Source organism: Cotesia glomerata, linkage group LG8 (assembly GCF_020080835.1).
Source record: "Cotesia glomerata isolate CgM1 linkage group LG8, MPM_Cglom_v2.3, whole genome shotgun sequence".
In the NCBI taxonomy this organism is placed as follows: Eukaryota; Metazoa; Arthropoda; class Insecta; order Hymenoptera; family Braconidae; genus Cotesia; species Cotesia glomerata.
In genome coordinates this window covers 5,248,078-5,373,402 of record NC_058165.1, presented here as the reverse complement: position 1 = coordinate 5,373,402, position 125,325 = coordinate 5,248,078, and the positions used below count along the sequence as shown (strand labels likewise).

Sequence of the window (125,325 nt, the reverse complement as noted above, 5' to 3'; positions counted from 1 at the left end):
GATAATAGGCAATGATAAATTAATCAGTGGCTTCTTCAGTTTATAATTTGCGCGACAAGTATTACACGGTAAAATCAAATCAAAGTTGAGAATAAGAGCAGCCACATAATTATGAAGCAATTCATCACAGTTTGTTTGGTAGCAGTATTGAACAAGAATGGAGAGAGCATGGAGAAAATTCCAATAATGTTTGCCCCAAGAATCGAGAGTCCAGTCCGCTGTTTCAAGCTTAACTTCGTTAATTTTTTCCGAAAGATCAAAAAATTTTCGACATTCATCGTAAAGCATTGTATAGCAAATATATGAGTAATTCATACTGTCAATTTCATTGCAAATTGACTCTGTTTTATTTGGTCGTGTAATTATAATCACTATTTTAAAAAGTGTTTTTAAGAATATTGCAAAATGAATTTCTTCTTTAATATTTAGTACAGGTTTGTGGGTTCTGATGTAGGCTAAAAATCGATTCAAGTAAATGTTAAATTTTTCTTTAAGAGTATTTATTGAATTTTCATCGAAAGCATATTTATAACAAATAAATGTTCGAGTAAATTGTAACATACTTATTAGAGAAATTTCGAGAATTTTATCGGCTGTTTTTAAATTACTAATCAAGCTTTACGATAATTTAATGAATCAGTATCGTTTATCTGCTCTAATATAATAATAATTTTTTTTGATAATTAAAAATTTTTAAAATAAACCAGCGCTTACAATTTAAAAAAAGAATTATAAAATATTCTAACAGAAATTATTTAATTTTTTTTTAATCAATTACAATTTATTTTTTTTTTTTTAATAAATTAGGCCTGCATTTTTTGGATTTTTCAAATCTTTTTAATTGATTTAATTCGTTTTAAAAATTTAATTTTACTCAATTAAATTTGAAAACTAATTATAAACACAATTTTTTTTAATATAATAGTATAAAAAAAAAATAGGTTGGCAATAGCCTAGTCGGCTCGGTGCCAGCTTTTCGAAAGAGTGGGACCCGGGTTCGATCCCGGCACGCACCAATATTTTTCAGTAATTATATTTAAAAAAAATATGTGCGTTACATTGCCAGCCTCTGGAAGTGGCAGAGATAGCCGGGCGGCACACGCCTGACTTGGACGATCACCCATTTTAAGCAACAACTTGAATGGGTGACCACTCTAGTCGGCGTTGGCTTGCGCGAGGGATCTCTGCACACTAGGAGAAGGGCCTAATGCTCCAGTGGTCGATAAAGAAGAGTTTCTTATCAATCACTGTAGACTTAACCCAACTCCGACTGTACTAACATGGGCCCTGATAGCCAAGTTGGCCGCAACTTTCTGTCAATCTACTGCCGCAACTTGTCACCAACTTGGCGGCAACTCTTGGAAAGTAACTCGGTTGGTGTCAACTTGTTCACCAAGTTGTCACCAAGTTGTCGGCAAAAGTTGCTCTGAGACTTTTTCACACCAAGTTGACGATAAGTTTCTCAAGAAATTTGGCGACATATTGCGGCAGTAGATTGGTCTCTTTTTTCTCAGAAACTTGTAGCCAACTTGGCGCCAACAGTTACAAATTCGGAAGTTGACCGCAAGTTGTCGCTAAGTTGGTGGCAACTATCTGACACCAACTTGGTTGGTCTGAAACTGTGGCTATCAGGGGGTTTTCTCTGTGGTTTTCCTATGTTACTGTTCCAATATCCGAGTGGTGAGGATCAGGGTGAATACGGTACAGAAGGCACAAGTCGGTCAACAGCCGCAATGATAAGGCAGAGTTAAGGCAGTTACTAAGCAATAAAAAAAAAACAAAATATCAGCGATATCTACAAACTATACAACTGAAAAGGCAACGTCAACTACAAGGCGCGAGACCGGCGCAGGCTTCTATTCACCTATAATTCAATCTCGAGAACTATACCCGACACTACCACAGACGTCAGCGATTCCAGGCTTCACTCCAGGACCACAGAACAACAATATAAACAGCTCCACTTCTATTGACAGGTTGTATAATAACGTAGTAAACACAAATCATTCATCAATAAATGTAAACTCAAACTCAAGTCCAGTAGAGACAGAAAATTGTAATGTAGTAGCTGACTTAATTTCAGAACTAAAAACGTTAAACTATTTCGTTAATATTACTACATTCCTTATAAATCTTAGAGTCTTAAATCAAACATTAAGAAGTAATCCAAACAAAGCAGCTCAATGCGATGCTTTAATACAATTTGCTGTCTCAATAGGATATGAAGATGAGTAACAACTCCAAAACGATACTCAAATTAGGACATTGGAATGCTAATGGCTTGCTCAATAAATTGGGCGAGTTGCATAATTTTATATTTAAAAATGATATAGACATAATGCTTATAAATGAAACTAAATTTACAGAAAAAATCAATTGCAGGAGAACTCCAAGCTATTCGACCATACGACTAGACAGATCGGGCGATTCTGCTGGTGGTGGTCTTTTAATAAAAATTAAAAATTCAATTGAATTCAGTGAAACGGAAACCTTTAATTATAATACATTCGAGTCACTAGGTATTTGCTTAGCTTCAAACTTAAAAATATATTCCATTTATGTAAAACCAACTAACAAAATAGATACTGATCAACTAGACAAATTAATGAATAGTGCCCAGTCTGTTATTATAATTGGGGACTTGAATGCCAAGCACCCGGTGTGGAATTGTAAAGCACGCAGTACCAATGGTAACATCATTTATAATTACATTAACAAACACAATTTTGCTGTCAAATATCCAGATACTATGCGAGACATTAATTCTTGCCGGTCAGTGCTGATTTTGTAGGAATGGAAAAATGAATTTTTGGAAATCTCTAAAAATTAATTTTTGGAAATCTCTAAAAATTAATTTGGAAATTTATAAAAATGTACTTTAATGTTAAAGAAAAAAATTATAAAAGAACTTTCGTAAAATAATAAAAAACTATAAATGGAAACACTGAAAATAAAGAAAATGGGTTATTAGTAAATCTGTAAGTTTGGCCAACTAAAGAAAAATAAATCTCTATTTTTGAAAATTTCTTTTACTGGAAATATTATTATTTGGTATAAATTAAAAAAATCTAAATAAATAAATAAACTTCTGTGTAATTGAAAATTTATCAATTGCAAAATTAATAAAAAAAAAAGTAATTTATATAAATGGATATCTTTTCAATATTCCGTTAAAATAAAAATAATTCTCACCTTATGGAAAATATAATTTTCGAAAAAGCTTACGTTTGTACTATAGTATTTACGGTAATTAAAAAAAAAAAAGAATTATTTATTAATAAACATGTGAATAGACGTCCGAACGATTTTATGGAATTTTGCAGAAATGGAATTCAATATCTTTAAAAACTTAAAAAAATTGAAATTCACATAAATGGCGATCAATAAAAAGAGAATCGGTAAATATGTAAATCTCTAAAAATGGAAATCTCTTAAAATATATTTGTGAAAATGGAAATCTTTAAAAATGGAAATCTCTAAAAATGGAAATCTCTTAAAATAAATAATCGTTTTTTTTTTTTATAATTTACGAGAATTCCCAACGACTTTGAGAATTTCTTATCCAAAGGGAGGTATCGAGGATACCGGAAGCTCGACTACACTAAGACATCTTCTCCGACGAATCACGCGGAAAATGCTAAAATACATTTTAAATCATAAGTTATCATGTAGTGAGGTATTTAGCAAACTGGAAGCTTCACTACCAAGACATCTTCTCCGACGAATCTCCTGAAAAACGCTGCAATACATTTTAAATTATCAGTTATCATGTAGGGAAGGTATCTAGCGAACTGGAAGCTTCACTACCAAGACATCTTCTCCGACGAATCTCGCGAAAAACGCTAAATACATCTTATATCATCAGTTATCATGTAGGGAGCTATGAAAGAAACAGGAAGATCGACTACCAAGACATCTTCTCCGACAGTTCTCGCGGAAAACGCTAAATACATTTTAAATCATCAGTTATCATGTAGTGAGGTATCTGTCGAGGGAACTCGAAAGCAAGCTCAAGGAACCAACAAGTGCTTAGAGGATGGTGCTCAAGAAAGAAGATTTGATTTCAACCAGCCAAGGCCACCGTTTGGACCGTTTGAAATACCGCGTTCGATTTCGACTTAACTTGGCAAGTCGAAATCTCCAGCCAGCCAAGGCCGCCGCAGGGTACTATTGAATTAAATTCGAAGTACCGATTTCGACTCATTTGGCGAGTCGAAATCTTTAACCAGCTAGAACCACCGTGAAATGCTGTTCGAAATAAAAATTCAAACATTGTCGACTTTGACTTACTTTGGCAAGTCAAAGTCTCCAGTCAACCAGAGACACCGTGAAGATCTTACAGAGAACCAGAAGGACAAACAGCAGATACCCGACATTGAAAATTTACCTCACACAATTATATTATTTTATTATATGTATTCTTACCAATAAATAAATCACATTTATTTATTTACATTGGAAATAATCTGAGGGTTTAATTTTAAGAAATCTACCATGGAATCCTGGAGCCCGCTGAGCTCACTCCGATAAATATAAATTTATTATGTTGATCGTTAGTTTTGTTTAGAAATAAGCAAAATAAACGTTACAATTTATTTATTATATTAAAATAAGCAGATGATTTTAATTTTTCGATTTTGCTTCATTTATTAAATTAGAACAAAAAAATATTTTTTTTTTTAATTGTATTTACAGTTTTTCAAATTTTTAACAAATTAAATTAAAGAAAAAACATTTTTTTAAGAAAAAATTAGAATTAAAAAATATTTTTAAAAAATTGCACTAACAGTTTTTCAAATTCGTTACAAATGAAATTTTTTTTTTTAATATTTTTGTAATAAAAAAAATTCTAAAAATTTTTAGATGTCGGCAAACTTAATTTTCATATTCAGTGAATAAAATAATTTGAATCACTTGTTAAAATAAAAACAAATATAATCCGGTCAACATATTTTGCATACAATATTTAAAACACTATCTCTTATAAACGTTTGACAAATGAAATTATTTTGAATCCTTTTGTTTAAGGGGGTATTCTGGTCTAGAAATTTGAAAAAATCGATTTTTTTTTTTTGCATATTTTCAAAGTTTAGACCCTTAAAAATATGTCCTTAAATGGATTTTTCAAAATTCGAATTATTTTCGAAGATACAGTCGATTTTGTGACGCAGCATCTAAGCCGGCCGATCGTCGCGAATCACACAATAAACAGTGGCAGTTCCTGGAAGACTTGAGCACTCGTTCTTTCCAAGAACTCTTTTGTTTTCGACATAAGCCTTCATATATATTCAATATGTATTTTTGTACTTCTATATATACCTTTATACATACTTAATATACTAGGAATATACATACTAAATATACCAGGAACTGTTCAATGCGAAAGCATATTCACGCTGGATCTCAAACAATTCAAATTGCGAATTATTTAGCTGTTGCCATTTTTAATGAAGGTTATTTACCCATCTTAAAAAAATGATGGAACTTATGGGCATCACCGTTGGTACTGAAGCTCATTCATTTGCTATCAGACGTAACGAAGTTCGGATTGAGCGCTCTGAGCTACGAGCTACTGCTGCTTCCAAAGAAGGCAGAACAGCTCGATTAGCTGAAAGAACTTCACAAAACATCGAATATGAAGTTGAGGAAGGCCCAATGTATGGATCTGGAATCGCCGATTAATCCAAAGTGAGTATTGAATGTTATTATACGAGTTATTCTACTATAATTGTTTCTCAAACTTTAAACGCGTTTTTCTCAAAACTACTTTTTTTGAAGTGGTTGACATGATATCTCAAGTTCTACCCAACCGATTCTTTTGAAATTTGGTGGGAATCTTCTTTATATATTTCTCTATCGCGTCTGCCTTGGATTTTTAAAAATTTCAATTTGGAGTATTTTTAAAAAATTTAAAAAGGTCAAAAAAAGGGGGTAAAAAAAAATTGATATTTCATGTCGACGCCATTTTGTGAATTTTTTTTTTTTTTCTTGACTAAGGTCAACGCGATAGCGACATCTTTACAGATTGAGAATTTTTCAAATTTTTTTGTTTCAGATCACTACAAGGGCTGGAATCATGTCAACCAGGGTGCACCGTTTTTTTTGTAGCCCCCACTTCACCGACCTGTAATTTGTCCAATTTATCATTTTTTTTTTTTTCAATTTTTTTTTATATTCTTGAAACGTTAATAAACATCATATAAAAAAACCGATAATAAAAATGTTCTTAATTTTTTTTTTTATGTTAGTTTGAAAAATGCCTAAAATTTAGACTTCTAGACCAGAATACCCCCTTAATAATAACTGTAATCACCTTCATCAGCGGTATCGTCATTATATGAGAAAAGCCCTCCCCTACTATAATTATCATTATAATTATTGTCATTAGAATATCCTGAATAAGGATTTTTGGGAAACAAATCTTGATTATTATTCATATTAAAATCAGGTAGCCAAGCAGTGTTCCTGGTCGCTGGTGGTTGAAAATTGTTTGAACCAATCATATCAAAACTATATTCTGAATCAATATCCGCCGGACGTAAATCAGTGTCGAAACCATTTGAACCACTACCGAATGACCATCCTGGATTACTAGTCTTTGGTGGGCTTATGTCATTTGCTCGGTAGTTATATTTAGGCTCTGGATAACTTGTTGAAACAGATCCTGCGTTAGGGTAGTTTTCCAAACATGAAAAATCCGCATCGCTGTAATTTTATATAAAATTAGTAGTTATCAATATCTGCTCTTATAATGTAATCAACCTACTGCATAACTTGTTGCATCTCTTGTTTTGATTTCTGCGACCACTCCTTATCGCCTCGAGAGGATCCCATGAGTTTACCTGATGGGTAACTATATACCCATAGGACACTTGTATCGTCATGATTCAAACCGAGGCTAAAAAATATGATTTACATTAATGAAAATTAAGTTAGCTGACGTCTAAAAATTTTAAGAATTTTTTTTTATTGAAAAAATTATTATAAAAAAATTTCATTTGTAAAAAACTTTAAAAATTATAAGTGCAATTTAAAACAAATATTTTTTAGTTCTAATTTAATAAATTTAAAAAAATTAAAAACGTCGACTAATCTTAGTATTATTTTATGTTAATATATAAAAATGAGATTAAATACACAGAAAAAAAAATTAAATTAAATGCAGAGAAAAATTCTTAAACCAAGAAAATAATTTTGAAAAGTTTCATTGTCTTGAATCAAGACGAAAAATTCTTGAAATAAGTAAAATTTACCTTAACCAAGAAAAATGTTTTAGTTTAAGGGGCCTCAGCATAAATGTTTAATGTTATGCTACTAAATACTCCTACAGCATCACCAGACGTGCTAACAGAGCACTGGGGAGGGGTAAGGTAAGATAGGCCGAGAAGCACCGCTGTCCATCCTACAGCAACAAAGAAATGTTTAAGACCTGGTGGTCTAGTGGTCTAAAATTTAAGCTATTTTAAACATTTTATTTCTCTATGAGGTAATGACTAATGCTTTCAAATTTTTTACACTTATTCTATTACTTATCAACTACACAAAAATGAAAATCAAAAAAAAAAAATTTTTTTTTTTAATTAGAAAAATGGCGCTGAAGTTCCCCTCTCTAAAAAAAATAGACCGGAATGGTGCGTGTCGATTGATATCTCCCTCTGATTTAAAATAAAAAAAATTAGGAAAACGGTTGACCCCCCGAGTAAAAATGAAATTATTATTTTTTACGGAAAAATAATAAATTTCGTTCGACCGCCGCACCACCGCTGCACCACCGCCGCACCATACCGCCGCACCACCGCTGCCCGACCGCCGTTTGGCGGACTATTACGCCGCACGCTAAAAATTTACTCCCCCTAGCATCGCCGCACTACCGCTGCACCACCGCCGCACCAATGCTAAATCGTACCTACAATTTCACAAAAAATGGTATCATAATTAATTTATCACGCAATAATTAATTAATAAATAATGCGACTAGAAATCTTTATGTAAGACCTATTGATCAACCTCCTTTTAATCGAATGCCTAATATTAAAAAAAAAAATTTTTTTTAAATCAGGCCAAAGCACCGCGAAATTATTGATTTTTTTAGTCGTATTGTTGATGTAGATTTTTAATTTCGTCCTCGGGTTGCACAGAAGCGGTACGCCTATCGAAATACTCTGAAAGAATTTTAAAAATTGAACTGTGATGGGATTCGAACCTGGATCGTCTGCATGGAAGTCTCGAACATTGCCAACTGCACTGCAAGCCATACTTAACTTAAAAAATTTAGTTAAGCTATTTGAATGATCAACGAATATATTATTTCAATGTATATACCATCAAACAGTGGTATGGTGCGGCGGTGGTGCAGCGGTGGTGCGGCGGTCGAACGAAATTTATTATTTTTTCGTCAAAATTAATCATTTTATTTTTACCCGGGCGCGTCACAGCTGTGGTGCGGCGGTGGTGCAGCGGTGGTGCGGCGAATAGAAATTTATTTACTTGTCACGGCGCTGGTGCGGCTGTAGTGCGGCGAATAGATAAATTCTTTACTTGTCACGGCGGTGGTGCGGCGGTGATACGGCACTTATAAAATAACCAAAATTGTCACGGCTGTAGTGCAGCGGTGGTGCGGCGCTTAAAAAGCCGTGCAGCGGTGTTGCGGCGGAATTCTGTTTTTACTCGGGCCTGAAGGCCATCCCTGCGATTTCCCGCTAATTCCATACTTAGGCGCTTAATATTGCACCAACGACGTTTTTGAGCTCTTCGAGCTCAAAAATACAATTTATGAGTTATTTTGAGCTCTCTGAGCTCAAAGCGATTGCTTTCTTATGCTTTTGAGCTCTTTGAGCTAAAAATTCTGATAGAGATTTGATGACACTATTTTTTGAATTTTTAAACCGCAATAACTTTTGAATGATTAACCGATTTTCACACGGTTGGCAGCATTTGACGCAGTTTTTCAAGCCTCATAAAGAATCTCATAGTTTGAATTGATCGCGCTAGGAATTTCGGAGTTATTCCGAAAAAAAAGCATGTAAAAACACTTTTTTCGGTTTTCTTTCGTTCACGATATCTCTCGAACGAATCAACTGATTTTGACCGGACTGGTGGCGATCGACGTGGTTTTTTGAGGTTAAGAGATGATTAGTTTTTGGAGTTGAACCATCAAGCCGTTTAAAAGTTATTCCAAAAAAACCACATTTGAAAAAAATTTTTTTTTCAGTTTTTGAAGATTTCTCAAAATCTATTTATCTGAATCGGTCCAAATAGTTTTCAAAATCTAAGTTTGGTCAAGCCCTTTCGAATGGCACCAACCGCGATGAAATTGGTCAAGCCGTTCGAAAGTTATAAGCGGTTCACATACTTTCACACACACACACACACACACACACACACACACACACACACACACACACACACACACACACACACACACACACACACACACACACACACACACACACACACACACACACACATGAGAGATTAGGGGAAAGAAGAAAAGGGGTTTAGGGTTTAGTGGGTAGGGGCGTTAGCGTCGAGTTTTAGTATGACATTCCCCCCCCCCCCCCTTAAAAAAAAAATTAGTTAAATTAATAAAATAACAAAAAAACCAAAAGACTGTATATCTATATATATTATGTAAATTTATTCCACTGGGGCGCCTAAGCATTATGATCTTATTACAGCTGTCGTATATTTATTTTTTCAAATGTTTTATTTTATATTATTTGATAATTAAATAAGCATTATAAGTCGTGCATTTTTGGATTTTCCAAACTTCTTTATAAATTATGATGCACTCTAATTTTAGAAAAAAATGTAAGATTTAAAATTTGCAGCAATCGAGAGAGCCGGGAAATAAAATATATATTTATATGAATGTAACTTCTGAAGTAACTTATATGATTTTATTATAAATGTATAACTGTTTCCTAGTTATATATAAGTATTTAAAGAAATAATTAAACTAATTTATGTATAAAAAAGTAAGATAAAAGGCTTTTTGGGATGGGAGTGTAGAATAGTTATGTTACGTTCCACGAATTTCCGCCTAGATTTAATTTTTAATTTTTTTCAAGACTTATTTTATTTTATTTAAATGATCTTATTTTTACTGATCAGATTCTCCGAACGCATAACAAGGGATATCTGTTGCTTCGCTGGTGGTTATACCAACAGCGGAGTAACGGAAATCTCTTGTGATAAGGCGTCAGCAGAGAGTCGCCGTGGCCGCGGATAACCAAAACATCTTGCGTCAGCATGGAACCCGGGCCTCGTCGACTCTCTCAGGAGTAACCTGAGCTACACCAATATGGCTGACAATAAGATTTATAAACACTGTTCTGGAGCAGATCAAGTCAGTAGATCTCGAACTCTCTAGTACAGAGAGCTCTGTCAATCGGCTTGAATCTCCCCAGATCTTAATAACCAATAAACCTGCTATACTGAACATATAGCCCACTACACTTATTATGGGAGCGAGCCTTTAACAAGCTGTTCCACCCCATATAAGGAAACCCTTCGGCGAGAACGCAAGCTAGCCTTCCGCCAGTACCAAATTCCTTCGGTTCATGTCTCGGAAAAGACGATCACGTCGATCACGTCGATCAGGTCGCTCGGTACAAAAGGGCCGTCGTCGCATAGCCGAGCTGTTTCATTTGTTGCCGTTAATCAACAACGAAAAACCAGTTGAGCCGCGAGTGGAAGTAGTTCAGGCGCCTAAACCCCCGTTGAAAATAATCGACGACGAGATACTCTTGGAACCCCGGGTGAGAGTAGTACGAACCGCTGAGGAAGACTCGCCCAAATCACCTTCGTACCAGGGTCCACAGGGTCAGTCCATCTTCGCCAGCAACAACCACCCTGCCTTTTGGACGGACATCACCAGGACCTGGAAGTTGGTAGAGGTTCCCGAGGTTCACCCTCCAGGAGGCGTCATCTCGATCAATAACCCCAGATACGGGTATTATACCGAGGAGTACTTACGAAAGGTGGGTTACGACACCTACCCGCTTTTTGAAGCTAAGTGGTTAGTAAAGTAAACTCATCTGTGACGACACACCGGGGGTCGATCGACTACCCAAGATGTCAAAACCTGTTATTTAATTATTTAAATCTCAATGAATTTATTTACCGTATTTTCGGGAACGTAACAGTTAAAAAACTGTACAACTTCAACTAATTAAAATAAAAATAATACACGGAAAGAAAAATATGGAAACTATTCCCATAATTTGATGGGAACAGTTCCCAGGCAATTATAGGAACTGTTCCCATGAATTATGGGAAAATTTCCCATAATGATGGGGATGGTTCCCATAATGGTACAGGAATGGTTTCTATAATTATAGGAATGATTCCTATACAATTATACTAGGAACCATTCCCATAATACTATGGGAAATATTCCCATAATGATATAGTAATGGTTCCTATATCATTACGGGAACTATTCCCATAATGGTATAGGAAGGATTCCTAGAATATTATAGGAATCATTCCTACATCATTATGGGAATCATTCTAAAAATAAAATAAAGATAAAATCTTCGTGCGGGGTGAGTTCAAAATGATTCCTATAATATATACACGGAAAAAAAAATTGGGGCAGCCATATGATTTTCATGTTGTAGGCAATAATAGTTAAAACAACAATAATAATTACACCGGCACACAAAAAAAATTAAGTAGAATATGCATTTGACCGGACCTACCTAAGGGTACGTATTTTGGTCCACTGAATCCAAATTCGAGGTCAGTTTGACCCCTACACCCTCGAAATTTCGAGAAAACTTCAAAAAACCGTAAAAATGATGAAAATTGGCAGTTTCAATGATAAGATCGTTATCTGATAAGATCAAACAAATTTATGAAGAATGTTTTGGTCTCCAAATTACTAATTTGGATTCAGCATGGGTTCCACATGTTACATCGACTACAAATCGTAAGAAAGCTAAGAACCCCAATAAATTTCCAATTCAAATTTAAAAGCATATTGATTTTTTCTCGAAGAAATAAAAAAATTCGGTCACTTGTTCAGGTTTTTTTAGATATATAATTGAAAATTACTATTTAATGAAATATATTTTCTTTATCTATTTCTGACGAGCTATCGTAAAGACTTTTTTTAATGGATGTCAATTATATTATATTTCGGACAAAGCAAATATGGTGAAGGTTAAATAAAATATTGAAATATCGAATAAAAATATTATTTATTAATACCAGTTGTACAGTTTGATGTTAACAAACTCTTATACATTTTTCTCTTAAATCTAATATTTTTTTAAAAGAAAACATTTATATTCATAAAATTTATTTTTAATAGGTAACTAGACATTTATAGGTCATTTTTAGTGTATTTATCTTCTTTGGTTGTATTTTCTTTGGATATTTCACCTGTATCTTTCAGATATTATATACAGTGTAACCTCAATATAGCGAATTCCTCGATTTAACAAATTTTTCAAAATCCCCTAGAACTGCCCATAAGAGTCTATGTAAAATATACCTTTGTATTACGAATATATTTTTCTAACAACCTCACTATAACGAAAGTTTAATTTTTGCAAAATATAGATAGAAACTATTATTGACCTTTATATAAAGAATTTTCCAGCCTATAACCTCTACATAACGTATTCTACAAATTATCCCCACTTAATTCCACAATAATTAATGTCTTAATATAACGAGTGCTGACACGTTTAATTCTTCATAAATCAGTCATTGCTGTTTGATCACTGTCGCAGAGGAAGAAGAGAATAAAATAAATCAAAATGATTTTACGATAAAAGATGCACGCAACGCTCTAGATGTGATTAAATATGTATTTTTCAAAAAAGGTGGTTTATTTGACGGTGTAGTTAAATCCATTACGGAGTTCGATTGTGCTTTGGATATAATTACGAACACTTTTTTTCGAGTAAAGAAGCGAAAAATGAAGATTAAGCTTATATCATTAAGCTAATGCTATTATTCTTCAATCATGTTATGTTTTCTTTAATACCTATGTTTATTTTGTCTATTTTGTTCATTCTATGTCGATTTTGACCTTAAACTGATTTAAATGTTTTCAAATAAATAATTCTGTGTTTTGATTTGAATGAGTTGTTATTCATTGGTGGAAATTTTCTTACCTCGTTATAACGAATCGAGTTTAATCCAACCTCTATATAACAAACCTCATTATTACGAATTACTCGATATAACGAATAATTTCTATTTCCCTTGAGTTTCGTTATATCAAGGCTGTACTGTATTAGTATCCTTTCTTCGTTCTATCTCCTTGAAAAAAACACAAATTTCCTTCATTGGAAGTCCTCTCAGTAGTTGCCTTGATTTAGTGTCTCTGGTTCTACTATACATATCCTACAATTAGTGTTAAGGTAAATCTTTTTATGTGCCTTTCCGTAATTACCATACCTTAGGCGAGTCCAAATTTCTTTCATCCAGCCGTCAACAGATGCATCGTTTCAAAAAGGTTTCGTTGCTGGGCATGTTTTAACAAATTTATATACAGGCAACAACTTATCAATTTCTTCCATTTCTCTTTCAGTAGCTACCCGAGTTAAAAAAATTAACTTAAATGAACTTAACTGCTATACTAAAACAATTGATTTAAGCTCATGTAAGTTCATTTTTTCGACTTGGGTAATTCATGTATAAAGTTATTAAAATGACTTTGTAGATTCTCATCCATGTTTTACGAAACATTAAACAACAAATCTTGAAACGTGCACAATAGCAATATGTTAAATTTAGATGTTATTAGAAAATTTATGTACGGTGTCAGTCAAAATAGTATCACGTTCGTCAATATTAAACAAAAGTAACGAAAGAAGATTCATAGATAAGGCGAAATATAATGACTGGGGAGAATCGGTCAATATATACAGGTGAATTGGAACTCAAACAACTTCAAAACAGAGGTCATACTAGTCAGGTGGTCACAATAGAGAGGTAGTCAGATTAGAGAGGTATTAGTATGGGTAATGTAAGCGTAATTAAGCCGACGCTTAGAAATATTGATCAATATAGAGAGGTGGTCAAATTACAAAGGTGGTCATTTGTACAGGCTTTACTATATCTGACTGAATGAGGACTCCATTATCTTTTTATTGTTGTTGATGGTCTGCAGATTGTTGGAGTGTTGTAAGCCTGCATTAGGCTCGAATAATAAAATTCGAGAGTTGAAAACTCATCCGACGTGAATTAAGAATTGAAGAATTATTTTGGAAATAAAGTCAAGTAAACTTTATTATTTCAAATAGACTAGTCTTTAAAATTTTTCCCTAAGATAATTTATAGTTAAAAAATGTTTCAAGTTTTCAAAAGGGCAATTACCTATTACCCTCATCAATAAGCATGGATCTTGAAGAGAGTATCTTATAGGAGCTTGTATTCGCGCGGACCGTGAAGAGCGACCTTTCCACTCGCTACAATACCATTATATAACCCATCGGAGCGGCGGGTAATACTTGCGAGGCAGAATATACGAATTCTGATTAGCCCGCGACCGAAAGTTTTGTTTTTTATTTTATTTTTCTGTTTCAATTTTTATTTTTTTGTGAATAATTAATGAAAAATATTTGAAATAAAAAATTAAAAAATTATGAAACTAGAAATACAAACCATTTTTGATTCATAAAACAACTCTATACTTTTCTCTCAGTTTATTATAGTGCTATAATACTATAGTATTTTCTTTATCCTCTTTTTGATATAGATTCTGATCATCATCCAATGATGATGATAATGATGATTTTTTTTTTAAATTAATTTTTTAGATATTTCAAATAAAGGTAAGGACATTATCATATTGCGATGGCGCGTCATGGATTAATGTATGAATATACAATATTGGTCAGGCAAATTCATCTATAGTATTTATAAACCAAAGCAACCTGGAAAAATTTGCAGATAGCGAAGCTTTACTGATAAATTGTAAAAATAATTTTTATAAGCCAATACTCAATGAAGTAAATTGAACTCTGATACGGCTGTATCAATATTTTCTATGCCTTACATCACAATTTCATTCCTTAGCGAATACACAATAGAATAAATAACAAATTTCAACAGACCAACTAAACCCACGGATGATTTGTATATTATTAAATTCATCAAAATATTCTATACTAGCAGTTCACCCCGGCTTCGCACGGGTATTTAACAAAAATTTTCAAATTATTCATAATATAAGATAACCTATGTCACCCGGGGATAGTGTAGCTTTCCAACAGAAAGAATTTTTCAAATCGGTTCAGTAGTTTCGGAGCCTTTTCAATGCAAACAAACAAACAAACAAACAGTCAAATCTTTCCTCTTTATAATATTAGTATAGATAACTAACTCAAAAATTTTATTCTAAACATGAAGATCTTCATTTCGAAATATTTTATTAACGATTGCACTATTATATAATTAACTGATGATAAAATTTACCCAAATGCGATTAAAAACGAGGAAAAATGAACAAACTATAAATCTGATAAATCATATATATTATGAAATAATTAACATGTCATTGTGTCATATAGCGTGTATCGGTGCATTAGTCACAAGATAAATATTGCGACAAGCAGGAAAGTCCAGTGTACTTAAAATAATATATTTATATGTATATGAGTATTATCTACTTGTCCGCCAATTAGTTGATACCGAACTTGTGCAGCAATGAAACAAATTTTAGCGCTCAGTATTTTTTTGTCACTACTAACATTTATAAGTTAGTGAATCTATAGATGTGTTGATGTAATTAATTGCTTAATTAATTCTTGAAAAATTTTTATTTCCAGAATGTTATCGTTGTGGCCCCAATGAAGAATATAACATTTGCGGCAGATCATGTGAACCCTCTTGTAAAATGAGAGATTTTAGTGCCGCCCTTTGCGCTGTAAGTAATTATAAAAAGACGTAATCTTAAATTGATTGTTTTTAATTTTCTATTTTTTAGCCCTGTAATAAATCTACGCAAGGCTGCCGTTGCCTGAAAAATTATTACCGAGATGAAGAAAATATGCAGTGTGTGGATGCCGAGCATTGTTCAACGTGTGCTAATGGTGAAAAAAAGTTAGCATGTGGAAGAAAGTGCGAAGGAACTTGTGCTGCGCCTTATGAACCCGAGATATGTGCGCGAATTGTAAGTCTTTAAGTAAAGATAACTAGTATGAACTATAACAATTCATTAATATAAAAACTTATTTTAGAAATGTGGGTCACTTTTGTGCCGATGCGACTTGGCTAATAACTTTGTGAGAAGTACTGACGGAAGCTGTGTCAAGAAAAGAGATTGTCATAAGTATTAAGATAATTAACCAAATGATAACATTTTAAATATAGATAAATGTTGTATATCAGAATATAGCAAGTTAAATCATACATATGTGTTATTATTTCATTGTAAATTTACAATCATTGAGATTCAACGTTAAATATATCACGGTTATTAGGTGACTGAATGGTAGTTACGGACAATGTCTCGGATAGCTTAACTGATAGAGCTTTTAGCGCGTAACCAAACAATTCGGGTTCGAGTCCCGGTCTGGGCGGGATGATTCTCTTCACTGAGAGAAAAATATAGTTCTCTGAACTTGAAAAATCTAGTTAAATAGCATCACCACAATTTAATTGAAATTTTAATACCTAAAATTATTTATTACATTGAACCCATATAGATAGTTTCTTATCTAATAAACTATTTGCACGACTCGTGATGCGAAGCATCAGAGTGCTTTACGATCGAAAAATTTTATTCGCCTCATTTTGGCAACTATTTTCATTATTATAGTCTTGTTAGTTCACGGAATCAAGATATTTTGCATACTATTGTCAAGATAATTTAATGGAGATTAATTTGACACTTTTCAAATATTGATTTAGTGCACTAGAAACGGAAAAAATCATCAAAATAGGCCAAACAATTTTCCTGTCCGTCATGTATGAAACTCTGAAAACACTATAACTTGCGAGAAAATGCATCAATTAAGTTAATTTTTTTTTTTTTTAATTCTTAAGGAGAACTGTAGGTCATCGAATGCGAATGGTTAGATTATTCAGTGTCATTCTTGTACAATTAATGTTCAATGAACAGGCCCAGCCGCGATCAAGTCACCCCTGGGGGACTCCCAATTTCACGAGCCGCACCTGCCAACCGCTAGTTCCCGCTTAAACTAACCACCTGCACAAAGCTTAGCTTGACTGTTCACGCCATGTCTCGACGGTGTGATTGGCTAATCGCTCCGCAGACATGCGCAATCAGCCTTCTTCCCCAAGTCTACGAGGAAGAAGACGTATTATTATTATTATCTTTCGCTCCCACGCTTTCATTGCAACAAGTCGCCATCAGTGTTACTTTACTTTCGCTTTTTGTTAATAAACCGCATTTTGCTTATTTAATAATTTAATTCGCTTAAATTAATTGTTATTAATTCGCTTTAGTTTGTTACAGATAAATTGTGTTATTTGTGCAATTAATTCTCCGTTTTTCCAGTGCCGGCAGTGTGTTCAACCACGTGTCAACCGGCTTCGCTTTATTATTCACGCAGTGCTTTATTTATCCGCTTTTATTTAAACAATCCGCAAATTAACATATTAAATATAACTTGTATTTAGTGTAAATAAATTTATAGTGTTAATTTTTAATAATATTTCCGCGTTTTAATTGAGATATCCAGACCAAAACCTGATCTTCCGCTTTCCCGCATTTTCAGCATTTTACAATTAACAAAATAAAAAAGCCAGAAGACTGTATATCTAAATATATCCATGTAAAATTTACATGGATGGTGATATATTTATTCATATTATGTACATTTATTCCACCAGGGGCACCTGTGCATTACCTTCCTAGTACAGCTGTTTTTTCGGCAACTAATTTTGAACGGCTTATGCTTTTTTTTTTTAATATTTCATAATTAAATGAGCATTATGAGTCGTACACTTTTGGATTTTCCAAACTTTTTTTAGTTAAATATCGGCTCAATAGTCATCTTGATTAACTTGAACTCAGAAAACTGAAAAAATAATTCGGACAGCCCGGACCAGTATTCGAACCCGGATCTTTTGGTTACGCAATAAGGGCTCTTCCAGTTAAGCTATCTGAGACATCGTTCGTAACAACCTTTCAGCCACTTAATTATTTTTTGTTTAACACGATAACAGAAAAATGTTTATTTAAAGTATAGTTTATATAACTATTTATCAATAGTTACTTGAACTAATGCAAAGTTCGAGTAACTACAAAAGAAAGGTTCAGAAATACTATATTTTTATACTTGTTACGTTATAACTCATCTAACTATGCAATTTTTTCCTAGTGTAAGGAAGATTAAAAAAAATTGTCATAATTGTCACTAATAGGATTAGTCAAAATAACTTGTTAAACGAAAGAAAAACGACGCATTGAATATTCACCCTTCTGAACGAAATTTTTATAAAAGTATTTCTTACCAAAGATAATACTTTTTTAAAAATATTATTTCCATTCATTCGATATCGATTCTATTATTTATTCACAAGAGTTCCAAGATAAAGAATCTCGTTAGTTAATTTTTCTAACAATTGTCAACCCTAGTTCTCTCCCCTTTTTTCCATTTACGAGGGAAAATATCTATTTTGTAGAGAAAACTTTACACAAAGTCTGAGTGCAGACCAAAGGGCTGCCTTATACAATTGACAATATGAACGTTTTTATTCTACGGTAGTCGCTAATAAAACTGTCTCTATCCAATGGGAAGATAACGAGACATTTAATATTTTACTAGGGTGCTTCATTTTTAGGCGATATTTTTTTTTTCTCTGAGCTACCTGAAAATCTGATACTTTATAAAAAATAAAAAATTATGCCACCGGATAAAAGGCTTTAAGTGCAATAGCGGCTTAGCTCATTCAAAAATTCAATTTCCTATTTAAATAACACAGAAAAAAATTTTTTATCGGTTTCAACTTGATTTTTTGACGTGAAAAAAATTTTTTTGGGAAAAACACGTGTATAGCTTTTGTAGAGCATAAAATTTGCTACAAAAAGTTCCTCTGCGTAAATCCCCCCGACCAACAGCTTTTGAGTTATACAGCTGCGAAGATGAATGTTTATTATATTTCACATCAAATCATTTCTAAATCAAGATTTATTATTTTTACATCAGATAATCTATTTCTATATATATACAGTCAACGCTCTCTGTATTTGACTCGTCCTTGTCCATAAGAGCTGTGTAAAATCGTCAAATACAGAGGAAGAATGTGGTCAAATACAGAGAGGTCCAATTCAGAGAGCGTCAACTGTATAATGAAAATGGTCTTTGTTTGAGGCTCAATCACGCCTAAACCACTGATCATATCGACATGAAACTACGACCATTCGAAGCGAAATTTTTCCTAGATGGTTTATGACTATTTATTTTTCTAATTCTAACGTTCCTTCATTTTTTTATTGCTGTTTTACTTTAATGAACTAAGAATCGTACTCATCACGAAATCTCGGGAACCATAGGACTTAGAAACGTGAAACTTGGTATAGAAATATTACTTCTGCTATGTAGAGGTAAGCTAAGAACGTATTTAAAGAAATTCTTCCCCTAAAAGGGATTGCAGGGGTGTTAAAAATCAAAAATTCCCGTTTTTAAACTATAGGTCCTATAAACTCCAAATTTAGTAGGAATCTTCTGTAAGAGATGTAGAAATAGTCTATGAAAATTTGTAATTTTTAAGCTATAGCACCTACAGACTCCAAATTTAGCTAGAGTCTTCTATATGTGATGCAGAAATGACTTAAAAGCGGATTTTGCAATAACCCCCGCCAATAAGGATTGCGGGGGTGGGTATTAAAATGTTAAATTTCTATTTCCAAACTGTATCCTCTACAGACTCAAAATTTGGTAGGAATCTTTTATTTATAATGTAGAAATCATCTCGAATAGGATCTTACGAAATTCCTCCCCCACATAGTAATGCGGGGTTGTTAATTATTAAAAGATATCATATTCTTCAAATACAGTTCCTACAGATATGAAATTTGAAAGAATCTCAAGAGAATTAGGAAATTACAGAGATGGCCTCCAAGGTCAACCCTTTTAAATATTCTTCTTTCCGAAAAAATTTTGTCAGTCAAAAATTTTTTTAAACCGAGATAGATTTTTCTGAATATTTTTATAAGTTAAGAAAATCAAGAAAGAAAGTAAAATAGTTCAACAGTATAGTGCATGATAAAAATACTATTCTCAATTGTTATACTTTTCCTCTGATTAACAGAAAAAATAAAAATTTTACTAATCTACTTAAAAAAAAATTCGTTCACATAAGTATTTTACTTATTACGGGTTTCAAATGACTATTGATATGGCTTTTATATGAATCTCATATTTGTGTCAAAATATGAGATTCATAATGAACCTCATCATGATATCAAATGATTTTTACACGGGACTTTAGATTATACTGCGTGATATCTGGATTATACCCATTGTAATCTGGATTATACTAGCTACTATCTGAATTTTTTTTTCATTCAATATAATCTAGGATGATATCCCGTGTCATTTTGTTCTTTCCGTGCATAATTTCTTTTTTTAATTTTATTTTTCATGTTTCAATTTTTCTTGTGAAAAATTTAGTAAAAAAATTCAAAAATAAAAATTTCATTTTAAATTTCAAAAAAATTTTTTATAATAGTCAAAGCAAATTTTGAAAAAATTTTTTTGTACATCAGATTATTTACTTCAAAATATAAAAATTTTTAAATTATAAAAATTAAAAATTTTAAACACTAAAAAATTTTTTTTGATATTTTTAATTTTCTGTGTCATAAAAAATCAACATCACATTAAATAGTATGTAAGAATAAGTTTTTAATGTAATTTACATTTTAGGTATTATATAATAATAATATTTTTTCATCACTGTGGACATTCATACAAATTAATGGATTTGTCTTCTGAGACTGAAACGAGTAAATTATTTTTTTCAGGATGATATTTTACTGCCCAAACCTGAAAATAAAAAAAAAAAAATTAGAATCATTTTTAAAAAATTAAAAAAAAAAAATTTGAAGAGAAAATTTATAAAATTTTCTGCTTCAATTTTTTGACTATTTTAAATAAGAAGAAATAAATAAAACTTACTTGATCATTGTGATCATTGAAAGTGTGTAAGCACTGTCTTTGTGCTAATTCCCAAATTTTAACAGTATGATCAGAACTGCTTGAAGCAAATTTTTGACCATCCGGACCAAAAGCTACTCCGAGAACCCACGATGCATGACCTGACAATGTTCCAGCAACATTTGCGTCTTTTCTGTTAGGTAAGAAAAAATTTGTTAATTAATTTTATTAGAAATATAATAATAAAAATTGTATTAATAAAACTTACACATCATAAAGCTTCATATGTCCGTCGTCAGAAGCTGTTAAAAGTAATTGTGAATCCGGAGAAAAGCAGAGTGATCGAATAGGCATAGCATGACCTAAATATTAAACAATAAAAGATTTATCTGGAAAATTAAAAAACTAAAGATAAAAATATTTATTTTTTTTTACCTTCCAATGTTCTCAAGACTTTTCCATATGCTACATCGAATATATTGATTATTCCATCAATAGCACCGCTGGCAATATACTTTCCATCAGGACTCTAAAAATAAATTTCTATTATTAAAAACTAATGCAGTAAAATTAATCGACTATATTAAAAAATAATAATTTCGTCGAGATTAAAAAAATAAAATTTAATAGATTTTATTTTTTAGCAAATCAAGTATTTACAATTTTTTTTTAAATTAATAATACTTAATTACTAGCAACCTTGCAGTCACTATGTGACTACCGTGACTTGTGAACTATAAATAAATAAAATTTTGCTTTATTAAATAATGACTGGTTAAATTGCACTGTACTTTTTTAAATATTGACGTTTTTAAAGATATAAGCTCATCCCGATGTTACACTCATCAAGAGTTTTCATTCGAGTACTCACATGCATTTTGATATATTTTTCATGTATAGATATATATTATAGTATTTATAAATATATGAAAAATCGGTGTAAGTACTCAAATGGAAGATCTCGATGAGTGTAATGTCGGGGGTGAGCTTATATCTTTAAGAATGTCAATAGTTCACAAGATATTCGTTAAATTGCACTGTACTTTCTTAATTTAACTATTGACGTGTTTAAAGATGTAAGCTCATCCTGATGTTACGCTCATCAAGAGCTTTCATTTGAGTACCCACATGCATTTTGATATATTTTTCATATATCTATATTATTATAAGAGATTCCTATCTAAATAGTCACTCATCACGATATCTCGGGAACCATCAGACCTAGAAATTTGAAATTTGGTAGGAATATTACTTTTGCCATGTAGAGGTCAGCTAAGAACGAATTTTAAGAAATTCCTTTCCCAAATGGGTTTGTGGGGGAGTTAACAATAAAAAATCCTCGTTTTTAAAATATAGCTCCTATCGACTCCAAATTTGATAGGAATCTTCTGTAAGAGATATAAAAATAGTTCATGAACGAATTTTACGATAGATCACCTCAAAGGGGGTTGTGGGGCCGGGCATTAACGATGAAAATTTTTATTTTTCAAACTATAGCTCCTACAGACTCCAAATTTGATAGGAATTTTCTATAAATGATGGAAAAATCATTTATTAACAAATTTTACGATATTTCATCCCACAGGGGATTGCAGAAGTGGGTATTAACAATGAAAATTTTTAAGTTTCACACTGCAGTTCCTACAGACTCCAAATTTTGTAGTAATTTTCTATAAGTGTTCAAATAGTTCATTTACAATTTTCAACGTGAGATCCTTCTGTGCCTGAATTTGAGCGAATTTGTGTGAATCAGGTTTTAAAACTCTCAAAGAGTTCATTTACAATTTTCAACGTTAGATCCTTCTGTGCCTGAATTTGAGCGAATTTCCGCGAATTTGTGTGAATCAGGTTTTTAAACTCTCAAAGAGTTTATTTATAATTTTCAACATTAGATCCTTCTAATAATTAATTTAAAAATTTTTGTTAAATACCTGTGCGAAGCCGGGGCGACCTGCTAGTACATATATATAATATATATATAAATATATGAAAAATTGATGTGAGTACTCAAATGAAAGGTCTCGATGAGTGTAACATCGGGATGAGCTTATATCTTTAAAAATTTCAATAGTTGAGAAGATACAAGGTAATTTCTTAATTATGTATTTAGCGATAGAGCATTTTCGAATGCAGCCTAAATACTTATCATAATAAATTGACTATCGGTAGGAATGATATGAAACCTTGAAAAGGCACAAATTCAAGTCAAGATCTTTATAATAACATTAAATTTTACTAAAAAACCCGATTTTATCATATGACTATCCTGGAGACAAAATTTTTCTTATTCTTGTAATAATATAGATTAAACTTACATAAGCTACACTCAAAGTAAACTTTCCTCCTCTGGTGTCCAATGATTGTTCTTGTTTACCACTTTCAGTTCCATACAAGTGAATTTTGCCTGCATGACTTCCAGAAACTATAAATTTGTCGTCAGGAGAAAATACAACAGTCCAAATATCAACCGGGCCGACTTCAATACTCGAGATTCTCTCACCAGACTCTAAATCCCACAGTCTCAAGCTTGAGTCCAAGGAACTTGATGCACATTCTGATAATAAAATATTGTTTTAATTATTTTTATTAACTATGATTTTTTTTTTTTTTTTTGGATTAATAAATTATATATATATATATATATATAAAAAATACTAACTTGTGCCATCGGAACTTATTGCGACAGATACAACTCCAAGTGAATGTCCTGATAACTTGTGTTTTAATTTTAGACTGCCGTTCTTTTGTTCCCAAACTTTTACCAAGTCATCTACTGAGCCAGTGACAATGTATTCAGCGTCGTCAGAGGATGATCGAATTGAATCTCTAAAAAATTAATTCAAAAGTAATTAAATTTTCGTAAGAAAATTTATGAAAATTAAATTAGCTGGCATCTGAAAATTTTCATAATTTTTTTTATTGAAAAAGTTATTTTAACAAAAATTAAAAAAAAAATTTTACCTATGGAAGGTTTTAAAAATTATATCTGCAATTTTTTTTAAGTATTTTTTTACTTGAAATTTAATTGTTGAAAAAAAAAAACACAAAAATTGTTGAACGTCGGCTAATTTTAGTATCATAGAAAATTTTTATTTGATAATTTAATAACTCATGATAGCTGTGAAATTTTTTCATTAGTTAATTAAAAAAAATGAAAACATAGACTGCTGAATCTTTATAAAAGTTAATAAATATTTTTAACTATTCTGTAAATTATTTAAAAATTTGAGAAATTATTATTTTGATTTTTAAAAATCAAGTTTTAATAACAAAAACAAAAAAAATTATGGAATTAACTGATAGCTGAAAATTTTTTTAATTTTTTATAAATATTCAATTGCTAAAAAAAATTCTTTTAGAAATCTTTAAAACTTTCGAGTGCGAATTCTTGAAATATTTTTTTTTTATTAAAAAAAAAAAAAATGTCAGATAATCTAAATGAATAATATTCGTGACTTGATCATAAAATTTCTTACTGTGAATCTTCGTTGTCTGGCTGAGTATCGGTTTTCTTTTTTGGCCGACCCCAAGCACAACTCCAAATACTATCTTCATGTGCATTTTCGGTTTTATGAGCGAGTGAATACTAGAATTATAAAATATTGAATTTCATTTTATTTCGCGTAAATTGTAGACATTAGATAAAACTTAAAAAAAAAATTATTTTTTATGAGGTAAAATAAAATTAGCAGACACTTGAAAATTTTTAGAATTATTTTTATTTCAAAAAGATTACAAAAAAAATTAAAATAAAAAATTCTACATGTAGGTAATTTGAAAAACTATACGTACAATTTTTTTTTTTAATTGTTTTATTTCTAATAAAATTATTTAAAAAAAAAACTAAAAATTTTTTGTTGTCGGCTAATTTCAGTTTAATTAAAATAACATGATATCAAAATTAGCAGACACCTAAGATTTTTCTATGTATTTAAAAAATAAAATAGTATTAAAAAAAAAAATAAACAACAAAAATTGCATTTTTTATTTTTTTGAATTTCTTCTAAAAATGTTTTTTTTTATTCTAATTCTACGGGTAAAAGTTATAAATGCAATTTAAAAAAAAATGATTCTGTAAAAAATTCTATTTTTTGAACAAAATCAAAACATGGTCAAGTGTCTTCTGATTTTAGTATAATGTTAAAATAAGTATCACAAAATAATACATACCATGTTTACAAGATCAACTCAGATAAAATTAATTAAATAATTAAAATATTTAAAGTTCCAAGTTATTATTTATCAAACAGTTATGATTATTGGTTAGTTCAGGTTAGTTGTTTGTATTAAAAGCCGGTCACGCAAGTACATAACAATCACTCTGAGTAATAGTTCATCTTTTTTTTCATTTCTTGTCTTCTGTTTTTGGCTATCGTCCGATAGAGGGCCAAATTTTACGTTCGAACCAGCGTCCAAGCGTCAGCATGAAAATGCGCCTTCAGGAATAATCCGTATCCGTGGGGCTAATCGCAACGCCCTCTATAGATAAAATCAAGAAACTTAGCAATATAATAACAATAATAATACAAAATCGAAACGCAAGCGGGAAATCGGAAAACACGATAAAATAATTTATATAATCTATAAAAATAGTAAATATCCGGGGAAAAATATGTGAAAAATTTGCAAAGAAATATTGGGGAAAACTCATTGAGATGTAAGAAAACTCCAGATAACTAATAATAAATAATAAACTAAGATAAAATTTCATTGCACATTGTAGTGGTCACTTAGAGGATACTGTTATTTTGTAACTTCACTTATTGAATAATAAAATAATAGATTTGTACGAGAAGAAAGTCTAAATTTAACTAAAATAATCTGAACGTTTTAATTCGTAAAACGTACTATTCAAAAAGATCACGTGCCGACGGTCAATTATATTTCATTTTTCGATAAAATTATAGTTTTTTGAAATATTTGTCACAACTAGTATTTGAATTTGGACAAAAATCATGAAAACAAACTTGCAGGAAATTAAATTCTCTACAAAAGGGTTTCTTTCGGTTGTAGATGAAGTTTATATCCATTGAGATAATCTTATTAATAAACTTATAAACTCTATTGAGTCTGTCATTTTAGCACAAAAAACTTTATTTTTCCGGAAATATGAACAATTCTCTCAAAATATTTTATTAATATAATTATCTTAATTAATACAGATTTTATTTACAAAATTTATTTACATAATATTTATATAAATTTGTATAAAATCTAAACAATTAACATTGAATGCATATCATCATATATATTAGTCAAGTCAACGCGTGTTTGTCAATTTCCGTGAAAATTTTTATGTTTCCAATGATCTCATTGGTTGAAACGTACTTAAATTTTGACAATGAAGTTTTTTATTCAAAATTGTAAACAGATGTACAAATGTACCTTAGAAAATTGTAAGCCTCAAATTCAAGTTACACTAGAAAATTATTACCGCAAGATCAGAAGAAAATATGTCAAAAAAAGGAAAAAGTACTAATTTTACCGCTGTCGAAAAAAAATATTTTCTACAAATTTAAAAAAATTATGCCCAAGTAATGGAAAATAAAAAGAGTGATGCTGATACATTAAATGAAAAAAAAGAAGCATGGGATTTTATCGCAACCGACTTTAATTCATCTAGTATAATTACTGAAAAGGTAAAATTAAATTTTTAATATGACTCTAAAATTAACAGCCACTTGATCAGTTTTTAATTAAATTTTACAAATAAATTAGTTTTAGAAAGTTTTTCTTGAAAATTGGACTTGTAGTTTTTCAAATTTTCTACATCCCAAGCGTCACAAAAAAAAATGTTAACTTTTTGGTAGATTTCACTCAACAAGAAGTTAAAAAATTAATAATTGTCAACTTAAATTTAACAAAACATTAACAAAAAAAAATGTATGCCGCTTGGGATGTGAAATTTTTTCGTTAACTGCGTTTTATTTTGATTTTTTCAAAGAGAAACAATTAAAAATTGTTAGTTATCTGTTAATTTCATCTTTATTTTTTTAATACATAGTATGCCGAATTTATAATAATTTTTTAAAATATTGCAGCGAAACGCAGATCAACTCAAAAAACTTTGGTCAAATCTAAAAACAAAACAACGGAATGCGCTGACAACAGAAAAGCAACATCGCCTTGCAACTGGGGTCGGTCCATCAATTCCAGATTCTGAAGTTGATCCTGATATTGCACTTATTGCCCCAAACTTAATTAAAACTGCACCGATTTTATTTTCTTCAAATATGTCTGAAGAAGAAGTTACTAGGACGTTTTCATCTTTTTTTCCTTCTGTAATTATTTTATTTTTAAAACTACCAAGATATTTGCTGTTCTGACTTTCTTATATATTGGTTAATCGTTCACTATTAATGAAATTATATGAAATATTTTTTATCTAGCTAAGTGTAATGCTGTTGACTCAATGGAATGTGAAGAATACATAAGCCTTGAACAACTATTCCCAGATGATGAGAATGATGGCAATGATGATGAAGAATTACCACGTGAACCCTCATCGTCTATTGTTACTAAAAAATCGTTGGTAGAAATAGTTTTATTAGCCACTATACTTAAAATATATATTTTAATTAATATTTTTAAAATCATCTTAGCTCAACAATCTAGGAAAAGAACTAAAGGAAGAAAAAATCCACCCAATGAAGACGAGAAATTCTATAGAAGCGAAAGGTTAAGAAAATAATAAAGCAAGAAGAGGAATTATTTCAACTGAAATGTCAACATGAAGAAGAGATACATAATCTAACAATAGAACACCTGAAACAAAAGTATAAATTAGAGATTCGTGCAGCAACCGCTGCAGCTGAACTAAGTGAGTTAAATTTATTAAGACAACAAAATAAGAATTACGGGCATGATTGACATGATTTTTTCTGGATGTTTCTAGTTTATTATTAATTTTTATAATAAATAGCATAGAAATGTAAAGATAAAAATTTATCGTTAGTTTGAAAGATTTTATAAGGTGATAGCAATTTTTAAAATACAAATAATTTTATACTGTACGTTAAAAAAACTTTTTAAGTACCAAGGGCTAACAGTATTTTAATTTTAAAGTGCATTTGAATGCAATTTTTAACTATATTAGAGTGTTAAGCCCGTAACTTTTTATTAAAGCATGTATTAAATTTTTATATTAAATAAATTACTTTTTAATGTAATCAAACCAAAAATGTCAAGGTTGAAAATAAAAATAGTTTTTTTATAAAAAATTTTGTTTTTTATTAAAACACGTTCAAAAACTTTTCTTATAGATATATTTTTGAAAAAGTAATTACAAATGATATCTATTTAACAAAAGTTTAAATTTTTATAGAATCCATTTTATTTACAATTCTGAATTTATTACATTTACAGTTCGGAATTCAACTGAGATAAAATTGTGACTTTAATTTATGATTACAAATTATCAAGAATACGTAGACAAGTATCCCAGTTAGTTCACGTTCAGAATATCTCATGTAAATTCGAGAATTTTGAAAAATTCGACTATCATGAGCGCTACCAGGCCATTCTGGATCAATATCTAAAAATTCCATCCGTGAGCCAACAATCGCCTACGAAATAATAAAAATTATCATATTATAAGTTGTTCAGTCTGTAATGACTAGTGAAAATAAAAGAAATACTTACTTGTACATTCAGAGAAAAATAGCCCTTTCGATTTCTGTAGATTTCATTAATATTTTGAAACATTGTATGAACTAATCGGATATGAGTGCAATCAATTGTTCCATCAACCCCGGGTATTCCAATTGCTCCATTACCAAATCCCAAACGTTCAAAAAGTCTCTGGTTTTCTAATTTTGCTGCTTGAGTTCGAGGCATTTTAATGTAATCATGAATTTCGCTTGCAAGTAAAACGCTCACCCGAAAAACTATTCTGGAAACTGTTGGTTGTGATACTGTCATGGTATCACCTAAAATGAGCTGTAAGAATAGTTTTATCAAAATATATATTTATTTGAAAAATAAAAACGCTCTTTTCAGTGTTCTCTAAGTTAGCAAATAACTGTAAATAAGAAATAAATATTCTCAACTTGATTTATAATTACCTGAAAACTTGCAGTTGCATAAAATCGCAATCATATTATTAATTGAAAAATTGGTGGGATTGGTAATCCTCGTTTATTGACTTTAGTTAAATTTTATTCTATAAGAGGTAATATTCCAAATTTAACATTATCCTTGTCAAATCTATATCTTTACTTGAATTCGATGTCTGAACAAAAATCAAAAGGATCTTGCACATCTCGAATATAACGTTTTGGAATACGTATGATTAAATCATCGTCGTCCAAATCAAAATTGATATCATTATTATCGGGCATGGAATTTTAATTCGAATTGTAAAAGGTCGCTCGAAAAAATCTAGACTAATGCACTAATAAATTGAAAAAAATTATGAGCAACCTTTCAAAATTTTAATTTTGAACTGAAATTTTCAGAAACTTATTTTTTTTTAGTCTATAAAATTATATCGTAACGAGAAAAAAAATTAAAAAAAAAAAAGTTCGATTTTTGACGATTTTTGAAATTTTAAAAAATTTGGAGTGACCTCTTAAAAATTTTTTTTTGAACTGTCCTTTGGTGAAGGCTCTTAAAACATTAAAAACTAACATTTTTTCACTCCAGACTCAACAAAAAAAATAGTTGTTTTTTTTGGGCCACCCTAAATAAACAGTAATAAAATCGTGTTAATATGTCAAAAACATATATTATTTTTCTTCGTTAGAACAGTTATTAAATTAAACAAATAATTTAGAAACTTTTTTATAAATTTTAATATTTATTTTTTGTTGAAAAAAAATTATAACACAAGTTAAGTCTCATATGTATAAATAAATAAATTTTATTGGGAGTAAGAAGTATATTCGTAAAATACTATGTATAAAAATACTAATATATTTATACTAATTAACAATTTACATTAATGAGGTAGATAAAACGTATGGTTGCTTACTTGCTTAATTGTATTATAAAAATACAAAAATGTTCATTTTATAAACTCTAGTTTTTTTAAATAAGTTATTATCAGCGTTATATTGATTTTTAATGAAAGTAATATAAGTAATACGTTATAAAACAATCATTGAGTGAAGAGTATATTTTATCTTATTTATAATCGATAAAACCGCCTGACATAAACTTCTAACTATAATATTATATGGTAAGAATTAATTTAAAATTTTACATCAGTATTTATCAGTTCAGTAAATGTATTTTAAATTAAATGACATTTGAAATTTTTTTTGTTATTTTTACAGTATAATTTTCAAAAATTTTTCCACAAAATTTTTTTCAAAAAAATTATATTTGTTAAAAAGCCGGTCAAAAAATTGTAACAAGTCTACTGATTTCATGACAATTTTTTTACGAATAAATTAGGGTTAAAAAAATTTATTATAAATTATATCAAATATTGAAATATGAAAAAAAAGATACTGAAGTTAACTGACATTAGAAATTTTTTAATAATTTTATAGCAATTAAATTATTATTAAAAAAAATTTTATGAAAAAATTCTACTTGTGAAAATAAAAAAAAAATTGTTAGTCAAGAAAAAAAAAAAAAATTCACAAAATGGCGTCGACATGAAATATCAATTTTTTTTTTACCCCCTTTTTTTGACCTTTTTAAATTTTTTAAAAATACTCCAAATTGAAATTTTTAAAAATCCAAGGCAGACGCGATAGAGAAATATATAAAGAAGATTCCCACCAAATTTCAAAAGAATCGGTTGGGTAGAACTTGAGATATCATGTCAACCACTTCAAAAAAAGTAGTTTTGAGAAAAACGCGTTTAAAGTTTGAGAAACAATTATAGTAGAATAACTCGTATAATAACATTCAATACTCACTTTGGATTAATCGGCGATTCCAGATCCATACATTGGGCCTTCCTCAACTTCATATTCGATGTTTTGTGAAGTTCTTTCAGCTAATCGAGCTGTTCTGCCTTCTTTGGAAGCAGCAGTAGCTCGTAGCTCAGAGCGCTCAATCCGAACTTCGTTACGTCTGATAGCAAATGAATGAGCTTCAGTACCAACGGTGATGCCCATAAGTTCCATCATTTTTTTAAGATGGGTAAATAACCTTCATTAAAAATGGCAACAGCTAAATAATTCGCAATTTGAATTGTTTGAGATCCAGCGTGAATATGCTTTCGCATTGAACAGTTCCTGGTATATTTAGTATGTATATTCCTAGTATATTAAGTATGTATAAAGGTATATATAGAAGTACAAAAATACATATTGAATATATATGAAGGCTTATGTCGAAAACAAAAGAGTTCTTGGAAAGAACGAGTGCTCAAGTCTTCCAGGAACTGCCACTGTTTATTGTGTGATTCGCGACGATCGGCCGGCTTAGATGCTGCGTCACAAAATCGACTGTATCTTCGAAAATAATTCGAATTTTGAAAAATCCATTTAAGGACATATTTTTAAGGGTCTAAACTTTGAAAATATGCAAAAAAAAAAATCGATTTTTTCAAATTTCTAGACCAGAATACCCCCTTAAGAAGTTACAAACGTATAAGCAGTTTTGGCCTACGTAAAAAAATGAAATTTTTTTGCGGTAAATAGTTTATACCTGGGAATTAAATTTTACTATTTTTTAGTTTTATAAATATGTAAAATTGTCATGAAATATCAACAATTGTGATTATTAACAGATTTTAATAATGAAATAATAAAATTGAATAGAGTGTCAATAGTGGGGGCCCTGTCAATAATAGGGGCTTTTACCTTATTTGATAGTTTTAAGAATTTTTTTATCAAATAAATTACGGCATAAAAATATGTAAAAAAATGACATGTAGAAATAAAAAAAAAAAATAAAAAATGTAATTTTTTAATTATAATTTTGCGGAACAATTTTTTTTGTTGAATATAATTAAAAAATTGTCAAGTGAGTGCTAACTTTAGTGTCATTTTTTTAGAGCCTCTAATGATGAAATTTTCAAAAAAGTTTGGAAAATCTAAAAGTGCACGCCTCATAACTTTCATTCATTTTTTAAGAAAAAAATTAATTTTGTAATTGATTAAAAAAAAAAAATATAATTAAGTAATTTCTTAATTTCTTTTTTTTTAAATATCAGCGCCCTTTTTTCTTGTCATATGCGCACTTAGTCTAAAAATATCTAGCTTGATCAAGTGGCGCCATAGTTTTCACGTGACAAATAAGAAAAGTTTGTTTGGCTTTTACGGTTGTATCGTAGTGAATTTTAATAAAAATTCAATTTAAAGAAAAATATGTATACTAGGCCACTGATATGAAATACGGACCCAGTTCATCGAATTCTTAAACTAATAAAAAAGGTCCGGTCTTGAAATATCAATTTGTTCGGGAGTAATCGTTGGTACATCCAAAATGGGGTGACATCCGGACGTCCACGTAAAATTTTTTTCAAAACGTTTTTTTTTTTTCAAAATAGCAACATGAAATGATTTTAGAAAGTAAAAGATGGTTTAATTTAAGTGTTTTTTCAGTGTTCATCTACTTACATCATTGTATAAGTGTAATATGGTTGTAATAGAGGCATTTAAAGATCACAAAATTGCTTGATCTTAACGAGTCGAGTATAAAGCACAACCTCACGCGCTTCGCGCTATAAGGCGTGCAATACATTTTTTTATGTATAATTTATTAGTTAAAAAGTTTCTAAAAATAATTAGATGTCTTTCAATTTCATGAAAATTAAGTTAGCAGATACCTAAAAATTTTTATAATTTTTTTTGAATAAAAAAAATTATATTTTTTTATTAAGAAAAAAAATTTCATTTGCAAAAAATTTGAAAAACTGCAAGTGCAATTTTAAAAAAATATTTTTTAATTCTCATTTTTAATAAAAGAAGTAAAATAAGAAAATCAAAAATTTCGTCTAACTTTATTATTATTTCAATTTCATCATCATAAATAAGATTTGTAAAATAAAGTTACATACTTGTTGTTGGCTGCTGCGTAATCACTTCCGGTTCATTTCTAATATTTTCCCCTGGATTTAGGTTGTTATTTTCACCCCGGTCAACGGAATTTAAAACCGCAACAATTATAAACACCACACAGGTGAGTAACGCCACACATCCAATAACTATTGAGTTATCGACGGTGTTTAATTGTTCCACAAACATTTTTAAATTAATAAATTTATTTTTTTTTAGATGTTAACAATTACTGAATCATGAATTTTTAAGACACTCATGCCACTCATGTACGGACAGAACAACTAGGAGTGACATCAGTTTTTGAGTAATGAGTGTTTAGATTAGAGGTAATAACTTTTCCCACACCTGCGCCACTTTAATAACATGAAAAAAGAAAAAAAAATAAATTGTACTAACGTAGAGAAGTTCACTTCCTATTCTATCAATGAGTATACTCACTCTTGAGTATATCAATGAGTATATACTCACTCTTGACTATAACTCTGTACCGATCACACGTACATCTAGAAGTTCTGTGTACAAGACATAATAAAGCTGCAACTACATATAGACGTATATATAATCAAAGTGTTATATTATTACTAGAATAGCCATCCTTCCTATTTTCCACAAATTATTATAAAAGTCCTTCATCGGAGAAAGTCTTGATTGAAGCTGTTTCAATAACAAATGTAGCGCCTTTCCCCAAAGTTCTTCAGGCAAATTATGCAATTCTTTGTTTGAAGAGCTTTTACACTGTAAAAAATTTGCGGAGTGAATGAAGAGTGAATGATTTTTAATTGATTCACTCCCAGCAGGAGTGATATTTACTCCGAGAAGGAGTTAATTTCTACTAATAATAAAATTCACTTCGTATTCACTTCCAAAATAAATAAATTTTTGTAAAGAAAATATTTTTATAAACCCTTTTTATATTTAATTATTAAAAATTTAATTTATTATTTTTAATAATATTTTATTTTAATTATTATTATAATGTTTTTATTTATTTTTTTTTATAAATAAATTATAATTAAAAATTGTCAAAAAAAATATGTAGATATAATATTATGATATTATTATGATATTATGATATAATATGTAGATATATATGTATATACTAGCGGACCCGACAGACGTTGTCATGTACACACGTCTTAAATTTAGAAATTTTAGGAATGAGCTTGTATAGTTAAAAACATCATTAGTTAACAATATGCAATGGGCATTCTTCAATAATTAACATTTTCGTAAATATAAGCCCATTCTGATTTTATACTCATCAAGAGCTTTCATTTGAGTACCCACATGCATTTTTGATATATTTTATCTATCTATATATATTAGGGTGTTTCAAAAAAAGACGAATTTTTTTTTTTTTCTTTTGGTGTCTAAAAATTGATAGTATACCTAAAAACAAAAATTTTGGCGCCCATGTGAGCTCTTAATATCAATAGTAAGATTTGCCTGTATCCATTTCTTTATTTTCCATTTAAATAACACGGGAAAAATTTTTTTTAATTTTTTAATTTTTATTACTTTGGAACGGTTCATCGTAACAACAATCTGAAAAATGATATTTGTAGGAAATTTTACGCTCTACAAAAAACGTTTGAAGACCAAAGTTCCTCAGATTAACGGCTTCAAAGATATCCGCGGTCAAAGATAACACTAATAAAAAATTTATAATATTTTCCAATAAAACTACAAAAAATATCATATGCTATATTTTTATTATTTTTATGTTAAATTACTTCAATTCCGTTAACCTGAGACTGTAAACTTTTTTTTTACTAATTAATTCAATACTTAACTCACGAAATGCACTAATATATAAATATAATCGTTAAAAACATCTTATAAATGATCTTTTGGTCTCTTTTATAACAAATTTATTTTTTTTTTTACTAAATATTAAGAAATTTAATTGAACAAAATTCTTTATAACAAAAAACTATATTTACAACTTGTTACAACAATTTTTCAACTTGAAAATATTACAGATTCATAAAATTACTTTTATTGCAATTAGGATATTGTTTTCTATGTTCTGTCACTACTTGCAACAAATATTGAAGCTGTTCTTCATCTTTCGTTAAGCATCGATTATACTGCTCTATCAATGCCACGCCGCGTTCTGCTACATCATTCACAACTTGAAGTTTCCCGAAATACTCCAAGTTTTCTAAGAAATTCGGATTCTGAGGCCACAAAGTAACATCCTCATCAATGAACTCATACGACAAATCAAACGATTCAGATATATTGTCACGATCGAATAGGTCGAGACAGCGGAGTTTTTGTTAAAATGATAATTATTAAAGGTTTACTTAGATAAAGAGTTCATATTTCTGATTACCGGATGATTCTACACTTTCAAGTCTGTTTTTATCTCAAATTCCTAAGCTATGAAATAATTAATTGATCGCGTCTTTTCCGGTTGAATAATTGTTCTTTATCTATCCCGATGATATCGAGCGGCTTATATCATAGGGGAACCCTAGTTGCGACCCCGTGGCTAAGGTCAAGGGTAGTTAATGAACTGAAGGAAAAACAGGAGGCAGGTGGGTTTGGTGAATTATAGGTACTCGTGAATACCTCGTTTCTTACTGTAAGTTGGAAATCAGGTCTTATGAATGAGAAGAAAGAAAATGATTGGTTTCACACTTCAAATATATTCAATTTGTACTTACAAATTATTTAAATAGATGATACAAATTTAAGGACAATTGATGAATGCTGTTGAATATAATCTTCAATAACTCTGGATAATGCACAAATATGATTATAATTATTAATACACTTAACAAACTAAACTTTGCACAACGTTTCATAGGAGCTCCTTAATTTGAGTCTTTATAAATATATTGGTTTGGGTATTGAAACCCTAAATTATAATTTTAATTGTAAAAGCACCAGCTCTCAGAGCACCTAAGCCTCTTTAACGAGAGTAAGCAACTTTCAAAGAAAAGATTAGGTTGGCCAGCAAGTAGTTGTACTCGTCTTTATTTCTATGTTAGATTCTTGGTAGAATTTGGTTAACTTGAAATTTAGAACTGACGAGTGCGAGAGCCTTCGGCAGTCTGAGCACTGGTGAACATCTTCAAGGGTTTTTTTATACGATTCCCGCGACATTGTGGTTCCATAAGGGTATTGATTGTTACAGGTTACTACGTGTTAAGATACAGAAGTCAGAAGTGATATATGACCACTTATATTACGTGACTAAAGAATCTGTTGGTTTCACTTGATAAACGATGGAGCCTGCTCTTATTGACACTACTATTAACTGTTATCGTTCCGATTATCAAAGTGGAGATTGAATTATATTTTGCGGTTAAATCGTAATACAATAAATAAAAGGAAAGCAGCCCCCGTCATTTATCTCACATAAAAGAAGAGTGTAGTGGCATAAACTTCGTTCGTCACAGGAGTTCCAAATGGTGACGTCGAATTTATTAAAGAAATATCGCGTGAACAATGCAAAGTAATTCATGAACTTGGTATTTACACTCTTCACGATACCACACACTCTCAAATTGTTAGAAACGGTACCACTAGAACCCCAATTAAATTGGTAGGATCATACACTACTAGCGGTAATTGTAAAACCGGATCTTATACCGACGATTACGGAAGTTGGGATGACGTAGTTGTAACGGGTTTTGCTACCTTTGAAATACAAGATTATTTAGCATCTGTTAATTTAGACCAAGACGAAATCATATTAAGATCAGGAGTTCGTTGTCTCCATCGACGTGGTGAATGTATTGATTCGGAAGGTGGAAATACTTATTGGGAAACACTACCCCGTGATCACTGTAATTCTCGTAAATTCTCTATCCTATACGAAGGCGAAGCTAATAAAATCTATTCTCCTGCTAGTAAGAATGAGGTTTACTCGGTTATCAGTGATGGCATTACTTTTGCATTGAAAGCAACGGACACATTCGTGAATTGTATATCTACTTTAATTCGTACCGAACATCCTAGACTTTTTATTCTTGATATTGAAAAGGGTAGTTTCTTTAGAACATCAAATAAAATAGACGCAAAATCTATGGATCTTTTCACTTATGTTAATACTAAATTCGTTTACCTTGAACAACATTTCCATAAACAATTAGTTGCATTATATAATGACATAATAAAACAATCTTGTGAAATAGAAAGAAGAGTTTTACAAAACGCTATCATAATCGCCACATTAGCACCCGACGAATTCGCGTTACAATTCCTCAAAGAACCAGGATATATTGCTCATGTATTGGGAGAAGTGATAAGGTTCGCAAAATGTACACCTGTAGAAGTAAAATGTAGAGAAACTGAACATTGTTATCAGGAATTACCAGTAGTACGTGGAGAGAGCGAAGTTCCATATTTCATGTTACCAAAAACACATATATTAGTAAAAACCGGTACTCAAATAGACTGTAACCCTCTTTTAGCACCCGTCTACCGTTTACAAAACGCTTGGTATGAGTTTACACCTAGACCTTCGCTAGTACCTACTCCACATCATCTTTCAATGACTACCAATTATTCCTGGACTTACGTTTCAGCACAAGGTTTAGCAACAGGTGGTATTTACTCTGACGCCGATATTGAAAGACTAACTGATCACTTAATGTTCCCCATCGAACGCACCGCAATATTACACACAATAGCTAGGGGAGCAACTGGTCAACAAATAGCAGATAGTTCTATAAAAATTAATTCTTTAATCGATGAAGCCGCATTTAGAGAAACCCTAAGTAAAGCATGGGGAAAAGTTTATAACTTCTTTAATACCATTGGAACCTTTAGTGTAACCGTATTTGGATTTTACTTGACCTTTAAAGCTATTAAGTTTGTTTTAGATACCTTAATTCATGGTTACGCATTGCATGCAATATACGGATGGAGTATTTGGCTAATCGGTGCATTATGGGATTCCGTAACAAACCTTCTATTACATCTCCGTTTTAATGGTGAAGACCAACGAAACTGAGACCAAAATATGTAGGGATGATAGTAAAAATTCCGAACGTCGAGAACGGGTCTATTGCTATATACCACATAGTATTACCAATGAGCCTATTACTCCTCCCACATGTCCTACCATTACACAACTTACATATTCAAATGAAGAAACCAAATCAATAAACAATCAATTATTACAAAAACACGATTAAATTTTTCATTTTTCTATATAATTTCTTTTACTTTCTTTTAGAATATTCCCCAAAATGGAGAAATTCTATCTGGGAATTCTTCTCATCATATCAGCTGTGATCTTGACTACTAATGGAAGTGCTGTGAATTTCCGGCCATTTGATTTTAAAACTGGTATTTACTTCGAGTATTTGGAAAACGTCCGGCTCACCAGAAACAACTGGAAATTAGTAACACTATTTAACCTAACTGATCTTGAACTTAAGAGACCAACAATTTCTAATCTACAAATAGATTTGATTGATCAACAATGCGAAGCATACATTAATCTTTCAGATTGCCGTCAGTATATCGAACTAAATCTCTATAATCATATGATTCAACAAATAGACTTGAAATTAACTGAGCTAAGTCGATTATTACAGGTAGACAATGAACAAACAATACCCATAAACTCTGATAAAGAGGTCATATTCCGTAGATATATTATGGATTTAAGTAACATTTTTCCAACGATATTAAATATACATACTCATATTTATAAGTACAGCCAAATCATTGACGCTGAACTTTTCTTTGAACAAGCACGTTTATTTAAAGTCAAAGGGAAATATGACAATCTAGTGCAAGACATCATTAAGCTCCTTAATCAGACTAATCCATCACCTCCAATATACTTTAATTATCTAAGAGAATGGAATATTTATATCAGAGAATACTTTTCTCAATACCTTGATCATGCCAATAATGTAATAGAGACAGTAACTTATGCCATGTCGGGAAAATTAAGTCCTCGAGTTCTAAGTCCTCGAGTACTTTCACAAGCCCTAAAGGAATTTCGAGCAAACTGTACAAGTTGCAATTTACTAATTGATCCTGATGATATTTATTTAGGAGAAGTTGAAGTAAAATTCGACCTTTTTCAAAATTTCTTGTTCTTTTCTATAAAAGCTCCTCTTTTAGACTCTGTTGAATTCAGCCTCTTAAAAGCTCATCCTTATCCAGTTCCACAACAATGTGGAAACAAAACAATGTCCGCGTTCATACAACCTAGCTCTGATTATCTATTAATGTCCTCCAATAACCGATATTCCCCCATAACCCGGGATGAACTAAACCATTGTTATAAGTTCAAAGATTTCCTAGTATGCAAACCAAATTTTGTCTTCTTTGAAAATACCTCAAACGCAATTTGCGAAATAGATTTATTGACCACTCATTCACGAAGCAACTTACCCTCTCAATGCATTATTAAAATAAATAAAGATTTCAGACCATATTGGAAATCATTGGAAAAAGCAACCGGTTGGTTATTTTCCGTTTCACATGTTGAATTACAGGAAATAAGTCATTACAAAATAGTAGATAAAATAGAGATTGTTGATTCAGGAATACTTACTTTAACCGATCCTTCCCACTCTTTAATAATTAATGACATTAATTTAATTGGATTCTCAAGTGACTCAGAAGTCATCACTTCCCAATCTACATATGAATTAGACTTAATACAGATTCGACCCAATATTTGTGAGCTAGAATTTCCTGAACCAACCACCTCTATCCCTAACCAGTTATCATATGATTTTACCTTAAACAAGATTTTACATAAAATTCAGAACGTTGTCATCCATAATCATCCTAATCTCAATACATCATATCTTATTTTTGGCATGCTCCTAATTATTTCTATTATTATCACTAACATATTATATTTTAATTCCAGGAAACCAGTTGGAAATAGTCTTATTGAATCATACAGTCAGACTGAACCTACTTTCATTGAACCTGAAACGCATATATATGACATTCCTTCCAGTAGTGTAAGATCATTAACAACCTCACCAACCAATCCCGAGGATGAATCTAAATCTATCTACGTAGAAATGCGTGATATTCGACGAACCCTAACTTTACAACCCATACCTGAAGAAATTTAAATTCTAGCATCTTTCTTATTATTCTCCTAATCCTAAAATGTACCCTTTCAAACAAACTAGAGGAATAACTAAAGATTTTGTTGATCTCATTGTTCGAATAGTCGGTAACGATTTGAACCTACCCGAAATAGATTTACCTGAATCATCCTTCAACACTCATGGTAACAGGGGTTACCTTGCAGCATATATTATTTCTGTAAATGAAGAAGTAAAAACAATAGTAAAAGACAAGATTGAGCAATATATGCCAGAATATAAAAGGGAACTACGTTGGAAAAAGCAATATTACCAGGATCCCCTTTTTCCTAACAGATTATTACCCAAATTATTTAATGAAGATACTCCTGTTCATATTAGAACACCCTATGATAATTATGTATTACACATACTTAAAGAATTTGTAGAGTGTTTACAAATGGAATCTTCCTTCAGCTGAGTTAGTAGCTTGGGATTTCTTTGTTGAACTTCCTAACTCTTTGGAATTATTTTATCAGCCATTTCTCTCGGGCCGAACAAGGCATAGTCCTCGTAATTATAGAGAAGAAATCTTATATTGGTTTTCTAGACGAATGCATTATATTCAAAATCCTCATGATGAACTAGTTCCTTCACCCCCTAGACTACCTTATTACAAATTACTTAATTTGGAAGTACTCTTTTTAAATAACCGCCGATTGAAGAAACCAAGAAATAGACGCCCGGTAAAGCATTTCCAAAATTGGCCATTCTGTGGACAAAAGAGAAATCCTAAAGCCTTCCACCAAGATTGTACAATAACACTACCCATTTATTTGCCCCAAGAAATTGAGGATAGTTGCAAAAGATACGGATTATCTTGTCGTAAACAGCTTCTACCAGCGGTAGAATTAGGTTATGCCTCCTATTGTACTAAATGCATTGATTTAAATATTTATTCTTATGATTTTGGCATCCACTATCCTCTAATAGATGAAGAAGTACATATTAAATGTGATGATTGTAAAGAATTGCTTTTTGAACTTTCTGACCTTGGCTCGTGTTTATCATGCATGATCCTTCATAAGTATTATGAAGATGAAGATCTAATGACTGGTTATCGTACCTTGAATAAAGTAAAAACAGCTTTGAATATAATATCTTTATTTGTTCATCGTAAACTGAATACTAATGATAATGATAACGACAAGAATAATGATTATTATTTTGATTATGATTATTCTTCTTATGATGAGCTTTATCTTTAATCATCATTACTCTTTTCCTTCCTATAACCTAATATTTAAACACTCATCATTTCTTTTTTTTTTAGGTAGTTACCAGGAGAGAGGAAAAGATTTGAACAATCTACATATTTATTATATTTATATGCATGCTTAGTCGTGTTTTGTATGTTTCCTTTGTATACGTATATCTATGTTAGAAATTAAACAACATGCCAAGAAGCTGCTAAGGACCTTCACTGAGAAATTCATGGGGACCACTTGGGTTGTAGCTTGCTACCCCTACGCCCCTGATTTCAAATAAATCATTAATTGTGTGATTCTCCAATAGGGAGATTTATTTAATAAGAATATTTATCCAGCTATTAGCATGTGTAATCTAGTTATATGTTCGTACCATAATCTAGAAGAATTATAATCAACCAAAAATATATAATGAAATACGTATTATAATACTATCTCTCAATATAATTTTTCTAGATTAAGAATGCCTGTGTGGAACAACCAGTAGTATAGTATACCTAAATATAAAATAAAAATTATCAACTGACTTCAAACAATTGAGACTGACTTACTAAGACTGTTAAAAAAAAAAAATAATAAAAAAAAAATTAATTTTCAAATGACATATGTACCTCTAACATAACGAACGTACCTAATTAATAAAAGACTGAATTCTTGAGAAAAGTCAAGAATCAATATGAATAACAATAAAAAAAAAAAAAGAGAGAGAAAAGAATTAATAATAATGTATATTTGGTCACCTTAAAAATCATATTACTTATTCTCTGTTAATTATTCAATTATATTTTATACATATATACTATTTATTGATTCTTAACGTAATAAATTTGAAAATTCCAATGCTATGAAATAAGGAATCTTCAAATCTGGTCATGACCTATGCAAAGAAAGGGATTACTCGTTATGAATATATAAATTTTATAAAGAATTTTCTCGATGTTTTACAATTGATCTATTTATATATTATATTGTATATCTTAAGCAATTATTATCCAAAGAAATTATATTGAACCATATTATCGAAGCAATGTACAATTTATACCAAATAAGTATCAGTACAAATAATCCATAATAGTAAAATAAGTAACAATGTTTCATAGTGAGTAAGAATTCCTAATCAAAATCGATTCTTTTTCTTAATAAGCTTCAAGTTTATAAATTAACAATATTACACACTACACTAAGCTACTTACATCACGTGTATGGCATTATAATTAAAGACCTCATCAGTAATTGGGACGACTTCAAGCACGGGCTAAACAACTTCAAATTTCTCCTTGCTGTCTCTACTTACGTCCTCCTTTTGGCAAACTGGAATTGCATGAAGCTGAGCCTATGTCACCTTCTTCAACAATTAATCAAAGTGCCCACTGATTATTTGTTAGTTCACTATCAATAAAATTGGTACCAAGAGCAATTGCCACTACAGACAATTCCAAAGCTCTGTAGAAGGCGACGCTGAAATGCCTTTTACCACAATCATGCTCAACAAGCACCGTGAACACCAATCATGGCCGAAAAGAATCTCTAATTTCTTAAAGGTTCGAAGAAATTGCCAACTATCTCTAACTACCTGGATTGATCAGCTACATCAAACCAAGGGGTGGACTTGCAGAGAATGCAGTTACTCAATGTTAATGGCAGGACACCTATACAACGTCTAGTCAATCGTCAAATATCCCTCCGAATTATAACTAATTATAAAAGCCATACATTACGCATTAAAATTGTAACACAAAACATTTACACTTTCTAGTAGTGGCACAAACGATCACCATTCACCTGTTTTAAGCTTAAATAAGTTAACCTTAAATAAGAGTCTTCGAGGACGAAGACGACTCTAGGCAGGGAGGTGTGACGAACGAAGTTTATGCCACTACACTCTTCTTTTATGTGAGATAAATGACGGGGGCTGCTTTCCTTTTATTTATTGTATTACGATTTAACCGCAAAATATAATTCAATCTCCACTTTGATAATCGGAACGATAACAGTTAATAGTAGTGTCAATAAGAGCAGGCTCCATCGTTTATCAAGTGAAACCAACAGATTCTTTAGTCACGTAATATAAGTGGTCATATATCACTTCTGACTTCTGTATCTTAACACGTAGTAACCTGTAACAATCAATACCCTTATGGAACCACAATGTCGCGGGAATCGTATAAAAAAACCCTTGAAGATGTTCACCAGTGCTCAGACTGCCGAAGGCTCTCGCACTCGTCAGTTCTAAATTTCAAGTTAACCAAATTCTACCAAGAATCTAACATAGAAATAAAGACGAGTACAACTACTTGCTGGCCAACCTAATCTTTTCTTTGAAAGTTGCTTACTCTCGTTAAAGAGGCTTAGGTGCTCTGAGAGCTGGTGCTTTTACAATTAAAATTATAATTTAGGGTTTCAATACCCAAACCAATATATTTATAAAGACTCAAATTAAGGAGCTCCTATGAAACGTTGTGCAAAGTTTAGTTTGTTAAGTGTATTAATAATTATAATCATATTTGTGCATTATCCAGAGTTATTGAAGATTATATTCAACAGCATTCATCAATTGTCCTTAAATTTGTATCATCTATTTAAATAATTTGTAAGTACAAATTGAATATATTTGAAGTGTGAAACCAATCATTTTCTTTCTTCTCATTCATAAGACCTGATTTCCAACTTACAGTAAGAAACGAGGTATTCACGAGTACCTATAATTCACCAAACCCACCTGCCTCCTGTTTTTCCTTCAGTTCATTAACTACCCTTGACCTCAGCCACGGGGTCGCAACTAGGGTTCCCCTATGATATAAGCCGCTCGATATCATCGGGATAGATAAAGAACAATTATTCAACCGGAAAAGACGCGATCAATTAATTATTTCATAGCTTAGGAATTTGAGATAAAAACAGACTTGAAAGTGTAGAATCATCCGGTAATCAGAAATATGAACTCTTTATCTAAGTAAACCTTTAATAATTATCATTTTAACAAAAACTCCGCTGTCTCGACCTATTCGATCGTGACATCACCATTTGGAACTCCGAATAAATGATTAAGTATACCGCAATAACTAATTTTCCTATAAATTAAAAGCTTGCACTGAATAACTTGTACATGAGTAACCTTTATTGATTGTAACAGTTGCACTTTTGTTTTAGTGATTGTTGGTTCCACTATAGGTAGCTTACAATCTTTGATGTCTACTAATGATAATGAGGTTATATTTATTAATGGAGTGCTGCAGTCGTAGGCTATAAATCCCATAACTGTTGGTATTACCCATAGAATCCAAGAGCAAGAATTAATCAAATTCATGACTTCCAATCCTAGTGAACATAGAACATACATATTAGTCTGAGGTATCACTATAAGATTTTCGTGTGTTACAAATTTTTAATTTATCAATATGTTTGAGTGAGCGTTTATTGTTTTTGTCTTTGATTATGGCAGTATTGTTGTCTAGTAGTTCTGTTATAGTATATGGACCTTTATAATGAGAATCGAATTTACCTTTACGGGGTTCTTTTATTGCATAAACCTGATCTCCAACTTTAAAGATACCAGGTTTTATGTGTTCGTCATAATATCGTTTTGAGCGGTGTTTAGATTTATTTAATTGATGGGTTGCTAGATTTCGCATATCATCCATACGATTTATTAAGTCATGCAGATATGATCCATAGGTTTGGGTTTTATCAGGAGGGGGAAATGCACTAGGTATACGAGCTCTTTTCCCATAAATTAATTCAAAAGGAGTAAAACTAGTTGATTCATGCATGGACGTGTTATATGAAAACATTGCGAAGGGTAACAAGTTTATCCCAATCTTCGTATTTATTTACATTATGTTTGATAAATTCGGTAAGTACTATGTGGCTACGTTCTAAGGCTCCATTTGTTTGAGGATGATAACCAGAAGTAGTAACTTGTTTGATCCTAAATAATTTAGCTAAATGATGAAATATTTTTCCGACAAACGATCTACCCTGGTCACTCAGTATTACTCGAGGAGATCCGAATTGTATTATTACATTACGAGCTAAAGCATCGGCGATAGTTTCGGCCTTAATATTAGGAATAGGTACAGCTATACAATATTTGGTTAAATTATCTTGGACGGTTAAAATATGTTGATTTCCGGACGGAGTTAAGGGTAACGGTCCTACCGTATCGATTGAAATTTTATCAAAGGGTTCTGCGGGAGTATCAGTAATGATCATTGGTTCCTTATTTTTAATACGGACCAATTTTTGTTCTTGGCAACTTTTACAGGTTCGAATATATTCAGTAATATCATCACGCATATTAGGCCAATAAAATCGTTCGCGAATTCGGCGATATGTTTTAGTAATGCCCTTATGTCCACCGGTTAGACTTTCATGATATTCTGCAATTATGTCTGTTCGGATATCATCTTCGGGTATGGTAACATTACCATGGCAAATTGTTACTGAACAATCACAATTTCCTAAATATTCTTTAAGCAAACTGGTAATCAATGATTGATTTATTTCTTCAAGCATATCACCTGTTTTTGAAATTCGTAATGTCTTGATATTATACTGTTTGATAACGTCTTTAAAAAGAATTTAGTAGAGTTTTAAAGTTTTGAAGAGAGAATTCATCAAAATGATTTTTCTTAATTACTGCGCTGAATATTTTATATTTACCATTATTGGTTATTAATATTTGATTTAGTTTAGGCTTTTTCAATTTTAAATCTTGGGGATCTATTTTATCAGTATCTATTAATAATCTAGAGACTATAGTAGTGAGCTCACAATCTGCAGGAATAAAGTGTAAATAATTATCTCTAAAATACGTTAGATTTTCATTAGAAGTATGAATTGATAGGTTTAGGTCATCTGAGACATTAGATATCCCAGGATAGTATAATTCATTAGGAATAGTGTCGGCTATTGATTTTTCAGTATCGAAGGTTGGAGGTTCCACCAGCTCCTCTTTTTCGATATCTTGAAATGAAGAAAGGAGTTCGGGTATAACTGGCAAACCAGCCCAACGTTTACTAGCTCTACCTTTTGTATAGGTTCCGTTAAGATCATGATTCTGATACTAGTGATACTTCCCCTGAAATGCCACCAAGGATGCCTCAGTAACTAATTGTAATGCTCGTTCTACATCCTGCAAAAATGAACGTAATGGCATGTTTTGCCCATCAAAATTGGGGACCATTGCTAATGCTTGTGTCATGGTAAGATTTTCTCCTAATGAGGTCATGGTTCGATCAGTAATCTCGAAATGACGAGACATTTCCTGAATTGCTTGCTCCATGTTTAGATTTTTAATATTCGATTTTTTTTTTTTTTTTTTTTTTTATGAAGTTATTAGTTAATTCCGTTAAATATTTGAAAGAAGAATTTTATTTATTTTTTTTTTTTTTTTTTTTTTTTTTTAAAAAACTTATTGTTTATCTGATTTTAACATGCGTTCTATTACAAGATAGAGTTCCTTAATATTGATTCGTAATAAAATAACGGATGCGAGCAAATCACGGAATTGTTTCTGATTATCCCTAATAGGTTGATTCAATTGCAAGGTTAAATTTCTGGTTTTGTCTGAATTAATGTCACTACTAGTACTTGAAACCTGATTATTAGAGTTTTCAGTTTCTGGAATATTCTTAACTCTTTTTGTTTGAGATCTTAAATAATATTGCTTTCCCGATTGTTTACGTTTCATTATGTGTAAAATGTGTTTTTATAAAATATTTTTGACTTAAAAATATTCAATTAATAATGTTTAATAAATATCTCTTTTATTTATTCTCGTTGAAACAACCAAAATAATTTAAATCGAATAATTCTATATAATCAAAATATTCAAATTTTATCAGTGGCTCTAATTCGTCTTCATGAAGTTCTAATAAGGAATCTATAAATTGAGATATAAAATCTGATGTGATATCTGGCCTTTCTTCTATTGGTGGATATATTAATTCTACTTTATTACTAATTTCTCCTGTACTTGTTGTACTGCTTGATGATGATGATGGTGTGTTATCGATTTTTATAGTTGTATTGTTAGTTTGAGTATCTGTCTGTGTAGAGTCGCTATGTGATTCAATCTCCTTAGTAGAAGGATACAGTGTTTGACGCAATCGTTTGCTAAACAATATCTTTGATTTAGCTTCTACGACCACGGTTTTTCCTGATTCGTGAAAATAAAAAAACATTAGAGAAAATCAATTTAAGTTCCAAATTTTTCCACTGAATGATTTAGGCACAGTGTAGGTTAATCATTCAACTAATCCAAACAATACAGGGAGCGCAACGCAACCGTTCAGGCGCCGACGCAACTTTCTTTTGTTTAGTTTTTTAAATTTGGAAGAAATTGATTACTTGGAATTAGTGTTAAATTTTTAGTGTGTGATTATTTCGTTGAACGATTTAGGCACTAAATAGGTTAATCGTTCAACTAGTTAAACGAAATAGGGAGCGCAACGCAACTATGGAGCGCCGTCGCAACTGTTTTTCGTTTAACTTATTAATCATCTATTAAATCCTCATCAAGTATCCAAAACGTTATTGCTATCTTGGACACCCGACGTACTCGACAGATCAACCAAAAATATTTTTGTTTGATGGTCAATTGACAGATTTAATAGATAATTCAAGAAAGTAATATTACGTTTATTCTTGAATAAATACAATACAATGTGTGGGGTTTAATTATATTTGTTTGTTTTGATGCAAAATAATTTATTCTCAAAACCCGACTGTTGTAATAGTGTTATGTAATAAGTGTTATCTAAAAAAAAATGAGTTTAATTAAGAATAAACAACTTTACACAAAAAGAAACACTTTCACCAGCGTATCCCACCGCTGTCACCAAATTTTCTACTGTCACGATCGAATAGGTCGAGACAGCGGAGTTTTTGTTAAAATGATAATTATTAAAGGTTTACTTAGATAAAGAGTTCATATTTCTGATTACCGGATGATTCTACACTTTCAAGTCTGTTTTTATCTCAAATTCCTAAGCTATGAAATAATTAATTGATCGCGTCTTTTCCGGTTGAATAATTGTTCTTTATCTATCCCGATGATATCGAGCGGCTTATATCATAGGGGAACCCTAGTTGCGACCCCGTGGCTAAGGTCAAGGGTAGTTAATGAACTGAAGGAAAAACAGGAGGCAGGTGGGTTTGGTGAATTATAGGTACTCGTGAATACCTCGTTTCTTACTGTAAGTTGGAAATCAGGTCTTATGAATGAGAAGAAAGAAAATGATTGGTTTCACACTTCAAATATATTCAATTTGTACTTACAAATTATTTAAATAGATGATACAAATTTAAGGACAATTGATGAATGCTGTTGAATATAATCTTCAATAACTCTGGATAATGCACAAATATGATTATAATTATTAATACACTTAACGAACTAAACTTTGCACAACGTTTCATAGGAGCTCCTTAATTTGAGTCTTTATAAATATATTGGTTTGGGTATTGAAACCCTAAATTATAATTTTAATTGTAAAAGCACCAGCTCTCAGAGCACCTAAGCCTCTTTAACGAGAGTAAGCAACTTTCAAAGAAAAGATTAGGTTGGCCAGCAAGTAGTTGTACTCGTCTTTATTTCTATGTTAGATTCTTGGTAGAATTTGGTTAACTTGAAATTTAGAACTGACGAGTGCGAGAGCCTTCGGCAGTCTGAGCACTGGTGAACATCTTCAAGGGGTTTTTATACGATTCCCGCGACATTGTGGTTCCATAAGGGTATTGATTGTTACAGGTTACTACGTGTTAAGATACAGAAGTCAGAAGTGATATATGACCACTTATATTACGTGACTAAAGAATCTGTTGGTTTCACTTGATAAACGATGGAGCCTGCTCTTATTGACACTACTATTAACTGTTATCGTTCCGATTATCAAAGTGGAGATTGAATTATATTTTGCGGTTAAATCGTAATACAATAAATAAAAGGAAAGCAGCCCCCGTCATTTATCTCACATAAAAGAAGAGTGTAGTGGCATAAACTTCGTTCGTCACAATATTAATCGATCTCATAGACATAAATTGACTAAGATCTTTATTTAATAATGACTCTAAATTTTTCTTATCTATTATAAAGCGATTTGTTGTAGTTTCATTGGCTTTACAGTTTTTAAGAGCATGAACTATTCTTTTTTTTGTTCCAACTGAAACATTTTTATCAAAGAGAGATAAAACAGACAGCTCGTTGTTTAAATATCACAAGTGATCGGCTAATTTTTGTGAGCATGTCTGTGAAAGACTATTATTAAATCTTTCATATGAAATTAATTCTTTAATCAAAGTTAAATCATTATTAGGTGCTGTTATAGCACACGGCGCAGTGAACCAAGCTTTTAAATAGAATATTATGATAAATAAACAAAGTTCTCGTAATCCATCTATTTCCGATTTAGTAAGATGAAATTCATTTCTGAATAAAAAAATTTTTAAACTATATATTGCTTTAGCCATCCACCTTGCATGATGGACCGCTCCAGGATGCTTAAATGTAATATTTGTGGTAGTAGTACCCAAAAATATTAATGATAATTCCAGAAGTTCACGGTAATCGTCTCGACAATGATCCATCTACAAAAAGTTATAAGTCAAAATGAAATTGATTATATCGCAATTTCAAAGTTGAGAAGACTAATTATTATTAACTGATGTGAGGTAAAAGTTGTAAAATATTTTACAAACGCAATTTTAATCGTTAAAGATGATTGAAAGTATAACAGTCATGTGAAACTGATTTTCAATATTTTTAATCACGACGGCAAGTTAATTAATCAGAGTAAAATTGATAATTGAGGAGCTTATTTTCAAAAGGGTATCTTTTGATTTTTGATTAATCGAGACAAAAACTAGTTATCTTCAATTATAAATATTTGTATTGAACTTTTTTTAATTTAGCTATAAAGTGCAATCGGTTATGAAGCTGCAATTCGATTTTCATTTATAAATGTTCATAATTCTCAAAGTAATTAGTATTTAAAAAGTTCAGAAAACTGGTATTTTAAAATATGAAAAGATACCCTTTTGAAAATCAGCTCCTCAATTATACTGAACTTTATACATTTTTCTTTTCCACTTTAACATCAGTTAATAATTCTTCAGCGCTGGATTAAAAATTTTACTTCTATTTGATTATTAACGAATTTCAAAATCGCATCTTTGATTGGTGTTATTACTTCCAAAACTTTTTTGTCACAAATACCAGCCGTAAAGTTTGATTGGTCAATTTCATCCCACTTCTTTTTAAATCTCTGATAAATTGGAACGTTTGGGCCAGACGAAGCAGGCCAGTATACTTCAAATGCACTTCGAAGAACAATTTCAAAAATATGGTGTCGGCATGGCAAGTACAACAGTTTTCTACTAAGAGCCTTTTCTACTAATACACACGCATCATTTCTGTTGAGAGCGTTGAGAGCAAAGCAACTAAATGAAGTTAGTACCGAACAACCAGGCTTACCAACACAGAGCTTATTAGCTACAACACTCAAATTAAATGAGTATAATACTCTGTACCGACAGAGCTAAATAAAGCTCTGTTGATATTTTTCAAATAAAAAACATTTGAGCAAGTTTTATAGTAGATTTAATTGATTTAACGTATTTACAGAATTTTCATATTATTTTGAATAATATGCAATGATGAGTGTTTGGTGAGTTTGTGTAATAAGGAACTTTACATTTTCCTCTTACAAAAATTTATAAATTTTATAAAATATAAAATAAATTTGTTATAAAAAAGACCAAAAATCATTTATGTGACATTTTTAACGTTTATATTTATATATTAGTGCATTTCGTGAGTTAAGTATTGAATTAATTAGTAAAAAAAAAAAGTTTACAGTCTCAGGTTAACGGAATTAAAGTAATTTAACATAAAAAATAATAAAAATATAGCATGTGATATTTTTTTTGTAATTTTATAGGAAAATATTTGAAATTTTTTATTAGTGTTATCTTTGACCGCGGATATCTTTGAAGCCGTTAATCTGAGGAACTTTGGTCTTCAAACGTTTTTTGTAGAGCGTAAAATTTCCTACTAATATCATTTTTCAGATTGTTGTTACGATGAACCGTTCCAAAGTAATAAAAATTAAAAAATTAAAAAAAATTTTTCCCGTGTTATTTAAATGGAAAATAAAGAAATGGATACAGGCAAATCTTACTATTGATATTAAGAGCTCACATGGGCGCCAAAATTTTTGTTTTTAGGTATACTATCAATTTTTAGACACCAAAAGAAAAAAAAAAATTCGTCTTTTTTTGAAACACCCTAATATATATATATACGTCTTAAATTTAGAAATTTTAGGAATGAGCTTGTATAGTTGAAACATCATTAGTTAACAATTTGCAATGGGCATTCTTCAATAATTAACATTTTCGTAAATATAAGCCCATTCTGATTTTATACTTATCAAGAGCTTTCATTTGAGTACCCACATGCATTTTTGATATATTTTATATATTTATATATTACACAAATACCATATATATAAAATATATAAAAAATGTTGTGGGTACTCAAATGAAAGAACTCGATGAGTGTGACATCGGGATGAGCTTATATATTTCAAAACTTCAATAATTAAGAAATGACATTATATCTTGTCAACTAATGATATTTTCAAAGATATAAGCTCATCTCGATGTCACACTCATCAAGACCTTTCATTTGAGTACCCACATCAATTTTTCATATATTTTATATATTTATATATATTATATATATGTATATATAAAGATTAATTAATTTTGAGATTTTTTTTATAGAACGAAAATTGATCCTTATTTTATTTATTTTAAAAACTCCGAACGCGGATGTTTTTCGGAGTGAAATTCGAAATCACTCTGAAATCACTCCGCAAATAAAAACTCCGGATTCACTCCCTACGCGGAGTTATTAATTACTTCACTCCGGAACTCCGAGTGATGGGAGTGAAATTCACTCCCGATTCACTCCGGATTTTTTACAGTGTACGTTATAAGTATGTGACGGCAGAAACGTCAACAGAAGAAAAACGAATAATTCAGAAAAAATCTTTCGTAATGTGACCCTTGAAAAGAATCTTTTTATATGCAAATTAATTTTCTACATTACATAAAAAATTGATTTTTCATTTTTAAAACAAGAAATTTTTTATTTATTTTTATTGTTAGATGGATTTGATAATATTTAATAAGATTTATTAACTGTTAATTAATAATTTTTTAATAAATTAATTATTTATTTACTGTGATTAATTAAAAAGTAACAAAACATGTATTAAAATAGTTAACAAACATTTTGTTAAATGAAATTCATTTGTAATAAATATTTTTTAAACGTAAATATTTATCAACAGTTAAAACAGTAAAATTTATTTATATTGAATGAATAAATAAATTATTCAAAAATAAATGAATTTATCAAAAATTAAAGAATAATTAAAATATTTTAATTTTTTTAGTTTCAAAAAATTTATTTAAAAATAAACAATTAAAGTATTCCATAAATACTTACTTTATCGGGACCACTATTGTTTAAGTAGAACTGAATTAAAAACTGAATACAAACAACCAATAAGAAGTACATAATCTTGGTTTCAAACATTTCAAATATCAATGCAATATGTATTTTTCGGTGTATTAAACGCACTGCCGGGTCTTCTATTAAATATTAAATTAAGAGAGTATAAAACCAACTGTGTATATGTAACGATTGTATTGTCTGTTTTAGCCATGCTTCCAAAAAGTTTATCATTTTTATACAAGACCACGCGTTTGTATTGAAGAGGAGGGAGAACAGAATAGTTATTCGAGGAAAAATATTACCTAAAGTGGTGCAAGACCTAAAAAAATATCAACTACCCACAGTACTTACATTTTTTTTTAATTCCTGCTTTTATTGCTCGTATTTATCACGGAAGTATTTTTATTACTTGATATTAATATAAAGTATCTATTCAGAATATAAATGTGAGAGATAAGAAACTGGTCCTCGTAATTTAATAAGAAAAATTTTTTCTTTCAAGATGATCTCTTATTTTGTTTGAGGGTCACATAGCGCGTAACTTTAAAGTAAGAGTCGTAAAAATTATTTATCAATTGAGTTGAACTGATAGAATCATATGTAATAGCAAAATTCTTGAATGTTGTTATAAAAAAATTAAATAGAATGGAAAAAGTAATCAAATTATAAAATTTTGGCGTAAATTATTTTCAGTCTTCAAAATTAAGATATTTTATTATGAATAATAATAAAATTGTATTAGTATATTGTATTGTATTAGTATATATAAGAGAGTTATTTTTTTTAAACATTATTTTCGGAAATAATTAAAAAATTTCGTTTTTTTACGTAGAATTTTATAAAGTTTCACATTAAAATATTTTGGTGTGACATTGATAGAAAATTAGTAAAAAAATTATTTTTAAAAATAAAATTATATTATTATCATTGATTTTAAAAAGATAATGACTTGCACATTAGTGCCGGTTTGTGCGTGTCTGAGTAAATATTTCAATAAGTTATTTTAGAAGTACATAAAAATTTTTTAAAACTAAAAATTTTGGTAATTTATAAAAAAATTAATTTTCTTAGTTTTTTTTTCCGTTCAATTAATTATTATAAAGTGGGCATGATTAAGTTTTACGTACGGTCGTATAATTAATAAAATTTCTTTTGTTTTTATTAATGGTTTAAAGTCATCTTTATGATTTTATGATCCGTAAAAATTGTGACTGAAGCGATTGAAGAAAATCTTTTCATCAAAAAGTCACGTCACCGGGAATTTCACTACAACTGTGCTTAAATTTGTGTTAAACTTGTTGGGATTGTAGAGGAATTCGAACTTTTTCTTTTGTAATAAATTGACCTTCAATAAAATTTTTTATTAATTTAAATTATGAAGCGTGAATCATTTCTCGTCTGGACATTACCCGAATTATTTAATATTATATTGGAAACCTTGTTTGCGCAGCCGATGAGTTAATCCTCTTCCGCTAGAAAATAGGGATAAAATAACTTTAGGTCTATTAACTCGTTTATCATGCATTGACTCATTATTCAAGACTTATTATTCGAGGAGTAGAGATACGGTAGTCCTAAGATAGGTAAAATGAGAAGAAAGGAGTAAACTGACCTTAGAGCCGTACAATCATAGATCAAAGCTTAGAGGCGTACAAAAAGTTGGATGATTTTCGTAATTTTTTTGGTTCTTAGCCTCGATAGATATCATGACGTGAAAATCAATCGTAATTCGTTTTTTTTTATACACTGATAAGAAAATTGACTTGACTCAAGAGCCAAACTCTTGAACCAGGAATACTATTTTGAAGAAAATGATTTTCTTGAGTCAAGAGAATAAATTCTTGACTCAAGAAAATTTTCTTAGACCAAGAATAATTTCTTAGCTCAAGAATTTATTCTCTTGACTCAAGAAAATCATTTTCTTCAAAATGGAATTCTTGGTTCAAGAGTTTGGCTCTTGAGTCAAGATAATTTTTTTATCAGTGTATGAAACAATATCGAGTTTTTATGATTAATTAATAAAAAAATAAAATTTTCATTAGGACAAAAATATTAAAAATATAAGCATAGAACGTGTACTTGGTGGAAAACTATATACAGTGACACTGTTTTTTTCTTAGATATGTCAATCGGATTCTTCTTTCTGCGGTACTTCTTAGCCTACCCTCTCTTATTAACAAAGCCAATAGACTTGTCAAATCTATATACACATAAAATACGACATTTGGTTACTGTGTATTTTATGAAGTCTTCAGATCGATTCTGAGTAATTGCAAGTTGAATTATTAATTTTTATTTTTAATTAAAAAGTTTTTTTTACATTTATTTATCAATTACCTTGATAATAAGAAATATTAAAAAAAAAATTTTTCAATACAAAAAAGTTATACGAAGAATACGGTGAATTTTTAGCTTATATAGCTGTTTAAAAGTCTGGCTGTCATCTGCCGTACTGGCCGAGTTGGTTTTTTTTTTTTTTTTAGGTTTTAAAAAGTATGTGCTCTCCGAGCTCAAAGAGATAGCTTTTCTTATATGCTTTTGAGCTCTTCTGATAGAAGTTTCATAGAACAATATTTTTTTAATTTTCAAACCGCAATAACTTTTGAAAGAATCAACCAATTTTCACGCAGTTGGCGGCATTCGATGCAGTTTTTAAAGCCTCGTGAAGAATTCTTAAGTTTGAATTGATCAAACTAGGAATTTCAGAGTCATTCTGAAAAAACACTTTTTTCGGTTTTCTTTCGTTCACGATATCTTCGAACAAATCGACCGATTTTGACCGGTTTGGCGGCGATCGACGTGGTTTTTTTTATGTTAAAAGCTATCGGTCCGAATCGGTTCAAAGTCACAAGACATCTAATTTAAAGGGAAATCTTTAGAACGCCGTTTGGTCGGTTCCGATCAGTTTAGTCGTTCAAAAGTTATAAGCGATTCACATACTCGAACACACACACACACGCGCGCGCGCGACATACACACAGACATATTATTTTTTTTCGTTAAAATAAAGCTGTCTGGAAAAAATAAAAAAATAATAATATCTAGTATGTTGTAGTTATATTGCTGAATTAAAATAGTAGTATCATTATGACGAGATAGATTTGATTCTGTTATTTGGGCCCGATCTATGGAATGCGGACTACGACGAGCTTCTTGAAATCTCGTTACCAAAGCAAGTAGAGCTAACGGGCTTCGCAGACGACGTTGCGGCCACGATAGTAGTAGATAGCGTAGAAGAGGTCGAATTACTGGTTCGGGAAACCATTGACGCCGTCGAGACCTGGCTTGATAAACACCACCTGAAACTCGCCAAGCATAAAACCGAGATGGTTGTTCTGACACGTCAAAAATGGTTCCCAAAACCATTCGCTGTGGACATGGAAGGAACAACACTGACGTCAACAAGGGCTCTGCGCTATCTAGGGGTAATGATAGACGAGAAACTATCTTTCCGCGAATACCTTGACAGTGCATGCAAGAAAGCCAGCAAGACGGTGTCTAGCCTAGCAAGAATCATGACCAACACTATGGGACCAAGAACCAAAAAGAGAAGAGTTCTTCTAGAAGGAGTCCACTCGGTACTGCTTTATGGAGTAGAAATATGGGCAGGAATATTGAAACAGAAGACCTACCGACGAAAAATAGCGGCAGTGCAGCGGCGAGGCGCTCTCAGGGTTGCCTGCGCCTATCGAACGGTTTCCGAGGCGGCTATATTGGTCATTGCGGGAGCCGCACCCATCGACCTACTCGCGTTTGAGAGAGCGAAACTCTACGACGCTAAAAACAGTGACGAAAACATGAAGGACGCAAGAACGAGGATAAAGGCGGAAACGCAACAAGAGTGGCAGGACCGATGGACATCGGGAGAGACGGGCAGATAGACGGCACGCCTGATCCCAAACATCAACATCTGGCTTTCTCGGAAATACGGAGAAACGGACTTTTTCTTGACCCAGCTATTGATGGGACATGGGCAGTTCAATGCCTATCTTTTTAAAATGGGACTGCACAGCACACCAACGTGCAAATACTGCCCAGAAAAAATTGACAACGTCGAGCACACGTTCTTTGAGTGTGACTGGTGGAAGGACTACAAAAGCAGTACTGATGAAACTATTGGCACCACGCTCTCCCCTGAGAGCTTAGTAATCTGCATGATCAAAAAAGAAGATAACTGGTCAGCTGTCGCAGCCTATGCGCAGCGTCTTTTAAAGGAAAAAATCGCAGAAAGAGACTAGTAACTAGGAGCAACCGTCGTGAGACGCAACACGGACTGGATTGAAGTAATGCTGACGCGGTCCCGATCCAGTCTTCCCCGTAACATCTATGGGGAAAGAGAGAGGAGGATGTTTAGTCGGTATTGTTGTCAATAATATTGACTTCCGAGTCCGACATACCCAGGACAAACATCTCGTCCTGGTATACGTAAATGTATTTGACCTCCTCTATAAAAAAAAAAAAAAATTAGAAAAACGGTTGACCCTGAAGGCCATCCCTGCAACTTCCCGCTAATTCCATACTTAGGCGCTTAAAATTGCACCAATGGCGTTTTTGAGCTCTTCGAGCTCAAAAATACAATTTATGGGTTATTTTGAGCTCTCCAAGCTCAAAGAGATTATTTTCTTATGCTTTTGAGCTCTTCGAGCTCAAAAGTCTGATAGGGATTTGGTGACACTATTTTTTGAATTTTTAAACCGCAATAACTTTTGAATGAATAAACCGATTTTCACGCGGTTGGCAGCATTTGACGCAGTTTTTCAAGCCTCACAAAGAATCTCAAATTTTGAATTCATCGCGCTAGGAATTTTGGAGTTATTCCGAAATAACACTTTTTTCGGTTTTCTTTCGTTCACGATATCTCTCGAACGAATCAACTGATTTTGACCGGACTGGTGGCGATCGACGTGGTTTTTTGAAGTTAAGAGCTGATTAGTTTTTGGAATTGAACTATTAAGCCGTTTAAAAATTATTCCAAAAAAACCACATTTGAAAAAATTTTTTTTTTCAGTTTTTTGAAGATTTCTCAAAATCTATTGATCTGAATCGGTCCAAATAGTTTTCAAAATCTAAGGTGGTCAAGCCCTTTCGAATGGCACCAACCGCGATGAAATCGGTCAAGCCGTTCAAAAGTTATAAGCGGTTCACATACTTTCACACACACACACACACACTCACACACACACATAGCCTATCCATTGTTGAATTCACTGAATTCTTGGACAAACTGACCGAGGATGCCAAGCAGCATTATCCGGTCGCGATTGCCGGTGACTTCAACTCCTGGGCAGTAGACTGGGGCAGCAAGCAGACGAATGCACGAGGAAAAGCACTCCTAGAAGCTTTCTCTACACTAGATGTAGTCCAGCTCAACAGTGGTGATACGCCAACCTATACTAAAGGAGAAGCAAGCTCTATCGTAGATCTCACTTTCGTCAGCAGCAGCCTCATCAGTGGGAAATACGACTGGAAGGTGATGGATATCTACACAGCCAGTGACCACGAGGCAATTCTCTGGGAAATATCACATGACCGGAATACAAGAAGACCAATCAAGTCATTCAATACCATTGGATGGAAAGTGAAGCCTTTTGACACAAGCACATTGGTAATAGCCCTTAATAGTGAACCGATTACTACTGGATCCGCAGAAGAAATGACCAAGGACCTGATGAAAAGAGTTGTCCAGGCCTGTGACGCCAGTATGGTCCGGAAACACAGCATAAGCCAACGCCCGGCAGTGCACTGGTGGAACGACCACATCAGTGTTCTTCGGAAAGAGTGTCTAAAGAAAAGAAGAATATCCCAGCGTGGCTATCGACGACCTAACTCTGCGGAGCTGGTCGCAGAATACAAAAAAGCCCGTCGATCATTGAACAAAGCCATCAAGGATAGTAAGAGACAATGCTGGAAAGAGCTCATCAACGAGGTGGATAAAGACGTGTGGGGTAGGCCTTATAAGGTGGTTATGACCCACCTAAAAAAACAACAAATGCCATCACCTACGTGTCCTCAACTTCTCCAGAAAATCGTCACTGCACTATTCCCACAGCAACGCAACTTCGATTACCAGTTGGCGCCAGGCGAACTGGATGACACTCCACCTGTCACTGAAGAAGAACTGCTGGAGGCCTGTAACCGTGTAGGGAATAATAAAGCGCCGAGATTGGACGGAATCCCTAATATAGCCTTGAAAACCATCATAAAGGCAGCTCCAACATTATTCCTAGACGTTTATAATTCATGCCTTAAGGAGGGGACTTTCCTGCATAAGTGGAAACAGCAACGATTGGTACTGTTACCTAAAGGGAAGAAACCACCAGATGAACCGTCATCTTACTGCCCACTTTGCATGCTAGATACAGCGGGTAAGATATTTGAACGCATAATTCACCAGAGAATTGAAGCAGTAGTCGACCCACTCCTGGCAGACAATCAGTATGGATTCCGGAAAGGACGATCAACCCTGGACGCAATCAAACTGGTTGTTGATACGGCCAAGGAAGCAATCGCAGGAACCAGATGGAAGGGTGGAACGAAAGAGTATTGCCTGGTGGCGACCCTAGACATCAGAAACGCATTCAACTCCGCCAATTGGGAATGCATCATGCAGGCCCTTCAAGAGAAGAATGTACCAGAATACCTTCTTAAGATCGTAACAAGCTACTTTGAAAATAGGGTCTTGAAGTATGACACGAAGAACGGTCCGAGGGAGTATGATATTACTGGAGGTGTACCACAAGGTTCAGTCCTAGGCCCGCTCCTGTGGAATATTATGTATGACGGTCTATTAAGACTAACTCTGCCAAGAAACGTCAAACTCGTAGCATATGCAGATGACGTAGCCGTAGTGATTGTTGCCAAACACCTTGACGAGATAAACCATATGTTCGATCTCACTTTTGAGCGCGTTAACCGTAGGGATGGAAACGGCGCGAAAAAAGTCGACTTTTGACTTTAGAATCGACTTGGAATTTTTTGATTCTCAAAGTCGATTAATCATTGCTAAAAGTCGACTTTTCGACTCTGAAGTCGACTTTTTAAAAGCACAATAACTATATAACTCATAGTTAAAAGATATCTTACAAATTGTATACGACATATTTCTTTATTTTTAATAAACAATTTATTTATCATTTGCACTTTTTATTTAAACAACTTACACAGAAAGGATTGTTTTTAACATTTTTATAAAAGATACATTCTACATAAAAATTGCACGTAGTATGGCACCGAAAATAAGTTTATAGTATTTAAACTAAGTATTTTTGAAACGTTAAAATCAATATTTAATATTAAATATCAATAAAATTTTTAAATATCAGTTATAAACTGTTAAATAATAGTTTTTAAATTTTAATTTAAAGTTTACTATTTAAATTAAGTATCTATGAGGCATAAAAATATAAAAAATCTGTAATTTAAGAATCCCACATATCTTCACTAACTGACCTTAGAAATACAAGTTGATTCAAGTGCTGAGGCGATAAACGACTTCTTAATTGATTTGCAATCAGGCCAGCATGAGAAAACAATCTTTCGCAGGGTACAGAAGTTGCTACAATTGATAGAAACTTCCTCGCTACATTATATAAATGAGGATATTCATATTTGATTGATTCCCAAACGACAAGTGGATTAGGGTTTTGTCTTCGTTGAACAGCTGGGCGAGATAATTACTGACGTAACTGTATCGGCAATCCACCTGCTTCATCAGTATCTGCTTGAGAATGACTATAGTTGACAGCTTCATCCAAATATGACCATATATCATCATCATCATTTCCATCGTTTGAAGAAACTTGGGCTTCAATGGCTGTAGTAACTTCATCATCGTCAAGTATTGCAGAAGATCCCGTTGCCTGTGATGCTACATTTCTCTCAATCCTAACCAGATCACCTAAGTTATGAAAATGAAATGAAAAAGAAAATTAATCTATGAATATAATTTAACTTTAAATATAACTGTTATTTGTAATTAGTCAATATAAACTCACCAACGTTAGTGATTGCACGAGCAGACTCTCGGATGCTATAGAAAGCGCACTTTTTATACCTGGGGTCAAGAAGAGTTGCGCAAGCATATAATTTGACTGATTCAATGTTCCCATATTTAGTTTCAATCTCTTGAGTAATTTTTTTTTGCAATTGTCGCCCAATCAAAGTATCTGGCTTGAAATTTTCAGTTTTCTGCAAAATATAAATATAATTGTGAAGAAAAAGGAACTCAAATAAATGTAATGTTGCAAACGATCAATAATAATTTAATTCGAACTTACTTTCCTAAGACTAGCAATCAAAGGGATACATTTACTTAATGTAACATTTTTTTCCGCGCAAACTTCCTGCGTAACTCGCCAAAGAGGACTTAAAATGTCGCGAACTTCAATTAAGGATTCGAGTTCATCTCCTGTAATCATATTAGGAGGCTTAGCTTTTGATGATTTATCCATTTTGACCTGAAGGAGTACCTTGCCAACATGATCGGCAAGTACAATGAAACGATTAATCATTTCGAAACAAGAATTCCATCTTGTTTTCACTTCTTGGATTAGTTTAAGACGCTTTGATTCTGGTAAATTGCTTTGTAATGACAACAACTCAGTTGTAGCTCTCTCACTGTGTCTAAAAAAAGTTACTATTTTTTTTACTTTTGTCAACAGATCACGTAACATTGTTTGCTGAGTAGTTTTGTCAGACTCTAAAATTTCTGAATCATCAATTATATCTTCTTCATTTAAAGGTAGGTCGTCTACTTTATTCCCAGATTCAGATGCTGATGGAGTTATATTTATTTCAATAAGTCGCTGTCCGATATTATTGATGACATGTCCAATACAAGAAATATGTTTTTCACTTCCGAATTCACTTTTAATCGCTCCCTTGATATTCGCCCCTCCGTCAGAAACAAATGTAGAAATTTTGTCATCATTGAGCCCCCAATCATTACAAATTTTTCTTAATTTAGACCTCAAATTTTCAATAGTCTTCCTTTCTTCCATATGATAAGCGCCTAGTTCAACCGTTTTCATCTCGACTCCTAATAAAAATAACAGATAAATCAATGGTATGAAATGTTTGAGTTAAAATTATACAAAATGGTTTTTTAAGAAGATAATTGACTAACCTTTCAAGTAGTGAGCTGTCAAACCAAGATAGCTCTTCATCGTATGATGGTGTGTCCAAATATCTGTGGTTAAGCAAACAGACTCAGCTTGTTGAAGCTCGATCTTTACTTTATTTGATAATTCTTCATATTTAAGAGTCATTGCAGCGGTCAATGTCGGTTCACATGGTAACCGATATAACGGCTGAATTTTTTTAACAAACATTTTGAATCCTGCTCTTTCTGGAGTTGATAGAGGCATGTTGTCAATAGCAATCATTTGAAGAAGAGCTGTTGTAACTTGGTTGTGTTTCCAGCCTCCAGCTGATAGGTAAAAAATAAAATATTAGTTGATGAATTATTTTTTTAACTAAACTAGAGAAATTAAACTAATTAATACCAGCAAAAGAAGTAGCATTATTTATACAGCGATTTAGAGGTCCCTGATGAGAATCAAATTTCAATGAGGAAGCTGACTGAAGAGCTGAAGTGCTTTTATTTTGTAAACAAACTGATGAAGAAGAAGCAGATGATTCAATAGCTACTAAAGCCTAAAAAAAAATAAACTAATTTTTTACAAGGAAAAAAAAAGTAACAGAAGAAAATAAACTAAGAATTATTTATGATTTATGATATATTTTATATAAGATCACCAGTCTAAGTAAAAAGAACTAATTAACTTTTTAGGTGGAATCACTGAATTATCGTCTTCATTGTCGTTTACTCTTTTCCGCGATAGAGTATTTTTGTTTGGTGGAGCATCAATTTTATGTAACGATTGCAGGTGCTTCATCATAGTTGATGTACTCTTATTGAATAAAAATTCCTTTTCACAGATATTACACTTAATTTTATTACCATGGTTAGTTTTTGAGCAATAATTCCAGATAAAACTAGGAGCCATGACAGTACAGACTGATTATAAATATGTAGAAATGATATTCAAGTCAGAGTCGGTTATACTTATTTAAAATGGTTACCAAGGATACCAGCGATAATATTTATTATGATCCAACCAGCAACTAGAGGTCAGTTTAACAAAGTCATAGAAAAAAAATGGAAGAGTCGATTCATGAAAACGGTACAAACTATACTACCATCATGTGTTAAGTATTGTTTAAAAAAAGTTGAAGTCATCGAGTGAGAATCGATTTTAATCGACTCGAGACAAGTTCAAGTCGATTCTAAAAAGTCGATTATTTTTATGAAAAGATCGATTCTTGACTAAAGTCAGAGTCGACTTTCCTATCCCTAGTTAACCGGTGGATAGACGCAGTGAACCTGCAACTGGCGCAACACAAGACTGAGGCAGTGCTTATTACCAGCAGAAAAGTGGTAGAGACCATTAAGCTAAAAATCGGCGAACAAGAAATCACATCACAACCTTATATCCGATATTTGGGAGTGATGCTTGATGCCCGACTCAACTTCAAGCAGCAAGTGGAGCATGTCAGTGCCAAAGCGTCAGTAGTGCGGGCCAGTCTCGCACGACTGATGCCGAACGTCGGAGGCCCAAAGCAGAGCAGGAGGCTATTACTGTCATCAGTAGTCACATCGGTGCTCACTTACGGAATATCCATTTGGGCCGACGCATTAAAAACGCAAGAATCATTGAGAAAGGTTGGACCAGTATATCGACTGAGTGCCCTACGAGTAGCTAGCGCTTTTCGCACAATATCAGAGGAAGCAGTGTGTGTTATTTCCGGTACTCTGCCTCTCAGAGTCCGAGCTGAGGAAAGACGGAACCTATATGAACGAAAAAGGTCAACCACACTGAGCCCTGAAGAACTTAGAAGCGAAGAACGGCAACACAGCATCGCAAGATGGCAACAAGAGTGGAATGCTTCAGATAAGGGTCGGTGGACGTACCGTCTCATACCTCGGGTTGATGTGTGGTTCAACCGGAGTCACGGTGAGATCAACTATTATTTAACGCAGATGTTATCAGGACACGGATGTTACCGGAAGTATCTCCACCGCTTTAAGCACGATGATACCCCAGAGTGCCTGTCCTGTCCAGGGGTCAATGAAGATGCGGAGCATGTCTTCTTTGTGTGTCCACGTTTCAACCAACAGCGCAATGAGTTAGAGAAGATTCTGAAGAAGAGAACCCAACCAGAGTCAATAGTAGAGGCAATGTTGTCGTCAGAAGCTGCCTGGAACGCCACAAGCATTTTTGCTACAAAAGTGCTTACCGAGTTGCGATCCATTGAGAGGAAAAGAGCGAAAGACCGAATCTAGAAGGAAGAAATAACATCTTAGCCACCAGAAGGAAGAGCGGCCGCTTATTCCTCCCCCCGCGAAGAAATGCCTTACGGCGGTACCATGGGGGATCAGAGGATAGAAGAGAAAGGGGTTTAGGGTTTAGTGGGTAGGGGCGTCAGCGTCGAATTTTAGTATGACGCTGCGTCGAGTCGCCACATATCCAGGCCAACAGCTATGCCTAGAATCCGTAAAAAGGAGGGACACACACACACACACACACACACACACACACACACACACACACACACACACACACACACACACACACACACACATACATACATACATACAGACGCCGTGACAACCTCGCGGGGATAGTCAGGGAAGCTTCCTGTGACCTTCAAACGTCGAGATCTGATGAAAACTCGGTTTTTGCAAAACGGGGTGAAAACAATAACTTCCCGATTTTTGAAAATCTTCGATTTTCGTAGCGGGAAGTTAAAAAAAAAAAAAAAAAAAACACACATACACACATATATATATACATACATACATACATACATACAGACATTCGGACATTATCGCGAAAACATTCAGGAAAGCTTCCTAAGACTTCAAAACGTCGTGATCTGATGAAAACTCGATTTTCGAAAAACGGGGTAAAACCAATAACTTCCTGATTTTCTTAGCGTGAAGTTAAAAAATTTTTCAAATGTGGTTTTTTTAAAATAACTTTGAAACAGCTTTACTGATCAATTCCAAAAATCAATCAGCTCTTAACATTAAAAAAACTACGTCGATCGCTGCCAGCCCGGACGTAATCGGTAGATTCGTTCGTGAGTTATCGTTGTCGAAAGAAAACCGAAAAAAGTGTTTTTTCGGAATTACTTCGAAATTCCTTGTTCGATCAATTTAAACTTAAAGATTCTTCATGAGGCTTCAAAAACTGATTCGAATGCCGCCAACTGCGTAAAAATAGGTTGATTCATTCAAAAGTTATTGCGGTTTGAAAATTCAAAAAATTCAAAAAAAATCATATTTTTGAGCTTGAAGAGCTCAAAAACCTAATAGGTGCAATTTTGAGTGCAAGTATGGAATTAGCGGGAAGTTGCAGGGATGGCCTTTAGAATCAACCGTTTTCATAATTTTTTTTATCAGCTTAGAGGAGTAGAATCATGGACCAAAATAATCCTAATTATATATCGTCGGCAGACAAATTTCATTAATAACTTCCGTCTCCTTAGTCTTCAATTTCTTGATGACAAACAATGTCCTTTTCAATGCTTTCAACAAAGCACTAGTTTTTCTCGTATACTATAAATAATAATAATAATTTAAAAATAATCTCACATCAATTGAAAAATCTATTCACAAATACCGTAAATAATATTAATGTACAGAATAAAATAAAATAATATACAGAGATAGCATAATGACCCAGTTTAAATAATAAATCCGTTTTTGACAGTGATCCCTCACCAAGTTCCATTAATTTAGTGTATTTATGTAGGTAAGCGTAAAACGTTCCCTCAAGGCTGATCTAGCATAGGTACTTATTGTATCAAGACTCGTTAAGCGACCATATTTTATTGACTCTGCTCTCGCACTTGCGATGTAACACCAACCAGACAATAACTCTAACTCTAAAGAGTTATCTCTGCTGATTTTTTAAATTTCACTTAAATTAACATGTGTTTTTTATTCGCTAAAATAAAATCAGTGTAAATAAATAGAATAAATAAAATAAATGTATGTTAAATTATTAAGTGCAAATTAATCTGCAATGTATCGAATAAGCATCGATATAAGTTCTTTCGAAAATTACTGCCGATAATTATCACTTATCAGTCATTTATCAATCATCCATTGATAATGGCTGCTCTTAATAAACTTAAACGTAGCAGTGTTCAGCTACGACATGCCGCATTAGAAGTCAGAGGTAAGAAAATATAAATAAATTTGGTAATTATTTACAAGTGAGGTCAACCTTATTTTGGGCCATTTTCAATTCTTTTTTCTGCTTGTTTTTACGGCGCATTTATGATAAAAAATATCGTGAAAGAAAAAAATACAAATTTCGATAACTTTTTTGCCTTCAAAAGTTGGAAAAAATTTTGGCTCTCGTGTTTTTGGATAAAATTTCTATTTTATCTTTTTTTGATGATTTTGATATATTTTTTTTTTGAAGAGTACATAAAAAAACGAACAATTAAAAAAAAAAAAAGTTGAATATCAAAATTTTTTAAAAAATTTATTAATTTTTTTTTTAATTTGTTAAAATTGTGATAATCAACTTATTATTTTTTTAATTGTTCATTTTTTTATGTATTTAAAAAAAAAAAAAAAATAAAAATCAGTAAAATCAAATAGAAATTTCGTTTAAAAAAATGAAAATTAAAACTAAAAAATTTATAAATTTTTTTGAAAATTTGATAAAATTGTGATAATCAACTTTTTTTTTTTAATTGTTCATTTTTTTATGTATTAAAAAAAAATATATCAATAAAATCAAATAAAAATTTCGTTCAAAAAAATGAAAATTAAAATGATGACCCCACTTGTAAATATTTCCCATAAATTTGATAGTTTTTTTTTTTAAATTAAAATTTTTCACCGATTTTTATAGCAATGTTCAAACATTGAATGAAATACGCAAAGATTTAATTTTATATTGTATAGATAGAGGTTCACTGGTGATGACTCTTTCGGTATGAGTGTGTATTCAAATAATCTAATTAAGCCTTGATGAATGATAAGTAATACGGGGATGTCGTGTTGTTTAATTAAATGTTTTTGAGGTTTGTGAAATGGCAGACTTTGTCAGGAAAGGTAGTGTACAGCTCGTTAAGCGCAGCAGTGTACAATTTAAACAAGCTGCTAAAGAAGTTAAAGGTTCGTCTTTTTTTCCTTAAAAAAAATTTTTTTTAAACTAAAATTTTTCCCCATTTTTTATTGAATTTTATTTAATTAATTTTTATCAATAAAATTAAATCTTATATGTGATAATTTTTTTTTCGGAAATTCTTTTAATTTTTTTATAATAATAATAAAAAAATTTTCCATTTTTTATCGAATTTTATTTTATTAATTTTTATAAATAAAATTAATTTTATAAAAAAAGTGATAATTTTTTTTTTTAATTAAAATTTTTTAAATAATTTTGTAATTTTGTAAAATCTGCTAGGTTTTTTTTTTGGAAATTGTTGTAATTTTTTTATAATATTGATAAAAAAATTCCTCATTTATTATCTGACAAAAGACATGTACTTGTCATTCCCAATCTTATTTACATTATTTCTTCTGATAAAGAGATTCTCTATAAATAATATCATTTAAGTATAAAAGACAGCTCACAGTATTTAAATTCACCAGTGCGGAAGTTTATAATAATTAAAAAAAAATAGTTTCAATGTCGGTAAACAAATCTTAGAATAATAATATAATTACAATAAATTCCAGCGTGACATTGGCTAAAAATCCACCTATGATACACAATAAAAGTTTTATTTATTTATTTCAAATAAGGAAGTGTAATAATAATGTATTTAAATTTGATTAAAAATAATTTCGAGCGCTCGCAAAAGTAAACAGAGCCCAATTACTTCACTATTACGGTAACAAACAAAGAGATTATAGTATATTGTAATGTCTGCCTATTTTTAGACGCCAGCTAATTAAATTGTAAAGTTTTTAGTATAAAGAATGAAAAAAAAAAAAAAATTTAATGAAGAAATGAAATTTAGATAGAAAGTTTACATATGCAAAAATTTTTTCGCGAAATCGGAAATTCAGAATTAAATTGTTGCATTTTTTTGAGATGAGACGAATTTCTAACCATTCACTTTCTCGATCATTTTTTTGCCGAATTTTATGCTTCTTGATAATCATTTTATTGCATCGTCACACTATCTGAATAATAAAACTTATTGAAAATAAATTGATACAGTGGTTACACTTAATTAATTTATAGTTTTTATACAAAAGCAAAAATAAAAGTGTAAAATTATAAATTATGATTTCACTTTCAAAATTTATTTAATTTATAATAAAATTTTTATGTTCGATTTGATTTTTGATAAAAAACAAATAATTTTCGATGATTCAAAAATTATTTTTTTCATTCTAATTTTTTGGCATCAAATCATTTTCAAAAAGTTTTTTTTTTTCGAAGTAACTCAAATTTCCTGTAAAATTTATTTTCTTAATTGAGATTGCTATTTTTTAATAAAAAAAAAAAAAAAAAAAACTATATCGCAATTCGAAAATTTCCGAAAATGCGTCTCTTGAAATAAAAATTGTGACTTCTCTAAGTTCGCCTTTTGAACTCGAATAAAGGTTTTATTAGATATTTATTATATTCAATGATACCTTTTTATAATAATTACTTATCTATACTAATAAATGGAGAGCCGGTTTTTTTGCTTGGTTATATTGCGAAAACTACTGAACCGATCAGTACAATACTTATGCCATAAGATGCAGTCTGTTTCGGAAAAGGTTTTAGTATATGATATTTTGGTGATTACTTATCCGGAACCTATATTTTTTTGACTTAGAAATAATTAATTTTTATTGTAACAAAATTTATTCTGTTTCAGTTGTCATTTGTTTAAAATAAATTTTTTAATTCTATTGCTTATGTTTATATACTAGGCAGATTTCTTCACATATGAAACCTACAATTTATTTAACTAAAACTTTCAATACTAATTACAAATTTTTTTTTTCATAATTATTATTCATTTTTGTAAGAAAGCCAGGGAAGTTTATAATGATTGCACATTGAAAGTTACAATGAATATTAGTTAAAATAATTACATGGATAAAAGGTACATGCCAATTCAATAGAATTTGAAATCTGTGCAAGTCAAATCAATACTCTAATTAAATTTCAAGTCTAGATTTAAAAATGCAATTCTACATAAAAAAAAAAGTTCAATTGATCCAAAAAAATTTATTTAAGTCAAGAAAATCTTGTTGTTTTGTTACTTGACTCTTGTTCCAAAAAATTTAGTTCTTGATAGAAGTAAATTTTTTTGCCTTGAGAAAATTTCTCTCTTGCTCCAAAAATTAAATATCTCGATAGAAGTAAATTTTCATTAATATTTTTATTGATTAACATGTCAAATGGGAAGATCAAATAATATTGAATCATTTTTTTTCATTCAATATGTATAATTGCACGCTAAAATAATATAAGCTGGGTATCAAATATTCAAGAGAAAAATTTTCTCAAGGTGAGAAAATTTTTTTCTCAGCTGAAGTAAGTGGCGCTGCTTCCCTAAAGTATCTAAAAATCTTGATCAAATATAAAAATTTATTGCGTCTAGTATTTATGACAATTTGAATTAAGAAAAAATAACTTCCACCAAGAATACAATTTCAAGAAAAATTTTTACTTCGACCAACACAACTTCGGTTTTCCTTCAGGCACCCGAAAATTTTCTTGAGCCAAGAATTTTGTTCTCCAGTCAAGAAATTTTTTTTTCTGTGTGAAGTCAAAATTATCAAACCCTATTTTCAGAGAACTATTAGTTGATTTTGTTAGCAAAGTCGAATTTGCACTGAGGGAAAAAATTTATTGTAACAAAAATGCCCATATTTTTCAAAAGAAATTTTTTCTCTCAGTATGGAAATGCTATCTCGATTACTGTAGAGTAAATAGCAGGATTTTTGATCCGTTAATAACCTAAATAAATCTTTACAGCCGAAAAATTTTCAATTTTCTGTTATGAAAAAATAAAAAATTACTATTTTTAGTCTAATTAAAAAAAATTGAATTTTCATTAAATCTAATGAATTTTTTATTTAAAAAAAAAAAAAGTCATTTATTTTTATTTTAGCGGCAGTTCGAGCTCGGCATATAGTCGCAGGACTTGTAGCAGTAGGTTTTGCCCTCTGCGGTGCTGTTGAAGTTAGTTCCTCGGTAGCATTATTAGCAAACCAAGAAGACAACCATGCTATCATTGATACATCGTGGCATTGTGATATGTTGGTCAACATCAGTAGTCGAAATCGTACTGAAGATTTTGAAGTTATTCTTCTAGAAGTGAGTTAAACATCTTAAAAAATGAATATAGCAGTATATAAATTTTTAAGAATAATTTTCCGTGATAACAGTTACCCCAAGAAGAACGTGCTGAGTCAATCATGAGAGAAGCATTTCTATGGGGTCAAGTAGCAGGTCCAATCCTTGGCGGTTGTCTTGTTTGGGGAAGATCTGGACCATCAATGGTTTTCTCTCGAGCTGTTCTAGGTGCTTGTTTAGCTTCTATACTTGTACCAGCAGCGTGGAGAGGTCCTTCACATGTTGCTTTACGACTTTTTCAAGGACTTTGCACAGTTAGTTTAAACAATCATTTTTAAATTGCTTATTTTATTCAATCATATTTATATTCAGGTCTGTATTGATTAATAATAATTATGTGAATGAATTCAAGTTAATAAAATCTATATGCATAATTTTATTTAAAAAGTAATAAAATAAAATAAATTTTTAAATAAATCAAAAGTATAATTAATAAATCATCAATCATTATTAATTAATCAAAATTTTTTAAATGATTAATAATAATAATAAATTTTGAATCATTAATCATTAATTAAAGATAATTGATAAATTTTCAACTATTATTTATTAATCATACATAAGATCTATTAATTTACTGTTATAGGGTGCAACAATGCCAGCTGCTCATATGTTTGCTATGACATGGTTCAAAAGTAACCATCGAAGTTGGTACTTCAGTTGTTATGCCGGTAAATTATCATAATAAAAATTAACGATTAAAAAAAAAAGTTCTATTGAATATAATCAAGTTGTAAAATATCGCGTGACTAATGCAAAAAGGGCGCATAGCTACAGGTTAGCAGGGATCTATGCTAAAAGGGCGCATAAAAAAATTTTTTTTTGTCATTCTTCTTGAAATCACTCAAAACACAAAGATCTGTAAAAAAAAAAATTTGAGTATCCTAAAGCTAAAAGGGCGTAACTCAAGACATGTGCCCTTTTAGCTTTTAGAAAAGTAGTGCCTAAAGCTAAAAGGGCACATAAAAAAATTTAAGTTTTTATAAAAAATTTTGATAAATAGCTTCACAAGACATAAAATAAAAAAGTTTAATGAATAAAAAAAAAATTTCTTAACGGCCGGTCCCTACACGGAAAAAACAAGATGACACTGGGTATCATCCCAGATTTATACTCCGCGATATAATCACTTTTTTTTCACCATAGTGTTTATATTTGTGGTGAAAAAAAATTTCAGATAGTATCTTAAAAAAATCTAGATTATACTGCGTGATATCTGGATTATACTCATTGTAATCTGGATTATACTCATTGTAATCTGGATTATACTAACTACTATCTGAAATTTTTTTTTACTCAGTATAATCCGGGATGATATCTAGTGTCATCTTGTTCTTTTCGCGTACGATTGCAGCTTCATATTTCTCTTCTAGACAAAGAAGAATTTTGAAAAAAACGCTCTGTCACGTAATAGATTTTTTAATTATCTATTTCGTATAGCAGGGTGTTTTTTTCAAAATTATCATTTGTTTAAAAGAAAAACATAAAACTTCAATAGCTTCATAATCATGAATGCACCGAGAATAGTACCGTTTCTTGCAGTGAGTGCGACGCGAGAAAAAGAGGGGATCGGTTGTTTTTAAGTACTTAAACAATATTGAAAAAATAATAATTTTCAACTATTTTTATACAAGCAACGGATAATTAAATTAATCGAAAACTAATGGGATTGAAATAATTTTCAAATAAAAAATAAATTATTACAATCACGCATATTTTGCAATTTTTTAAAAATATTTTTAATTGTAATTTTAAAAGAGTCTATGTTGAGTTAGAATACACCTCTTTCGTGTGAATCTACCGTTTTTTTTTATCTTTAGGCTAAAAATGAGCATTTTAATGAATTATTTAGAAAAAAAATTTATAAGCCCTTTTAGCTTTAGGTCATAAAATTTTCAAATTCCTAAAGCTAAAAGGGCGCATAATTAGAGACATACGCCCTTTTAGCTTTAGGAAATCAATGCTTGATTTTTCGACGAAGAATATGTCAACTAGTCGATTGGTGATAAAAAAAAAAATTATGCACCCTTTTAGCTTTGCAAAGCTAAAAGGGCGCATACTTTGCCATGCGCCCTTTTTGCATTAGTCACGCGATATCATAAATAGACATTTTTAACATCTTAGTTAACATATTAGTCCATTAGGGTGGCGCAAAAAAACCGACTATTTTTTTTTTAGTCTCGAGTAAAAAAATGGTAGTTTTTGATGTTTTAAGAGCCCTCACCAAAGGACAGCTCAAAAAAAAAATTTTTTAAAAAGTCGCTCCAAATTTTTTTAATTTCAAAAATCTAATTTTTTTTCTCGTTGCGGTATAATTTTATAGACCAAAAAAAATGTTTCTGAAAGTTTCAGTTCAAAATTTTAATTTTGAAAGGTCGCTCATAATTTTTTTTTAATTTACTAGTGCATTACTTCAGATTTTCTCGAGCGACCTTTTTATATTCAAATTAAAATTCCATACATTTTTTTTTTATTTAGTACAATAATCGATAAGAATACACCACGAGATAAACTTAAAATAAAAAAATAAACTTAAAATCAAGCACAATATAGAAAACATAATTTATGTAAATTTAATCATTTTACAAGTCAAACGAAATATTAAGAACTCAGAGTAAAAACAATTAAATATTTATCTATTTATTTATTAGATTTATATGCCAAGGCTTAGCTGAATGGCAATAATACAAAATTACAAAATTACTAAATAAAAAAAAAATGTATGGAATGTTGATCTGAATATTAAAAGGTCGCTCGAAAAAATCTAAAGTAATGCACTAATAAATAAAAAAAAATTATGAGCGACCTTTCAAAATTTAAATTTTGAATTGAAACTTTCAGTAACTTTTTTTTTTTGCTCTATAAAATTATACCGTAACAAGAAAAATAATAAAAAAATAAAAAAATTCGATTTTTGAAATTAAAAAAAATTTGGAGCGACCTCTTAAAAATTTTTTTTCGAGCTGTCTTTTGGTGAGGGCTCTTAAAACATCAAAAACTAACATTTTTTCACTTGACTCTCAAAAAAAAATGGTCAGTTTTTTTGCGCTACCCTATTATCCATAATAATCTTACTGTAATTTTAGCCGTTAGTGTTGGTTACTGTTTAACCGGCTGGATTGGTACAGCCGCTGTAAGATCCTTCGGCAGGGACTCTTTGTGTTACGGATTAGTATTTATAGCACTTTGTTGGTACTTTACATTTGGTCATTTTGTAAAAGACACTCCAAAGTCGTATCAACATGATACTACGGTATATATTATTAATTCTATTTAAGATAAAAATAATTTAATATTCCCTCATCTAATGTAATTTAATAAAATAAAATTAATTCAATTATTCCACTCCAGGGAGCCGTAATACCTTGGGGTAAATTATTGAGATCTGTTCCGGTTTGGGCATCCGCGGTCGCTACGATGGGCAACCAGTGGGGTGATGCTACCCTAGCCCTTGGCATGACTAAATATCTCAAACTTATTTATGGATTTTCAACAGCAAATGTGAGTTAATCTTATGAAAATTTTCAATAATTTAATTATTCAATTTTTTATTTTAATAATGTCAATTAGTATAATTTAAATAATTAACTTATTTTTAAAAAAATCTAATTTTTTCATGTGCGATTTTTTAGAGATTTCTTTAATTAAGAGAGTATTCTGGTCTAGAAGCTTGAATTTAAAGTAATTTTTGAAGTGTCGTAAAAAAAGGCAATCAATATTTGAATCGTTTATTTGAGAAACCCCACGTTATATGGAAACCCCATATGACTTATGGGGTTTCTCAAATAAACGATTCATTTTTACTATTCATTTTTTTATAAGATATTTATTAATATTTCAGGAATATAGAAAAAAAAAGTAAAAAAAAATTAAAAATTCAAAGCAGCTTATAAAGTGGGGGGTTTCAAAAAATTGGCACGCGACCATACCCGCGTTTCCACTAGCCATCTAGAAAAAAAAGATTATTAATTTAGAGTAATACCGCTATCGTATTAACTAAAAAAAAGTTTAAAAAAAAATTTTTTTCACAAATCGGCAACTGCTTGAAAAAAAATTAATTTTTATACCACTTTTTTTGAGTTTTCCGAATTTTTTTAAATTAGTAAATATTGAAATTTGGGCATGAGGATAATTATGCGATAGAGAAGTCTATAAAGAAGACTTACACCAAATTTCAAGTAATTCAGAAAATTCTAAATTTTTGTATACTTATTAAGGACATGATGATACAATTACCCTAAAAATTTGAAGTCAATTGACCACCTATAACCCAAGATAAATTCAATTAAAAATTAGATATTTAACATTGATTGCATCCGCTCTCTGCAGTTCTGTACCAGTTTCTTAGTTATAAAAAAAAACTAACTGTTAGAAACTTTCAAAAAACTGACAGTCTTTTAACGTCCCGAGTAAAAACAGAATTCCGCTGCACCACCGCCGCAACACCGCTGCACGGCTTTTTAAGCGCCGCACCACCGCTGCACTACAGCCGTGAAAATTTTGGTTATTTTACAAGTGCCGTATCACCGCCGCACCACCGCCGTGACAAGTAAAGAATTTATCTATTCGCCGCACTACCCCCGCACCAGCGCCGTGACAAGTAAATAAATTTCTATTCGCCGCACCACCGCTGCACCACCGCCGCACCACAGCTGTGACGCGCCCGGGTAAAAATAAAATTATTAATTTTTACGAAAAAATAATAAATTTCGTTCGACCGCCGCACCATACCACTGTTTGATGGTATATATATTGAAATAATATATTCGTTGATCATTCAAATAGCTTAACTAAATTTTTTAAGTTAAGTATGGCTTGCAGTGCAGTTGGCAATGTTCGAGACTTCCATGCAGACGATCCAGGTTCGAATCCCATCACAGTTAAATTTTTAAAATTCTTTCAGAGTATTTCAATAGGCGTACCGCTCCTGTGCAACCCGAGGACGAAATTAAAAATCTACATCAACAATACGACTAAAAAAATCAATAATTTCGCGGTGCTTTGGCCTGATTTAAAAAAAATTTTTTTTTTTAATATTAGGCATTCGATTAAAAGGAGGTTGATCAATAGGTCTTACATAAAGATTTCTAGTCGCATTATTTATTAATTAATTATTGCGTGATAAATTAATTATGATACCATTTTTTGTGAAATTGTAGGTATGATTTAGCATTGGTGCGGCGGTGGTGCAGCGGTAGTGCGGCGATGCTAGGGGGAGTAAATTTTTAGCGTGCGGCGTAATAGTCCGCCAAACGGCGGTCGTGCAGCGGTGGTGCGGCGGTCGAACGAAATTTATTATTTTTCCGTAAAAAATAATAATTTCATTTTTACTCGAGGTATTAGTTGTGAATTTAAAAAAAGTTTTTGACCGTCTAATTATTTATAAATAACGGATTAAAGTTCAACAATTTATGAAAAAGTATACATCTACGGAGTCGGACAAAAACAATTGTATAGGTTGCATCTCTACGGGTACAGTCTTGCGTAAAAATTACGGATTACTTAGCTACAAGTTCATATACTTTTGCGGCGGGTATAATCTCTAATTTTTTGACAATTTTGTGCCATGACAACTACCTTAAAGTTTCTCATAAAGTTTCTCACAGTCTAGTTCCGGCCGGGCCGGTTTGGATGCCGCGTCAGCAAAACAGCCATTTCTTCGAAAATAATTTGAATTTTTTAAAATCATTTTAAAGACATATTCTTAAAGGGTTAAGATTTGAAAATATGAAAAAAAATCAACTTTTTCGAATTTCTAGACCAGAATACCCCCTTAAATTTCTACGATACTAGTCTTTTTGATAAAAATAATTAATAAAAGTAAAATTGATAATAAAAAAAAAATCAAATGATCTCTAACATTAAGTGTCATAACAGAATTCAGTATTGACCACATTGCCTCACATCGGCCACTTCATGGCAGCTCTGACATGTGGTCTTCTCGTTGACCACGTTCGCGAATCAGGCATTGTCTCGACGACAACTGCAAGAAAATTGGTCGTCTATACAGGTAATCTTTTGCTAAATAAAATAACGCCAAAGTTTTCAACAAGACAATGGTTTCAGCTCATTTCATACCTGCTGCATTGTTGTTCGTCGCCGGATACGCGGGTTGTCAAGCTCTTGGAGCAGCTTGGTTGGGAATAGCCGCACTACTAGTTTCCGGTACTGCCCCGGCTGGTGCTCTTGCAGCAATTGCTGATTTAGCTCCCGCTGAATCTCCAGCTTGTGCAGCAGCTGCCTGTGCTCTGTGCTCTACCTTAGGTGCTGCTGGATTACTTGCTGCTAATTATTTTGTTACCCAAGCGCTCCATGGATCGGTATGTTATTTTTTTTTTATTTAGTTTAGAAAATAATTTTTAATAAAGAGAAGAAAAGAAGAAATTTTTTTTATTCTGATAAAATGTATAAGGGTGATTCTTTGTAAGAATGTTTTTTGCTGTCCCAGGCATTTTTTTATTAGAAAAATTGTTATTTTGTTACTAAAAAAAAGTTTATTACGAAAGTAAAAAAGCATTTCTATTTGGAGCATTGAAAATTAAAATGAAATAAATTTTAGTTTTTTTTGCTATAAATTCGTAAACCACCGAAATAACAGTCCTCTGGCCTGTCCCTTTCCCCAAAATTGAAACTTTAACCCGTTGAGGACACATGGGGTCCAGTAGACCCCACTCAACAAATCAGTTCTAATTCATTTCCTATGTGATGTATTGACTTATAATTGGCACCAAACTTTAATATAACATTCCCTCTAAATATCTACTAGTTATTTTTAATTTCTAATAATTTAAAAATACTAAAAAATCGTTTAGAAAAAAAAACTAAACTTTTTTGATAAAAAAAAGTCGCAGAAATTTTGATTTTTACGATATCGAAAAAAAAAAAACCGACGCCATTTTATTCGGAAAACAATATATTTAAAAAAAAAAAATCAATATTTAATGAAGTTTGAAAAAAATATATTTATTCTCAAGTTTGAAGTTACGAATTTCGGTCAGTCGCTTAAAATGAGGCTAACAGCATGGAGACCTTTGTGACGTATCACAACTTATTGCGTAGATTTCAACCGATAACAGATTGCACATTAAGACTCATTTATAAATCTCCTTCTAAATTTAAAATTGCCTCAAAGTTCGCCTGGGGTCCACTGGACCCCATGTGTCCTCAACGGGTTAAGATTAAATTTTAAGTTATAATATATAATATATAATTTTATCCATAATGTTTATAAACTTAATTAATTAACTAACAATCTTCTTTAATAAAAAGTACCGAAAATTAATTTGTTTCATTAAATTCATTAAACCAAAGTTTGTCCCAGGCGTTTTAAGAACAGTCCCCTGCCAGAAGTTCAAAGCCAAAAAAAAAATTCAGCCTGCTATTTTATGTTCTGTAAGGCTTATAAGAACCTAACTAGCCTTGAGTTAATAACCATAAGGTTGTTAGCACTTTATCGCCACTTTATTTAGTGTCAAAAGACCGTTTGTGCTGGAAACATGTGTCTGGACCGCGAGATACTCAGTTCCCTGGCAACTATTTTTATTTATAATTGAGGTTATAATTGAGGATGGTTTTACTTGTATCACTGTAGAGTGTTTTACAAGGGAGGGTGGGGAATTATTGTCTCTCCACTTTTTTCTCCGCAATATAGTCTCTCAACCCCGTCATTATAACTCTCAACCACTTTTTCGTCCCCACCCCCCTGCATGTCGGGATTTTTTCTTTCATGCCCGACACACATGTGCTGCGACTGTGGCCGACTTACGCGTTATAATCAGTACCTGCATTTGCATTACGGTCTTAAATAGTATGGAGGTACTTCTATAATGACATTTTACCTCCATAACTATATGGGAAAACCACAGAAAACCCGACCGGTACAGAGGCTGGCAATGAAACGCACATATTCTTAGTTTATAATCATTGAAAAATATTGGTGCGCGCCGGAATCGAACCCTGGTCCCACTCTTTCGAAATGCAGGTAACGAGCCGATTAGGCTATTGCCAACCTTATTATTTTTATTTATAATTTATTTATAAAATTGTATCCATAAGTCTTAATATTATACTAATTAATGTATTATTATTATTTCGATTTTTACTTGTATACCGTTCTTGGTTTTTACAAGGCTGGGTAGATAGTAGCTGTCGCATTCCGCGAGTGCGCCACCGTCCTGTGTTTTTATACTGTCCTTGTTTTTATTCAACGCTTTTTTGGACCCCAGCACATCCTCTTTTCACTCCTGTATTTTCACTACATAATCAACCTTATTTTTCGCACATTTGCATACTTAACTCTTTATTATTATCACGCGGCTGTGGACCGACTTGTGCTTTCTGTACTGTATTTACCCTATTCCTCACCCCTTTCTATCGGTTGTTGGAATAGTGGCGATGGGGAAACCACAGAGAAAACCCATGCTAGTACAGTTCGGCTACCGGAGCGACCCCCGACGGTTGGTGTTGGAACTATTCGAACAACCGTCGGGGCTCGAACCCTCGCCTCACGGCATGATGTGCGAGCGAACTAACGGGATAATTGGCTGTGTATTAATTATCATTAAGCTGATAGTTTTGTAGCCCTTGGTAATTTTTTTCTAATAAAATCAAAAATAATTTGATCAGAAAATTTTGTATAGATTTAAGACGTTCTACAGAGAATCACCCTTATATATAATACAAAATGCAATAATAAAATTTCTAAAGTAATTTACTAAAAATAATTATTGCGCCAAAAAAAAAAAAATTATTATAAAATATTCAGTAGCTATTAAATTATGAATTCTACAAAAAAATTTTTATTTTTATTATAAAGTTGACATCAAAAGAAGAAAAAACTAAACAATAAAATTTATAATTTTTATTTTTTAGATCGCTGGGTCATGGCGCCTCGTATTTGGCGTAGCATCGCTGGTTCTTTTAATAACCGCAGCAGTTTTCTTGGCCTTAGGAAAAGGCGTACCTCAACCGTGGATTCCTTCAGTCGCACGTCCACGCAGTCACGATGTAATTTATGAACAAGACGCATTCGAATTAGACTACGAAGACGTCGCTGTACAAACAGAGCCCTACAACTCTTACTCTCTTGACGAAGATATCGAGAGTAACAGTAAAGACATACCACGATCGACATCGATTCAATCAAAATTATCAATCGCGACATCTACTGTTAATTAATTATTAAATATAAATTATATGTATATTTTTTAACTACTTTAATTGTAAGATAAAATGTTAATAAACAGCAAGTAGTTTTATTTTACATTAATTTATCATTACTTTCATTTCGAAATTCCATTTCATTTAATTCTAGTTGAAGTTGAGTGTGAGAAGACAATACTACTTACGAATTTTCTCACAAGATCTGAGACACTGCTTTGCTCTAGTTTCACCCAACACATGGGAATCACTCATACAGAGAACAAGAACAAGTCATTTGGTTGTGAAAATAATACATGCCGAAATCTTAGAGAGTTATTATTTTTTTTTATTTTTTCAAGAAATGACAAACAATACTATCACAATAGGCCAATAAGCCACGCCGGTTGCTGTAACACCAGTGTGTTAATTATATACGAAACAATGCTTTTTTATCCAACCTTCGAAAGTTAAGTAAACATCATTAGTTACGAAAGTTCAAAAAAGTGTGAAGGATATATGAGAAAAATTTTCACTTTTACTTTTAACACTACAAATATTTTTATTATAAATACAAAAATTCTTATTGATAAAATTTTTTTTTACAATTTCAACTGATGAAATGGACAAACTGATGATACACTGAGAGAAAATTGCGTAGTTAGCTTAATTATAAAAATACAGTTTTCTGAACTTTGTTTTTGTAGTTACTCTGCATTATTTTAAGTAACTACACAGGAAGAAAAATTTCTTGACTGGAGAACAAAATTCTTGGCTCAAGAAAATTTTCGGGTGCCTGAAGGAAGACCGAAGTTGTGTTGGCTGAAGTAAAAATTTTTCTTGAAATTCTATTCTTGGTGGAAGTCATTTTTTCTTAATTTAAATTATCATAAATACTAGACGCAATAAATTTTTATATTTGATCAAGATTTTTAGATACTTTAGGGAAGCAGCGCCACTTACTTCAGCTGAGAAAAAAATTTTCTCACCTTGAGAAAATTTTTCTCTTGAATATTTGATACCCATTTTATATTATTTTAGCGTGCAATTATTCATATTGAATGAAAAAAAATGATTCAATATTATTTGATCTTCCCATTTGACATGTTAATCAATAAAAATATTAATGAAAATTTACTTCTATTGAGATATTTAAGTTTTTGGAGCAAGAGAGAAATTTTCTCAAGACAAGAAAATTTACTTCTACCAAAAACTAAATTTTTTGGAGCAAGAGGCTGAATTTTCTCAAAACAACAAGATTTTCTTAACTTAAATAAATTTTCTTGGATCAAGATACGTATTTCTTAAAGCAAGAGAATTATTTTCGTTGGAATAAGTGAAATTTCTTGTCAAAAAAATTTTTTTTTTTCGCTTAAAAAAACAATTAGCAAGAGAAATATTTTCTTCGCTCAAGTGAACTTTTTTTTCTGTGTATTGATAAATAGTTATATCGGCTATATTTTAATCAATATTTTTCTGTTATCGTGTTAAAAAAAAAAAAATAATCAGATAGCTTAACTGTAAGAGCCCTTAGTACGTGCCTAAAAGAACCGGGTTCGATTCCCGGTCCGGGCTTTCCGAATTATTTTTTCTGTTTTCTAAGTTGAAGTTAATCAAGAAGACTATCAAGCCGTTATTTAATTAAAAATAGTTTAAGAAGCTTCGAGCGTAACTTATGCGTCAAAATAATGTTTAAATTTTCTTTTACTTTCAGTCTTTCCAATATTCGTCAAAATTGTTTATCTTAATTTAAAATAATTAGAACAATTTAATAATTGATGATTTTTACTTATTTACTAAAATAAAGTAATAAAATGACTTTTGTAATTATTACTTGTCAGATTCAATAAACAGATTTGGCAACAGCGCGTTTGATTATACCCATCACAGAGACGTGGATGAGTGTATGAGTTAAATATTTCTCTTTCTGTAACTATACTTCTATCCTTTTCTTTTTTCTCAGCTGTTGACGCGACGTTGCCAAATCTTTATTCGAATAAATAGCTGACGATAAACGAGTCAAAACATAAAAACATAAAATTTAACTTTAAATATTTCAAAATTTATATCGGTAATGTGTTATTATTAAATTTTTTTTTAATTTTACAATAATCCAAGTTTCTTGTGTATAGTTTTTTATTCGTTAAAGTTGGGAGGTTAATATTGAAAAAAATAATTAAAGTCTCGACTAAAGTTTGTCCGCCATAAGAGTCCGTGTATAAGAAGATAAAAAATGTGATTTTGAAAATTTAATATCTAAGTAATTAAACGGTGAATCTTTTTAAAATTTTAGGATTAGATAATTGACGTATTTATTTATATGTATACTTAATAATTTCAAAGCTCAAAGTTGGAAATTATTTTTCACATTAAATATTGATGATACTATTTAACTAAATTTTCCTTGTTCAGAAAACCAGATTTTTCTCTCAGTGTATATTAATAATAAAATTTGTTTTTAATTATTGACATTTATATACTGTACATTGTCGCCTATATTTACAATGAAATTCCTCTACAATAAATGGATAAAAATAAGAATATAAAAGATCTTACAGAATGAATATGAATAAAATGTAAATCTGTATTATTTTATACGTAATGGACTAAAAATGCATAATGATTTAACTTAACAAAAAAAAAAAGAAAAAAAACATCATACGGCACAATTGTTATGATGACTTAATAGATTTCACATTTCTCACGAATATAAATGTGGGAAAGCCGTAAACAACATCAGAAGATCTAGATAAAACAAAAATATTTTCCCTTGCTACATTAATAATAACATTCAACAATAAAACCTTATAATTTCTTTCTGTCATCTTTATCTTCAGATTTATCATCAGAAATAATTTGCACGCTTCTGACAGGCCCGGATTTCCTATAGCCGGAAGTAGTTACCGGCGTCATCTGGCTAGATGGCGTGGGGCTCATTAAAACAGCGTTGGGCGCCATCGCGCGTTGATTATTAATAGCCAATTGTAGCATGCGAAGCAAAAGCGCTTCTCTGACCGGCGGTGGCAGGATTTCGTCTCCATGATTATTCCCATCACTTTCATTGATATCCTGCTCGTAGAATTTCTGACGATAGACTCTCCTCGCGTATCTAGGATCTTGATAATTCTGATTCGGGTCTTGATAGTACGGATTGTAGAGAGGATCAATAGGCATGAGACGAGCTCTTGGCGCGGGAATAGGCTCCTCATACATCAACCTGGGTCGCTGATAATAAGCCTGTTCATCGTACAAAGCGTGGTCCAAGTAGGATCGCGGGTGGCTCAAGGCTTGGGTGCCATACTGGCTGACAAGCAGCCGCCTAAGAAGCAGCTGGAAATCCCGACGGCTGAGCGGCGGAGCAATTGGATTAGGCGGTTCTGGAGGAAGGACAACATTCCGGTGATAGCCATCCATGTAGTCCTTTTCGTCTTGAAGTCTCATGTAGCCTCGAGGTCTTGGTTCGTGATCCATGTAGGGCCTGATCAGCCTTACGAATTGTCGAGGGATGTAGTTCTGATGGTTTACTGTTGCAGGAGCAGGAACTGGAGGCGGAGGCGGTGCTTGAGGCTGAACTTCCATCGCCGGAGCTTCGGAGATGTAGTCGACGTTTTCTGGGTCAGGTCGTGGGTAAGCTCTGGTTTGCAGTCGAGCTAGGATTCTTTCAACCGGTGGCTGATACTCTTCTTCGTCATCCTGAGGCTGGACAAACAGTCCCGGAGGCAAGTCCCGGAGGATTTGCTGTCGGCGAATGTAAGTTGGGTCCATGGGTCTTACATAGTCTCTGGGAGACAAGCGAGCTTGTGGGACTCTGTAGACAAATTGTTCACGTGCTTCTCGCTCCTGTTCAGCAACTTTGTTCTCAGCCTCGTAATTTTTTTGACTCTGGTATTTGTTATCATCAAACTGCGCTGGGCCGTAGTTTTCGTCTGTTGAAGACTTGACTTGCTGCTGATGATTGTTGGGGTGGTAGAGCAGCTTCGGGCGTTCCATCCTGACGCGTTGGATTATTTTTGGGTTGTTTGTTGTGGTGAATAACGGACGGGGAGTCGATAGTGATCCTGCGTGATAGACGTCAGAGTGTTCGTCGCTGCTTTCTTGGGATTCGCGAACCTTGATGGTAGTTTCGTCTTGCAGCTGCCGGCGTAAATTGTTGCCACTGACTTGCGACTTGGACTCTTCTTCTTTTTCTTCGAACTCTTCGGTTATTGGACGGAGAGTGTGATCAAGAGGCCGTTTTGTGAAGTAGCTCTTACGCTGCGTAGCAGCTTTGGCTTCGACGGTTGGCCGAGTGATCTGGGAGTCTTCTTCTAAGTTGTCCGAAGATTCTTGCTCACTAGACTCTGGATCCGGGCTTGGTCTGTGCTGATTAGAGAACAATCGGGGACGTTTTGTGGTTTTTAAGTAGGTGCCGAATGTAGTTTTGGGCGCTGACTCTGTTGTCGTTGAATTGGAACTTGAACTGGTCATTGGGGTCGTCTTGGCTCTGCGGAGGATTGATGGTCCTAAATTGAGCTTTGAGTTGATCGTCGATGATGTTGATGAGGATGATGTGGACAGTGTAGAGGACATTGATGATTCCGTAGATGTTGACATTGAACTCGGTCTTCTTGTGCTTGATGAACTTCGATTGCTGCGAGGAATCGCCTGGACTACTGAAGGCCGCTCCTGCAATGGCGAGATCGTCGTTGCTTTAAACCCGGTTCCGTTTGATGACGAGTAAGTTACTCGTTTTATTTCACCATCGCCGTCGACAAAACCAAACGTACCCTTAACATTGCCAAGCACGTCGCGGGTTTCTACCTGACAAATTTTTTTTTCTCATTGTTACTTTAATGTCTTTTTTGGGAAAGTGACCGAGCAAATAAATGAACATTTTTATTTACTGACTTAGAGGTGTTAAAATATTTTATTTATAATATTATCAATGAAATTTTTTATTTTATGATAGTATTGTCAGTTACTGTAGAGTCGATTCGAAATATTAAAGTAAAAATTATTTTATTTTATGATCGTCTGGTTTTTTTTGGCATAAAAAATTTGAAAAAAAAATTTGTTTATTTTTTCATGACAGATTTACGTTAATAATTATCAATATTTACATAAAAAAAAATTTTTAATCATATTTAGAGCTTTTAATGTTAATATAAAAAATGCATCTATATTTAGCGGTTTGTTATTTGAATAAAAATAAAATTATCTTAATTAAAAAATGGAAATTCCTGAATATTTTATTTTTAATATTATATTTTTGATTAGCTTCAAGAATATTTAATTGTTTAAAATCAATTCTCAATTTCATTTTTATCGATTCAATAATTGAGGACTATGAAACAACTAAAAAATTTTTTTAAATAAAAAAGCAAATAGATAAAAAAAATTTTTACAAAGAAAACAAATAGATTAAAATAAAATCCTTTGATAAAAAATGTGAAAAAAATATTTTTCAGGATAAATTTAATTGCAGCAACGGTCTTAGACTACATAGAGCGTCCGAAAGTAAGTCGAGGGTTCGAATCCCGATTAGTGCAAGAGTTAAACGCTGTAATATTCTCAAGTGTTCAAATGAAGTTATAATTAATAAATTATTAATTTTTTTAAATAATTTGAGTTTAAATTAATTTCAAAGTTTAAAAAATAAATTTCAGATCAAAATTAAAAAAAAAAAATTGAAGATTCAAAAATTTTTATTTACTTATTGCTTGTGTTCATTCACTGGACCGGTCACTTTATTTTAAACGGTGAATGAATTGACTATAAGTAATTTTATTAATTGACTTTTAATTATAAAAAAAAAAATTCTTGAATCAATTTGAGTAGAAAAATTTTTAAGCTTCAAAATTTTTCTTGAATTAAGACAATTAAACTCTTAAAAATTATTTTTTTGGTTAAAAAATTTTTCTCTTAATTCAAATAAATTTTTTTTTTTATCAGTGTAAGTTAATATATATTTATAAATAAATAATACCTTGAAAGAGCCATCGCCAGCTTCATACCCAAAAGTGTAAGATCCATCATCGTTAACTTTTCTCAATTGTTTAAGAATCGCAACTTGCTCATTTTGCGATTCCGATGTCTGTTGATCCGTGACGTTTAAGCAACCTGCGGTTGCCAGACAAAAAACAGCCACCAGCCATGGCGTCATCTTAAACAAATAAATAACAATTAAAAAAATAGTCCATAAAATTTTTTACTAAAAAACAATTCAGAAGAAATGAAAATAAAATATTAGTATAACGTCACAAAACAATTTTATCGGATGTATGTTAATGTAAAATAAAATAAATAATAGATTTATTATAATTAGCACTTTTAATCACGTGAAAATAAATATTAATTAAATAAATAAATAAAAGGCTGGTACCTTGCAACTGGAAATCATGTTACCGCACACGCGGTTAATTTAACAATACGTGCGTGGGTTGCGACCGCTCTATTATATATAGAGTGACACAATAGTATATACCAGCGCCCAAACCCTTCCCTTAAGCAAAACACCATTCATAGTAAAGAGTAAAATGTTAAAAGTGTATCCATCACCATCCTCCCTCTCTCATCCTCATAATTATTCTTATTCTTTGTATTAGTTTGCAGCATATTAATATGTAGTCTTCCCAACGACGGCTGACTTACTTACCACTTGCCACTTGCCACTTGCCACTTACCAACCTTGATGCATTCCTCCTGATTTTATCTAGACAACACCATGCATCACTGTTTACGATCTGATTATGATCTTATCGCTACCGAAATTATCATGTTTTTAGGTATCTTGTCCAATTTTTTTTTGTTTTAGATTCATAACAGTGGATTTTATCTGTTGTAATGTTATTATCGGGTAAGCTTGTAAGGAACATGATGAATTTCACTGGTTTAAACAATATTAATATGCGTCTCATAAGCTATTTATGTTAATGTTTTAATAATTGAAACTGTGAAGTTATGCTACTGGAAATAACAATCTTACGATATAATAGAATATTTCTTATGACAAATTAATTATTATAGTAATTTTAAAAAAGTTTGGAAAATCTAAAAGTGCGCGCCTTATAACGCTAATTCATTTTTTAAGAAAAAAATAAATTGTGTAATTAATTAAAAAAAAAATAATAATAATAATTGTGTAATTTCTTACAGAGTATTATTTATTTTTTTTTTTTTACATCGGCGCCCGTTTTTCTTATCATATACTAATGCAGTTTAAAAAAATCTAGCGTGATTAAGTGGTGCTATAGTTTTCACGTGAGAGAAATAAGAAAAATTCGTTTGTTTTTGTACGTGTGTATCGTAGTGAATTTTAATACAAATTCAATTAAAAAAAAAAATTAGGAAAACGGTTGACCCTAAAAGTCATCTTTGCAACTTTCCGCTAATTCCATATCTAAGTGCTTCAAATTGCACTTATGACGTTTTTGAGCTCTTCGAGCTCAAAAATATAAATTATGTGTTATTTTGAGCTCAAAGAATAAGCTATTCTGTGTTTTTGAGCTCTTCGAGCTCAAAAATCTGATAGAAGTTTAATAAAACACTATTTTTTGAATTTTCAAACCGCGATAACTTCTGAATGAATGAACCGATTTTCACGCGGTTGACAGCATTCGATGTAATTTCTCAAATTCTATAATAAACTTTTAAACACAAATTGATCAGACCAAAAATTCCGGTGTAATTCGAAAAAATCACTTTTTTTCGTCAACGATAACTCACGAACGAATCAACCGATTTGGCGGCGATCGACGTGGTTTTTTGATGTTAAGAGCTGATTAGTTTTTGGAATCGATCGGTAAAGCCGTTTAAAAGCTATTCTAAATAAAACCACATTTCAAAAAATTTTTTTTCGTAGTTTTTTTGAGATTTCTCAAAATCTACCGGTCCGAATCGATCCAAATTGTATTTAAAATCTATGTTCGGTCAAGCCCTAAAAAGGTGTTTTTTCGGAATTACTTCGAAATTCCTGGCTCGATCGATTTAAACTTAAAAATTCTTTATGAGGCATTAAAAAGTGCGTCGAATGCCGCCAACCGCGTAAAAATCAGTTCATTCATTCAAAAGTTATTGCAGTTTGAAAATTCAAAAAATGGTGTTTTATTAACCTTCTATCAGACTTTTGAGCTCAGAGAGCTCAAAATGACATGAAAAGTATATTTTGAGCTCGAAGAGCTCAAAAACGTAATAAGTGAAATTTTGAGCGCTTAAGTATGGAATTAGCAGGAAGTTGCAGGGATGGCCTTTAGGGTTAACCGTTTTCCAATTATTTTTTTTTTAATTCCAAATCTTCACGGATTTTTGTAAGTAACACTAAAAATTTATAGAAAAATTTTTATTTTATTTACATTTATAAGAAAGGATAAAAATGACCGACCTGAAATAAGAATTTATTTTGTAAATTTTAATACATTTAAAAAGATCAAAAATATTGTTTTTAAAAGTTGATAGAAAAATATACTTGATTGATCTCAACTTTTTTTTTCCTTGGGAGCTTACAAAGATAAAATTCTAAATTTTATTCAGTATAAAACCGTTCGGTAGCTGACATATATGAGTAGTACATGGTTTTGCACTGAGATGCACCGAGATAACGCTGGCAATAAGCGAATAATGTATTTTTATTTAAATTATTGATTTCAAAAGCTTGCCACAACAAATATTGCCATGGATACTTTGTATTATTTTCACAATTTTTTCTGCATTGCACGTCACTAGAAAGTTTTTCTTTGAAGGAAGCAGACGTTCAGATTTTTCGAGAAAAATTTCGCATTTCATCGATCCAACTCAATTTAAACAATTTTAGCCGATAAATTACAGAAATTTCCGTTAATTTATATAAAAAATAATTCAATGTTACAAAAATCGATTATGAAGCAAGGAATTATCTTTTTCTGTTTGGTTATTGCGAGCGTCAGCGGGAATAAAATGATAATTAACGATCGCCAACAAGAAAATTCTTTAGGACGTCTGAAGCACGACGCGGTAAGTCTTATTGCTTATTTTATTAAAAAAAACTTCAATTTAAAATAAAAATTTAATGAAACGATTATTTACAGAGGGAATTGGTTGAAATGTGTTTCACGAATAATTCAAATCCAGTGATGATCTCCGAGGATTTGCTCGACGATAATTGGAACCCTGGTGAAAATTCGCTGATTGTAATCAACCGCAAATTCAACAAACATATCACAGGTTTTCTCCCTACGTATCCGACATATGTACTTTCATTTAAGTCGATCGATAATCTAAAACCGGTCATCGACAATCTTCAAAGATCAAAGTTTTGGAACACAGGATCGCCGTTTCTGATGGTCGGAACCGGGTCGCGTTGCTCCAACACCAAGAAAGTACTAGAGTTCATGTGGAACCGAGATTCGCTCTCTGTTTATTACCTGTGCGAGAATAAAAATTCGTCGGTAATCTACACGCTGAATTCTTATGCAAGCTACGCTCCGGCGCCGTGGAAGCTGATTGAAAAATTTGGCGACAGTGACAAGAAACTTACTCTCTTCAGACTCGGATATATAAAAGGTACTTTAAATATTGAATATTTAAGTAGTGTCCTAAAAATTATAACTCGTTCCTTATTTTCAGACCCACAGATTTGCAAGAGCATCACCTTTGACAAGACGGATCATTTAGAGGACTATACTAGAGAAACAACAATTTCAATCGTGACCAAAAAGACTGATTCTTTAACAGGAATCAGCGAAATAATTAACAATGAACAGTTTGTAATCGGAACAAGCTTGCTGCTGATCATGTTTACAATAGTAATGGTGATCATCATCAGGGATGACATAGGTTTAGCTGTAATGAAAATGGCGAGGTTAGTTACTGGTATGGCGATTGAAACTCCACTCAATCGTCTTGCGATAAAGTTGATATTCTTCTTTGGTTTCCTGTTTGCGTTTCTGATAGTTCCTGATTGTCTGGGCAACATAACAGCCATGTTAATGAATTCTCCGAAGCGTAACGTCGATAGTCTGAAGGATCTCTATGAGAACAAATTCATGGATACTATTTAGACATATTAGAGAGTGATTATGAATAAACAACTGTGGGTCACTGATGAAGATAGAAAATATATTCACCCAATTTCATATGTGGACATCAAGAAATGTGTTTTAAACGTAAGAAAAAATTCGACAATAGCTTGCATTTATTTTACAGACGACTCACTGATGATGTCAAGTAAAGATAATGATGTGTACATTTCAACGGAGGCTGTCTCCAAGAAGCTATTAGTTTCTTGGGCCAGGAAGAATTGGCCCTTGATGAGTAAGTTCAATAAAATGGCGCTTTAAGCTGCGGATCAAGGATTGGGAGAAATAATTTTATTTAAAAAGAGGTTTCTCAATAGGGTAATGAAAGAAAGTGAAAAGAAAACAAGAATTAAAGAGATGGAAAAGTATGAGCACTTTGATTATGATGAATTGATTTTTAATTATTATTTCTTTGGGTTTCTTATTGCGCTCGGGATTGAGATAATACTTTCAAGATATTTAAGAATTTACAGACAATTTTAAATTCGCGTGCATCATCAGTTAGTTTGTTTGTGTATTGAACTTTGTTAATTATTGTTAAGTGTGATTTCAAAGTTTGAATCCAATTAAAGAGTTTTTTCTCATTCGATCTTTATCTTTCAAAAGTATATTAATGTTTTTTTAACTTCCCGCAATGAAAATTGAAAATTTTCAAAAATCAGGAAGTTATTGATTTTACCCCGTTATGGATGTATGTAATCCTTTTATAACTTTTGAACGGCTTGACCAATTTCATCGCAGTTGGCGCCATTCGAAAGGGCTTGACCAAATTTAGATTTTGAATACCATTTGGAGCGATTTGAACCGATAGATTTTGAGAAATCTCAAAAAACCTGCAAAAAAAATTTTTTTCAAATGTGATTTTTTTGGAATAACTTTTAAACTGCTCTACCGATCAATTCCAAAAACTAATCAGCTTTTAACATAAAAAAACCACGTAGATCGCCGCCAGCCCGGTCAAAATCGGTTGATTCGTTCGTGAGTTATCGTTGTCGAAAGAAAACCGAAAAAAGTGTTTTTTTGGAATTACTTCGAAATTTCTGATTCGATCAATTAAAACAAAGATTCTTCATGAGGCTTAAAATATTGCGTTGAATACCGTAAACCGCGTAAAAATCGGTTCATTCATTCGAAAGTTATTGCGGGTTGAAAATTTAGAAAATAGTGTTTCATTAAAACTTCTATCAGATTTTTGAGCTCGAAGAGCTCAAAAACGCAATAAGTGCAATTGTGAGCGCTTAAGTATGGAGTTAACGGGAAGTTGCAGGAATGGCCTTTAGGGTCAACCGATTTTCTAATTTTTTTTACAAAGTCATCATTTCATCAAGACATTACTCCAGAGTACTGACTAAAAACGATTTATTTTCAGATAAGAAAAATACTATTGTTTTTTACTAGTTTTATCAAGAATATATGATTTTTTTTAACACACTATAATTATTGTGAAATTATGAAAGTTTTAAATATTAATTTAACTGGAAGTAAAAATTTTTTTTAATAAAATTTAATATTTTCAAAGTTAAAAGAATTTTGAAAAAATTAACTAATGGATAATTTATCCTTTTGACGACATATAAGAATCTAAATAAATAATGCAAGTTATACAGAGCTGTAACTAGCAAAGTCATCAATATATCTCACCACAAAATTATGATTATTAATATAATAACTAAACAGCTTTCCCTTGTATTTATTTCTTTGTCTTACACCTTCTTAACTCGTGAAAACTCTTTTAAAATACATAAACCTCTTAATTATAAATCTTCAAGCTGTCAAAAATTTTTCTGACATACTTTCTAGGTAAAATCGATTAGTTTTTAATAAAAATTGTAATTTTCTGATAAAAAAAAAAACTTTTTTTAATTTAAAAATTTAAAACAGTTTTATTTTTTAACTGAAGAAATAAAAATTTTTATCACAGTAATTTTTTTAGTGAAAAAAAAATTTATTTGATTTGGAAAAATAAAATTTTAACTTGTGAATTTTTTTAAATTTTAAACACATTAAGTTATTTTTTTTTCAGAAAATTACTAAAAAATTTCACACAAAAAATTTTAACTTGTGAACTTTCTTCCAAAATTATTTTTTCCCAAACCTATTAAAATTTTTTTTTTAAAAACAATTTACTGTAATAAACATTTTTATTTTTTCAGCTAAAAAATAAAAATTTTAAACAAATTAATTTCTAATTACAATATTGTTAATTTCTTAAAAAATAAATTTTCTTATACTTCAAAGGGAAGTAACACTCATTTATTCTTGACAAAGTGAAAAAAAAAATTGACTTAAAAAAATTCTGAGATAAATGTAATTGTAATTGGTTTTAAATAGTAGATTGATAGATTGGCAAGAAGGAAGGAACTGAATGAAACTGAAGATGAGTGAAATTAACTAGCTTGTTAAAGTACTAAGCGATAATAAGAAATCTCAACAAAGATATAAAGATAAATAGTTAAATTGGAATAGCTAGTCTAGTGTCTATAAGTGTCTCGCCCAATGATGTAGGATAGGATAGAAATCACACGGAGACAAGTGAAAGCCATGTGGGAGTAAAAAGCACGCAATGAAGGGAACAAGAGTATGTACTATAAAATAATGCATAACAATAGTTCCCATGGTATGTAATACGAGTTATTGTAGAGTACGAAATTATCTCGTGTATTTTTATTATTATTTTTTTATGTACTTACACTCATATACTGTCTCAAGCCCACACGTGAAAAAATAAATAAAGAATCGTTGCATCATATAATTATTTTATATCGAAGCTATTTTACTTGAGATAATATAATCTTTAATGTTATCCATTACCTCGGTACTATCTCAATATTATATTACTAATTAATGTAATTTAATTACGAGTTTCATTTTATTAATTAATAGCTATTTAATAAAAGTTATTATTATTCTTTTATATTTTAACTTTATTCGTTTATTTTTGATACATGTTCAATATAAAGATACAAAAAATTGTTATATGTTTATTTGGATTTATGCTAATTACTATTATTATTATGTAATACAAATATAAAAATAATATACTAAATAATTAGTTTTTATTTTATTTATTATTAACGATAATATCTCTGTTAGAAATTTTATTTCAAACAGTTATATTATCGAAATATTTACAATTCGCATTAATAATGCTTCAATAAGCGTAAAGTGTGTGTAAAGTTTAATTTTGAAGATGCAAAAAGGGACTTTGAAAATTAAAAAAAATTTTTTTTGTGTACTTTGATGTTTTGATTTAAAAAATACTAAAAAAAGTAAATTGAAAAATTTTTACTTTTTATAGTATTTAAAATAAATTTTAAAAAAAATATTGAAACAATTAATTTCTTTTATTAATATTAGAATCTTTAAATTATAAATTTTTCCCGTGCTAAAAAATATAAAAATAGTTGAAAAAAAAAATATTAAAAAATTTGAATTTTTAATATTTTTGCATTAAAATTTTACTGAAAATTTACAAAAAAAAATTGTATGATATTTTTGTAGAAAGATTTAAAATTATAAATTAATAATTTTCATATTTTATTATTTTATTTTTTTACTAAATTTTATCCAAATTTTGTATTAAAAACTAAAAAAATTGGATTAATTTATAAATTAAACTTCTAAAAAAAGTTAAAAATTTTTGACAACAAAAATACGGACAAAAATTGCTTCTTTCTGTAAAATTGTTCAAAAATTTCGACTTCTTATACTAAAAATAATTAAAGAATAAAATTTAATGATATTAAAGTTAGCAGTCAATTGATTATTTTTTAATTTTTTTTTTTAACAAATGAATTTATTAAAAAAAATTATTTTTGAAAAATTGCATTTTTAATTTTTCAAAATTTCTATACGTCAATTTTTTTTAATAATTTTTTTTTGCCATAATTTATTTGTTAAAAAAATTCTTACAATTATCAAATATCTGCTAAATTAATTTTCACTAAAATTTAAACAAAATAATAAAAATTTGACCAATTAACGCTTTTGTGACATTAGTAATGCGATGGATGAATATTAAAATGATAAAATTATGCTACATTCGGACGGACAAGTAGACGCAATCACAATTTATATTCTTTTATCAGAGTTATAAGATTAATGTCTCAGTTATTACTCTTATAATTTAGATTTTCAAAACTAAAAATATTAATAGTAAAAATACTGTATATTTGATCGTTATCTTTATTAATATTTTCGATTCCATCATTTTCCTATTTTTACGGGCTTGTATTTATAATTTTTTAAGTTTATGGCATCGTTTGGGCAGGTAATTTACTAAAATTTATCCAATATCTTGTATAAAAAACAAACGAAATATTTATTTTCAATTTAACACAAATAGGAACAACGATAAAACGATTTAACTGATCCATTAACATTATAGAAATCTTAATCCTAAGAAAAAAAAAACATTATTTTGGCAACTGCGACTTGCAATTGAGTATTAAACAGTATCAACGATATATTCATAATGTGCCATCGATTTAACGGAATAAAAATAATTAAAAATTTACAAATTACTCGAGAAGCTTTCAATCATAACAATATAAACTCTAATTTTTCAAAATCTTCAATTTTTTAACATTAGTTTCCAAATTCTAACAATTTTTTCACACAGTACTTCCGCAAATGCAAAAATAACCTTTTGATCCAAAGCTCCTCACAAATCGAAATCTATTATCATGAAAATAATAATATTAAAAGTGTATACCCACACATCAAACATAATACATAATATATAATAGCCGCTGTTTAAATGATCATAAATTGGATAAAAGAACCCTAATTATGCATAGAGTCACGTGGAGTAACTGTGCGCAGCGGGTAAGTGAGCGCAACCTCTTTATTTATCAATGGGGAGGGGGAAGTTTGTGATATGTGTAGGCAAATTAAAGGTTTGTTGGTGAAAAATTAGCTTATGCAAGAAAAACCCATATGGTATCATTCGTTTACTTAAAAAGTAAAATATTAAGAATCTTGTGGCGTAAAGGTAAAATTTACTGTCAAGGCAAAGATTGTCACACTGTACTAAGGAAAGTAACTAAAGTAAATTAATTTTGTTTTCTGTTAATAATGTACTTGAGCTTTTTATTTAGCATAACATTTCAAGTTATGTTATGTCTCAATAAAGTTATCTAAGTATTATTAAAATCAGTCTGCTTAGGGCATTAAAAATCCACTTAGTTCCCTTAGTTGCGCAAATTTACCCCCATGAGTGCGCACACTACCCTTAGTACAGAGTAAGTGTGCACATTTTTAATCATCCAGATTACTCCCTTTCTTCAAATTTAAAATTTAAGATTTTATTTCTCAATTCAATTATTACCTAAATAAATACTCAGCTTGTTTAATTTTGACACCAATTAAAATGCGCACACTTGCCCCACATGACTCTTTCAACGGCCCATACTCTCACTCTTAAACCTCTCTAAGACAGTTTTCTTTCTTAAGCTAACTGAAACCCAGCAGTGCTACCACGCAAGAACTGATCAATCTGGCTCAAGGAAAGCGGAGCTTCTCTCTGATTCTGTGACGGAGCAACAGCATAATAATAAGAATTAGGATCTCTCTGAGAAGCAAGATACTGATACTTGGGCTCCGGCTGTTGTTGTTGCTGTTGGCGTTGTTGCTGCTGAGCAAAAAGCTGCTGGGACTGTAGCAACTGATCAGTTTGCTGTTGGCGATAGATAGTCTCCTGAGGTTGAGGTCTGGAAGTGGGTCGAGGAGCCTGTTGGGCCTGTTGGGCCTGGTACTGTTGTCTTTGCTGCTGTAGCTGTTGGTGTCTCTGCTGCTGTTGAAGAGCGGCATGAGCCTGAGCTTCCTGCTGAGCCACATACGGCTGCAATTTATGATTGACCCTAAAGTCTCCCAGAGTTTGCGGCAAGCTTTGGTACAATTGTGTGTTGTACTGTCCACTGCTAGGATCGTAGACCAGCTCTGATTGGTAAATTGGCTCTGCCTTGACAGAGGAGACTTTGGTAACAGGTCGGTTCGTTACCGGGACAGTTTTAACGTATCGTTCCAGTTCTGCAGCGAAGTTCAGGTGTACGTCATTGGAAGACGGTGAAGGTATCAAAGAATTGGCAGTGGTGCTCCTTTGTCTGGCGTAGACGACTCCGGGCCTTTCGGTGCTGGTGGGCGAGACGTATTGAGAAGCAATTTGCAAGACGTGGGGCCTTGGGGTGATGGCGACTGTCGATTGTGGACGAGGTGAAGTTGACTCCAGAGCTTGGTAAGATGGTGTGGGCACGTGGCGTGAAGTTGTGGGACTTGCTAAGCTGTGGTACCGAGGCGCTGGAGAAGTTACTCGATAGACAGGGCTGGCAGTGGTGCTTGCGGAATGGGTGACGGCATTTGGACTTTCGTAAGAGAGATTCTCGCCCTGGACTGGAGAAACCTGGAGGTAATTCGGACGAGGCTTCGGACGGTAAGTCGGTCGAATTGCGGGTTCGTCGTTAGCTTTCAATTCTTGGCTGGCTTCCTCGTCTTCTAGATTCAGCTCGCTTTGGAAAATGGTTGTGGGTGGACGAGCTGTGGACTTTCGGGGGTAGTTTTGAGGAACGGGTCTAGGGCGGATCAGTGGATAGTTTGCTGGGCCGCCAACTTCATCTGGCTCCTGCTTGCTGGGTAATTCATCGTCTTCTTCCTTTGGAGCGTTCGGGTCGCAAGGGTTTCCGGAAACGTACTCGAATTCACGACGGTTGCCGTCTGGGTCGATGTAACCGTACTTTCCGCGGACTACGCAGTCGGTACCTCGGGTTTCTTCCTTGAAAGAACCGTCCGCGGCTTCGTATCCGAAGGTGAATGACCCGTCGTCGTTTACTTTGTTGTAGTTACGGATTGTTTGGACTGGTGGAAGCTTTGAAGGGCTTGATATGTCTTTAGAGCGCGGGGATGGAAGCGCTCGAGTTCGTGGTTGGTATTCTTGTTGTTGGCGGTGGGATAGGTAACCCTCGCCGTCTTCTATGTCTACTTCTTCAGCGGCGGATACTCGCGCGTCTTCATCTTCGTAGTAGATCTGCGGCACTGCTGCTTGAGGGCGCAATTGGACTCGGCGTGCATAGACTAGGGTTATCGTTAGATAAACCTGGAAAAAAAATTTTGATATTATTTTATGGAAATTTTTTTGTGAATTTTTATTTTTATAATTATTTATTGCAATCTTAAGTCATCAATTAGACGTTGATTTAAATATGAATTGTTAAAATTTACATAAAACTTTTTTGAATTTAAATAGAAACATTAACTGGAAATAAACTTATTTAAATTTCAATGGATTTGATTCGAACTACCCGTGTAAAAAATAAAAATTGTCTTAAAAATGTCGTTTGTTTAAGATCTTAAACATGACACAAATCAAGACTATTTTAAGACTCTTTTAAGACACCAAAAAAATAAAAAATCCGAGATTAGACTTTTGAAATTTAGTTCTCGAATTTGTTATGAAAATTAATTTTTAGACACTTTTAAGACGATTTTTTTTTACACGGGTATTTAAACTTAAAAATCGAAATTAATTTTTTTGGATGAAAAAATTTACTTGAAGCTATTTAGGCTTGAAATTTAAAGTAAAGTAAAGTAGACTTAAAATTATTAAAGTAATTATAACTGTAAGTACTAAAAATTAAAAAAAAAAGTTTATTTTCTGCGCGAATCTATTGATTTTTAAAAATATAGTAATTCAAGGTCTAATTAAATTCTCTGAAATTCTAATAAGTTTATTTTTAGATTATTTTCTTAGTTTTGTTAAAGAAAATGATTAAATTAAAAATAATTTCACATGTTAAACGTCTATAAAAAATTGTATTGAATATGATTTTAAGGATTAGAAAATATTAAAAATGAAATAATTTTTAATATTGTTTGATCATTTCGTTTAATTCAATAAATCGTTTAATTTAATAATGAATCGTTTCGTTCAATAAACTCTAAATTACAGCATTTAAATATCACTATTTGAAACAATATTATTTGGTCATGGTACTTTTACTTATTAGTAATCATATTTCCATGTATGGTTTCCGAAAGTTACAAGTTATAATTTTCAGCCATTCACGTCGTGACTCTAAATAAAGTTGGTTATTTGAATTGATAATAATTTACCTCCGCACCTTTAAATTAATAAATTTATGTAGAGAAATTATCATTTCTAATAGATCACTTATTTATATTAATGAATCACTTTGTAGTTAGTAAATTAAATATTACACACTCAAGATTTTTATTTATAAATTTTTATTTATCTTTGACAGTAATTAATTTTATTATTTTACAATAAATTAATTGATATTATTATTTAAGATGCAAATTAAAAAGATTTTATAAAAAAATTTTTTTTTACTAATGTGTAATTTTAGTTGCGGAGAAAAATGTGTTGTTTAGTAAAATAAAAATAAAATCAGTACATTTATATTATCGTAGCTAAAAATTTGACCATATTTCGAAAAGTTTCAGCGAAAAAAAAATCAATAATTGATCATAAATGCGTTACAAAAAAAAATTATAAGATAAAATCAAAATTAGTAGAATTATTTATTAAAATGAAATTAATAAATTTTTTTTAAAGTTTTCATTTTTGATATAAAAAAGTTTTATTAAAAAACCTTCGATTAGTACACAATAAAAAATTTGGCGTTATTTAACATAAAAATCAAAAAATTTTTATGTTAAATATTCAACATTTTTTTTATTGATTTAAAAAAAGAGATGTTAAATTTTTAAAATTTAAATATTTAACATAAAATTTTTAACACTAATTTTTTTGACGCAATGACGCAAAATTTTTAACTCATAATAATTTAATTTATTTGAAGACAATTATTTAATTTATTAAATTTTAATAAATATTTTTTAATATTCAATAAATATTTATTTGGGAGAAAATTACATTTATTAATAGTTAATAAGAATTTATTAATAGATATCAAATATTTATTAACAGTTAATAAATATTTTCTTGAGTGAATTAGTTTCGCTTGCAATGTCATACGATATCAAGATTGCTTTTAAAAAAAAATCATCTTTATAAATTATTTGTATTAATTATATTACGTCTATTGTAAAATACAAAATTCTACCACAGCTCATAATTATCTTTTATATTTTTAAATATTAAAAACGTTAATTTATTTAGTGAATTTAATTATTATCATGTATTCCAGTTACAGAGTTATAAAAAGTATCAAAAGAAAATTGCAATTTTTGCTTTTTATTTTAAATAAATATTTGTTAACAGTTAACAAATATTCATTAAACATTAATAGATATTTATTAACTGTTAATAAATATTTATTAAATCCTGATGTTAAAAAATCATTTATTAACAGTTAATAAAGCTTATTAAATATAAACGAATATTTCTATCAGTGTGCGTTCCAAAAATAATTATGAAATAAAATCAAAATTAATATAATTATTTATTAAAATAAAATTAATAAATTTTTTTCAAAGTTTCCATTTTTGATATAAGAAAGTTTTATTAAAAAATCCTCGATTTGTACACAGTAAAAAATTTTAATATTAAATATTTAACACTTTTTTGTATTGATTAAACAAAATAAATATTAAATTTTCACCATAAAAGTGTTAAATATTTAACCCAAAGTTTTTTGACGCAGACGTAAAATTTTTTACCGTATAAAAATTTCTCTAAAAAATAAAATTATTATTTCCAAAACTCATATTCTCAATTTTCTAGTTCTCTGATTTGTAACATAAACTTTTACCAGTGGATAATTGAAAAAAAAGAACCTCAGTAATCATGACTGGCAATGCAAGTGTTTAGCCAGCCCTTACAAAATAAAATGAGTGTCATTACTCATGATTCAAATAATTAAATGACAATGTTATAAATAAAACATTGCAGTGAATAAAGATGAAAGATATGAATAAAAAGTGAATTTGTTGAAGGATAAAAAAATTGAAACGAAAGTTTGAGAAAATGCGTAATGCTTCCGTCTCAGCCAGTACTGGAGCGTACTTATCGTAAGCAAAGTAAGTAAATGCTTTGTGTAAGCACCAATTGTGAGAACCTTAAGTATTCGTTACTCTGACGTAATACGTATGACTTATATACATGGATAAGTCTGTACATAACATACAATATATAAAATAAAATATATTGAGTCTGTCCCGCGTGTGAGTGACCTAAATCCGGGATAGGACGCGCGGCCCACGGCGACCTAGCGTGAGATCCAGATTGAGCGCGTCGTAACTCGCGCTCACTCTCCTTGAACCCGCGGCGGCGGCGGCGGCGGATGTAATGCTCAATGCAACCACGCCTGGATCTAGATTTGTTAACTACAATATATATACATATATATTAAATAATCCGAGTAAACTTATACTTTTAGTTGAATCACATGTACAAGTTTTATTTAGCTCAATACAACCGTCGGCGCACCTTTACATTTGTAAATATATATATAGACATTATATTTATATCTTTGATTTGATTATACCGTAAAACCGTTTTAATTGTTCATTGCCTGGAGCAATGTCCTTCATATATTACGTCATTACGTAACAATCTTAAATTTCATAATCCTTTGTTGATACAATTACACTTCCTATTCATTTCAAATTATTCAGAGAAATTATATTGTTCATTGTTGAAAATATTTATTCTGATATTTTTTACGGTGATTTTATTCATTCAAGAGGAAGAATATTTATCCAAGATCGTTTTGGAGAATTACTTTGTCGTTAATCAAGCAAAAAATATTTTATTATTTTATTGGGTTAATTTTATTAGCAGTGAACTGAAAAAAAATATTTTTTAAACAATTTTACCTATCTATGAATTTTAAACTCTTGGAACAAATAAAAATAATTCGGAAGAATTATTTTAATTTAATCTGAAAATTCTGGGTTTTTTTACACTCCCGTGGAAAAAAATTCTGATTCAAAATGAATTTAAAATTAACTAATATGAATTAGTTTTGCGATCAATCCAAATTTGAAATTGATTTTTAGACAGAAATTAGCACAACTGTAGATTTTTCGATCCTGCTTCAGAATTTTAATAAAGACTTAAGGATATTTTGTATACAAAATTAATCCTAAATATTTTTAAATCTTTATTAAAATTCTGAAGCAGGATCGAAAGTTCTACAGACGTGCTAATTTTTATCTACAAATCAATTTCAAATTTGGATTAATCTCAAAACTAATTCATATTTGTGTCAAAATATGAATTTCAATCTTAAATTCATTTTGAATCAGAATTTTTTCTGTACGGGACTGATAGAAGAATTTGTTTATATTTAATAAGCTTTATTAACTGTTAATAAATGATTTTTTAACATCAGAATTTAATAAATATTTATTAACAGTTAATAAGTAATTTATTAAATACAATTTCTTAACTGTTAATAAATATTTATGAATGGTTAATGAGTAATGACACACATTTTATTTGTTAAGGGCTGGCTGAACGCTTGCATTGCCAGTCATGATTACTGAAGTTTTTTGTTTCAATTGTCCACTGGTAAAAGTTTGTGTTACAAATCAGAGAACTAGAAAATTGAGAATATGAGTTTTGGAAATAAGAATTTTATTTTTTAGAGAAATTTTTTAAACGGTAAAAAATTTTGTGTCTGCGTCAAAAAACTTTGTATTGAATATTTAACACTTTTATGTGAAAATGTAATATTTACTTTGTTTATTTAATACATAAAAGTGTTAAATATTTAATATTAAAATTTTTTACTGTGTACAAATCGAGGATTTGTTAATGAAACTTTCTTATATCATAAATGGAACCTTTGAAAAAAATTTATTAATTTTATTTTAATAAATAATTGTATTAATTTTGATTTTATTTCATAATTTTTTTTGTAACGCACACTGATAGAAGGGTTGAAAGATAAAAACTGATAAGAAATTAATTTGTTTAAAATTTAAATGAAGAAATAAAAAATTTTTCTGATAATAAATTTTTTTTAAAGTTTCTTAAATTTGGGAAAAAATTTTTAAGTAAAAAGTCGCAAGTTTTCTATTTAAAATTGTTTTTTCACTAATTAAAAAAACTTTTTTTTTTAAACAAGAAATTTATTGGAAGAATAATTTTTATTTCAGCTAAAAAAAATTGTTTTAAATTTTGAATGAATTAATTAAAAAAAAAAATGCCCATTTAAATAAAGAAAAAAAAATTTTTTTAATTTAATCATTATTATTATTATTATTTTGTATTTTTATTAAAAAAATAAGTTTCTGGAAAGATAATTTTTCTTTCAGTATATATTTAGATGGTAATTAACCAAAAAGTTGCTAAACAAATTATTTACGACTGATTTTTAACAAACACTGTCTAGATACTTGCTATTATAAATTAATGTTGAATTAAAATATGTATGTGAATATTAAAATAAATATTTTTATTTATAATTAAACGGAAATATAAAAATTTATAATTAGCCACTCCTTTAAACTATTTCTTTAATTATTTTTTATTCTCAAGGACTAAGTTGTGAAATATACAATATATATTCAAATAATACACACGCGAAATTTAATCATACATAATGAGATATTATTTAAAAAAATATAATTTACTTTTAGGTAAGCTTAATTAAACGGCAATTTTAAATGAAATTTGATCTTATTAATCGGCTCTTTCAAAAGCGATAATAGCTTTTTAAAAGGTTAAGAAACCGAAAAGTGCACGCCTCGAATGACAATAAAAAATATTATTTCGTACATTAATATTTAACAATCACTGGCGTAATTTACAAACACAATTTCGATAAAATTAATTGTATGTTCTCGATATCAATCTATCCTCGAAATATCTTTCATTTATTCAGTTGATTGAAAAAAAAATCTACTTCTCAGAATTACATTCATATTTCGTCGAGTTCATTTTCTCGCGCGTTACTATCTCCGTATAATAGAGAAAGTAAATCCCAGAGAAAAAATAACTGAACGTGCAAATACTAGTTTGTTAAATATTAAAACTTGTCAGTTTAAAGTTTTCATTAGTAAATTATTCAGATATTGATTCTGATTTTCAATCAAGTGTTTTATCGTAAAAATACAAAGGTGATAAAAAAATAAAAATAACTTTACAAAAGTTGTCGTGTTTACAAAGTTGTTCCAAGCAAAATTATTATCATAACTGGTTTTTTTGATAAAAATAATATTTTTCGTCTAAATTTTTTAACTGATACTCTAGAAATTTACATTTTATCATTATTTTTAACTATTTGCTTGTAAGACCGCGATAAAATTAAAATTAAATCCATTTTTAATTTTTAACTCGATCTAAATAAAATTTTTCTATTACATAAATCATATACATTTTATATTTGACAGAATAATTTCATTATAATTGCATTTTTTTTTAATAAATTTTATTTTTTAATAAAAATAATTTATTAGATAAATAAAAAAATTTACTAAATACTAAATTTAGTCTCGAATTATTAAATCAAATATAAGTATTTTTATTAATTATGTGAAATTTTTCTTAAGTAAAAAAAATTAATTTCAGTCTCAATTTTCATTCCACACTTGTTTTCTTTTCCTTAATTATTTTTACGAGAACATAATAAACAATAAGTCTTCTGACTTTCTTTCAAAGTTTACTACTGCACTAAGCAATATTATCATCGTGAATAATCAAGTTAGCATCTGTCGACTTTTATTACAAGGAGTACATTAAATTCAAGTCACTCAAGTCTAATTTAATCTTCTGCAATTTTTATTATTCATGTAAACAATGACAATATTTTTATGAAAAATCACATCACTATTTTGTGCGTTGTTTATAATTTATAATTATATCATGTCGGTTTATTAGTTAAGTCCCAACAATTTTTTGAAAATTTTCGTCTTTAATTTGATAATTTTGGCTCAAAATCGTTCTCTTTCTTTAGCCACAATTTTATTTAATGAAATTACAATTGGCTCGATGAAAAAAAAAATTTTATGTCGTAAGAATTATTATAGTATTACACAGTAAAAAATTTTTTATTAATGGCTAACACTTTTGTGTATGAATTTAATACAATTGTTTTCAATTGACAAGTGTTGAATTAATTAAAAAAAGTGTCCAAAATTTATTATAAAAATTTTTTACCCGAAATTTTTTGACTAAAAGATTGTAATAAGATTTTGGGAAGAACTTCCACGAGAAATTATAAATTCAAGCAGCTTGCAAGTCTTCAAAAAAGAAGTCTTCTATCATTTATTAAATCTCGACAAATAGAATAATGTCTAATATAATGAAGAGTGAATATACGATAAAATCTCAAATATTGTATACTAAGTCAAAAATTGATTCTTTACTGACTGTGATAGAGATAAAGTCAGTTCAATACGTAAAATTACTAGTTGAACTCAGTAAAAGTGAAATTAAAACTCTGTACCTTAAATTCTTCTTTTTACACGCTTTATATTAGCTTCACTTGTATGTCAGTTTGTCAGTATGTCAGTAACTCTCCGTGGGTAATCTGCGCGCCTGCGGCCTTCCTTGGTTCTGGTAGCCGTTTCTCAGGCTCGCTCTCCGAAATCGAACTCTGATTCCCCGTATTTATAATATTTATAAATAATTATTTTTTATTAGCTTCACTTGTATGTCAGTATGTCAGTATGTCAGTATGTAACTCTCCGTGGGTAATTTGCGCGCCTGAATATTTTTGATAATCAACAAATAATAGTTTAAAAAAAACTAAAAAATCACGCTTTTATAAATAAACCAAACTAAAAAGTAAAAAATAAATAATAGTTTAAAAAAACTAAAAACACGCTTTTTATAGAAAACCAAACTAAAAAATAGAAAATAAATTTAAATTAAGAATAGTGTTAAAAATTTCAATAAATATAAATTAATAATAGTGTAAATAAAAAAATGTATTTTATTTTAAAAAAAGCGTGGGGTGCTTTTTAAGATATTATCAAAATGATAATCACTCTACTCATATCTGTCAATAAAATATTTATAACTATTGACACCATGCACCTCACGCTTTTTTTAAAATAAAATACATTTTTTTTATTTACACTATTATTAATTTATATTTATTGAAATTTTTAACACTATTCTTAATTTAAATTTATTTTCTATTTTTTAGTTTGGTTTTCTATAAAAAGCGTGTTTTTAGTTTTTTTAAACTATTATTTTTTAATAATTATTTACCGAGTGAATATCGATGTAGTTGTAAACCAAATTTATCTAAAATAATTTTATTTTATACAGTTGTACTATGTACTCACAACTATATGTTTCTTTATGGAATAACTATACTTACTATGTAATGAAATTTGCCATTTGGCCTGTGCCTTGGCATTAATAAACGAAATTCTAAATTCTAAATTCTAAAAAACTTTTTACTGTGCACTGATAATGATCAATAATTAATAATCGAGGCGACTAAATGGGATAGCTTAACTGGAAGAGATCTTATCGCATAACCAAAAGATCCGCGTTCGATTCCCGGCTGGTATACTTTCCGCATTTATTAATTATTTTTTCGGTTCCTACTAATCTTGGTACCTGGTATTACTGATGATGTTATTAATTGATATAATTAGAACTATCTGCAGTGCTTTAAATTAACAATCCGACAATCATCTTACAAATTCTTGTTTACTTTTTTTTCACCTCACTTTTATTGAATGTAATCAGCTAATTATATTATTTAAACTTTTGATTGTTTTCACTGCTGCTATTAGCCATAATTCTCATATTATTAAAATATGTATTTATATTCTTACATGATACTTTATTCTTTTTATTTTGTATCATTTTCCACTCTGCCATTGCCTTGGCATTTAAATAAAATAAATAAAAAGTTTGGAAAATCCAAAAGTGCACGCCTCATAATTTCATTTTTCACAATAAAATTGATTAAAATAATATACAAAAAACAGAAAACTCTGTTATGGTTTTGTGGTACCATAATTCTAAGGTGTAGAAAAAAAATACTATAATAAAATGTATGTATCTATAATGTATGTATCTATAGTATAAAATGTATGTATCTATATATATGTATCTATGTGTCTATAGACATACAAATACACAGTCGTATCTTAGTTTTTTATAAATAATAATTAAGCGACAGTGAATTGAAGGCTCATATTAATTGAGAAAGTCCTTAGTGTGTTACTTTAGATGATAAAAAAAAATTATTCCTGTACGATAATTTTTTCGATCACTTTTTCTGCCACATACACGAATCCATAAACACAGACAACGCTTCGCTTATGAGGCTTGCAATATTCCCGTTCTTTCTTAAAATTTTTCTTAATTTAAGGGATTTCAAATATCTAATTATTCAGTTAATAATTTAAAAAAATAATTACCGAATTGTTTTAATAATTGATAATTAGAAAGAATAATTAACTAATTTTTTAAAAAATAAAAAATCTACAGATGTGTATTATTAAGTGTTTGGTTATTGACTAACTACTTAATCAAAATTACAAGTTGTAGATGTATTGAATAATAATCAAACATGAATTATAAAATTTTTAAGTATACAAAATAATTTACTGTGTAATTATTTAATGCTTGAATAATTAGTAATATTTGTTAGATATATTATAAAATTTTCTAACACATTGATAGAAGGATTTATTAACTATTAATAATTTAATTTATTTGAAGACAATTATATAATTTATTAAATTTTAATAAATATTTTTTAACATTCAATAAAGATTTATTTGGGAGGAAATTACATTTATTGATAGTTAATAAGTATTTATTAATAGTTGACAATTATTTATTAACAGTTAATGAATATTTTGTTGAGTGAATTTGTTTCGCTTGCAATGTCATTTGATATAAAGATTGCTTATAAATAATAATCATCTTTATAAATAATTTGCATTAATTATATTACATTATAATAACATTTATTGTAAAATACCAAATTCTATCACAGCTCATAATTATCTTTTATATTTTTAAATATTAAAAACGTTAATTTATTCAGTGAATTTAATTATCATCATGTATTCCAGCTATAGAGTTATAAAAAGTATCAGCTAATTAAATTATTGAAAATATCATTTTTGCCGAACATTACCCTTAAATGTGGGTTGCGGTCAACTAGTCAGATCGACAACATTCCAAATTATTAAAACTCTAGAAAATTTAAAATTCCGCTACATTCAAAGTTTATAAAATACATTAGCTTAAATAGAATAACAGCCGAAAAACAATTTTGTAAATTATAAAACACCGGGTTATCGAATAAAAGTAAATATAAATCTTATATTCCTCAAGAGTTAAAATTAATTTGATTTCGAAAAAGGGTTGTTCCGACGTATATTCATCCGAATACTCATCTATCCGAATAATGATTCGGCCGAAAATTACTCATCCAGAAAATTGGAAGTTTTTCTTAGATGATCCACTTTTACAATCATGAAATTTGAGTGTTTTCCATACATGCTTGTAAATTAAAATAAAATTAATTTTCAAAAATTAATTAATTTAAAATTAATTAATTTAAAATTAATTAAAAAAAATTTCTAATCTAATTATAAAATTATTTACATTTTTCGACTAAATGAGTGTTCGTCTGTTCATTCATTTTGGCGTATAAATTTTCGTTGTTATGTTTTTTAATTTATTGAAACTTTGTGACTTTGAAAGATTCTATTAATATAGCTTTAGATTTTTCTTTATTTAAGATTATATTTTTCGGAATTTTAAAATTTGTAAAATTAATTATTTTAAATTACATTTAATATTTACTTTCTAAGTTCTAGTAATTTATTAATTCGGAATGTTGTTAGTCTGACTAGTTGACTGCAACCCTTAAATGTTTATTAAAATGAACCTTTTGGTTCAAATAATTCAAATAAAAGCCTCTGTAACCTCAATGACAATAATGACTCTAAAAATAACTAAATTCTCTCTTTTAAACGAAAAAATCCTTAATGATAAAAAGATTGTCGTGCAATTTCTTTAATATTACCTTGAAAAACTCTAAATAACTAAAACATTATGTTTATTAATAAAAACATATAATTATTGTCATATGTCAATGTATATCTATATAGACAAATACATAATGTGCATGAGCTCTAATATAAGTGAAAGCAGTGAAAGTAAAGTGTGCAATTAGATTAATAAAAATAAATGATCAAGGTTACTGTTTGTAATGAAATAAAAAATAATGGCAACAAAGATATTAATAAAAGCAGACAAATAATTTAAAATTTAAATATATTTAGTAAATTTCTGCAAGATATCAGATCGTTTGAGGCAAAATCTTGCTTTACTTATGTTGCATTAGATATAGAAGGATATATCGAGACTGGAGACTGATACCCGAGGAAAGAGGGAGTAGAGACCAAGTCTAAGTCTCCGACTGAGTCAGTAGATATAAATGAGCTAATGAGTTCTTGTGGTTCGATCGCTCTGGGAAAATCGTGACGGTTTTATGTACAGACGAATGACTCTGTAATCAGTTCCCGTTCGGGCATATGCCAGTCACGCACACCGTTAAGAAGTTTGTTGAAACATTGCTCTATTTTATATATGTATATATCCACACACATATTATATATCTGCACTGCAAAGCAAAGTTGTATGTATTTTAGATTTTTATACAGCGTAAATACAAACCACCACGCCCTGTACACCCGATTAGCTGGTCGAGTTTCTCTCGATTCGCCCCGTATTCCGTATACACATTCTTTCTGTATGCTCCGACTTCCCGTTACTATTTTTTTTTATTTTCACTTAAAAGTGATAGTGATACTTTTATTACTTACTTTTTATATTTTATCAAGATCATGCATGTAATTGTCTTTTATGCTGCTTTGATAAACCAGTATTTGATTTTAATTTATGCTAATATACTCGAACTCATTTAACTATTATATAATTACCTGTTGAGATACTTTTCTTTTATTTTTAATTAATTAGAATTTGTTTAGATAACTATGACTTCAATGGAAATTTTATATGTAATTTGTAAACTTCTCCTTTTATTAATGAACGGAAGTTTCATTTTATCAGTTGTTACACAGACAAAAATAATTTACTTGAATTAAAATTAAAACTTATTGAATTAAGTAAAATTTACTTCAGTTTAATAAATTTTGTACTCAAATTCTTTGAATTTAATTATTTGATTAAAATAAATTCAATAAATTTTTTTGTGTATTAGAAAAAAAAATTTACTTGAATCAAGTAAATAATTTTGAAGAATTTCATCTTCTTGATTTGAGTAGAAAAATTTTTAAACTAAGAAATTTTTTTTTAAGTAAATTTTACTTAATTCGAGAATTTTTCGTCTTGATTCAAGTTAATTTTTTTTTTCAGTGTAGATATTTTGCCGAATTTAGTTCGAATTTTTTAAAAGATTGACTTTATGATCTAATTAACATTTTTTGACATTAAATTCTTGATAAAATATAAATATCACTGTTCTATTTACAACATTAATTTCGTCAGATTTTTTATTCAATTTATTTAGGAAATTTTTTTAAGACGTATAAATCTTAAAAATAAAAGTTTTGGTAATAATTTTAAAATTTTTTATGGGTTTTAAATTTTTGTTATTATTTTTTATATAAAAAAAAATTTTAATGAAACCTCTGAAATGTAAATTAATAAAAATTTTCTAATTATTATTATAATTGACGTAAATTAAGCTCTGAAAATTTAAGGCATTAGATGAAAGTTTCTTTAATTTTACTTTTTCGAAATTTTTAATATTTTTAAAAAATATATTGGACAAAATTAACCAGTTACAATTTTTTGTTAAACAATAAAAAAATTTATCACCTTCAATTTGTTGATGAAAGAATCGAAATTCAACTTTTTGGATTTAAAAATAATTGTAAATTTAATTCTTTAGAAATTAAATTAATGGTACAAAATCGAGATAAAAAAGTAGATTAATTTTATATCGTAAAAAATAAATAAAGCCCCACTTCTATTTAATTACAAAAACTTACTATGATATTTTTATAAGCGTTTTGTAAATAAAATTTTTTTTTTTAAAAGAATCACAAATCAAAATTCTTCGATAGATTTTTTTTTTTTGAAAAATTAATTCTTAAAAGATAAAACGCAACAATGCTCAAATTTAGGAAGATTAATCTTTAATTTAATTTTTTTGATTAAAATTTTTTATACTTTTAATTAAATTTAAATCTTATAAGAAAAAAAAACTATTTATCACCTAATAGTTACAAATAAGTTCAAATTTTAATAATTTAACAATATAACGCTCAGAATAACAGAAAAATAAAAAATTTTTATATATAAAAACAATTTACATTTAAAAAAAAATTTTAATGAAAATAAATATTTTTTCAAATTTTGACGAGTATTATTTTGATTTTATAAAAATTACATCATTTTTTTAGACTTTCAATGTCACAAAAAATGATTTTAATTTCATATAAATTTTTGCAAAAATAAATAATTTGAAAAAAAAACTCAAAAATATCAGAAAAAATGTTTTTCAATATTAAAAAAAAATTTTCAAAGTTTTACTAATTAAATAATTATATAAATAAAATAAATTTTCCAAAGTAAAATTAAAATCTTATAAAATTACCTTGATTAAAAAATAAAAAAACTAAAAATTAATAAAAATGTAACTTAATTAGTAAAAAAAATAAAATTATTCATAAACTTTCCCGATCGTAAATTAATATACAAATCACAACATATGAATAAAATCAACTAGCGCTCATTAATAATTAATATAAAATACAAACATCGGTAGAAAAAAGTTTTAATAGTCAATTAAGAAAATGATAAAATAAAACCGCGTCGAGGTACCAGTGAATCATTAAGCAACCTAACTCACTTAATGATAATTAAATAAAATTTAACTAACATCTTTATTAACCAAACGGATTCATACTATAACACTATGACCGGACTTACTTTCGTTACATTATTACCCCAAGGACGGGAATATGATGAAAGTGAAACGGCACACTAAAGTAACAACCTAAAGATATTATTGCATACAAAAGTACGCTGTATGATTTATAAATGAAGTATTGTCAACATACGCGTGAAGTGAATTTAAAATAGTATATTTTATTCAAGCCTTGTTAGCCGCCAATCTCTTTCTTCTCTTAAGATAAAAGAAGAAAGAACAAACGATTGTCTTGTTCGTACTACTGATCAAATTTACTGCGTCATTAAACACAAGATCGGCTCTTATATTTTTTATTAATAACTTACAAGTAGAAAGAGTCCTACTTGTCCAATAAATTCGATCATAAAAAAAATTTCACTAATTTACAAAATAACACACCACAAAAAAATTTTCTATTAATTTCTTAAAAATAATTAAAAAAAAATAATTTACACTTTTTATCACTAGAAAAATAATTAATAATAATTATAAATAAAAATTCACTGGTAAATTAGTGTAATTGTTAAAAAAATTATTAGTAATTAATAAAGACCTTGAAACATACCAGAATAATAATTCGCATGATGTAAAAACAGTTTTGTTGTCAAAAAAAAAAAAAAAAAGTTACTTTACAAAAGGGTTGACGGACAAAATAATTTAATTCACCGTTACGAGTAGTTCTCCGTGAGTTTCACTGAGAAAGTGCAACGAGATAGTAGGTAGAACGGTGCTTTATAAACTATACGACAGTTTATCCGGTAGAGGGGGAGGAATTCTCACTTCTGGATAGGCTTCCTTGTTCGTACACGTAAGTTAGATGTCCATACCGCGGAGGATTGTGGAACAATTGGGTTCTATGTAAAGCAACATACCGTCATATCAATTCCTGTTGTGTACTTCTTTTAATAAATACAATACTAGTCATATTTGTAATTAGTTTGCGTTATTTATTGTGTAGTACTTTTATTATTATTGTTATTATTATTATGCTTGTTATGGGTTACGGCTGTATTGGTGTATTGGTATCAATAAAGAATTTCGGGCTCGGCCATTGCCAAACTTACCGCTGACCAAAGACAGGGCTTACTTACGTCATTTGAACATTCCTTTTTAATACACTTAGTATTAATAGGAGGTTTTGATATTTGATATCGATCTGTATGCATATTAATGTTACATGTGATTAATGACAGGAAATTAATTTTATTTATAAATTCATGTAAATAACTTTTTATTTCGTTTTTTATTAATTATTAATTAGGTGTAATTTTATTTTCTTCTTGGAATTTATTTTTATTTATTTATTTTTGCAAGCTTTTGGAGTAAATTTTTTATAGTATTTTTTTTTATATTAATATTAAAAAATAATAAACTCAGATTTATGCTTTAAAAATAGATTCCACAATTTTTTTTTAGTAGATTTCATAGAAATCTAACTATTGCATTGGTCCTCATGACGCAACTTTTAAAAAATTTGCTTATGCCGACTTAACTTAACTCGACGTCTAACTTCTTATTTTTTAGAGGGTGATTTTTTAACATTTTTATGTAGCAATAAATTATTTGAATGACCCAAGCCAAAATATTATACCTCTTTTAGATATTGAATAGTTATTAAAAGTGACAATAAATTTTTAACTAATTGTTTTTTTCGTACAAATGGAGGATTCTTTAAAATGGAGTTACACAATTTGCTAATTAGAACGTCGATATCTATATATGGAATAGAACGCAGCTTGTCACGACGATGGTGTCTACAATTCGCAATGGATATCTTTACAAAATTCAGTGTATTTATTTTACTGATAAATACAAAGGTCAAGTTCAAATGTGAGCTTAATCGGTCATGTAGTTTTAAAATTACAAGATTTTGAAATTTAAAAAATCCTAAAAATACACTTTTTTACAGTTTATTTATCGAATAACTTTTAAATGAAACATTGTATGGAATTTCTGTAAAATGTACCTGAAAGTTCGTTTAATAAGCTTTAATTTTCATATTTTGTTATATACACAGAAAAAAAGATTTCTTGACTGAAGAATAAAATTCTTGGCTCAAGTAAATTTTCGGGTGCCCGAAGGAAGACCGAAGTTGTCTTGGCCGAAGTAAAAATTTTTCTTGAAATTCTGTTCTTGGTGGAAGTAATTTTTCTTAATTCAAATTATCATAAATACTTGATACAATAAATTTTTATAATGGAAGCAGCGCCACCTACTTCAGCTGAGAATAGTATATTTCTTACCTAGGGCAGGAAAATAATAAATGTCTCAGATTACATGTAATTGTTGACCGAGGTGAAGCCGAGGTCGACAAACATGTGATCTGAGGCTTTCTTATTTCCTGCCCGTGGTGAGAATACTATTTTTCTCCTCGATGGAGGCAGAAAGCGGCATTTTCATTTAGCGCAGCGGGCGGAAAATTGACGCTTTCCGCCCGGAGGGGAGAAAAAAAATTTTCTGCCCTCCAGGCGGAAAGTGGCAACTTTCGGCCCGCTGCGCTAAACGAAATTGCCGCTTTCCGCCTCTGTCAGACAGAAAAATAGTATACAAACCTATGGCAGGAAAATAATAAATATCTCAGACCACATATATGTCGACCTCGGCTTCGCCTCGGGCAACATATATGTGTTCTGAGACATTTCTCATTTTCTTGCCACAGGTGTGTAATATACTATTTCTCACCTTGAGAAAATTTTTCTCTTGAATATTTGATACCCATTTTAGATTATTTTAGCACGCAATTACACATATTGAATGAAAGAAAATGGTTCAATATTATTTGATCTTCCCATTTGACATGTTTGTCAATAAAAATATTAATGAAAATTTATTATCGAGATATTTAATTTTTTGGAGCAAGAGAAAAATTTTCTCAAGACAAGAAAATTTACTTCTGTCAAGAACTTAATTTTTTGGAGCAAGAGAAAAATTTTCTCAAAACAAGAAAATTTTCTTGATTCAAATAAATTGTCTTGGATCAAGATACGTATTTCTTGAAGCAAGAGAATTAATTTTGTTGGGATAAGTGAAATTTCTTGTGTCAAAAAAAAATTTTTTTTCGCCTAAGAAAATAATTAGCAAGAAAAATATTTTCTTTGTTCAAGTGAACCATTCTTTTTGTGTATGTCAAATAAAAATTACATTCAAATCTGCTATCTTTTTATGAAATTTGCTGTTGCATTGGTTTTTTAACTTCTTACTAAGAAAAATTGAAAATTTTTCAAAAGTTGAGAAGTTATTGGTTTTACCCCGTTTTGCCAAAATCGAGTTTTCATCAGATCTCGACGTTTTAAGGTCCTAGGAAGCTGTCCTGATTATTCCCGCAATCTGCCCTGTCATGACAAAACGACGTATCTCGAAAATTATAGTTTCGAGAAAATAGCGTATAAAGTTTTCACAAAATTTGAGTACAATTTAACAGAAAATTTCATTTCTATCATGACAAAACGTTGTAACTCGAGATACGTTTTTTTTATCATAAGAAACTAATGCTCATTTTGATAAATAAATGAAAATGTTATGACAAAACGCTGTAACTCGAAGAATTAAATGTTATATTAATTTCCAATGCAAAACATACGTTTTTTTTTTCATTTCTTTTATACGCACATTTAATCAATATTATTGGCATAATTAATTAAATTAGTAAAATTTTGATGATACCCTATCATTAAGTGACACTAAAAAAACCTTTTTAGCTTTGTTACGACAAAACATATCATCCAAAGCATATAATTGCCCTTAAATTTCGTGGAAATTTTAATTAATTCCCTTCGCTAGATTTTGAGAAATCTTAATAATAAAATTTTTCAAAAATCATTTTTTCGAAATATCTTTTGAACGGTTTCACCGATCAATCCGATAAAATAATCCGCTCTTAAACTTAAAAAACTAGGTCGATTGCCGCCAGTCCCGTCAAAATCGGTTGATTCGTTCGTGAGTTATCGTTGTCGAAAAAAATCGGAAAAAGTGAATTTTTCAAATTTCTCTAAGATTTTCGGTCTGATCAGTTTGTGTTTAAAAGTTAATCACTGGGTTTGAATAACTGCGTTGAATGCTGCCAACCGTGTGGAAATCGGTTTATTCATTTGAAAGTAATTGCAGTTTGAAAATTTAAATAATAGTGTTTTATTAAACTTCTATCAGACTCTTGAGCTCAAAAGCTTAGAACAGTTAACTCTTTAAGCTCGAAATAACATACGTTTTTTTTTTTTGAGCTCGAAGAGCTCAAAAACGTCATAAATGCAATTTTAAGCGCTTAGATATGGACTTAGCGGGAAGTTGCAGGGATGGCCTTCAGGGTCAACCGTTTTCCTAATTTTGCATCCATAAAAAATTTTTTCGAAGTCTAAAAATGAAATTTTATCAATAAAAATTAAATTTCTTCCGAACAATTATTTTAATTTTCATTTTTAGAAGTAAAATAAAAAGTTGAATAACCAAAGAAGAATAAAAATAAAAAAAAAAAGTGATTTTTTTCGATGTAAATAAAAATATTCATTATACAAATTTACTGTAGTAGTTTATCACGTCCACTGCGATAAGAAATTATGTTAAATTATTTAACTCAATCATTTCGAACCGGACTAATTAGTTTTAATTAACCATATTTGAAATTGAATGACTATTATTAGGTAATATAAAATATCTTTTTAAAAGTAAATCAATACTTCAATCGTTGAAAATTGACAAATTGTATTGAATAAGAAATTAGTAGTTTTTATGATTTAAACGTTGGAAAATAACAAGTGTTCCTAGTCCTGAAAAATACCCAGTCTCAACAAAAAAACTTTTTACTTTTAAAGAATTCGATTCAAACTTCTAAGAGAAAACAAATTATTTTTCTTCAATTTTCATGTTTTTAATATTCATTAATAAGATGAATAATTAAAAGAAGGAGAATTTATGTTTCATAACTATATTAGCATTCTTTAAAAATTTCTACCCAACTATTACAAATTTGTTGATATCTCGTCATGCTCCACTCTCTTTTATGTGAATATTTTCTAAAGGAATTAACGAGATAGATGTATTTGCTCTACATTAATTAATGATTTCTAAGACGAGTTATTAAAATTAATTCATTTAATTAATAAGCATTTGAATATATTTATTTGATAAGTATAAGTTTTTGTAATAGATGATTATCATAACTTTTAATTATCAATAAAAATAATTTTCTTTTAAATTAATAATTTTGTTTCTCGTTCGCGGATCAGGACTTTAAAACTTAACATTATAGACTGATAGAATTTTTTGAAAAAAATGAGCAAATTTTTCAACAATTTTATTTCTCAGCTGAAGAAATAAAAATTGTTGGTAATTATGCAGAAGTGGGGCTCCGCTTATTTTTTAGTGTAAAAAATCGAAAAATTGATCTTTTTGAATATTTTTTTTTTCTTCAAATTGTTCTTCTTCACGGCATATTTATGATAAAAATTATAAAACGTATGAAAATTAAATATTTTGATGTTTTTTTTTTCATTTGAAAGTTCAAAATTTACGATTTTAAGTGTTTTTCAATGAAATGGTGACGATGCTATTTTTTCGGGATATTGAAATATTTTTTTTTAAAGAACGATAAAAATAGAATAAATTAGAAAAAAAACATCAAAATATTTAATTTTCATAATTTTTATCATAAATCTGCCGTGAAGAACAATTAAAAAAAAAAAATATTCAAAAAAATAAATTTTTTTATTTTTTATTTTATTTAAATTTTATATAACATAGGTGAAGCCTCACTTCTGCATTGTTACCAAATTTTTTTCACAGTAATTTTATTGTTGAAAAAATAATTTCTAGATTTGGAAAAAAAAAAAAATTTTTAATCGACAACTTGCGAATTTTTATCCAAAATTCACTTATTATAACGAACCCTTGATTAAAATAATAATAAAGTTAAATTGGAGGTTTGAAAATGATAAATGAAAAAAATTTATTATGAACTATTTTTTAATTAATCTACATTCATTGAGCCACAATGTTGATCGATGTTGAGCAGCATATAAAGCAGGAAAGTATAATAACTACGTATTCTAGAAAACTGTCAAGAATTAAAGACTTTAAACCGGAAATCTTATAGATAAAGAAACATTTAAATAGAATTTAGTCCTCAAAAAATTAAATGTCACAGTTGTTAACAAGTTTTTCAAATTTGGCTAGGAAAACAAAAATAATATTATTTTATTAGTTCAATTATAATTTGAGAATGTTTTTTAAGTTTATATTTTATTTTACCTAAATTTTTTTATTGTGAAATTTTTCTGACCTCGCAAACATATTTAATTTTTCATTTCATGATAAATAGTAAACAAAAAAAAAAATTACAATGGCATTATATGAAACTATTCTTTTTTTTTTAATTAAATTTAAGTATATTGCATAATTATTACTTCACTTATTTTTGGGCGTATGAAATGGAATTGCTGACAGATTACGTTGAATGAGTTCTTGTTGAATTAAAAATATAGATCAATCAAATTGAATAAATGATTTTTTAAGATCAAGGGCATTTAAAAAAATAAAAAATTTAATAATGTAGTCATAAATTGTACATTGAAAAAAGTTTATTTCAAAAAAAAAATAAACATTGTGACAAGATATTAATATTATTTAAAATTTTATTTTTTTCTCACAGTAATTTTCTTTTCGAAAAAAATTTGCCTAATTTGGAAAAAAAAAAAAAAATTTAAATAGACATTCTGTGTATCAATACTAAGATTAAGTTCGAAGATGAGCAAAATCTTGAACAAAAACCTATTAAATTTATCTCAAACTTCATTTAATTACCTTAAATTTGTTATTATTCGTCTAGTCGATGATTTTTTTAATTAATTCCGTGATTTTGAAAATTTAAAAAAATTTTTCAATGAACGTATTTCGGACCTTTTTGTTTAAATAATTTTTAAGCCGTAAAAGTTAGCTTAATTCTATTAAATTTATTTCAAAGTTCACATGATTATCTTTAATTTAAGTTATTATTCGTCGACTTTTGATACTTTTTTCAATTTATTTAACTTGGAATTTGGATGTATCAAAAACTACTAATTAAATCAATTTAGCGTTATATAGTTTAAAAATAAGAAAAAACATCTGTACTAAAGATATTAGGAGGTTATTAGTCTCAGTAACTATATTACCGCTTATTGACTATTGTTCAATAATATTAACTAGCTGTACTGCTGAAGGAAATTGTAAATTGCAACATTCATTAAATACAGCGATTCGGCTATCAGTAAAAAAGCCGCCGAATGTACTACCTAGCATGTTATTTTTATAAACTGTTGAGTATAGGCAAACCTAGGTACTTACGCGAACTATTTATTGAAGATACTGATACTAGAAGTTCTGAAAGACTTGCAGCAAAAAAGCATTATGTTAATTTTAAGTTATCAAAATTTGCTACAACTGCTTATGAATTGTTTTTTGTAGTTATCTGCATTCGTCTCTGGGAAGAATGACCAGTTGACGTGATAAATAAATGCTTCCAGTATAAAAATTTTCAAGTATAAACTTTATGATTAACTCTTTAATCTAGACATCTAAATTGTAAACTTAAATTTCAGATAAATCATTAAAATCGAAATTATAAATGTTGCAAATTATAAGCAATAATTTACATCTAAACTGTTTCTTACAAAAATAGTATTTGAGCAATATTACTTTTACTCTAATATTATAATGTTTAAGTATATATAAGTTCCAATAATCCTGTTAAAATTAAAAATTAAAAAATTAAATATGTATTGTATTCACATAATGTAAATTTTTTCTTTTTTGCCATTTGGCCAGTAAAGGCTTTGGCATAAATAAATAAATTCATTCATTATTTCGTAGTTGGGAAAATTAAAAAAAAATTAAGAATAAATTAATTTTTAGCTGATATCATCAAATGACTTTTATCTGTTACAAATCCTATTTTTTAGGTAAACGTCTTTGAATATCTAGTCGGCCTCATATCGTTATTTGCAAGAATGTAATAAAATAAATTTTAGGGCTCCCCGCCTTTATTATTCCCGCCAAAATTTCTCACAATTATTTCTACAAGAAAATATTAACGTGGCCCTTTTATCATGGTTTTTGTGTGAAAAAATATTGTACAAGAAATTATTGCTGACAATTTTTGTCGCGAGAAATTTTTGCATGAGAAAAAAGAGACGGTCATCCAATTTTAGGACATTATTGCCTTTTAATAACGTGTTTTTTTCAATATTCAATCAAGAAATCTACCTATCCATGTCAGATGTAGCCGAATGAAGTTTTTTTTTTAATACAATATTGTTAAAAATAAATTTTTTCTCAGTGAAGTAATTATTAAAAAAAAAATTAGGACAACGGTTGACCCTAAAGGCCATCCCTGCAACTTCCCGCTACCTCCATACCTAAGTGCTCAACAATTCACTTATTTTTTAAGCTCTTCAAGCTCAAAAATATAATTTCTGTATAATTTTGAGCTCTCCGAGCTCAAATAAAACGCTGTTCTGTGCTTTTGAGTTCTTCGAGCTTAAAAGGCTAATGCAAGTTTTATAGAACACTATTTTTTGAATTTTCAATCCGCAATAACTTTTGAATGAATTAACCGATTTTCTCGCGGTTTACGGCATTTAACGCAGTTTTTTGAGTTCTTCGAAAAATCTTTAAGCGTAAACTGGTCAGACTAAAAATTTCATAGAAATTCTGAAAAAAACATTTTTTTCAATTTTTTTCGACAACGATATCTCACGAACAAATCAACCGATTTTGACCGGGTTGGTGGCAATCAACGTGGTTTTCTGAGGTTAAGAGCTGATTAGTTTTTGGAATTGATCGGTCAAGCCGTTTAAGAGATATTTCAAAAAAACGAATTTTTGAAAATTTTATTTTTGAGATTTCTCAAAATTGATCGACTCAAATTTTGTAAATTAGTATCAGAATTCTAGGGGCAAAGGAACTCTTCAGAATGCCGCTTATTTCACACACACACACACACACACACACACACACACACACACACACACACACACACACACACACACATACAGACACGGTGATATCACCACGGAAATAGTCAGGAAAGCTTCCTAGGACCTCAAAACGTCGAGATCTGATAAAAACTCGATTTTCGAAAAACGGGGTGAAAACAATAACTTCCCGATTTTTCAAAATTTTCAATTTTCTTAGCGGGAAGTTAAAAATAATAAAATATCACTTATACCCTGTATTTTATTTATTTTTTCTAACATCATCAAACTCATACATTTGCATAAACAATATATAATAAAATAATTATTTATAATATCCAAAACTAATGTCGTGTAACGGCGCAGCAGCGTCCTGAGGAAGAGCATACTCCCTAGCTAATTGGTCGAGAACCCCCGCATTGTGTGCCGCGCGTTGAACGTTACGAGCCAGACTAGAGGGTTGGGCCTCCCGAGCAGGAGCAGGGTTGAACTGAACAGGTCCTTGATTGAGCGCCTGAGAAACAGGAGGCCGTTCTTCATAATCGAACTGCTGAGAAAACTGAGATTGTGCTGCTGGGGTGAATATCGGAGTCTTTGGCTGGGCAGCGTATTCTTGAGGGGGTTGATATTGTGGCCGTTGTGGTCTGGGTTGTTGGGGTGGTGGGGGAGGTGCTGGCCTTTGTACTTCTTGCTGCTTGAAGTTCGCTGGTCCTTGGGGGTAGTCATAATCTATCGGCTGTTGGTTTTTGTCTGTGGTATCATCAACCAACGTCGGTGGGGCGACAGTGATGCCTTCTCCAGAGGGTTGGAATCCGTATTGGTTGGCACCGTATTCAACTACGCGGACTTTGCCCGTGTCGTCGACGAAACCGTATTTGCCCTTAACTTCTCCGTTAGCAAGCTTTGTTTCGATTTTAAAGGAACCGTCGGCTCCTTCGAACCCGTAAGTGTAAGAGCCATCCTCATTGTGCCGGTTTATTTGCTTCAGAATTGCGACTGGGGGAGTTGGTTTCGCTGCTATTGCTTTTCCTTCTCGTGGTGCCGGGGCATTGGCGTAATTTCGCTGAGGAGGCTCTTCTTGTCTTCTATTGTCGTAATCTTCGTAGTTATTTGATCCAAGTTGTGGCTGCTGATATTGGCTGTGACATGTCGTCATTAATAGGCCTAATATTACCTGGAAATATAAAAAGATAAATAAATTAAAAAAAAAAAAAAAATAATTATAATAATAATTTAAACGTATTCTTAAAAATTATTATTTCAATATTATAAATAAATACACAAGTATTAAATTAATGTTACACAGAAAGAAAACTTTGTTGTGTTGGACGAAATAAAAATTTTTCTTGAAATTCTTTTCTTGGTGGAAGTCATTTTTTCTTAATTTAAATTATTATAAATACTTGATACAATAAATATTTTTATTTGATCAAGATTTTTAGATACTTTAGGAAAGCAGCGCTACCTACTTCAGCTGAGAAAAAAATTTTCTCACCTTGAGAAAATTTTTCTCGAGAATATTTGATACCCATTTTATATTATTTTAGCGTGCAATTATACATATTAAATGAAAAATATGATTCAATATTATTTGATCTTCCCATTTGACATGTTAATCAATAAAAATATTAATGAAAATTTACTTCTATCTTTATATTTAATTTTTTGGAGCAAGAGAGAAATTTTCTCAAGACAAGAAAATTTACTTTTATCAAGAACTAAATTTTTTGGAGCAAGAGGCTGAATTTTCTCAAATCAACAAGATTTTCTTGACTTAAATAAATTTTCTTGGATCAAAATACATATTTTTTAAAGCAAGAAAATTAATTTTGTTGAAATAAGTGAAAAAAATTTTTTTTTTCGCTCAAGAAAATAATTAGGAAGAAAAATATTTTCTTGGCTCAAGTGAACCTTTTTTTTGTGTAGATATGCTCGAATGGCTTTTAGTAAAACAAAAAAAAAGTTTAGAAAATCCAAAAGTGCACGTCTCATAACGCTCATTCATCACAAAAAAAAATTAAATAAGATAAAACTGAGATGATCGGAAGCGCCCATAAGTGACCAAAGATTGAACTATTGTTTTTTTTTTATATTTATATATAGATATACAAAAAAGAGTGTTCACTGTTAATGAATTTATTCATTTTTTAATTAAATTACATAAAATTAGATGGTAATTTTCAGTAGGCTATTACTCAGAATGATACTGAAACGAATGAAAAAAAAAAAAAAATGGACTCAAAAAGTTAAGTTTTTTAGGCGTTATCGTGACCAAACACTGAGAGAAAAAATATTGTCAACTGAACTAGAAAAATCTAGTTAAATAGCATCACCACTATTTAATTGCAGTTCGTATACCTAACATTATTTATTATATTGAACCCCAATGGATAGTTACTTGAACTATTTTCAGTTAAATATCAGCTTAATAGCCATCTTGATTAACTTTAACTCAGAAAACAGAAAAAATAATTCGGATAGCTCGGACCGGGAATCGAACTCGGATCTTTTGGTTACGCACGAAGGGCTCTTCCAGTTTAGCTATCTGAGATGTTGTCTGTAAAAACCTTTCAGTCACCTAATAACTTTTTGTTTAACAACATTTTGTATGCATACATCATCCGCACACACAGACAACCCGACGTCCACCGAAATATTTTTTCAAAACGGTTTTTTTTTATACTAACTAGAAAAAATAGTTTTTTTAAAGTATCTACTGTCATAAAAAAGTGTTCTTGTTGATATTTGTCAACTCATTTAATACTCAAAGTGCAAAAAAGATCGGATAAAAACAATTTAAGTCGAGATAATTGCTTGATCTTGAAAGAGTGAGAGTAAAGCACTACTCAAACGCTTCGCGTTATGAAACGTGCAATAATTTTTAATTGTTATGTTTTAGTTCAAAAAATGATTATTGGATTAACATCAAATTCCTTATCAAATCATAATAAATTGGTTAAATTTAAACATTATCATAATACAAGACAAAAAAATCAATTACAAATAGACAAGACAAGAACACATACTGCTGAAAAATCTATCACATATTTAGGCTTCAATTACCTGATTATATCAAAACTAAAGCCAGAATTAATATATATACGAAATTAATAAAGAATTATATTAAAAGCAATATTACACTTTAGATTTAGATTGTGGGGCAAAATAACAAAATAATAAATTAAAGAAAAAAAAATAATTATAAATCAAACTAATTATGTAAATAAAAAATATGTAAATACACCTGTTTATATATTTAGAAATATTGTAAAATAGCAAGTTGCTAAACATGAAATAAATTATTATTATTATTATTTAATAAAGAGGTAGTTATTATTTTTAGCGTAAGTATCCGATCCGATTTGAAGACTATTCAATGTGTATTACTATTTTTTTACCACAACATTTTTATTATTGTTATTATTATTATTATTATTATCGGGAATTTTTCTAAATTTTAGAATCGGTTCTAAAAAAAAATTGCATTGATTAAATAAAATTTGCTAAAAAAAAATAAAATATTGAACAAGAAAATCATTTTGAAAATTTGTATTATTTTAAAGTTTGCTCTAATAAAAGCGTAAATATATATATAGAATCCTTATAAAAATGAGATTATAAAAATCTAAGTAGAAATAAAATTGTTAACAGGTTTCTTTTACGTGTGATTAAATTTTATATAACATTCGCTTGCGGATAGCTATAAATATAAAAAGGGAAAATTGTAATAGTAAAATGATACCGTTGGCGAAATACGTAAATCTGATTAAAAAAAAAATCGTTTCGACATTTTTTGTGAACTGTTTTATGAGAAAAGATTCTAAGTATTAAATTTTACGAAATTTCAATTTTAAAAACTGTAATTTTTGATTTTGATTAAAATTGAATATTTCAAAAACGAATGTAAAATTGTCTCTGATACTTAATCGGAGTTTATATAAATAATTTACAATTTTCTTGAACCAAGTGTTAATAGATAATTTTAAGTAAATTATTTTTTTTATTTGGTAATTTATTATCAGTACCACTTCAACTAGATATTATGCAATTAAATATTATAACAAGTCAACAAGTTTATGAAAAAATATAATTTATATTATACGTGACAATAAATTAATAAAAGTCACTGTAAAGGTGAAGGCAAAGTACCCGCTGTAAATTTATAACAATTTTGTAATAACTGTACTTAATTATTCAGGACTTTTGACGTGAATTAACTGTCAGTGGTTGATAATCTTGAAAACTAAAATTTTTAGTTGCTTTTAAAATAACGTAGAATAAACAAATTTTTCCGGTTATTGTTATTATTTTCATCACCAGACAAACACTATAAATGTAAATATATAAAATTGCACTTGTTAATTCCGGTATGTAAAACATATTTGTAATTTTAAGTAATTTTTAAATTTTTGTACTGTCATAAGCCATAACTAACTTTTTTTGTCAATTGTTTTTTATGGATATATAATTAAAAAGTCAATAAAATAAATAATTTTTACTAAAAAAAATATGAAGAAATTTCAAAAAATTTTTTTTCATTATTTTTTTAATTTTATTTACAAAATAAATTAATATTAAAAAAATTCACAGAATTTTTTTTCACTAAAATTTCAAGTAAAAATTTAAAATTCAATTTTTAAATTAAGACATAATTTTGCCTACTTTTTAAAAATAAATATAACTATTATATAGATAAATATAAAAATTTTCTTAAATTTTTTTCATTATTTGTTTTCTAATTTTACTCACAAAATAAATTAATATTAAAAAATTCACAGAATTTTTTTTCACTAAAATTTCAAGTAAAAATTTAAAATTAAAAAATAATTTTACCTATTTTTTAAAAATAAATGTCAATATAAAAAAATTTCTTAAATTTTTTTCATTATTTGTTTTTTAATTTTATTCACAAAATAAATTAATATTAAAAAAATTCACAAAATTTTTTTTCACTAAAATTTAATTCAATTTTTAAATTAAGAAATAATTTTGCCTGTTTTTTAAAAATAAATTTTAATATAAAAAATATAATTGACCAACTAAACAAATATTCCATTAATAAAATAATAAAATTAAAAAACGAAAAAGTGAAACTCAATAATTACAGTTAGACCGGAAACATAAAAATAATATTTTCCTTTCATCCAAATTTATTAATAATATATTATATCCTACCCGTAAAAATGATAGTTACGCAACAAAATTTAATAATCAACAGTTACATTATTATTATTAATATAAATCCATAAAAAACATTGAGGATAATTCACAATAAAATGTAACAATAACAATAGGTAAATTCCTATCACACATGCACACTTTATCACAAGAACCACATCTGGGAACTAAAATAATTCTCACTGATACGTACCAAAGTAAAAGCGCTCATGATGATCTTGTTTCTTATACGACCATTCAGATAATTATAAAATATAATTACAGATGTAAGAGCTTATAAATGTCCAGAAAAAAAATAAAACTTTTGTTTCTTATTACTTAACAGATCAATAAATTATTTTTAAGCGTGCAATTGATAATTGTGTTAGTGGACAGCGAGATTAGAATAGAAGTCGGAGCTTGAATCGGGGCCTTGATATACCTTAGTGGACCCCGTCTAATCCCCCTACAGACCCCTTAGGCCCCGAACGGGCCCCTCAGCTCCTCCCAGCCGGCCAAGCCACTGTCCGACAACAATTTGCTGGATAGTGCAGCAAATAGCAACCAAGGAACTTTCACTATCTATTGGACTTGGTCATACTCAATATTACACTTCTAGCCACCTTAGCATTGCGGATAACATTGCGGAACCTTGTGTAGGCACTCAGGTCTCAAGACTGGGCGACTTGGACTGCCAGCACACGCGGAACCTCTCTTACTTGGCTCTTGGCGTGTTTGTTAGATTTTACCTTCAATGGATTATCTATGTGTTATGCATTTGCCCGTAATTTCTCCTACTTTCACCTACTGCTTTTGTTACTTATTACTTATTACTCATTACTCGTTACTGTAACTAAAGATTTAATTACTTCTCGTTATTGCTTTTTCTGGCTTAGTCTTTCGAGATACTTTGCATACAAGATAAATCGTTGGTTGC

General features: G+C 30.1%; 9 protein-coding genes and 1 long non-coding RNA gene across 14 annotated transcripts; 4 read left to right on the top strand and 6 right to left on the bottom strand.

Moving 5' to 3' along the window:
• The first annotated feature begins 15,530 nt into the window (after window positions 1–15,530).
• Window positions 15,531–16,374, top strand: LOC123270037 (chymotrypsin inhibitor Ani s 6-like). 2 transcript variants are annotated; one of them, XM_044735978.1, is made up of 4 exons: window positions 15,531–15,721; window positions 15,792–15,886; window positions 15,950–16,135; window positions 16,203–16,374. In XM_044735978.1, exons 1-4 carry the CDS (start codon window positions 15,670–15,672, stop codon window positions 16,299–16,301), a joined length of 432 nt encoding a protein of 143 aa, XP_044591913.1. In that variant the 5' UTR covers window positions 15,531–15,669; the 3' UTR covers window positions 16,302–16,374. The 2 variants fall into 2 exon arrangements, with proteins under 2 accessions (XP_044591913.1, XP_044591912.1); XM_044735977.1 differs by having other exon boundaries at window positions 15,534–15,721; window positions 15,792–15,889.
• Window positions 16,375–20,820: 4,446 nt separating this feature from the next.
• Window positions 20,821–25,418, bottom strand: LOC123270035 (WD repeat-containing protein 61). Its single transcript, XM_044735974.1, has 8 exons — window positions 25,263–25,418; window positions 24,569–24,678; window positions 23,752–23,918; window positions 23,408–23,646; window positions 21,528–21,621; window positions 21,361–21,454; window positions 21,114–21,285; window positions 20,821–20,981 (listed from the first exon to the last, which is right to left on the bottom strand). The coding sequence occupies exons 1-8, from the start codon at window positions 25,263–25,265 to the stop codon at window positions 20,889–20,891; spliced, it is 972 nt and encodes a 323-aa protein (XP_044591909.1). The 5' UTR covers window positions 25,266–25,418; the 3' UTR covers window positions 20,821–20,888.
• A 1,736-nt stretch (window positions 25,419–27,154) lies between these two features.
• On the top strand, window positions 27,155–27,771 carry LOC123270038. The gene is made up of 3 exons (XR_006510526.1): window positions 27,155–27,373; window positions 27,482–27,620; window positions 27,695–27,771. It is a non-coding gene; the product is annotated as an uncharacterized LOC123270038 (long non-coding RNA).
• A 660-nt stretch (window positions 27,772–28,431) lies between these two features.
• Window positions 28,432–29,444, bottom strand: LOC123270036 (putative nuclease HARBI1). Of its 2 annotated transcripts, none has more exons than XM_044735976.1 (3): window positions 29,156–29,444; window positions 28,734–29,030; window positions 28,432–28,657 (listed from the first exon to the last, which is right to left on the bottom strand). In XM_044735976.1, exons 2-3 carry the CDS (start codon window positions 29,010–29,012, stop codon window positions 28,466–28,468), a joined length of 471 nt encoding a protein of 156 aa, XP_044591911.1. In that variant the 5' UTR covers window positions 29,013–29,030; window positions 29,156–29,444; the 3' UTR covers window positions 28,432–28,465. The 2 variants fall into 2 exon arrangements, 1 of the variants encoding a protein (XP_044591911.1); XR_006510525.1 differs by having other exon boundaries at window positions 28,643–28,657; window positions 28,740–29,030.
• Window positions 29,445–60,545: 31,101 nt separating this feature from the next.
• On the bottom strand, window positions 60,546–62,947 carry LOC123270852 (zinc finger BED domain-containing protein 4-like). The gene is made up of 6 exons (XM_044736997.1): window positions 62,655–62,947; window positions 62,376–62,526; window positions 61,997–62,299; window positions 61,149–61,909; window positions 60,867–61,059; window positions 60,546–60,769 (listed from the first exon to the last, which is right to left on the bottom strand). Exons 1-6 carry the CDS (start codon window positions 62,877–62,879, stop codon window positions 60,546–60,548), a joined length of 1,857 nt encoding a protein of 618 aa, XP_044592932.1. The 5' UTR covers window positions 62,880–62,947.
• A 2,795-nt stretch (window positions 62,948–65,742) lies between these two features.
• On the top strand, window positions 65,743–79,481 carry LOC123270034 (sialin-like). Of its 2 annotated transcripts, none has more exons than XM_044735973.1 (9): window positions 65,743–66,119; window positions 70,024–70,229; window positions 70,301–70,522; window positions 70,855–70,939; window positions 73,355–73,521; window positions 73,620–73,769; window positions 76,146–76,278; window positions 76,335–76,588; window positions 79,140–79,479. In XM_044735973.1, exons 1-9 carry the CDS (start codon window positions 66,053–66,055, stop codon window positions 79,443–79,445), a joined length of 1,590 nt encoding a protein of 529 aa, XP_044591908.1. In that variant the 5' UTR covers window positions 65,743–66,052; the 3' UTR covers window positions 79,446–79,479. The 2 variants fall into 2 exon arrangements, with proteins under 2 accessions (XP_044591908.1, XP_044591907.1); XM_044735972.1 differs by lacking the exon at window positions 65,743–66,119 and adding an exon at window positions 66,964–67,072 and having other exon boundaries at window positions 79,140–79,481.
• A 2,395-nt stretch (window positions 79,482–81,876) lies between these two features.
• Window positions 81,877–85,790, bottom strand: LOC123270789 (vitellogenin-1-like). Of its 2 annotated transcripts, none has more exons than XM_044736939.1 (3): window positions 85,768–85,790; window positions 85,372–85,548; window positions 81,877–84,206 (listed from the first exon to the last, which is right to left on the bottom strand). In XM_044736939.1, the coding sequence occupies exons 1-3, from the start codon at window positions 85,783–85,785 to the stop codon at window positions 82,212–82,214; spliced, it is 2,190 nt and encodes a 729-aa protein (XP_044592874.1). In that variant the 5' UTR covers window positions 85,786–85,790; the 3' UTR covers window positions 81,877–82,211. The 2 variants fall into 2 exon arrangements, with proteins under 2 accessions (XP_044592874.1, XP_044592875.1); XM_044736940.1 differs by having other exon boundaries at window positions 81,878–84,071.
• Window positions 85,791–88,133: 2,343 nt separating this feature from the next.
• Window positions 88,134–89,938, top strand: LOC123270658. The gene is made up of 2 exons (XM_044736803.1): window positions 88,134–88,373; window positions 88,448–89,938. Exons 1-2 carry the CDS (start codon window positions 88,242–88,244, stop codon window positions 89,417–89,419), a joined length of 1,104 nt encoding a protein of 367 aa, XP_044592738.1. The 5' UTR covers window positions 88,134–88,241; the 3' UTR covers window positions 89,420–89,938.
• Window positions 89,939–93,734: 3,796 nt separating this feature from the next.
• LOC123270517 (mastermind-like protein 2) lies at window positions 93,735–111,011 on the bottom strand. Its single transcript, XM_044736606.1, has 2 exons — window positions 110,855–111,011; window positions 93,735–96,527 (listed from the first exon to the last, which is right to left on the bottom strand). The coding sequence occupies exons 1-2, from the start codon at window positions 110,870–110,872 to the stop codon at window positions 94,887–94,889; spliced, it is 1,659 nt and encodes a 552-aa protein (XP_044592541.1). The 5' UTR covers window positions 110,873–111,011; the 3' UTR covers window positions 93,735–94,886.
• Window positions 111,012–119,482: 8,471 nt separating this feature from the next.
• Window positions 119,483–124,801, bottom strand: LOC123270610 (altered inheritance of mitochondria protein 3-like). Its single transcript, XM_044736738.1, has 2 exons — window positions 124,603–124,801; window positions 119,483–120,405 (listed from the first exon to the last, which is right to left on the bottom strand). Exons 1-2 carry the CDS (start codon window positions 124,618–124,620, stop codon window positions 119,557–119,559), a joined length of 867 nt encoding a protein of 288 aa, XP_044592673.1. The 5' UTR covers window positions 124,621–124,801; the 3' UTR covers window positions 119,483–119,556.
• Window positions 124,802–125,325: the final 524 nt, after the last annotated feature.

Excerpts from the sequence above, each read along its gene's own strand:
- LOC123270037 (XM_044735977.1), top strand. The coding sequence starts at position 15,670 with ATGAAACAAATTTTAGCGCTCAGTATTTTTTTGTCACTACTAACATTT. Across the intron at positions 15,722-15,791 it reads GTCACTACTAACATTTATAA|AATGTTATCGTTGTGGCCCC; the intron begins GTTAGTGAATCT and ends TTTTATTTCCAG. Across the intron at positions 15,890-15,949 it reads TTAGTGCCGCCCTTTGCGCT|CCCTGTAATAAATCTACGCA; the intron begins GTAAGTAATTAT and ends TCTATTTTTTAG.
- LOC123270035 (XM_044735974.1), bottom strand. Across the intron at positions 23,919-24,568 it reads CCAGACAACGAAGATTCACA|AGATTCAATTCGATCATCCT; the intron begins GTAAGAAATTTT and ends TTAATTTTTTAG. Across the intron at positions 21,286-21,360 it reads CATATGAAGCTTTATGATGT|AAAAGACGCAAATGTTGCTG; the intron begins GTAAGTTTTATT and ends CTTACCTAACAG.
- LOC123270036 (XM_044735976.1), bottom strand. The coding sequence starts at position 29,012 with ATGACAGTATCACAACCAACAGTTTCCAGAATAGTTTTTCGGGTGAGC. Across the intron at positions 28,658-28,733 it reads ATTTTTCTCTGAATGTACAA|GCGATTGTTGGCTCACGGAT; the intron begins GTAAGTATTTCT and ends ATTATTTCGTAG.
- LOC123270852 (XM_044736997.1), bottom strand. The coding sequence starts at position 62,879 with ATGGCTCCTAGTTTTATCTGGAATTATTGCTCAAAAACTAACCATGGT. Across the intron at positions 62,527-62,654 it reads CAGTGATTCCACCTAAAAAG|GCTTTAGTAGCTATTGAATC; the intron begins TTAATTAGTTCT and ends ATTTTTTTTTAG. Across the intron at positions 61,910-61,996 it reads GACAGCTCACTACTTGAAAG|GAGTCGAGATGAAAACGGTT; the intron begins GTTAGTCAATTA and ends TATTTTTATTAG.
- LOC123270034 (XM_044735972.1), top strand. The coding sequence starts at position 66,988 with ATGGCAGACTTTGTCAGGAAAGGTAGTGTACAGCTCGTTAAGCGCAGC. Across the intron at positions 70,523-70,854 it reads TTTTTCAAGGACTTTGCACA|GGTGCAACAATGCCAGCTGC; the intron begins GTTAGTTTAAAC and ends TTACTGTTATAG. Across the intron at positions 70,940-73,354 it reads GTACTTCAGTTGTTATGCCG|CCGTTAGTGTTGGTTACTGT; the intron begins GTAAATTATCAT and ends CTGTAATTTTAG.
- LOC123270789 (XM_044736939.1), bottom strand. Across the intron at positions 84,207-85,371 it reads CTGGCGATGGCTCTTTCAAG|GTAGAAACCCGCGACGTGCT; the intron begins GTATTATTTATT and ends AAAATTTGTCAG.
- LOC123270658 (XM_044736803.1), top strand. The coding sequence starts at position 88,242 with ATGTTACAAAAATCGATTATGAAGCAAGGAATTATCTTTTTCTGTTTG. Across the intron at positions 88,374-88,447 it reads GACGTCTGAAGCACGACGCG|AGGGAATTGGTTGAAATGTG; the intron begins GTAAGTCTTATT and ends GATTATTTACAG.